Here is a 106,222-nt window from a genome sequence, read left to right as displayed (position 1 = left end):
CTCCGTAAGATTTATTGAAATTTTTCCGCGCGGTATACGTAGACACAAAATACTTTACACAGAGGTAAACATTAACCTACTAACACTATACGAAACCCGATATTATTGTGTTTTGAATTTGTCCATAACCTTTCTGTAAAGGCCAAGATTTTCCGTAACAATGTCAGGTTATAAATAAATTCGCGTCGATACTGTATATTTAGAGCGGTCTGCGGCGTAATCAAATTATATCATTGGGAAGGAAGCAAGCCATTAAACTTTCAACTTCTCACCTGTGACCACTGACCACCCATTTGCCCTCTAAGGTAGGTAGTAAGGTAGTTAGTAGTAGACTTCCAAAAAACGAGGAGGTTATATGTTCGGCTGTGGATTTTTTTTTTATAAACCGCGATTGACAATGAAGTGTCAGATGTTCCTTATCAATCGCGGCTTATATGGAAAATGATAAGTTTTTTTACAGTTAGCCAATGACCGCTACCACCATGTTTCGCGGAGTAAAGTATAATCGCCTGTATTGTTTGACGCCTTTTGTGGAATACCCGATGACTAACGGTACCCGTAAATGGTTAATAATGCACTCGTTTGCCGCTGTTGAATATTTCAATTGCACTTTGGCGGAAAACCCGTACTCTATAACTCTACATACCAATACGTAACATGTTGTGACAGCCTAATAGCTTTCTGTAAATTTATTTTCTACTAGCTTTTGCCCCCGGCTTCACCCGCGTGGAATTCTAAGAACGACATAATTAAAAAAACTTTTTATAAGTACATGAAATTTAGCCTATGCCACTCAGGAACACACCAGCTTTCTATCGATGATAAAACGTTTGCAATCGGAGTAGTTTCAGAGATTATCTCCTACAAACAAAAAAAAAGACGGGTTACAATATGGGAGTGCCGGCAGAAGTGAAAACTTGATTATTAACGTTGTGCCTTTTTTTAACCTATTTTTTATGAAAATCGATTTTTAAAAAATAGTTTTTTTTAATTTATCGAAACCCTTACAATCGATTAAATTTTTAACCCATTTTTTATGAAAATCGATTTAAAAAAAAACGTTTTTTTTTTTTTTAATTTATGATATAAGGGGGCAAACGAGCAAACGGGTCACCTGATGGAAAGCAACTTCCGTCGCCCATAGACACTCGCAGCATCAGAAGAGCTGCAGGTGCGTTGCCGGCCTTTTAATAGGGAATAGGGAAATATGAGAGGGTAGGGAAGGGAAGGGAATAGGGGAGGGTATGGAAGGGAATAGGGTAGGGGATTGGGCCTCCGGTAAACTCACTCACTCGGCGAAACACAGCGCAAGCGCTGTTTCACGCCGGTTTTCTGTGAGGACGTGGTATTTCTCCGGTCGAGCCAGCCCATTCGTGCCGAAGCATGGCTCTCCCAAATCGAAACACAACCGATTACAAAATATTGACATTCGATAAAAACAATCGATTGTTCGATTAATCGATTTCGATGTTACAACACTACTCTCCAACCATCTTACGGTTTTTCGATCAGCACGAGAATCTGACGCGAGTTTCACAGTTTTCACCCATCCCGCAAAAGTGCTCAACGCCGCTAAAGAAGTTTTCACATCAAAAACAAACTTTACTTCTTTGTTTTATTAGTGTAGACTGTAGAGTACACGGTGGTAGGCAAGGTAGTTTCTTCGTTCGACTTTCAAAAAGTGTATCATGATACCCATTTTGAATAAAAATATATTTTATTTTATTTATTTATTTATAATGTACTATGTAGATAGTGTAGATGTAGAGAGAACAGTGGAATTTTCTTTGATTTTATAAACCTACGTAATTGTTACATTCGTAACTTATATTAAAGTATAAAATAATATATCAACATTTTTCTTAAAATTATGAATATCGATATTATCGACAAATAAAGATCGATTTATTGCGAACTTAGACATTCGACATGAATTTTTGTGATAGGCCTTGTGGTTTTGAGTCATAAACTGCTCGAATTGGCTGACTCTCAACTCTCTTGCATTTTAACCGACTACCAAAAAGGAGGTTATATGTTCAGCTGTTGATATTTTTTATCGGTATAGCCTTATCGATGCACTTGTATGCATGTCTAGTGATGTGACTCTTTCGTCCTCAATGTTAATGCCTGATATTGGATGCAATGACAGATACCAGGACAGACAGATTGCAAACAGTACCTATGTCATAATATTATACAATTGTTTTATTTCTACTACGTTTGATCAAAGAGTTATTTTCAGATTTAAGATATACAAGGTATAAGAAATTTTTTTCTGCTAGTTGTCTACTTATTCAAGGTAAAAAATATAAGACAGTTCCACAGAACATATTAAAATAGAAACAATACATCCATAATGGGGATTATCCATTTTTTTTTTAATTTTGCTCATTACAAAAACATTTCGAGGAATAAGGTCAGTGATCGTTTTTCTGTATACAAACGAAAAAAATCCCTATTAGTTACTTATATTTTTGAACAAATACGTTTAACCTCTGTTTGACCTTCAATGGCGTTAAATTAGCAATAAATTTATACGTGGGAGAGCCATGCTTCGGCACGAATGGGCCGGCTCGACCGGAGAAATACCACGTTCTCGCAGAAAACCCGCATGAAACAGCGCTTGCGCTGTGTTTCGCCGAGTGAGTGAGTTTACCGGAGGCCCAATTCCCTTCCCTACCCTCCCCTTATTCCTTCCCTTCCCTACCCTTCCCTATTACCCTATTCCCTCTTAAAAGGCCGGCAACGCACCTGCAGCTCTTTTGATGCTGCGTGTGTCCATGGGCGACGGAAGTTGCTTTCCATCAGGTGACCCGTTTGCTCGTTTGCCCCCTTATTTCATAAAATTAAAAAAAAAAATCGACCAACATTACGTTTCGAACTTTTGGTTAGCTTCTCGTATCAGCTTTCACATAATGAGAACTTGCATTTGACGAACCAGCCATTATAAATAAGATTGAAAGGAAATTTAAAACATATGCAAAGGTCAATTGGCGGCCGATGATGACGTCAGAGCGAAATTTTAAAAATTTACTGAGAAAAAACTAGCCAATGAATTTCAAAATTATTTAATTTATATTCTTAAAATAACCTATTTTAACGAAAAAAAATATAAAAAGTACATGTGATTTTTTTTGGACAATGCCCATTCCATACTAATATAATTATTATTAATATTATTGTCTGACTGTCTTTATCTCTTAAAGCCCAAGCCAATGAACCGATTTTGCTGAAATTTGGTATGGAGATAGGAAAAATGTGTACGGTACGCGCATGATCATCAATTTTAATTAATAGTTTTATTAACTTAGTAAATAGTGACTGTTACGCTCTTGCCCACTACTGTAAATAATGAAAACCCTACTAGTTAGTCGTAGTGTACTGTTTCACCGAACCATGACGACCGATAGTCAAGGTTTAAGGTGAACAAACTATTACCACAGGCACCACAGGTATTACACTGTTGACAGATATCAGTTTACACATGATAAGGGATTACTAAGCTCTGTTTGCTATTTTTACACAATTTTTACAGTTTCATCACGAGGAAAATCGGTGCAAAACATGAAAAAACATTTTAAAAAATTGCACAAAACTAGTCCGGTTTGGACGGCCAGCGATCAGTCTTCTAAAATCTGTGAGTCTGACCGGACGATTGCTTCTTGCGACAGGAATGCAACAGGCGTTTGACAGCAGACATCTGTTGCTTACCTGTCGCAAGACTCAAATCCGCAGATTTGATAGACCTCCCGTTTATGGAGGTCTTTATACACATATATACAAAATTGCATTCTTTATTCCTTTCTTATAAAAATGTCTTTTCTAAATGGTAAATAATAGTAATATAGGATAATAATATACTACTATACGATGTTCAGCATCAGTACAGACAGTAAACAAAAAGTTTTGGCAACGTTTCTGTCAATATTTTGATATGACGTGTGCAACATATCGAATTTTGGTCGGATTATTGACTATATGTGCTAGTATCGCCCTCTGCTCCGACTTTGCATAATATTCTCTAGCATGTTGTATCAAAATAATATAGTAATAGGCTACACAAATAACAACGTTTATGACTTATGACGTCACCGAACTGACCTTCAAAATTGTTTAGTACCACGTGCTTGGAAATATTTCGGGCGCTACATGGTGTATTGTGATGTAATAGAGAAGGCATGCATTGTTTACACTACATATAAACACAGCTATACCTTTCTAATTCTGTAAAAGACCATAGAGAAACTGAAAAGACGAAAGTTACCGAAAACTTCGGACGTACAAAGAAATAAATTGATTGTTTGTCATTTCGCTTCCGTGGTCCAGTGGTTAAGAGCGTGGCTCTTGACTCGGAGGTCGTGGGTTTGATTCCCGCGTTGGAAACATGTTATTTCCAAATTTGGTTAGGACAATGCAGGCTGATCACCTGATTGTCTGACAAGTAAGATGATGCATGCGTCGGAATGGGCATGTAAAAAGTCGGCCCAGCGCCTGATCTCTCGCCAGTCGTGTCGGTCTTCCGTCCCACTGGGTTATGAGAGTAAAGGAATAGAGAATGCTCTTGTGTACTGCGCACACACTTGGGCACTATAAAATTACTCCTGCGTACCTGGCCTGGTTTCAATGAAACTGGCCAGCGTCACCGAAATCGGTGTCGGAAGTATTATCATTATTATTATTACGTCATTTCGTCGGGTTATGTGAATTCAAAATGAATCAAAATGAATCAAATTCTCTGATAGATGATCCAACTGAAATTAATATTGCAGAAGGCGGACCTACGTTATTCGGTTGGGGTATGTAAATATGTAAAAAATGCGTAAGAATAATAGCACAAATAAAAAATAGAGACAGCTGCAGGCCATATTTCATTAAATACAAATTACTTACACTTACATCCATTTACATACTAGATATTAGCTTATTTGTTTTCAAAAACTTCGATTACTTTACAAAAGTTAAAGATACACATGACATTAACACACGACACAAAAACAGACTACATTTACCATACTCCAGAATTAAAATGCTAAACGAAAGCCCATAACTACATGTCAGTTAAAATATTTAATCACCTCCCAGATGCAATTAAAAATGAAACAAAACTATTATCATTTACGAGAAAATTAAAAAGCTACCTAAGTGAAAAATGTTTCTACTCGCTTGAAGAATTCTTTTCTAAAGAAGATTAAGGTCTAAAGAATAATGTTCATAAAATATATTAAGTACTTTCATTTATGTACTATTGTAATTGTTTATATTATATGAAATTAAGAAACGAACAATACATAATATTATGTTACTTATGTAAGTAGTTAACAAATTACAATCCAAAATATATCTTGTTAAGTACTATTTTATAAGCAACCGCCTGTACAAGGTGCTGAGTTTGTATATTGTATACTATACTTGGATGCTAATAAAGTCTTTGAATCTTTGAATCTTTGAATGTCATAGACTTAATATATACTGTAGCATTATAGGTTTATGGGGTATGTCGAGTCAATATAAGATGTAATCTGTCCTAACCTAAGTTTGACATTACCCAACCAAACTACGTAGGTCCATCATCTATTTCGACTGTTCTCTGATAGTAAGTACTACTGTATAATACGTGTACTTCTATTGTGCTATATAATATCTCTGGTTACACATGCTTGCCGGACATTCAATAGATGTAAGTACAACATACAATGTCTGTCTATACTATGTATAATGTAACACACTCGGGCGCAGAGGCTGAGGCCAACTGATTTAGGTTATCACTAGCAACTAACACTTTGACTTTGAATTTCTTACTGTTGTCATAATAACGTCTCTATACAGGAGTTAGGCTGTGACAAAACTAAGTGATAAATGATAATACTTTAGGGTTTGTAAGTGCCCCATAACCCATCAATCCCCAAGCGGCACCCGGCTGCCGTGTGCCGCAAAAATATAATTATAAATTGAAAATATATTGTGTCTGCGATTCCCACGATCGAGTTATTAATATATTGAGTTCACTATGAAATTAGCAGAGCTGAAAGAATTTTTTTTTAATGATTTGTATGGGCAATGGGCAAGCGCCCGAGCGTCAGGAATTTTGCTATACAAAAGTATAAAAAAGTTACTCTTTCAGCGCTGCTACTTTCACAATTCAATACAGGGGACTCATACACAACCTAAAGTATTTACTATTAGTATATACACTTAGTATTTACACTTAGTTTTGTTTCACCCTGTAAAGCTCATAAACTTATAAGTCATATAATGTATTATAATGTTTAACTATCAGAATTCAGAGGGCTAATCTAAGAGTTATTTAACTCAATATTTTGCAGCGAACTGTTCAAATTCCGGGTTATAGAATTCTAAAGATGTCAAGATTTCGAAAAAGTCTACATTCTGAATTATGATTTATGCCCATACTTATATTATGTACTTTCTAAATTTCTAACTCTTAACAGTAAATAACAACAAGTTCACCTATTTAGTTGTAATAGAATCTTACTAAAACCTTACATAATCGATACACATTTATCTTATCTACTGTCTAGCCCTCTTCTCATGCCCCTCGGAGCTAGGTCATATTAATTGACTGACCACCACTAGGTCAATTAGCCGGACAAAAGGGTACCGCTTACAGCTATCGATCTTAGTCAGTTCCTGGATATTATCATCAGTACCATCCTTAATAGAGGTTTTGAACCTTAAAAAAAATGAGGTAATCAATTCGACCCGATGTATGTCATATTTCCAGAACTGCCCAGTTTTCGTATATGTCAGCCTATATCAGCGCCTGGACAAATGTGCCAATTTTCAAAAGTGTATGTATGTACTATGTATGTATATTATGTAATATGTGATCCTTTTTTGTTGTACTAGGTTTTGTTCAACTTAGGGAATACTGCAAGTTCATTGAAATCGGTTCAGTAGTTTTCGAGATAGGGAATTTTAATTCTTAATAAATTATTATTAATTACGTACAATTTTGAAGTCGGTTTTATCTTTTTAAAATACTATTTTGTGAAGTATGGTATTAATCATAAAAAAATTAACATTTGCTAGAGGAAGCATTTAGATGTACCTAGATACGCATTTTACGTCCAAATAGGATTGATGCATTGTTCGGCCAAAATCTTACTTAGTTCCTGGGCATCAATATTATCATCATCAGGTCCAGACTTTTTAGATTTTGTAGTGTGTACTTAAATCGGCTAATTGGGCTGACTGATTTTCCGCTACTTAGCTATACGGAAAATAGAATGAATCAATACTAATATTATAAATGCAAATGTGTATCTGTCTGTCAGTCTGTTACCTCTTCACACCTAAACCGCTAAATCGTTTTGCTGAAAGAGATACTTGGAGTCCTAGGACCTTCCCTATGTCCTTACATAGGATACTGATCCTAGAAAAATGTAGTATGGTTACTGCGCGTTCATTAAATATAAATAATATTTAAATGTAAAAGTGTGTCTATCCGTAGCTATTACCTCTGTTCAGTTCTTCTTTTTCCCTGTCTTTTTAACTTAATGGTTAGGATTTAGTTTCAATTCACTTTGCTCCGTTGGACAAAGCCAGTATTTAATATTTAAGAAGAATAATATTTGATCATTATAAAGCCTTATAAGCCGACAGACAATGTTAAAATCCGTGATGCTAATTTAACAGAACTGGTAATCGCTTAATTTAGAATAAGATGACTGTCATGACTCAACTAAATTCCATTTCTGTTGAAATCTTCGCGATCCCTGAGCAACGATTTTCCCCCATTATTCGTAAAAATATTAAGATATAAAATGTTAAAAAAACACTAAGAGATCATGTAACGTGTAACATTTTAGTGCACTTTACTTTTCAAAAATTAACAGCGTATAATGTATTTAAAATCCGCAGTCTTCGTCTATCATGTGACGTTTCCAATGTGCCATACAAATACCGTATATACAGTCTGATTGTTTGTGACTTTTATTCGCTGTGAATTTCACATTAGATAGGTGGGGAAAATTGTACCAACTAACCACGGTGGTTGGTTGGTACAGAATGTACAAACAAAGCTAAATTATATCATGTAAATTAAGTACAATAATACTAATTGCAGTTTCCGTTCAAAAATCTTAAGTGTGAGAAAAACTGCTGATCAAGATTTCCAGAACATTTGAAGGTGAGACTAATTATACAAAAATACATACCAATACAAATACACTTCTTACACTAAATATACACGTTTACTCCAAGCCACTATACACTATACAAACGCTGATTCGCGACAAACTATTGTGAAGTCGACGATAAACCCGGTGTATCGCTTTTCAATCTTATCACAAGGCTTTAAGGATCAATATCGGTAAAGCTAATAAGCCGACGACTGTACATAGATTAGATAATGACTATTAGATCGGAGATGCATGAAAATGCGACTGACTAGGGTGAACACACGTAAGGATGTACACCATCCTATGTCCTAAAAATGTTGAAGCTAAGGAAATATTATTTTTGAAACGCAGTAAATTTAGATATTTCTATAATAATATCAAAAAAATATATACTTACTCATATACATTGAAATTAAAATAAATATAATTATTTATTACATATATCATTTATGTTAATTGTGTTAATTGTGCAACACAAACTGCGCTGATAAAAAGTAATTAATTATATTAGTATAGACTATAGACCATTTACAATTCTGAAAATTATAAGCTTATTAGTTATTACTATTTGTGGAGTATTTCCTGGTATTAATGAACAAACAGTTCAGCGACAGAAATAGTTCGCGGAAATAATGGAGACCCGAGTTTTATAAACATTTGCTGGAATTCAGTTATTTCAATATTATGTACTTCCTAAATTCTGTTAAACTCTTGAAATGAACGCTAACTACCACTTAGTTATAGATACTCCCCTTACTAAGAAATATGACCACACTGTGTATAATATTATGTGCTTTTAAGTTTATAAACTATACAATGTTTTATCCTTGTCTCTTAAGCGACTTTTCTAACAAACTGTACAACTATAACGTCTGAATACACAGTGTGGATCTGTAAATAATGGAATAATTATTAAAAAATGTACGACGACATAAAGATGTCTTTGAAAAAAGGACATGTCCCATTAATATCCCATAGAATGGTCACCCTACACCACATAAATTACAATTTGTAGTCATTTTACAGTATATCATACAACGGGAGAGCATGAATTATGTATAGGCGCATTGTTGTCAAAGAGATTTGCTTACAATAGTCTTCGGTAAACAGTGTAGGAGGAGCCGGCCTATAGAAGCTGTAGGACGGTTCTGGCTTGGACCTGGGGGCCTACTACAACCTCTTATAGCAGTATTATTTTAATCTTACTTTATGATTTCGTACCATCACCTCTTAAAAGTAAGATTACTTTATGATTGTTCCGTCAAGACGTTTTGTGACGTCATGTCCCGATACATTCGCTCTCAGCGTACCATGGGGCCTACTACAACCTCTTATAGCAGTATTATTTTAATCTTACTTTATGATTTCGTACCATCACCTCTTAAAAGTAAGATTACTTTATGATTGTTCCGTCGAGACGTTTTGTGACGTCATGTCCCAATATCATTCGCTCTCAGCGTACCACGAGCTCCATTTTGACACCGTTTGACAGATGAGCAAGATTACTTTAACGTCAAACTAGCGATCTTAAATCCGCTATGAAATATCAACTTTTTTAAGATTGTTTTGCATTTTTTACTGTTTTTTAGTGAAATTATATTTGAAAATTGAGTACGGTACGACTTTAAATTACGCATATTATGCATTAACAAGAAAAGTCTTAACTTTATTTGTATTTAAAGTTAACCATGTACATAAAAAAACGGCTTTTGCTTTGAGATAACCAAAGAATTAAATATTTACGTACCTTCTATTTACCTTATAATAGAAAATATCGAAACAGTCTTCAAAGTCGCGCAACTCACACACCACTTAAAACTTTTTTGTTTTAGCGTACCACAACAACACTTCACGTCTTAATTGGGTTTCAGCATTGGTTTTTCAACAATTTCACTATTTGATTTAATTCTTATTGTTAACAATTTAGCGCTGAATCGGTTTAATTTATTGAAATATTTGAGTTTAGTACCATTCAAATTCTCTACAGTCACTAATAAGTTTTTTCTACATTTGCTTAGACTAATTAGACACTTCATTTGTTTATACTATCGTGTGAGAGTGACAAAACGCTTTATAGCTGCTATCTCGCTTCCACCCATGACAATTAATTTGTTTACACAATCGTGTGAGAGGAACAAAGCGCTTCATAGCTGCTTATCTCGCTTCCACCCATTGATAAATGTAAACAAATAATTTGATATCGTTCGTTCTTTCCCATCACTTAGCAGGAATAAAACAAGATTGTTTTCATACACTTTAAAAAGTTCATGGTACGAATCAAAGTAAGGTTATTGTAATCTTACAACAAAGTGTTCTGGAAACATGATAGTTTTAGGAAAGGTCGTGGTAGGCCGCCATGAGCTCCATTTTAACACCGTTTGACAGATGAGCAAGATTACTTTAACGTCAAACTAGCGATCTTAAATCCGCTGTGAAATATCAACTTTTTTAAGATTGTTTTGCATTTTTTACTGTTTTTTAGTAAAATTATATTTGAAAATTGAGAACGGTACGACTTTAAATTACGCATATTATGTATTAACAACAAAATTCTTAACTTTATTTGTATTTAAAGTTAACCATGTACATAAAAAACGGCGTTTGTTTTGAGATAACCAATGTATTAAATATTTACTAAACGTACCTTATAATAGAAAATATCGAAACAGTCTTCAAAGTCGCGCAACTCACACACCACTTAAAACTTTTTTGTTTTAGCGTACCACAACAACACTTCACGTCTTATTTGGGTTTCAGCATTGGTTTTTCAACAATTTCACTATTTGATTTAATTCTTAACAATTTAGCGCTGAATCGGTTTAATTTATTGAAATATTTTGGTTTAGTACCATTCAAATTCTCTACAGTCACTAATAAGTTTTTTCTACATATGTTTAGACTAATTAGACACTTCATTTGTTTACACAATCGTGTGAGAGTGACAAAAAGCTTTATAGCTGCTATCTCGCTTCCACCCATGACAATTCATTTGTTTATACAATCGTGTGAGAGAGACAAAGCGCTTTGTAGCTGCTATCTCGCTTCCTCCCATTGATAAATGTAAACAAATAATTTGATATCGTTCGTTCTTTCCCATCACTTAGCAGGAATAAAACAAGATTGTTTTCATACACCTTAAAAAGTTCATGGTACGAATCAAAGTAAGGTTATTGTAATCTTACAACAAAGTGTTCTGGAAACATGATAGTTTTAGGAAAGGTTGTGGTAGGCCGCCTGGTTATACTATTCTGGGTTATAGTTAACCGTTTGTTAAAATATCATGCCCTCTCTTTTATGCATACGAAGAATAAGAGAGAGAGGCAAGTATGTTTTATAAGGATACACAATAGCGATCAGGTGATCGGTTCAAAACAAAATATGAACGTCGATTCATAGTTCAAAAGACTAGTTAATGCATAAATGGTCAAATGACAATAATATTATAATGCTACCTTTTGAAATTTCATTTTATTTTAGAGTAGAAGTTGTGGTCAAAATTAACATATTTTGGAGTCATTAATACTCCGTATAATATGACACTGGTTATAAAGTTACTCTGTCAAAAATTATCATACGTGGGAGAGCCATGCTTCGGCACGAATGGGCCGGCTCGACCGGATAAATACCACGTTCTCACAGAAAACCGGCGTGAAACAGCGCTTGCGCTGTGTTTCGCCGAGTGAGTGAGTTTACCGGATGCCCAATCCCCTAACCCCCCCCCCCCCCTTATTTCATAAAAAAAAAATCTGCCACTTAACTTCTCATTCCTCATTTTTTAATAATTTATGTAAGAGTTGGGCCAATATCACAACTTTCTTTGCCCACTTACTAATCTTGATTTACTTAAGTCTTAACAATAATATTATTATGTAAATATTCATTATCATATTGGCTGTCCGTAACAAGCAAGAAGAGCATTCATAACAAGCCACGACGTCAAATATAATAATAACTGAGAAATCATAATTAGCGCGTCTAGGCAAGGTTATTTTCACTAAATAATTTTCACCGGTACATTTATCGGTATACAATATTCATCCTTACGCTATTGATATAAGGGTGTTATTTTTGGTGCGGAATATTTGTGATTGGCATATAGCCAGGTTTCGATTTATGCGCGACTGGCGGATACTGTTATATTTAGTTGCAATGGACACATATAGAACACTGTGCGCAAACGCACCGGCATTATATTTATTTCATAATATTGAACACCAGCTGGTGACGTTTGTAAGACATAATATTGATACACATGTGTATCGTTTGTTGACTATATAAAGTAAATAATATTTTACTTAAACAATATTAATAATATTGACGACCTCTGTGGCTCAGTGGTGACCGCGTTGGTAGCTCAAGCCGGGGGTCGCGGGTTCGAATCCCGACGACGGAACAAAAAGTTTTCAATGTTCCCGGGTCTGGATGTGTATTAAATATGTGTATGTTATAATAAAAATCTTAAATATATGTATAGTATAAAAGTATTAAATATATTTCCGTTGTCTGGTACCTGTAACACAAGTCCTTTAGGTACTTAGCACGGGGCCAGACTGACGTGGTGTGAAGCGTCCATAGATATTTATTTATTTATCTATAATAAAAACATATTGACAATAGAGACAAAATTGAAAAACTGCTTTTTAATAAGAAGAATTATTAAATGATCTTGTTAACATTGGTTATATCGATAGCAGTTAAACCATTACCACGGAAAACTCTTCGATAATAATTATCGATCATATTAATATTATCATAGCGATGCCCGCAATGTATGCTAAATCTGTAACCCGAATCAGCTGTTTCAGTGTAGTGACGATGATGCAAGAAAAATTCAAAATTGTATTAACCATACGTTTAGATACGCAAAACTCAAAGTAATTCAGTTGGTCCACTGTCTTGGGTCCTGCAAGGAACTTGCAATCCCCACATCTCAACAGCAGCTTCAGTAAGCACTCTTTAAACCTTTATTTGCATAACAGTATTACGGATATGTCAAAGCACTCAGTGTCCTTGGACAGGGATGGCACACCTTTCCTTATCAACGTGGCACTTTTTGAAGAATTCTATAGTTAATGTCATAGACGTGCCATCAAATAATATTTTTTCTTTGTAATCCTGACACGTATTTAAAAATACAATGCCCGAAGCCTAACTTGGAGCTTTTGCGGAAAATCACTATAGTAAAATTGTGATCAGCAGCGTGCTCATAATTTTATGTCGTGTGCCACGTCTGACACGTGTGCCATTGGTTCGCCGTCCCTTCCCTAGGACATCCAATTAACCGACTGCTCCGCAACAACGAGTATGCTATCACTCACCGGTGTCGCCGACGGCCTGGCTGAGCGTGTTCTCGGTGACGGGCCGCAGCGCCTCCACCGCGCTGATGTAGCCCAGCCGATCCGCAATAGCGCACGCCGTCTGACCGGTCTGGTGGTCAAATATTGACGATTGAAGTTAATAATATTTTTAACTCGATACTAAGGGCTGCATGCATGAAAAAGATGACGTCATTGTCCCGTTACGCTCCTTGTCGCGTTCCGCAAGCGACAGCGCGGCACGAACGAGAGAGAGGCATGGCCGCATGAAAGTACTGTCCGTAAACCGACTTTACAGATAACCAAATTTTTTTATTTTTGTGCTTATAATAAGGACAGTTAAAGGTAGATCAATCAAATTCAGTAGTTAGCGTTTGGAGTTGTACTAGTCAAAACTGTCACAGCTCCCATCCTGTTGTTCTGCAGCTCTGCAGGTAACGATGAAAGTGCACAGTTCAGTCACAGTAGAAATGATTATACAGAAATTACTATAGTTTGTGCGTTTTAAGATGATATGGGTGACACATTATAATTGACAATAGTAGGGAAGTTACCTAAGAAAATAAATCGATAATTTAAAAATATCGAATCACTTCGTAAAGGAATTGCAATCGAAATTATCGATTTCGTACTGACGTTTCAGAGTGGCGTCGGCGATTTAAAATGGCCGCCCTTTTTATCGATTTGATTTCGATTCAACAGTGTCAATCTCTATTGGCATAAGTTCCATTTCATGCATCTGACATTTTTCAAATATTTTCGTAACAATAATTTTCACAGTTAAAATTTATAATTTTATATTAATAAGTAAGCATTTAGCAACTTTTCATTTTTATTCATTTACAATTATAGGCAACATTTGTTTTTGTTGATGGAATATATATTATTACATTTTGTTTTTTTTTTGTTTTCTTGTAAATAAACCCGTAGCAAGGAATATGAGAAGTGTCACCCATATCATCTTAAAACGCACAAAATCCGAAACGTTGTTTTGCCATATACGGTATGTCCTCGCTATTCTTTAAAACATTGTCACAGACAAGTTGTTTGCCGATCTCATCTTTCCAAACTTCTATTACGCGATTCAGGACTGTGCATTTAATTTCAATGTAATTTTCAAATAAGTAGTTATAAGATTTGTGTATTCACTTACAGCAGACAACGCGTTGGGATCAGCGTTACTCTTGAGTAGTAGTTGGATGATGAGCGTGTGTCCTTGTTGTGCGGCTTGATGTAGAGGAGTAAATCTAAATAATAAAAAAAAAAAACAAATGAATACATCGTTGGGTTAGGTTAGTAGGTAGTAAATGTTTTATGTGCATGTTTATCTATTTTTTATCGTAACATGTCCTGGGATGGTCTTTATTTCTATTTTTCTAACATTAATATTTATTAAACGCGAAATTTTTCAAGTGTATATTTTTATCTACGCTTCAACTCCCAAGCGGTCTGATCAGGCCACGAAAACAATTGAATAGCTATTGTGTCTGGATTTCCCACGATCTATTAACTATTCTTCAGTTATAACTTATAAGCGCATAAAGCTGGGTATTTCATTTTCTCTAATATCAGAGTGCGACCCCTGTATTTTACGTACGCATGTGCGTGCACACTCGCACTATTAGTACGTAAGTGCGTGAAAATTAGCGTGTGCGTACCCGTGTGCAGCTCGTGCGGTGACGTCAGCACCGGAGTCGAGTAACGCGCGTGCGGCCGCCAGGTGGCCGTGGTGCGCCGCAGCGTGCAGTGGCGTGTACCCGTCGCGCGTGCGTGCGGCGCAGCGTCCGCCCGCCGCTACTAGCGTCTTGAGCACCGCCGTGCGACCCTCCGCTGCGGCTAAGTGTACAGGCGTGAGACCTGTAGAAACAAAATTGTAATCTCGTTAGCGTGCTGAGAAAGAATTATAGCTATTAATAATAGCTTTCAAATAAAGTTAGCCTTTGAAGTCATGATGCCACAGTCCAGGCATTAAAAACGATGCCAAGACCTCGTTGATTTTTTTGGAAAGCATCTATGGTTTCCGCCACCGTTTATAGCAACTGTAACCCAAACTCCATAGTCGCTGATCTTTATTAACTCTATGTACAGAAAAATTCCGGCTTTTCTGAAGGTCTAGCCGCACCTCGCTTTTATTCTATAAAATGTATCTTTATTTTCATGTTCTGTGTGACGCCACACTCCATACGCAACAACGTACCATTGTTAGCGGGCACGTTGACATCAGCGCCGCGTTCAATCAGCATCTCGACGCAATCCTCGTGTCCCTCCTGCGCCGCCATGTGTAAAGGGGTGAAGCCCGCCTTTGATTTTACACCAGGGTCCGCATCTGTGTTAAGATTTAATATTTTTAACTAAAACTTACCATTATACAGTGTGTTAGTGTAAACACCGTTATCCTTGAAACCATTAAATGAGCTCGTCAAAATAAACAACTTTTTCTATGAGAACAATGCTGGGAACTCAGAAAAAAAGCCGTTTTCATAGCCATACGGATGCCCGGCTCGGAAATTTGTATGGGTATGAAGACGGATTTTTTGAGTTCCCAGCATTTTTTACATAGAAGAAGTTGATCATTTTGACGGGCTCATTTGATGGTTTCAAGGATAACGGTGTTTACACTAACATCTTGTATACTTAACGTTATAGTATCTAACTTTGCAAATAAAATATACTAACCATGTTCGAGTAGTGCAAACGCGATGTCCGGATGGTTGTTTCGACAGGCAATGTGTAGTGCTGAGTGTCCATTCTTTGCGAGAGAATGTGGTGATGCACCTAAAATTTTGTTGAATAAACATTTAATTATTTTATTTAAAACTAGCTGACCCGGCAAACGTTGTTTTGCCATATAAAGTATTTCGCCCATATTATTTTAAAAGTGACTAAATATAGCCTGTCAAGAATGTGATGAAATTAAAAAGTGGCAACATCGTAGTGTCATCTCTTTTTTATTTAATTGATTTGAAAGGGATGACACTACGATGTTGCCACTTTTTAATGTATTCACTTTTTTGACAGGCTATAAGTATGGTTCCAGGCACCTTGGCAACGTCCATCGCTATCCCGTCGCACAAACAATGTTCGCCGTCAGTCTCGAGTTGTAATAATTTACTATTATTTATTAAACAAATGCACTTATCAATATAAAAAGTAGCCAGTAGCCGATTCTTAGACCCACTGAATATGCTTATAACATTTGGTAAAAATCAGTAAAGCCGTTTCGAAGGAGTACGGTAACTAACATTGTGTGACGAGAATTTTATACATAAACAAAAGTTTATTAATGTAGTCAATGTTTCTAGTTTACTGCTTCGTTTGGACAAAGTTAATTTTTGCTGATACATATTTTGTAACATCTTGTAGCAACCGCACGTGCGCTAAATTGAGAGTCGTCTCACGCCTAAGTCATCGTTATTAACCGCTAGGTGGCATTACTGTCACGCATCTTAGACGAGTAGCACTATGTCCATATTGTATTGTATCGCCAGGTGGTGCTACTGTAAGAACACACATAAACACACCTTTGTCAAGCAGTAACAACGCTATATCTGGGTGTCCATGTAAGTAAATAAGTAGCCATGAGTAGAGGGATGATGTGGCTGTGACCAGGCGCGTCCGTGCTCGCCCCGCGCGCTCACAATAGCCGCGCCACGCCCATATCGCAGAATTATGATACTAGATGGCGCTACAGTCTACACACATACTGACCTTTATCGAGCAGTAGCAGGGCTATATCTGGATGACCGTAGTAAGTAGCCATGTGTAGAGGGGTAATGTGGCTACGGCCAGGAGCGTCCGCGCTCGCCCCGCGCGCTAACAGCAGCCGGGCGACGCCCATATCACCATATTTCGCCGCTAGATGGAGCGGGGTGAAGCCTTTACGAGTTTCTGCTTCGATCGGCGCGTTGTGTTCTAGGAGGATGCTGGCTACTTCTTCTTTGCCTGTCATATATTAAAAAAGTTGAGGTAATTACTCTCATTGCTAAGCAGTATAACTGATGATGACTATAATACTCTCAATTATGTTGCATTTCAAACGAGAACTCTAGATCTAAAACGTTCAAAGACGCACATTTGAGTAAACAATCAAGACAAACGTGTTTGAACCAGTAGTTTTAGCTTCAATATTAAGAGATTGTTATATAATTTACTCATTGATGTTATTTACCTTCTTTAGCAGCGATATGCAGCGGCGTGTATTTGTCTTTAGTGGTAGCTGCAACCTGCGCGCCGTGTTGTAGTAACAACGCAGCAATGTCTGCGTGTCCGAGTCGCGCCGCTACGTGTAGCGGGGTTTGTTCTTCCCGAGCGCGGGCTTCCACCTAAAAGTTGGTATAAATAACTTAAACTTAAATAACAAATATTGCATTTTTCAGTATTTTGGTTGTCGCCTGGCGACCGCGCGTCTTTTCTGTACATTCGCATCTCTATGAAAATACGTGTCTAGTTTACTTAATAAAATGATTCGCAAATGAAATTTCTTGCAACTAGCACTTAATTTAGGGTCAATTTAACCGAAACGCGACGTGTAGATGCATTTCAAAATTTGTGACAGACTCGCATGACGTCTCACGCAATTGAATTAACCAGCAAACTGCTATCAAAATCTTGTAGTATTATTTAAATTACCTTAGCATTATTCCTCAGCAGCACCCGCACCAAATCAGTCTGGTGCGCGCGCGCCGCCAAGTGTAATGGCGTTTCGCCGCGCGCCGTCGCCGCGTCCGCGTCCGCGCCCGCACCGAGCAACACGAGCGCTATGTTCATGCACCCCATAAACGACGCGACGTGCAACGGTGTGAGACCGGACTCTGTTGTGGCTGATTTACCTGAAATCGAGGGTAGATTGATAAGATTTTAAGGAGTATACAAAGTAACAAAATATAATATGCTAATTTTGCTAAATCGCAAAAGTGTGGCTGAACCGCTTTAGGTGAAAGTTGCTATGGAGTAAATTTGAGAGACGGTTGCGGAAAAATTTCGAGTTTCTGCGCGATAAAAGAATGTCGGTACAACGGCGTTGCGGGCGCCGTCTAGTTGATTTTAAATAACACACAAAACAGCGGAGTGAAAGAGAGAAAAGTTGTTACACACTTGAGTGACAAAGACAGAAACATTGGATTAGTTATGAGCGGGGTTTATACTTCATACGTACTTGCACCATATTTGAGCAGCAACTCGACAACTTTGAGTCTGTTCTTCTTGCAGGCGATGTGTAGTGGTGTGAAGCCGTTTAGCGCACGGGCGTTGGCGTCCGCATTTCTGTCCAGCAGAAGTTTGGCAACCTGCAAGTAAAAAAAGGATATTATGCGATTACTAAGGACAAGAAAGACAAATATGCAATGTTTTAAGCACAGCAAAATGTTATTACCAAAATACTTTTACTAGTTCTTTTCAGTTTGCCATGTTTACAACCTCATGTAACAACGCATGACCAACAGTCTCACACAATTGACATTTTCATAACAAATTATTCAGGTTATCTGTTAAAACTGCTATAAACAACAATACTGACTTTGGTGAAAATAGCCACAACTTTGCATTATGGCGTCATATTAATTTTAACGTTGCAACGTCGTAACACTGCGTTGTGGCTTGGCACTAACTTGTAAGCTAAGAACGCTTCCATTATGAGACAGACATATATTTTTTTAATGAAATAAGGGGGCAAACGAGCAAACGGGTCACCTGATAGAAAGCAACTTCCGTCGCCCATGGACACTAGCAGCCTCAGAAGAGCTGCAGGTGCGTTGCCGGCCTTTTAAGAGCCAATAGGGTAATAGTAGAGGGTAGGGATGGGAAGGGAAGGGAATAGGGTAGGGGATTGGGCCTCCGGTAAACTCTACATTAAAAAATTATGGAAATGATCATAAATAGTCAACAGGAGTTGATGCATGTACCTTAGTAGGTGACACAGCATTTACAATAGCAAGTTCAAACACAAAATTATAACGCTACAATAATTAGACGTTAACAGACGTCAAGGACTGGTCATGATGGTATGTGTGCCGGCGAGCCAATTCTATGTAGATTGGCTCGCCTCGCTTAAAATATTCTAGTCAAGGGGATTCTACACGTATCATCCCTCTCACCTTAACATGCCCGCAGTGCGCCGCAACGTGTAACGCGGTAAGATAATCAACAGTGACGTCATCAATCGGTGCGCCCTCCGCGAGTAGGGCGCGCGCAGTGTCCACGTGCTCGCCTTGTACCGACATGTGTAGAGGAGTGAGACCGTTCTGAAATTGTATATTTAAATTATTTAATGTTTATTAATATAGCACAGACTTGGTCAAAAATAAATGACGGAATGATTTTTTACTTTCAGGTTTTGAAGACTAATGTTTGAAGAGGAATGAATGAGAAGAGCGATGAAGAAGCATTGTTATGTTAATAAACAAATCTTTAAAGATAGTTCATTTAACATAGCAAGAAGTGCAATAATTACTAACAGTCAGACTTTCAAAAAGCGGGTATAATGGACGTAATACATCCTCATACGTATCAAGTCCATTCTATAAAATCCACACTTAGGCTTCGGCCAAACCTACGCGTCAGTAACGCGAGACGCGAGCGGGACGCATGACGGGAGCGTCTGCAACGCGAAACTGGTGTGCACACCTGCACGACTACGGTGCGAAATCATGGATTATTCCCGTTCTGCCGACGCGAACGTCCTGCGTTGCCGACGCTCCCACTTCGCAGTCACTTTTGTAGTAGGTTTGGCCAAAGCTTTATATTTGAACGTAGTACATGAGAATACTCCATCAATTCTAACACATAGACATACGAATACCCCATCAAATTAACCTTTGTTTTGCTAGTGATGGGCGCGCCGTGCTGTATGAGTCGCGTCACGACGTTGCTGTGTCCGGAGCGCGCGGCGCAGTGCAGCGGCGTGAGCCCGTCGCGCGTTATCGCCGCTATGTTTGCACCTGGAAATATACGGAATATATTGTTATGTTTGCTGACGTACAGATACGAAATTTACAGCTGGTATAAAAATTTATGATCGCAAGGAGTAATGACATACGTTTAACTCGCCAGTCGTCACAAATCCTACAAATACATATTTACCAGTAAGCTTTAAGACAATACCGAAGTCTATTTTTTCCAATTACCACTGTTCTCAAGCTTACAAAAAGCGTGTACGATTTTTATAGGATATAGAAATTCTAGGTCACTCCCACCTTACCACGATATTGCACCTATGTCGTTACTAACCATTCTCAACCAGTAGATCCACCATGGCCAGCTGTCCCCACTTGCTGGCAACATGTAGGGGGGTGATGTTGTGCTTGGCCGATCTTCCGGGGTCTGCCCCCGCTGACAGTAACGCCTTGGCTACTCCCACATTGCCATAATGCGCCGCAATATGGAGGGGAGTGAAGCCTGACTTCGAGCACGCGTCAGGATTGTGTTCGTTCTGAAAATAGAATTTAGATTGGGATTAGTAGCAGAAGATAACATATAAAGATTCAACAAAGCGATAAATGTTGGATACTTCAACCACAGATTGGCCAGTTACCTACAGCCAAAGTTATCTATGTAGATAAACTGTTTAACCACTACGAAACATTACCATTTTCTCTCACACCAATATCGTGGCGCTTTAAACGACACAGCTTGCCATGAATCCATATACTACCTTTCTCTCTCACACATTATCATCCATCTCGCTCACTTCTTATACTCACTTCGAGCAGTAACGTAGCTGCTTTAACGTCGTTCTTCTTGGCGGCAATGTGTAGCGCGGGCAATCGCACTTTGCCTCGTGTGTCTGACTCCAGTAGTTCGGCGACTACTCGGTCGTGTCCCTGCTGCATCGCCACTGCTAATGGTGTGAAACCATCCTGGAAATTAAAACAATAACTTACAAGACATGCAATCTCTTACTACCTTTCAGTAGTAAGAGATTGCAATTTGCATGTCTTGATTTTTTTAAGGTGAAGGACTTATATTTTACGGTTCCTTAACCGATTCGTTGCCACCTTCATTTTCACGAATTCTTACCACAGGCCAAGCAGTTTGTTCGATGACGCGCCATAAGCGTCATCGGCCCTGCTAAACGATGACGCCTCACGTGCGGCATTGGCCACTGGTTGTGTTTTATGCACATTTAGACTAAGGAATTGTAATTACAGTATAATAAATTAGTTTTAAAGTGTTTTTTAACAATCCTTGTATGTCGCGAATGGCGCGTCATCGGCCTCACTGAATTTTTTTAAATGACGCGCTAAGCGCGGCAGTGGCCACGAATCGGTTAATCCTTTATCATATGAAATGCGGGATTAGCAAAGTCGGAAAGCTAGGGTGAGCATGATAGGGTACAGATGCGGGATATAACAGTACCCTCACGACAGAAGGGACATAATATTATGCCCATTTTCACCAACCATCCCTTAACGCTTAGTGCCTGTATTTAAGGGTCATGTGTCCCTTAAAGCAAAAACGTTTTCACCAATGCTGTGTTTCAACTCAGTCCTTACTCCTAAAACCCCAAAATAGATGACAAACCATAAAATATACAAATAGATACCGCTTGTTTCCGCTAGAGGATTATTAATGTAAGTTGAAGCTCAATTTGTGGCGCAGAAATCACGTTTCCGCTTTACTAATTTACTATTTCCCTACCTCTGTAGCGAGGGTCTGACTGGCCCCCGCTGCGAGGAGCATCTTGACGCATCCCGCATGGTTCTCCTGCGCCGCCATATACAGGGGGGTGAAGCCGGCTGCGGACTGCGCGTCGGCCTTCGCCCCCGCGCCGAGCAGCGCCCGCGCCACATCCTCCTGACCCGCGAGACATGCTATGTGGAGCGCTGTGTTGCCTGGAAGGAGAAAAGTTTGAGGAAGACGGTTTGAAATGGCATATTTTTCTCCATCGTTCTCTAAATTGATTTGAATATTTTGCTCGAAATAAGTGGGGATTGTAAACGGTAAGAAAATGGAAATCCAAAATATTATTAAGATTCTAGATGCATGACTGACGTACTATAGAACTAGACAAACATTAAAACAAAACAGCGAAAAAATCATAAAACATTTTTTTTTGTTAGCCTATGCTATCCCACTGCTGGACAAAGGCCTCCCCCAGGATCTTCCACTTGCCTCGCTTCAGCGCCACCGTTGGCCAGCCCGGCTGGTACGCCTCCAGCTCATCGCGGCATTTTTCCTAGGCCGGCCACGGTTGCGTCTTCCATCTTCAGGTACCCACCCACTCTGTCGATATCTTTGCCCAGCGGTCGGGATGCATACGGCTAACGTGGCCAGCCCAATCCCACTTTAGCTTAGCCGCCTTAACTCCTACGTCCGTGATTATTGTTTGTGAGCGCAGTATTGTGTTCCTTATTTTGTCCAGAAGACTTACTCCCAACATACTGCGCTCCATTGCTCTTCGACAAACCCCGAGTTGGGACTTTTGGTCAATGACCAAGTTTGCGCACCGTAGGAGGCCTTTACCGTAGGTTAGGACGGGCAGAATACACATGTCGACGAGCCTGCGCTTCAGGGAGATTGGTAGCTCTCCCTTCATCAGCTTCTTCATGGACCAGTAGCTCTTCCAGGCGTTTTCGATTCGGCGATCGACTTCCTTTCCTGGGCTATTGTCAAAAGAAACTAAGTGGCTCAAGTAGATGTACTCGTCGACATAGTGTATTTCTTGCTCGTCTACCACGACCCCATAAAACATTAATTATCTTGTATATACAATTTAAATGTTCCCTTTAAACTTTTACTTTCTTAAAAGTTAAAAATATCGCCTACACGAATCTCGGTATAATAGATTATTATGATGAGGCACTTTTCGTGAGCGTAATTTGATATGGCCACAAAGAGAAGGTAATCTTGTGGTAATTGAATGACGGGGCAGCTGTCATCCCAAAATAGACTAATCTAAACTTTCCAAAACTTCTGGGACCCAATCGGCAGTGAATAAGCAAGATTGTCCGCGAACAAAGTTCCCTATCTGTGTGGAAATGGAGGAAAGATTTATTAGCTGATGCCCGAGTTTTGACCCTGGAAATAATTTCATTTTCATCCTCCCTTTAGTTCTTTGGCTTTCGGTCTTTGTGTTGTCTTCCGTTTTACTTGTAAAAGAAAATTGATCACTTCTTCTGATGATTTTTTTTGCTGGTCCTAAGAAAGCTTCAGCATGTTCCATCGGGATCCCTGAGATCATATCAAAGAGTTTTTGTGGTTAACTACCGCTGTCGATCCTTGCGACACAGGAGGTAAAATGGTGAAAATGCGTGGTGGGCTAGTGCCATATTATATAAGTACCTACCTATATCAATTATCAGGTCCTGCTACTAGTTTCTGTCAGAAACTATTATATCCTTAGAAACTTTCTGAGCATAAATCTGGGGCCACGGGAGTGCCCCCGCCAAGATGAGCCAAGCGATTTAGGGCTGAGTATGTAAGGTTAGAAACTTGGCTCTACATGAGATCTCACTACTTTTTGACACGACGAACTATAAAATTATTATGTTCTCATCTTGGCAACATTCTTACATGAAAATGTTTTTGGTGGGATAATATATTCCATACTTCCTAGAACACACACTACAATATACATACTACATGTACAGCTCAACAAAAAGTAATTTCTGATTACCTTTTTTTGTGGCGGCATCGACGATGGCGCCTCGTTTGAGCAGCTCCTCGACTACTGTGATGTGGCCGTCCTTGGCGGCCAAGTGGAGCGCGTTCAGTCCATTCTGTAAGAGATGTAAGCCAAGTTTAACCATTGACCACTGAATAATAACTAGGTAAGATTAACCAAAGAGCTGGATTCGCTGTGGGTGGGTAAACGCCCGGGACTCTTTATCTGTTCGTCCGTGTGTGTATATTATGTCCGTGGAATCGTAACATTTAAAAGGGTAGGCAGATTTTGAAAGCTGACTTGATCGCGCGTGTTCTTATTTATTATATATATATAATTAATTATTAGGGGGTGTTTAAAGGGGTATGAAGATTTTGGCCGACCTACTTTCGCTAAATGTGTTTTTTCGCGTTCACGAATATTTTTTTCAAAAATGGATAGCTAACATCAATACAAACAAAAAATAATCTTAAACAAAACCACGTAAAGAGTAACATTTTGAAGATATGAGCTGCTAAAGTTTTACTAATTTAAGATATTGCAACTTTGGCAGCTCAAATCTTCGAAATGTGACACTTTACGTGGTTTTGTCCAAGATTATTTTTTGTTTGTATTGATGTTAGCTATCCATTTTTGGAAATAATATTCGTGAACGCGAAAAAACACATTTAGCGGACAGTAGGTCGGCACTCGGCCAGGCTCCATACAAAAATCTTCATACCCCTTTCTTAATTTATTAAATTATTCTAAAGTAATTCAGAAACAAAAAATGAAGGCAGTATATCCAAAAGGCATTTTTATTCGTTGTGTATCGAAAGGTAGACCGCCTGGGACTTATGGGCATTCAAGGACTTTTATCCATTTATATTACAGGGGAAAAGTCCATGAGTTTTGGCGATTCATGGGCATTTTCCCGAGTTTAGTTGTGGGAGATATAATACGGTAACAAGATACAGCATTTTGCTTACGTCATAAAAGTCATTTACCACACGCGATTCGAGAACTGTTCGCTTCACCGGGATAAAAACTATACTTCGTACTTTTTAGAAAGCAAAAGTATCGAATCGAACTTTCTCAGAATCAGTTCAGCGGTTTGGGCGTGATGTAACAGACAGATAGACAGCCAGAGACAGTTTTCCGTTTCTAATAATAGTCTAAGTATCTAAAGTACAATCAAATAAATCGATTTCAGTCTTGGCTCTGGTTCTAAGCCAGTTTTATGGCATCATAAACCCTAAGATGTATTCCGATTAACTTGATGAGAATAAAGCTTTGTTCTAGATATTTATTGAGTTCCATTGCTATAGTCCGGTCGCCGGATATAAGAGGGAAATTTGACAATTGTACTGTATCTCCTCTTTCTCTCGCACAAGAAATGTGTCACATCATGACGCCCGCTTTAAATGTATGTTATAAATTCAAGAGCAATGTTTTTTTACTACAATAATTTAAGTCGTCTATGTGTTTTTCGCCTACTTTTTGTGTCGCTTTTGTCAAGAGCAATCTTACGAAATAATACAATTTCTAGCGATTTTCACATACCAATAGTCAGTAAAAGAAATGAGACCTACAAAACTAATGAAGTGTGCCTTTATTTAGGAAGTGAGTTAAGTAGAGCATCAATTCGTATTTCGTGTAGAGTTACAGCTGTGGCAGTGGGAAACTCACTGACATACTGACTAGCGATCTAAGGTTAATCTGTCCAAGATAATAAAAATGTTTTATAAGTCACTAGCGACTTGCCCCGGCGTCGCACGGGTATAAAATATATAGCCACTGAAAAAATGATTAAAATCGATAGCCTATGATCCTTCACGTGGTTTACTTCTTATCTGAGCCAAATAACATAAAAATTTCTCCAGTATTTCGCGAGATAAGCCTTTCAAATAATTTCCCACGTTTTTTCCACATTCTCCTATTAGTCTTAGCGTGATAAAATATAGCCTATAGCCTTCCTCAATAAATGGGCTATCTAACACTGAAATCGGACCAGTAGTTTCTGAGATTAGCGCGTTCAAGTTAGCCCTTTCAAATAATTTTCCCCGTTTTTTCCACATTTTCCTCTATTTCTACGCTCCTATTAGTCTTAGCGTGATAAAATATAGCCTATAGCCTTCCTCAATAAATGGGCTATCTAACACTGAAATCGGACCAGTAGTTCCTGAGATTAGCGCGTTCAAGTTAGCCCTTTCAAATAATTTTCCCCGTTTTTTCCACATTTTCCTCTATTTCTACGCTCCTATTAGTGTTAGCGTGATAAAATATAGCCTATAGCCTTCTTTGAAAAATGGGCTATCTAACACTGAAAGAAGCATCAAAATCCGTTGCGTAATTTTAAAGATTAAAGGGAACAAAGGGACATGAGGGGAAAAAAGCGACTTTGTTTTATAATATTATGTAAAGATATCATAACAAAATCGAAATTGAAAAACGCAATGAAATTATAATAATGTGGAACTACATAGATGGTGCCCGGAATTTCGTTGCGAAGTTTATTTTTTTAAGGACTTAGAGTAATTCCATACCAATTATTAACAAAATCGGTTCAGCGATTAAAAGGCAAAGAGGTAACGTTAGTAGACGTGAGAGCGGGAGTCGAAGCGGAGGCGGAAAAAGATTAAGTTTAGTATTTGGGAGCCCATTTAATTTTTGTAAGATTAGACAGTGTGAGGTTTTGTTAATAGCTATCGTATGATGATAAGCATTGGTACCCACTAAGCACGGATTATTAATAATTCCACCCCTAAAGGGAATCAAAGTTTATATGCCAGGAGGCAGGAATAGAACTGTATCATGCGAACAGAACCGCGAGACAAAGCTAACATAAAATTTTAGTCGACATAGAAGATTTCGTGACTAAAGCACAAACTTTCAAGTCATCCTATTTTCACCTAGCTAACAATCGGCAATAGCGCACGTGGATCAATTGCACTCTAATCAGATCGATTGAAGATCAAGACCGATTGATACCGGCCTTGGTAACGCTTCACAAGCTGAGGCATAACAATGCTATATTAAATGTCTATAGAACTTTAGAAATTAACTATTTTTATTTTTTAGGAATGTGCAGTGAGCACGCACTGAAAGCTGGTAGCATCACATCACAACGTTTCAAATTGTTACGCGAGTCAGCAGCACTTTCCTTTTTTTAGTGGTAACTACTGGATACAGCGGGGCTAAAATGGTCACGTTTAGCAATTCCTCTCAACCAATTCAGCAAATGAATTGTCAAAACTGTCAAACTGACGAATGTCAAATCAGTACAAAAATACAGAAATGAATTGCAAGCAGAGTTGCATTTTGCGATTTTAGGAAAATGAATCATATTATGATTCATATCATGATTCTTCAAAGCGACCATTTTAGCCCCGCAGGGCTGCCTAGGGCAAGCGAATAATAATGTACACTTATATACAGATCGTCCGTACCCTAGTGGGTAGACTTTTGATCCACTCGAGTGGATGCAGTTTCGATCCCAGGTGTGTATATTTAATATTATGTACATATACACACCTCCACCCGGAATGAAAATGTCTTATTGGTACCAATAAGACATTTTCAGATATCAAGTACCTACAAAATACGAACGCTCATACGGTGAAGGAAAACATTGTGAGAAGACTCATTAAAATACTGTGACAAAAACTATCCACAACGGATGCAAAAGCCTGAGTTATACTTATTACGTAGCAGTTACACGACAATAAAGTCAAACCATATCTAACAACGCGAGATGTATAGCCTACGTATAGCTAAACGATTCGCAATCTAAGCATGACAGACACGACTCAAATTACAGTCTCGATTACTTCTCAGATTGTAAGTGCGCAGCAAAAAATAATCAATTATACCCGCCTTGGTGATAGCTCAATTTAGTATCAGACCTTGGGAAGGTAGACAACCTGAAGGCATTAGTTCGTCTAAAAATTTCAATCAAATGAAAATGAACTATGTGCAGAACTTCCAGACCGATACGATCTGCAAACTTTTAAGAAGAGAGCTTATTACCTTATAAGGCAACGCCTCTGCAACTCTTCTGACACTCGCAGTGTCCATGGGCGACGGTAGTTGTTTTCCATCAGACCCGTTTGCTCGTTTGCACGGTAGTTTTTTTTTTTTATAAAAACAAAAATGTAGGTTGTAAATTCAACTTGATGATTGGCACTGATGGCCCGATATGCATGAAATACTAGGAACGTCTTTGAATAACGGGTAACTTTTAGTTATACATTTTTTTTTGTGCTGAAGGCAGGTGACCTGCCTTCACCTGCGACCCTTGAGGATCTATTGGATCCACAGGGGAAATGCGAAGGATTCACCTTCGCATTTCCCCTGTGGATGAGTATTCGTAGCGACCAAGGTGCCTGTTTCTGCTCTGTAGTAGAGCAGGACAGTTTCAGTTATAAAATACCTGAAAACCAGTTCCGCCAATCAGTCTCAACTCTCAAACTTAGACATGGTTTCAAAATCATTTCATCTGTTTCACATACACCAAGAACGAAAAAATAACTAGGTATTAAGGTCTGGGTTGACCCAGTATTAAACTAAATACTTTTGAGCAAGTTCTTTCTTTTACAGTCCTTAGTTTTACGATACCTATGTGCTATGATAATATGCATGTTCTCGTAAACTCATTTTCTTTGCTGATTATGCCTTATCGCAAAAGTAACAGTCTCAAGGTAGGTACACTTCTATGTACAATACTGGCAAAACATCGTTCGTGTAACAAAAGGAATATAAAAGTAAAGAAAGAAGAATAAAAATTCATACTAATAAAATAAATGCAACAGTGTGTCTGTCTGGTACCTCTTCAAGCCCAAACGCGATTTTGCTGAAATTTAGTTTGGGGATACTTTGAGTGCCGGGAAAGGACATAGGATACTTTTTATCCTGGAGAAATGTAAGGTTCCCGCGCGAAAAACGTATTTAGGCGCAACGGAGTTGCGGTCGTCATCTAGTATATCATAATCAGATCAGACTTTCTTACACCTTTTTTTTTTTTATGAAAGAAGGGGGCAAACGAGCAAACGGGGCACCTGATGGAAAGCAACTTCCGTCACCCATGGACAATCGCAGCATCAGAAGAGCCGCAGGTGCGTTGCCGGCCTTTTAAGAGGGAATAGGGTAATAGGGGAGGGTAGGGATGGGAAGGGAAGGGAATAGGGGAGGATAGGGAAGGGAATTGGGCCTCCGGTAAACTCACTCACTCGGCGAAACACAGCGCAAGCGCTGTTTCACGCCGGTTTTCTGTGAGAACGTGGTATTTCTCCGGTCGAGCCGGCCCATTCGTGCCAAAGCATGGCTCTCCCACGTATATAGACTTGGTTACAAAAAAATCTTAATGTACAGGTAGACAGAGATTCCTAGTAGTCGCTTTTCGAATTAAAGGTCAATTGGCCCCTTAGACAAAGTCCCTTTCGTTAAAAACGATGACGAAAATCGTTATCAAAATGTATGCGGTTTGACATAAGTCATCGCTAAATGGCATTTCGCTTGCGAAGACTAATGTCAAATCCCATACATTTTGAAAACGAATTTCGTCATCGTTTTTAACGACAAGGGACTTTGTCTAAGGGGGCCTCTTTTCTCATATTTTTTACCCTTCCGGGCGAATTCAGAGATATTTAAAAAATATTAATTTTTTTTTACTTAATAAATATTTCGATAGAAACTATCTGTCAAACTCTTCAGTAAATTTTAGTTACGTAAACATAAAAGATCACTGAATGTGGCAGTATATTTCATGAAATAACTAGCTAGACAACAGACAACTATGGTCTATAGTCCAGACTATGGAGTATTAACAAGAGGAAGTACACTATCATCATAACCCCAGTTCCGCGGTTCAAGTTCAGACGCCTGCGCAGTTCCATTTATAAACTGAATGATACCTGGGCTATTATTGCGAGCTAGTGTTTGTTCATGACCTAGGTTATGATAATAATCGTCACTTTCAAAGAAGGAAGTAAAGTAATAACATTATTTACTTAAACCTTACCAAAATTAGTAACTTTTGTAGTGTCAACAAAATAGTAAATAGTAAATACACAAAGCACGAAAAGGTCTTGTTTTACCAAGTACAGTTAAAAAGCAGTATTTACAGTCTTTAAGGAGAAACAAACCTAATTTTCAGAGAAAAATTACTATAAAATGATTTAATATTGTTCCTCTACACACTGTGCCTTGAATCTTGATGCATATTGCATTTACCATTATTGTCACCATGATTGTGAAGCTTAACTTTAGCAATTAACGTCGGTGATAAGCAATCTTAGCGGGCCCCTAGTCGATCAATTTTATTGTGAAATATTATTGACCGTCTATTGAACCTTTTAATATTATTGTCAAATAAGTTGTTCAATACTATTGTTCAATTAAATTGATCGTCTAGGGGCCCACTTAGACGAAGACCGTATGTATAACATTATAGACGAAAAATTCACATTTCTCTAACAATTTACGTGCACGTGACTCCATAATATTATTTCCATAAAAGGTACTTAAAAAGTAGTAACATGTAGATATAATTGGTTTGACCTTAACAGTTATAGTTCCGCACATATCATACAATGACCTAAATATACAGTTACAGCATAATTACTACAGCGGGGCTAAAATGGTCGCTTTGAAGAATCATATTATGAATCATAATATGATTCTTTTTTTTTAAATCGCAAAATGCAAGTCTGCTTGCAATTCATGTCTACTAATTCGTGCTAATTTGACATTTGTCAGTTTGACAGTTTTGACAACTCATTTGCTGAATTGATTGAGAGGAATTGCTAAATGTGACCACTTTGGCCCCGCTGTACTAGATGACGGCCGCAACTCTTTTGCGCAGAAATTTGATTATCGCGCAGGAACCGAAGGAAGGAAATTTTCGACATAAAAAGTAACTTATGTCATTTTCCGGGACTCAAACTATCTCCATACCAAATTTCATCAAAATCCGTTCGGCGGTTTAAGCGTGAAGAGGTAAGAGGCAGACAGACAGACACACTTTCGCATTCAAAGCATTAGTATGGATGTATCATGTAGGAATTAACTCATACACTATATACATATATAACTACGAGAATATTTTTAAGAGACAAAACAATAAGAAAACGTACAGCATCTAATGTTATGTCATACACAAAATAATATTATGTTTTGTGAATTGCATAGTTTTTCCTGAAATCGCCTGGGCCTCTATCATGAGCTCTTAAATCCATTCACTTTACGTCCTTATACTTACTGTATAAGGACGATAATTTGTGATTTTTTACACCTATTTCACAAAGTATCTCCAACACAGAAAATATTTTTAAATAAGATTTCACTGTGTACATTCAGCAACATTATTTAGATACATTATATATTTGATGAAATTTCGTATAATAGTCCAGGAAAAAACTAAAAAGATAGAACAGTTTTCATCCGAGAAAAATGTACGGTTACCGCGTGATAAGCAATGTCGCGTGAAACATTTAAGAGTTATCATATAATACTAAACATTGACAACGAAATTCAAAAATATATCAGAGAATAGGACTGTTGTAACCATAAAGTTATTATACCTAGCGGGATAGAGCAACAATCTCGAGCTGTCAAACGAAACCGAAATTGGTTTCATCTGTGTGTAAAAATATGTGTACGTATACACTTACACAAGCATAATTGAACATGAACGTGCGGCACGTGCCGACTGGACGTCAAAAAAACCGGCCAAGTGCGAGTCGGACTCGCGCACCGAGGGTTCCGACAGCTTAAAGGTATTATAGACCTGAGTATTTAGTATGAATTTCAATTTAATACCTCTACGCGTTTATGAGGAAATGGGTAGTAAGTTTAAAATTATTAAAAAAAAATATATTATGTGATGTAACTAAAAATTTATGGTTTTCGTAATTTTTCCTTTATCTATGCTATAAGACGTTGCTTCGTACCAAATTTCAAGATTCTGAGTTCACGGGAAGCACCCTGTAGGTTTTGATTCCCTTGCAAGTGTCGAAAATTTGCGGCATAAACGGCTGTATCTTTTGATTGCGTTGGCTTAGAAGTTTGATTTTTTCACAGCTTCAAGGGACAGTAGACCTGAGTAATTGATATAAATTTCAGCTTCATGCCTCCACGCGTTCCTGAGAAAAAGGGTCTTGACAGACGGACAGACGGACAACAAAGTGATCCTATAAGGGTTCCGTTTTTTCCTTTTGAGGTACGGAACCCTAAAAAGAGTGCTGCTGTCATGTATCACACGTCTCTTTTTACCACGCAGTGTTACTGATAGTGACATCTCTCTTGCTCAGGCCTTTGTTTCTCTATTCCGCTAGGTATATTAACTTTATGGTTGTAACCGCATTGCAGTCGATTTAAAGTAACTTTTCATATGCAAATGTATTGGATTGTTCGAAACTATTTCACAGCCAAAACTTCCAACGTGAAAATGAATAAAACTCAACTACGATTTACAAGCTATTAACGTAACGTAGCTGGGTATCGTGTAAAGAAAATTCCTATAGGAATACTGTACTTTTGCAGGAAAAACCATTTATGGGCAGGTTTCGTTTCTGCCTAGCCGCAGAGCAAAAACCTACATAGTTTCTGACCTAAGAATTAACATACATAGGTACATAATACACTGGGTCACTATGCACCACTCAGAAGGTTGTGTAGATCTTACAATGCTATATCCGACTATCCCGACATCTGTATATTCTCTGATAAGCTTAGTTATTTTATGAGAAATCTTAAGCACTATTTTAATAAATATCCCACGGTTAAGTAAAGTTGAAACTACTATAATTATAATATAATTAACTACTTGGTGTACTGTCACAGTTATGATTTTAATTTTTGTGATATTAGTATTAGTTTTATTTCAAAGTATTATTTGTTTGAAAAAATAAGAAATCTTTTTTGTTACACACATATTTTATCATTATCATTTATCACCATATTCACTACATTTCATCTCGTCTAATTTTTGTCGCATACGCACGCCGTACTTCACCTGTTATTAGAACTCATTTTATCTGTAAACAAATTTTATGTACAATTTTAAAATGTCACAAATACTGTTCTGTTGGTGAGTCTATTAAATAAATAAATACACATTTACTGTTGCCAAAATGCAGATGGCTTGTCATGACTCATGACCTGACCAAATCACGTAGTTCCGTTAATAATCTGCATATAAATCATATCGCAGTTCTCATTATCTTTAGCGTCGCTTTTTGCTCACCGATATCCATATCTCTAACATCAATAGCTTCATAACAAGGCGTGTCCAAACAATTTGCGTCCATAGCAGATGCATTGATATGAGAGTTTCTCTACATACTATCTCGCTTTGCGTTTTGAAAACTATTTTGCATGATTTTGCATGATTCTGCCATATATGCAGCTCCAATCCAGATTCCATTCTGTACAAGGATTCCACAGACTTTACTATTTGAATGCGATATTATTGAAACTTCGTTCCTTGTTCGATCCAGATAATATGAAGATGTAGCTGTACCCACGTAATAACATAATCATGAAATGTTAAACCAAATACATTTAATTTGATAATTTTGTAGTTTTATTATCACCGAAAGTGCATCGGAACTATACAGGGTGTAACAAAAATAAGTGATAATACTTTAGGGTGTGTACATGTTCCTTGTAGAGAGTTCACTGTGAAAGTAGTAGCGCTGATAAATCAAATTTTTTTTTCACTTTTCTATGGGGAAACTCGTGACGCCGCGCTCAGGCCCTTGCCCATACAAAAGTGACAAAAAAAATTCGTCTTTCAGCGCTGTACTTTCACAGTGAACTCTCTACAAGGGACACGGACACACCCTAAAGTATTATCACTTATTTTTGTTACACACTCTATACAAGTCCTGACATTACTAACTGGCCCCAGTAAAAATTTCGTTGCTGGAAGCACTATACTATATCCAGCATCTAGACATTAAATAAAATTTAGATACTTATATAAACACTAAAATACTATCTAAAATATACAGATATATTATATATACAAACTTTAAATATAAAACTATAAAAAGAAACTAAACATATTTAGCATCTAGACTAAACATATTTCAATATGTCTAGCGCCAGCTAAAGCAATATAAGCACTGACACAGCATAATATATCAGATGCATAAGCACTAAGCGGTGCATTTATATGAGCGTCACACAAAACCTATCCGTGACCCACTTGTCACGCGGAGTAACCATCTCCACGATCGACATACCTGCACGCTCCTTATAACTTACTACATTAAAAGGCTTTAAAATTTTCTATTATTTTTTGTTTGATTTTTCTGAATAACAACGAATGCTCCCTTTTAGCCAATTAGGGTTAGAGTCTTCTCGTCGGAAAAGTTGGGCTTAATATACATACTTGGGTAGTAGTTACCTACCCGCTTCGAGACTAGAATATAGACTAGAATTTTCTCTTAAATCTTTGCCTAGAAATGAATTTCACATGTTATGCTGCTTGCAGAAAATCTTTCAATAGTTCGTTACTTTAAACTTTTCGTAATCAACTGCAAAATGCAATTTATTTGTCGATTTCTTCCATTGTTCGCAGCTTTGCTTTATTACATTCTCAATAAACGGCAATTGGGTACCGATTCTTATAAACTCGAATGTCGCTTCTATCTCAGACTGGGTCGCTTCGATCTCTGACTCACGCGAAAAGTCCTCGAATACGGGGAATCTGACGGTTCCTGAAGCACACGGGAATGTGTAAAACGAGACTCGATCAGTCGACCTGCTCTTTCTGTCCGGACGTTAAGACAAAGATGCTGCCTGACCTGCGATCGAACCGACTTTCGAGGTGTGAGAATCGGGCCCTTCATTTAAGCTTTATTCTACTTTACGTCTACAGCAAATTCTCATAGGCGTCACCATGATTGATGTCTCAATCTGCGTCATAACTTGTGGACATTGTACCGTTAGAGGGAGGCCACAAGCTCACCGGCGTTGCGGTGCGGTGCGGTGCGGTGTTGCTGCGGACACTGCCGCAGCTACGCACGTTAGGTAAAAACGAAGCGAACGCTTCGTTTTTACCTAACTGTGCCAGGATGACGGTAATGTTTTTTGCAAAATAGTAGTAGTACCAAATGTCGATTGTGTGTGAGCTGACACAAATTGACACTCACTCTTCAGGTTATGAAGAGGGTTAGGTAAAAACGAAGCGAACGCTTCGTTTTTACCTAACTGTGCCAGGATGACGGTAATGTTTTTTGCAAAATAGTAGTAGTACCAAATGTCGATTGTGTGTGAGCTGACACAAATTGACACTCACTCTTCAGGTTATGAAGAGGGAAGAAATATCACGTTTTGTTTTCAGTGTCTCGTCTCGTGTCATCGCCACGCAGATCAGGCATCAAACGCGTTATTTTGTCGTCTAGCACCGCAACGGAACAACGTGTCTTCGGTCTTAAAAGGGTGGTCGAGACGGCGACATGAACTAATAGGTCACCCGGTTGGACTCGGTTTACTTGGCAGTTGGCATACATACTGGCGTATACAAGAACTTTGTTCCTCTGTCTTTACCAAAAGTTTAGAATTGGAATTGAGTCCCAACATTTCACTTGTTAGTTATTTTAATTAGGGTAGATAAAACCCAACTAATGATAAACATATCTAAATATATCATAGACTTGGTTGGGGCAATGCGGCGTGCCAGCAGATAGTATTTAGTAGCTTCTGATAGAATATACTTTTTCTTGTCAATTACGGTCCAACCACACGACGAAATACAAACTTCATTTCCTTGTATGGCGATAAATCTCAAGGGGAACTCATATCAAAGAGTCGAAAGCAACTTATGATAAAATGCCTCTATAAATTGTTAATCAGCCCCCGACGAAAACAGAGGGGTGTTATAATAGACCGGTCAGTAAAGCCAAAACCCGAAAGAAATTAGTAACTTGATAAAATTTTAGGGGTTGTTAAAGAAGGTAAAATAACTTACCGTGTGATTTTGCACTTCTGCGTTCTGCGTTCTTGCGTTCTGGGGTGTACGGAAAGGGTTGAAAAGGGGTGAAAAAGGTTTTTTGTTAATAACATTGCGTAAAAAATTAGTAACACGCTGCAAATTTGGAATTAGGTTGTTCTTATCGTTTTGTAACGAGTATTAAATTTTCAGCGTTTTGCAATACACGGAACATTGTTTATTATTAAAAAACAATAAAATTTGTTAATAACAGGGGTAAAAAAATTAATAACACGCTGCTTTGGAATTAGGTTGTTCTTACCGTTTTCTAACGTTTATTAAATTTGCAGCGTTTTGCAACAAAATGAACATTGTTCATTATTAAAAAACAATGAAATTCGTTAATAACAAGGGTAAAAAAAATAGTAACACGCTGCAAATTTATAATTAAATTGTTCTTACCGTTTTGTAACGTGTATTAATTTTGCAGCTTTTTGCAACGAACGGAACATTGTTTATAATTAACAAATTTTATTGTTTTTTAATAATAAACAATGTTCCGTATGTTGCAAAACGCTGCAAATTTAATACACGTTACAAAACGGTAAGAACATCCTAATTCCAAATTTGCAGCGTGTTACTAATTTTTTACGCAATGTTATTAACAAAAAACCTTTTTCACCCATTTTCAACCCTTTCCGTACACCCCAGAACGCTGCAAAATCACACGGTAAGTTATTTTACCTTCTTTAACAACCCCTAACATTTTATCAAGTTACTAATTTCTTTCGGGTTTTGGCTTTAATGACTGGCCTATAAGTTTGTCGTGACTTGATTGGCATAGTGGCATCCAAATGAATGGACCGATTTTAATCTAGATTTCTTGTTTGCAAGGTTCTTAGCAATAATTCATCATCATCAGCTCGCTCACGATATATTTTGGGTTTTTCTTTTTGTTCTTAAATTTAATATATGTTTTATTTGGTCAGGGGATTCAGAGATATATTACAAACTATGTACAATAAATGAGTATAATGTTAAATGTGCGCTATATTTACGATTTTCAGCCCAATGGGAAATTATCCTTACTAGGTATTTGTACTGTAATGTTGATTTAGTAATAACGTTTGATAAATATTGTAGGTATCCTGGGATTCAGACAGCATAACTCAATATTATGAAGTTTATTGTGTAATATATTTAGAAATAAGACTTTAAAATTTGTCTATCGTCACTAACATCCTATGACCTTTCCAGTTTAGAAGAAAACTGTATAAGGAGGCCATGTTATTATTTAATACAGCTCTTCATTAATATTACTTACTTATTTTTCATACGATCTTTTGGATTTTTAATAAACTTTTGCATTTTTAATTGCGGGATTTTGCAAACAAGAGCGGACAACATCAAAGAATTTCTGCTGAATTTTTTAATATTGTTCGGGTGGACTAAATGGACTCGAAATGGTCTTGTGCAAATAAACATCAGCAAAACGAAAAGATAGATACACATATAACATTTCTAAAAAAGAAATTGTAGGACCGCCACTTTTATTTTTGTGGGGATGTCTCTTATTTGTTTGCTTGGTCAGACTCAGGCCGAAGCCCACTGACGTCATTTCAGATTCAGACGTTGTAGAGGTATATTGCCTTGCCGATCTCAGAAACTTTGATAGCGCGAGTTGTACTGCCACAATGCCAATTATTACATTTATAATCAACATGTTTGTTGGTTTATATAACCAAAATTATTACTGTTTATCAATGTAATTTGTGTCTCGTCTCACGCCTACTAATAATATACAAAAATATGTGCTACTCACCGAGTTACATGTGTTGATGTCTTTGACTGCGCCGGAGTCGAGCAGATCCACCACCGTGTCGAGCTGGCCGCCGCGGGCCGCGCGGAGGAACGCTGTGTTTGGGTCAATCTGGAACGAAAGAGCTCATGTTATTTCATGTAATCCTGGTATTAAATTTCTGAAATTTTAAAGGGTTCTTAAAGTACCTAAGTAGCTCTTTTTAGATTTATTAGATTACATTTTAAATTAAGGAGCTTAAATACCCGCCTTATGCCTGTTTTCACCAACCGCCTCCTAACGCTAAGTGGTCCCCTAGCGGCCATTAAGGGTACATATCCTTCAAGATTTCACGAATTTTTGTGTGTCACGTTCGTCCTTGGGGCGTAAGAACTTTTGCAAAACATTACTTTTTTTTAATGTGTTTGTTTTAAGAGATATTTGACCCGCAAAGATCGCTAGGGAACACTTAGCGTTAGGAGACCGTTGGTGAAAACAGGCATTAGTCTTTTTGTGAAGTAATAACTTGTGACTTAAGTAGCTCTTAACTTTACCATCCATGATATATTTTAATTCGTTCAATCCAATAAAAAATATTGCACTTTCTTTACAACTAATGTGCATCTCCCCTTCAATAATATTGTGATAACTGCAGCTGCAGAACTACTCTCGCGCGATTTTAGAACTCCAACCCTAGGTAACTTAATACCTAGGTATCCTATTGTACTTTGTTTGTTTAGAGGGTTTCTACTCCCCTGACTGATGTCTGATTTCGCACTTATGTAAAGGACATTTGACATTACAATGTAAATGACAACTTTACATTTTTATTTTAAAACTTCAAATTATAAACTTTCATACTCGATTTACACTCGCGCGCGAGCCACGAGGCACAATAGCACGAGGCGAGCCGCGAGCCCTGAGTGTAAACTCGAGCTCGCGGCTCGTCTCGCGGCGCGGCTCGTGGCTCGCAGGGCTAGCGTCAGGAGCGGTTCCCAAAGGAGCTCGAGGGGGTCGCGCCGACGCGAGCTTTGTGTTTACAATCGCGCTTCGACGCGAGCTGCGAGACGCGTCGCGAGGCGAGTCACGAGACGCGAGTATAAATCTCGTATTAGGACATTGATAACAAAATGCAGTCTAAACTAATAGATCCTAGAATGTGTATAGCTTTTAAAATAGCGAAGAAACATTTGTATTTAGATAAATAAATAAATAAAAATTGTTTTATTTCTAAATAGATTTTAATTCTTCAAGCCCCAGAGCACCGGTGATCGCGACAACAATAGAATACAATAGCATTTCCTGGAATCTGCGATCGAAGTGTTAAGAAAAATGTTGATACTACGGTGCCTACCACAGGTTCGGGAAATAACCCGGCGATAAGAACCGGCGTAAGAAACTCGCAACTTAGAGTTGAGTGTTTTTTTTTTATTACTCATCCCCCTAACGGTGTCAGGGCTTGAAAAAGAAGAGTTGAGTGTTTAGGAAGTACAAGATAATGAAAAGACTGGTGAAAAGAAAAACAGTGTAGAATGTAGTCAATTTAATACTATAGTGATATTGTTCAAAGTGATGATGACGATGATGATGATGATGATCCTGAATGCTGATAAAAAAACTACATTCAACTTGGTAAAATCACAATTAGACGATATTATATTTATTTAGATGGTTACGATATCCAAAGATAGAAATCCGTTTACAATATTGAGAGACAGCACATTATTTTGAAATAATGATGATGAAGTTTTGAACAGTTATACAGAACCAATCGTTAACGCGGTGACGGTTGCAGTATCGAAACGTAACCTCGCTAACAGTACACGAATTCGTTTCGTTTGATCTCTGCCGCTTGCGCAGGCGCATTGCATTTTGTTGCTAGTAGACTGTAGAAGAAAAGACTATCCGTCCAAGACTTGTTTTCGAATTTATAATAACAGTTACGTATTATGTTATAGGAATTTAAAATACCTTAAACACCTTTTTTTTTTTGCGCCGAGAAAATGCTTTTAAGCATCTTGCGGGGGATGGGGTACAATTCGATATCTGACTCTACATAGAGTCGTTTAAGTCTCTATCGGTATTAGGTAATATTTGATACCCAAAATAAAAACTATGTTTATAGCATATTTTAGATCTATTCAACTTTAATTATAGCTTTGTACCCAGCTTTATTTCAAATATTACAACTACTTTTAAGGAATGAAGGAAATATTTCTTTACTATTAAATTCAAAAGAAATTAAAATTATATTCCCACACCTTTAAATTCGCAGAACTGCATTCCAATTATAAATCTTAATTAGGTAAGTATTTTAAAATTATGATCCGTAATTTGAAGTCGACAAATCTCTCTTGATAGAGTTTCATATTCAGAAAATTTGGTCTGCTGACTAAACTAAAATTGCATAAGACCTGTAATTGCACTAAAGTATTACTTATCTTATTTACGAAAATATAAGGCAACAAATAAAATTCCATTTATTCGGAATGTGTCACTTTGAATAACTATGACTTTCCCACAATTTGTAAGACTCTGGCACTCAAAAATCGAATTTTACTTAAAATTTTCCCGACCGGAAGTTTCACTTTAAAACAATTATGATAAACCGGCTAACTTATCTCTCCAAACTTATTATTTAATCTACTTCCGTAACATCCGTTTCAACACAGCCTATTTGCATAACATCCACAATGCACAATATTATCGCATTTGCAAATCAAACAGCACAAACTCTTATCACCACACATCACCACTCCTGAAGTAACCACTTGGCTCTCCAGGACCAACCACAGCACTCAAGGACCATACACTTCGCCCTCAAAGACCAACGACTACTTTAACACTTCCAACAACTAGGCTCTCCAGGATCAACCTCTAGCCACTCAAAGGCAACTGGATCCTCAAGGACTAACCACTAGGCAATTAAGCATTGGATATGAACCAACCACTAATTTCAGCGAGTAGACGCGTCGTTCGAGAGGCAGTATGCGCGCGCCGCACCAGACCGCCATGGCGGCACTGCGCACGCGCACGCGATACGCTTCGCCGTGCATCGTGAGGTAACGCGGCGGACCCCAGGGGTTAGATACTGCGTCTTAGCCTTACTAATATTATAAATGCGAAAGTGTGTCTGTCTGTCTGTTACCTCTTCACCCCCAAACCGCTGAACCGATTTTGTTGTTTGGTATGGAGATACTTTGAGTCCCGGCAAAGGACATCGGATACTATTTTTCCGAGATAAAAGTATCCTATGTCCTTTCTCGGGACTTGAAGTACCTCCATACCAGATTTCAGCAAAATCGGTTCAGCCAGACAGACAGACAATCAGACAGACTTGAAGACACACTTTCGCATTTATAATATTAGTATGGATAATGGATATGAATATTATGGACACTTTTCATTGTTTCAAACAGTAATAGCTCCCGCACCGGTTTCGTAGACGATGGCAGGTTTCATTGAAACCATGCCAGTTACTCAGAAGTGACAATGAAAACGTAAACAGGGCTCTAAATTTTAATTTCTCGTGTTCTGTAAAACCATTATACCCAGCACGTGTTTATATCCGGATCCTGTTACGGGCAATGCAGTACGAGCCGAAATATTAGATATTGACACAAAAGCATTAGCGATGGACCCTAGGGGTTAGCTACTGCGTCTTATCCTTCAACATGAGTAAACGTGGGATGTCGATCGAAAAGAAAAATAAACGACAAGTAAAAGTACGAATTACTACCAAGCCAAATTATGTTTATATAAAGGCCGGCAATGTGCCTGCCGGCCTTAATATTATCAGAAGATGATGCGAGTTTCCATGGGCGATGGTAGTTTTTCATCAGGTGATCTGTTTGCTCGTTTGCCCCCTATTTTTATTTTAAAAAAAATCCGCAGTTGATTCTATCGTAAACCATATGATTTGCAACAACAACAATACAATACTTTTGATATGTAAAGTAGCATTATATTGTTGGTTTTCTTTCATGTACCTATCATACGTTTATTCATGGCATATCAGGTTCTACTGAAGTAGGCCTAAAATAGAGTCGCTAATAGCCCTTTAAAATGCCATAAAAGATAAAGCTTTGACTTCAGAGCATTTGAAGTGGTGGACAAATGCGGTTCATTTGATCTCAAGGCTATCCGCTGCTAGTGGCGTAGTTATACGTTATTGAGGACGCCAGGGCAAAAATAAAGAAGGGCCCAGTGGCCCAAACCAGTGGCGACGCAACTTGCAAGACGAAAAAAAAAATTACAGCTACAAATCATCTACATTTACACAAATCATACATTGTGAGGGGTTCCTGAGTTCGTGGGTCACCTCCTCACCTTGCACCTTATGCTACGCCACTGTCCGCTACGCTATTTTAAACGTAATTTCAAAATGAAACGATTGATACAACACAAATTAAAAAACTACTTCAAGATATTTCTCCGTCACAAGTGGCAGACGTATTGAAAGGCTTCGGGGTATTCTGTTGGAGACTTGCCAGCGACTTGGAAAGCTTTTTGTAGATTATTCCAGTATAAACTAAAAGAATTTTATTGCTTTCCGATACTTAAGTATGCTATGAAAAGGAATCATAACACTAACTTATAAGTTACAGCCTAGAAAGAAATGTCCTAAGTCCTATTTATATTCGTTGGAATAATAATATTAAATAATGGTGGAGACGGATGGATAGATCATAGAGGTGACCACAACCCGTTCCGCTCTGGATTTATGTATAGGCAGTATAGGCTAGATTTTTAATTCAGAATTGAAGACTTGGGATTGCTATGTGCCATCAGCACCAATAAATTTAAAATCCACTTATATCTTCTAACGTCAACAAATTCAGACAACCAAAAGCTACACTACCACATAACTTTTGCTCGTTTGCCCCCTTATTTATAAAAAAAAAAAAAAAAAAAACTACCAACTTAGTAACACCTAAATTCTTGTAATCAAATTACCAAAAAGCATATCAAATAACGAAATTCTCATAATTAATCACAAAATATTTGATTCCGTCACGGTACCACGATAGCGATAAAAACCTTGAGCGAAGGGCAGCTACCACACCGTTAGTTAACCTCTGATTAAACTGTAATGCCCTGGTCGGTAAACCAGATACCAAGTGCTGTTTATAGCTAGTATTCTCAGTAATAACATCTTACTTTCCTAGTTTTGAACTTGGCGAAACCTAGTTTGTGTATACTTCTTTGTCTAGTTCTTGATGTAGAGTCTACAAGAAGAGTGTTTTTTTCTGGATTATGGCCGACCTGTTCCCTATGCAGTATGCAGTCTTGAACTTGGTGTACACATGACCTGCTTTTGGTTGGCCGCTAGGTCTAGATATAGAGTCTACAAAATATAGAGCGTTATTCTCTGAATTACACCCCTACTTTACAGCTCTACAACATATTTTTTTCTGAGTTTCAACACAATTTCACCGCTCCAGGGTCTGGACCCTGGAGCGGTGAAATTGGGTTGCACAAACGCCCTTACTCTGGAGTAAGGGCGTTTGTGCACTACACGGAATTTTACCGTCCGGCGTTCCGATTTCACATTTTGATATGGCAAACGTGAAAGTTATGAACGCCGGACGGTAAAATTCCGTGTAGTGCACAAACGTACTAAGTATATGAAAAATGTCATTCACATTTCTGATTCCACCTGGGACATTTTATACCGAACGATTTATATGAAAATGTTCGTTCAGGCAAACTTAAACTTCCGTTATTATGACAGGCTTTTACACGTCATTACAACCCAGTTTAAAGCTAGGCCACACTGCATTCGCGTTGCGTCGTCGCAACGAAATGACGCATTAAATATTGTATGCTACAAAGCTGCGTTGCGGCGACGCACGTTTACAAAATGCAGGACGCTGTCGGCGCAACGCATTCCATCCTCTTCATCATCCATACTCTTCATCTTCTGTCAATCGTTTAATCGAAGTATCAATGGGGCATATCATTATATGATAATATATTACCAGCAAAACGGTGGAGCTTTCCAGTGTCGCTGCGGCGGCGACGTAACGTAACCCACCGAAGCGGTATGGCCCTACTCTTAGGCCGGTATAAATGACTATTTATACCGGCCTAAGAGTAGGGCTGTCTAGAGTACTGACTAGTACTCAAGGTGCATCTCGGTCTCAAGACGCGGTTCGGCTCTATGATTGGTCCAAATTTTGACAGCCAACCAATCACAGAGCCTGAACCGTGTCTTGAGACCGAGATGCATCTTGAGTATTGACTATGTATACCAGCCTTAAACAGGGACGTTTGTGTCTGTCGTTAAAACGGGACCACCATTGTTTCGTTATCTGATAGATCTGCGGTCTTATTTATACTGTCGTTGACATTATCTCTATAGTCCTGGTCACATCTAGCAAAGATCTTTAAAGGTCTCTTAAACTGTCTAAAGTCTAAACCTTAAGAGTAGCTACAATGCGCAAATAAAATGATCAGAATTAACTTTTTCAGTTGATACAAATATTTTACTGGTCATAACCTTTTGCGACCGAGTACAAAAAACAATTTCATGCTGTTGATACAGCCTGAGATCAAGGCCAGCATTAGACACGACCACGCACGAGGTTTTTTGCCGTTCAACCTAAAGAGAACTGTAAAAGACAAAATTTGTAAAGCCGAATAACAACAGAAGACGAGAAATGTCATACACGACATGGATCTTCTTAGTAGCAAGGAGGTCTGTATCTATTTGGAATACTTAATTATAATAATCTGAAGCTATTATAATATTCATCATCATAATATTATCCACTCAAGAGAGAATAAGCTTTCTTTCTCAAAAGGCAATATGAACACTGAACAAAGGATTCTCATTAAGGCAGTAATTAAAAATCTGTGCCATCGTAAATATTAATCAAGATGATAAGAGTGCTATAGATTTTTTGATTATAAACATTGGCCTAGTAATTAGCCTATTAAGATTGTTTAAGAGATTCATTAGTTGATATGTAGTAGAATGTAGAGCCATCTTTACTAACCATGACAATTAAGGATAGAGAAGGTATCGAGCCTAACCTTCTGTTTAAAAAAAACACCAGGCCTAGCATAACAACAGTAGAAATGGGAAAGAATCAACATACTGACAGATTTTATCGACAAAATGGCGGATTTCCTTTGTCTAACTGTCACTTTGTCTATTCTTCCGTAGAAAGAAACCGTTTCTATGGTGACCATGCTACGCCTGCAGGACCTAGCTTTGTTTCCCTGGAGCCAAATGTTTAGTTTTCGACAGGAGCTTATCTTTCCAACAACGTTTTTCATTGGTTATATTTTATGATTTTTATGTAACATGTTTGACGTTAGCCAATCAAAACGCTAGTCACAAAAACTGCTGTCAAGAAACCACAGAAACTGGACATTATTTGTCGTTTTGTCAAAGCTTTAATAACGAAAAAAAAATACAACCTAACTGCATTTTTTGTCGTTATTTGTTAACGTGACCTACAATCTGTATTTCCTTTCGGTCTCATTGTTGCAGCTTCCCTGTGTTTTTATTTACTCTTTTAACAGACAAGTATGTAGTGGCTTTGAGATTTATACATAGACGCTGCAAAAAGAGATACACATAGGCTGAATAAAAAGTTGTACGAGCAAAATAAGGCTAGGCTAGGTCAATTCAATAATGTGTATTAAAGTATGCAATTCAAAATAGCTCCCACACCGGTTTCGGTGACGGTGGCCGGTTTCATTGAAACCAGGCCAGCTACGCAGGAGTAATTTTATAGTGTCCAAGTGTGCGCGCAGTACACAAGAGCACTCTCTATTCCTTTACTCTCATAACCCAGTGGGACGGAAGACCGACACGACCGGCGAGAGACCGACTTTTTACATGCCCATCCGACGCATGGAGCATCTTACTTGTCAGACAATCAGGTGATCAGCCCGCATTGTCCTAACAAAACTTGGAAATAACTTGTTTCCAACGCGGGTATCGAACCCACGACCTCCGAGTCGAGAACCGCGCCCTACACCACTAGACCACGGAAGTGTTTAATGTGTGAATGGCGATAATGTGTGTGTATTCATCAATGTGTGAGGAAACTTGGCTTTTGCGCTGTAGACCAGCAATTCTCAAACTGTGCTCTCGGAGCTCGGGCTCCGCAAAAGCTTTGTAGGGGCTTTGTAATAAATGACATCAGACATCATGGAAAAGAAGTGTCCCGAGGGAAGCTTCCACATTGGCCTACAATGAACAAATACAGTCATGGAATGGAAACATTTCATCAACGCGAAAAATGGCCGCAAGTGTTTCATCAAACGTATTATGTTGCATAACATGTAGAGCGACGCATCTGACATTGATCGGTGCAGCGATGATCAATCAGTGTCATCGGATAGTCGGAACGAATACCCATGGGGACATCAGCGTGTCCACTTGAACGGAACTGTGCCGGAACAAATATCATGATCAGGAAACTACAACTAAATTCATACTTCCATACTAATAGTATCCATAATAAAAGTGTGTCTGTCTGTCTGTTACCTCTTCACACCCAAACCGCTGAACCGATTTTGCTGAAATTTGGTACGGGGATAGTTTAGAATCCCGGGTTCCATAAGATACTTTTTATCCCTGAAAAATGTACGGTTCCCGCGCGAAAAACGAATTTTGGCGCAACGGAGCTGCGGGGGTCAGCTAGTGCTGTTATATAATATACTTAGGTGAGAGCTTGTGATAAGGGAACGTATCCAAAACGTGGCTAAGTAGACCAGGATTATACCCATAGAGTTGCGTACCCTAAGGTTAAAGAGTGTCCCTTAGTGATAGCTAATAAATACTTCGCTGAATTTGCTTCGCTTGGCGTCTATCTCTTGTATCTCGAGAACCACGAAAAAGCCTTCCTCTGTCAGCACCAGCTGCAGTTTTAAGAGGATACACCAGCGGGTAGAGAAATGAAAAAAAAGTACGTGTAATATCTATAGCTGTCTCCCTTACCTCAAGCCTATACCGCAGAACGCGATAGAGACAACTGCAGAAAATGTTCCTTGTTTCCTTGTTTCATGCGGAAAATCTGGCCATTTTTTTGGGTTTTTAAACGTTCGAGGTTTTTCATAATCTTATTTAATAAAAATTATGAAAATAAGAAAACATGGAGACATTGTATTAGTGGCCGTAGATATTCAGGAAAAAAATTATAGTTCTACTAGCATTATCCAGGGAGGAAACAGGGGACAACGTTTGTATGGAAAAAAGGGCAGTGTGGACTCCTCTTAAGCTACGTGACAGAAAACTAGGAAAAATCGGCCAAGTGCGAGTCGGACTCGCGCACGAAGGGCAACGTTATAGGAAAGGTACCGTTATAGAGCAAAAATAAGCCACAAATTTTGTTTATTGGATAGGGGAGCCCCCGTATATTTTTTTTATTTTACTTTAATATTATTATTAATTATTAAAGTACACATATAATAAAGGATTTTATAAAAATTTCAAGTGTCTAATTGTTACGATTATTGAAATCGAGCAAAAAAAGGCCAAAAAAATCACGTTTCTTGTACGGAAGCCCCCTTCATTATTAATTTTATTTTGTTTTTAGTATTTGTTGTTATAGCGACAACAGAAATACACAATCAGTAAAAATTTCAGAAGTCTAGCTATAGCGGTTTTTGAGATACAGCCTGCTGACAGACAGACCGACAACGAAGTCTTAGTAATAGGGTCCCGTTTTTACCCTTTGGGTACGGAACCCTAAAAACTAGTGAGGATTCATGTCATTGGATTTTATATCCCATGACATGACTTCGACTTCCACAGTCCATGTCACGTTGCCTGCCGCAGGTGTAGTCTTTACTCTTTTCATAGCTCAATAATTGCATCCTTGCCATGCTGCAGACTGCAGTTTCGTGTCATCCAGCTAATTGCCTGATTGTTTCCTCGTTCAGCTCGTAGGTGTGAGGTTAACAGCTAATAATTGAATTTCCCACTTTGATTGGTGTATTATTTTCCACTTCGTCCGACTTGTTCGCTTCAATTCTTTTCAATACATTTTCTTGATGACCCGTCCAACTTATATTATATTTACAATAGGCTTACGGCATTCTACATTATATTTCAAGCAATATAAAAACAGCAAGAAAAGTGTTCATGTACATAGTAAAAAGAAGAAGGTTCGTGTGTACCAAGATTGTACAACAAGATTAATTTGAAAGTTTGACTGCGAGTTAACCGAAGTCTTGTGTGTATGTATTTGGGTGAACGAAACTCATCTCATTAAATGCACAGCAAGGTTTTTGAAATTTAAATCATACTATGTGTCGGTCCGTCTACCAGAATCTGATGGCAAAAAGTGAGATAGTAAATTGACTCTAGCAATGCCGGGGTAATATTACATTTTCATCCCTTTTTTATTCCTTTAGCGGCTTATTCTGTGTGTGAAACATGCAAATATAAAAATTCATCCAATGTACAAGGATATTTTTTGAAAATCTGCTGTCAAAAATTGCCATCAGATTCTGGTAGTGTAGACCTATATATTGTGACCTACGTGACAAAATCACTACCAACAAAATATAACAAGTGCTAAGAAATAGCAAGCGCGCTATGCACATTGCTTTAACATTTTTCCAGGAGCTTTACTAAAACAAGCAGAACATAGGTAACTTTAGGAAACAACTAATGTTGTGATTGAAAACCGTTTTCGTTTTGTTGTTTCACGTCCCCAATGTTTAGTGACAGAATACTTTTTGTTTTTGTACGAGATGAAATGAATTTGTTTAGTTTTCGATTCTTTCAGGCTAGACTTTATTTTCCCTCGGAGTTGAGAGTTGGGACTTTTGGACCCAACAGAGAGTAGAGACGCTTAATGATTAATTCACTATAATTAAAACGTAGTGATTATATTCTCTTTGCTATAATAAAAAATAATTTGACATAATATAACAAAAGCTTCATATACTTTCTGTGAAACTCTACATTAAATAAAGTTAAGGTTCTACATAATATTATCTCTGACAGCAGCCTTTACTACGGTTGTTAATAATAATTGTTATTCGTCGTTTTATAATTAAAAAGATTCGTCATGAATTTTACTTGATTCGAATACACTTTCTCGGTATAAAAATTGTCTACATCCGTAATTATTTCAGCAAAAAATGACCTTCATACACGTAATCACTTTGAATGACACAAATCTTATATTATACAAAAATTGTTTCTATGATCAAAACCACAATATAAAGAACGACCCAGTAGGCCGGCTTAGAAGTGTAATCGAAATTTATACGTTTGACGAAGTACCACATATCGGTCGACATGCGTAATGCGTTGCTGAGTTCATAGCATACAATGAGTTACACCGCGGCGGTATCCGAGCTGATTTGTCAGCTTTTTGAAGTCGACCTACTGGTTCGTTCTGTCTATTGTGTCATAACCATCAGTCCATTTCCTGACCGCAATCAATCTTCCGACTAATTTAGCAAATGAAAATAATAACTCCACAAAATTGGCTTTCTAGGAAATAACATCAGCAAATACAGAATGACGATATATCCAAACGTTTCTTCGAAACTAGTTCTCTACTGTAGTCTAGAATCTGGGTCGACATAACAATCATCAGTGTAGAAGAGCCAAGTTTCAGCACTATTGGAGACACAGCACGGCTTTAGAGAAGACCAACGTAAAGAGCTCCATTTTGCCAAGTTCGGGATAACTACATATTAGGTGGCACGTCTGCTTGTTTACCGGCACATAGAGCAAAAATTTGGGTCGAAATAACATCCAAGAGGTCTTGGATGTCAAATGGGTGGTGGGATGAAGGATCTTTATGTTTCAACAAATACATAGGAATTTGTTATTGGTAAAAGCTCACCATCAGGTGATCTACTCGTCTACCGTATAACATGTATTAAGAAAATCTGGGTCGACATAACAATGATGCAAGTTTTGCTGCAGTGTAATCTTCGCCAGGGGGTTGATGAGTTTTTCGTTTACAAAAATCCATAGGAATCGGTAACTACTAAAAGCTTACCATCAGGTGATACCTCGTTTACCGTGTATATAGAAAATCTGGGTCGGCATAACAATGATCAATAGTTGATCAGTGATTATGAGGCGCCTCCACCTTCGATCAATGCTAGTTTTGCTGCAGTGTGGCGCATTCGGCACGGACGCATCTTAACCCATTTACGCCAATGAGTTTCAGCACGCACAGGACAATGAAGGGACACTTTGTCCACTTATAAATGCTTAAAAATAACGAGTAACTAGCTACCGTGCTCAGAGAGTTATGTAACCTTTCAACAAAACTGTCAAAATGTAACTTTGTAAAAAACTGACAAAATGTAATAGAACTCTGGAGTCTGGACCCCTTATTACTCAGATACATTGATTGCTAACTTAACTTTAATTTAATGAAGAGTTTATAAGAAAACGGAGCTAATATCAAAATCCAATTAGTAAAATTGAATTTAATTGTTGCATAGTACAAAACCCTACGGAACTACCTAGACTTCAAACTACAGAAAACAGCAATGCGAATTGCAAAAGTTTGTAAACGTTTCCTGTACAAATATATGTTAATAAAGTTAGTTAGCCCGCAATACGATCGATAAATTTTAATTACATACTGAAATTAACGTGTAAAGCTATAGATGCATCATGCACAATGTAGCCGTCATTCAGTTTATTACTTTTCCAATAAATAATTGGGTCACATTTTATCGGGCGCATAATGTTTAATGGACCTTAGTACAAACATCCAAGTTAAAAATACAAAATTCCAAGGTCATTCTCTAAGCTTTTTCGCCGGAAAACTTAGGGTTATGATAAGGGATAAAGACTATATCCCTTATCGTTAGCCTAGGTAACGATAAGGCTTATCGTAGTTAGGAGATGGAGAGCATTTATCAGCAGAATAGTTTCTCCAATCTCCATTAAGAGAACTCTATGAGGAATAAGGCTAAGTGTATTATGTCAAGTTATAGTCATATCAGCATAATATTGTGATATTATTTTGTCTGAATTTTAAATGATGCGTCAATACTCAGTTCTACTAAATTATGCAACATATTAATGCTTCGTTTCTTATTCCTTGTTCTTGTTTCCACCTTGATTTCGTCAAATAGATAATTATAGATTTACCAAACTACGGTTGTTAAATTTCTTATTAATGTTAAACCAACGTTGAAAGCTTTTGTTTGATGATAACCGAACAAGATCCGAAGACGCATTATTACCAAAAGTATCGCGAATCTACTGTAAAACAAAAAATATGTACCTTGAGTCCACTATGTTTGCCTTATTTAGGCTTAAATAGTACCTACTCGAGGTATTTAAATATACTTTTGTTATAGTACTGTCAGCTTACATAGCTGCTGTAGCATGTACCATCAAATAAATTTTTCAAGGGTTCATAGGCAGATGACGAACCTACGTCATTTGGTTGGGTTATGTCAATTCAATAATATTAGTTGATGATGATGATCTGGGTAAACAGACCAAATTACATTGGTCCGCCATCTACCTATGATTTAAATTATCTGATAGTACAAAGCTTCGTCCGAAACGTAACAAACAAGTTACTCTTGAAATTCTACCGTGTAATTGCCCTGGCGTTTGGCTGAAAGGAATTCTACATGCTGGCTTGAGCCAAGTCGAGCGCACTAGTTGACAACGACGTTGTCACATACCCTGGAGTCTTGTCACAGGAAGTGTGCTATACTTGGGTAAACATTGGCTGACTTTAAAGTTTAAAGGAAGTGGATTTTTTGCAGTAATAGCATATCAGCAGGGAAATCTATTCATTTTTCAAACAGGCATTAGCCACCATCGCGAAAATCCTTTGATATGATCTCAGGGGTGTCCGAATAACATTCTAAAGCTTTCTTGGGAACAGGAAAAATAGGAAAGAAAGGAATAGAATGCCGTAAGTAAAACTCCAGAAATTAAACTGTTTGGAAAGCAAATATCCTAGTGCAGCGAAGATTTGCTTTCTTAGCTTAAATAAACTTGAAAATTTTACAGTGAAGATCCGAAATCCGGATACCAAAAGGGTTTCTTTCCACTTGCATTCATAGCGTAATACTCGTAATCAAGCAGAATAAGTATTATACGTCTGAAAGTTTAACTGTTTTATTACGAGGCGGCTGCCCCAGTGACTGGACACTGGACAGTCGTGTGGGTAAGTGGATAACATGTAATTGGGTTACGTCGCTGACACGCCTGATTTATTGGACGTTCAACTATCGAGCCTATATAAGAGCTTTGCGATTGCAGCGTGAATATTATATTGTTGCATTTCTACCTGCTCTGAAAAAGCTGGTTAAAATGTTCATAAAAGCCCAAAAATCGGGACATCTTCCCTTCTATATAATATGTAAAGATGGTATTATATAATTATGGATACCACCGTAATCGACGCAAGGGAAAGGACCACACCCTTGACCTAAGGAAGGTTTTGTTTGTAAACAGTATCTAGTTATGTTGTTTATTGTTATCAACCGAAACAAGCGCCCATGATAGTTAAAAAATAAAGTGTTTAATATTTATTAATATTAGCTACAATGTTAGTTCATATTGAGTTATAATTACACGCGTACCCTTGATCTAAATTTGGCCATCCATGATCCATGCCAGTTACTCTACAGTCTATCGAGACTCATCTCTAATCAGTTTTATAATAGGATATATTATTACTAAAATATTTGAACGCCAGAGGCAGCACCAGAACAGACATAAAAAAATGTTCGACGTTTCACCTTTAATTTCCGTCCATATTTTGATATGACGTGTGCAGCATGTCGGATTTTAGTACTATTTACTGTGTGTGTTAGTCCGTGGCCTAATGGCTAGACCTTTGGTTCGCACTCTTAGAGGGTGCAGGTTCGAACCCTGGTGGAGGCGTTTCCCTCTGAGACATTTTCTGATCTCAAGTACATAATACGTACGGTGAAGGAAAACATCGTGAGGAAACCCGCACAAAGTTGGTCCCAGACGTATTGACTAGTTCTTTCCTCTGGACTAGGCCGACTATGATGCGAGAATGCCGTATGCGCTTGGGCAACCATACGGACATTTAAAAATCTTGTCCCAGGCACTACAGTATTTAAGGAGTGGTTACTTCGCTCTGAAAAAACTGTATAAATCATCCATAGCGGATGTAAAGGCCTAGTTTTACTGTGTGTGTTAGTAGCACCCTCTGCTCCGAGTTCCGACCTTTGCTTATTATTCCCTATTCAACAAACACGTGAACACTGGACAGATTATTATAACATATTGAGGTTCGTATAAAAATATAACAAACGTTTAACCCCTTACACGGGTTTGCCTATTTATAGGCAAAGTACGGTAATCTCTTAGGCACACTGGATCAATATTCCCGTGCCTCCTAATTGCTTCGTTGGCACTTCACCCGGGAGTGCTCAATGGAAAATCTACCGTAATACAACGAAGGAAGGTACTATTCGGAGCTTACAAATTCAGTTTCCTGTTGAGTGCACTACAGCACATATCCTGGATTTTAAAAGGAAGGAAAAATAAATATTTATGTTTTTAAAATGCATCTTTGCCAGCGATGTCCATTTGCTGTAGCGAAGCTTTTAAGGACAGCATACAAACTTTAAACTTGTATATATCATAACTAGATGACCCGCGCGGCTTTGCCTGCGTAAATTAGGAATTTTACGGAAACCGTACATTTTCCCATAAAAATAGCTTATATCCCTACTCCCTTCACTTGGTCTACTTTATATCTGTACCAAATATTGCCATAAAAATTGCTCTAGTAGTTCGTAATTTCTAATATTTCCCCCGTTTTTCCCCCATTTTCCTGAGTTTCTTCGGTCATATTAGTCTAAGCGTGATAATATATAGGCTTACTCGATAAATGAGCTCATTTATCGCTCATCTCACACTGAAATAAGTTTTTAAATCGGACCTGCAGTTCCTGAGATTAACGCGTTTAAGCAAACATACTCTTCAGGTTTATAATATTAGGTAGGTATAGATTTTTTTAATTATCGCTTGTTACCATATAATATAGTAGTGATGATGATGATGATGAATGTAATTTGCATAGTAGCATATGCTTTCCGTTCTTAAAACTAAGCCGAAACTCTTAAACTTGTATCTATAAAGAATTAGGAGTTCTCTCAGCGCCTTCCGAACCACGGTATACCAGGTATACCTCGGTGCAAAATCTTACTTGGTGTTAGCATATGCCTAAGCATATGCTTCTCACAAAACCGAAGTCACCACAATATGTTTCCCTATAAGTTTTGAGGAGTTCCCTCGATTACTTATGGATCTTTCATCAGATCACCACTTTTGTGAATAAAATACCAAATTGGGATGATACCCTATATACCAAAAGAAAAATTTTGAAATTCATAAATCGTTAAACATAAGAAAACTAACATAACACCTCCCCATTTTGAAAGTCGGTTAAAATTGTAGCCTATGTGTTATTCTGATGTATGACCTATGTTATTGTAAAGTCTCATTCAAATCCGTTCAGTAGTTTTTGCGTGAAAGAGTAACAAACATCCATACACCCATACATCCATACATCCATCCATGCATCCATACATCCAAACAAACTTTCGCCTTTATAATATTAGTAGGATATTTTCTCTATTTTTTGTCATTTCAAGAACTTGTGAATATCATACTAGACGTTTTATGTTTTGCAAATCCGTTCCGCAGAAAATTGATTATCAAAAACAATCCTTTCTACTTTCCTCGGGTCCGAAGTACCCCCATACCAAATTTCACCGGAATCGGCTCAGCAGTTTGAGCGCCAACAGTTAGCCGACAAACAGATACACTCTTGCATATTTTATAATTAATATGAGTATGCATTCTTTAAACTTTTTTCTTCTAGATTTCTTAACCTATCCAACTTTGTAACTAATTTTACATTACGAAGTCGCAAACATAAAACGACTGACAAATGACATGTACATTGTACACTGTACAGGAACCATTAACTATGATTATATTAAGTGACATAATGACTCAAGCAATCAGCATCCTTATGTAAGAACCAAGGTTATCAAGTAGTAAATAAACCTTGACAGTGAATGTAGGTGTTTAAACTCAACGAACTTTTGGGAATACGTGAAAAAAACAGTTTTGAACATCACCAAACACGTATTTTGACAATAATTATGGTGAAGCATATGTAATTTATAGGTTAATTGTTGGTTCAACACCAAGAAAGGCAAGATCTCAACAGTGCTTACGATTATAAGGCCTTAAACTCTACATAATGGAACTTTTAATAGACACTATTGGTGAAAACAGGACAATTGTTTTCTTGGGGAAATCAAAAGTTCATAAACGGTACATCTTGGGAGTAGAATGGCTGCTGAAAGGCTACTTCCATACATATTTTAATTCTAATTTTTACTAATAATTTTGTAACTATTACCTTTTTTTTTTGTTTAAATTACTCCCGTGGTATTGTGAGTGTGTATAATAGCTCTGCAAGTTTTTCCCATCCTTCCGCAACGAGTTATTTTCATAGAGTAGGCTCCTAAATTAAGAAGCCTTTAAGTAAGCGTAGGGCTAGGTTTTCCAATTACATCCAAGAGCAGCCAGCTATGTCTGTAATTGCTTCCGTGCTATCTGCGAATCGCAATATTGCGGGTGCCATAATGACGCACTAATGACGTCATTTCTGTCGAATGGAAATGATAATGATGATTGAAATCGTCTGAATAATGATTTCGAAAGGCCTACCGTTGCCCTTTACCTTACAGGTATGAGAGGGATTAGGCTGTACCCAAACTAAGTCTACATTCGTGTACTATGATGAAGAAGTACCTGAGTATCTTATTTACTACGACTTAAGATTTTGTTCTTGTTAGAAATACTTCTGGATGGCACTTTTTGTGACATCAATAAGTTTTAATGATCGATGAAAAGAATTATCAACTTTGCCACAGAATAGATAAAAGTACAAGTAACTTTGCCAACGATTTCATTGCAGTCGACTTTGTGTTGTTTTTTGACCAATTGATTTGTGGTAAGGTTAGTTTTTGTTTCTGTTTCAAATGATTGACAATTTAATCTTCCTTCATTCCACTATTTTAATGCGATATTAATGCATCTTCGCCTCTTCTTCGACTCGGATCTCATTACTTCTTAGATATCCTAGACACGACTACCAAACTGGATCAAACAAGGAAAGAAACTGGATGTTTCATTAGGTATAATAAATCGAAGTACTTTTCTCTTCAAGAGGGTATTTCCCCAACATTAAGCATACTCATTATGAACATAAGGAAGTTGTTCCATTTATTGGGAGGGCTCTATGCACGGAAAGTAAACTAGGTCAGCGCTAGATAGCGATTTTCAACTGTGAAGCTTTAGGGCCGCAGTCAGTACAGACCTGGTGCAGACAGAACCTTCATTAAATGCATACAAATTGGAGAAAAACCTATTTTAATAATGCTATTCCGTATTAGATATTATAATATAATACCAAGAAGTTACTGCAAAAGTATGTTTGCCTGTTACCTGTTACTTCTTAAATTCCATGGACCAATTTGGATGAAATTTGGCAAACACATAACCTAAATCTTTGCAAGGGTCATGTTTAATCAAATTTATGCGCGAAGTTGAGGGGAATACCTAGTTACTAAATATTTTTATTTACATAGTATTTCGCTTATAAATATTACTCGTAGAAGTGCTTAACTTAAAAAACTTAATGTTTCTATAGCTCTATTATTACAACTCAAGCTATACGTAAATATATGAAAAAAGAAGAAATTCCCAAATCTTTAAACGCGTTGTTCCGAAAGTTGAGTTTATAGTTATGCCCTTCTAAGGGTGCATCATGTAGTTTTAAGTAGGGGGGAGCAAGTACACTCCCGTGCACCTTGATGTGATGTTGAGTCGATGCAATTATGCTTCTAGAGCCTCCTCACATTGCACTCTGCGTGGGTTTGAATAGCTTTTGAGCTTAACAAAGGAATGAATGCACCCTGGGGCCAAATTATACACTGGGTAAATGGTCCCGCCATCTTAAAACCGAAACGTTTTGATTTAAATTTGAGTGGTTGTAAAAAACTAGCAGCCGAAGCTTTTAGCCCTGAGTTTAATCATGTTATTTCACTTGTTCCTCATATTTAAGAAAGAAAAGTCACGATACTCTATCACAGGGTTAGGTACAACTAACGCCTCCGTAGTCTAAGGCTGTGTTCACACGTGCGCGTTTTCTGCGCGCGCGGATTCAGCGCGCGTCGCGTGTTTTCCCAAACGTTAAAGCAGTTTGAGGTTCTATGCTAATTACATAAAGCTTATTTTCAAATATTTCCACCAAAACCGCGTACGCGCAGCGAACGTGCAGCGACCGCGCAGCGTACGCTCAGCCACCGCGCAGCCTACGCGCAGCGACAGAGCAGTCTACGATCACCGCCCGCGCGGCTAGTGTGTCTGTCATTACTCATTCCCTTTGAGACCGCGCGACGGATGCCCGTTGTCTTTGTGCGATGTCGTCAGAGTTATTAATTTCGTTAATAGAAGAAAGGGATGTCTTGTGGGACAAGAGTCAAGACTCTCGAAATATACAAAGACAAACGTAAAACTTTGCAAGCGTGGCATGAAATATGTACTATATTAATAGAAGGTTTTGAGACAATGCCAGATGCAGAAAAAAATAAACAAGGGAAAATTTATTTTGATTTGATGTTCAATCATGCTTGTGTAAGTGTATACGTACACATATTTATCTGAATTCCGTTAGTAAACTGCGGGTAAATTTATGGATACCCTAGCAACCGAGTGGACGCTGCGTGGTGGCTGCGCGGTGGCTGCGCGGTCGCTGCGCGGTAGCTGCGTGTACGCGGTGAAAAGACGGTTGCTGCGTGTACGCGGATTGTGCGCGTAGTCATATGAACTCGCCCTAATGGTACAGAGCGCGGCTCTTGACTCGGAGGCCGACCGGGGTCGATTCCCGCGTTGGAAACATGTTATTTCCAAGTTTGGTTAGGACAATGCATGCTGATTGTCTGACAAGTAAGATGATCCATGCGTCGGATGGGCATGTAAAAAGTCGGTCCTGCGCCTGATCTCTCGCCGGTCATGTCGGTCTTCCGTCCCACTGGGTTATGAGAGTAAAGGAATAGAGAGTGCTCTTGTGTACTGCGCACACACTTGGGCACTATAAAATTACTCCTGCGTAGCTGGCCTGGTTTCAATGAAACCGGCCACTGTCAGCGAAACCGGTGTGGGAGTTATTATTTATAGGTACAACTCCTATTGGCGCAAGTTACTTGATACTAGACAAACTAAAATTATTTTAATTTATTATATTAGCCAAACATAATTTGATAAAGTTTAGTACGAAAATATAAAGGGTGTCTCAGCGCCGATTTTCAACTTTAAAAATTTGTATAAAAAAACAAATTGTATTTATAATATTTTTATTGTAGTAAATTAAAGTGTATTAGTGCGGATTTTATGTACAGAATATTACACCGTCAAGGTGTCTTCTTATCACGGCGAATGCACTCTTCAAATCGGACACGTGAATTTGCCGAGACGCGCCGAAGGATGTCCGCTGGTATGGCTCTCACTTCTGTCGTTATTTTAGTCTTCAGCTGTTCCAAATTTGTAAGAGGGGCATCAAAATCTCTAGCTTTGAGATAACCCCATAAAAAAAGTCAGCGGGGGTTAAATCGGGAGATCTGGGTGGCCACAATATGTCTCCAACTCGGCTTATGATTTTTCCCGGAAATAACGCATTAAGTGTGTCCATGGAGGTTTCATTTTGCACAATTTGGGTTTTATACAGATGAAATTTTAAATCTAAAGCCAAAATTCTTTGAATGCTTGACCGATGGAGGCTTAAAGAGGCAGCATGTTTTCTAAGTGAGCGTCTTGGAAGCTCCGCGACCGCAGCGGCGACGCGGTTGATGTTTTCAATCGATCGCACAGGTCTATTTCGTGGTCCAATTGAATGATTTAGTAAACATCCTGTCGCTCTAAACTTCTCTACCCACGACTTAATTAATTGAGTACCTACTCGGGGCATCACTCAAACGGTGGATTTCATAGCGACTACAAAATTTACGCCGTGCTTCACTCAACGAAAACCCATTGCATAAGTACGCTTCTACTGCGTACGCGCGGTTCGCACCAGACCACTCCGCCATGGCGATCAAAAAATCCGCACTCGTCACCTATCGAACGCTACCACTCCACTCCAGCTAACCCCGAAGGTTGCCGAGAAATTCGTGTTTAAAGTTGAAAATCGGCGCTGAGACACCCTTTACTTGGGGTCCCCAAGTTTCCAAATTTTTTATGCCAGAAAAATGTTCGTATGCGATAAACGAATTTCATCGCAACAAATCAAACGTCTAAGTACATAATAAATGAAAGTGTTTAAACAAAGAGCTAATAAACTTTGAACCCAGTTAGAGCGTAGGTCGTAACATCAATTAGTCAGTCTATTGTTAGCTTTAAAGATATTAATATTTTTCTAAGTGCAAACCTTTGTGAAAGTTTTTAATTAGATAAATGAAAGGTAAGATTCTTAGAACAGTAAACAGCCTTTACTTTTAATAATAATGCATTTGATGATAATTCAAAAACCTTTTCGTGAGATACTTTTCATTGCTTGAATAACAACACCAGAATATATTTTCAATAAAAATTCATAGTATACTTACGAAGAAATTTCACCTAGTTCGTAGTGATTCTAACAAAAAAGTCTTAATTAAATTAAAAAATAAAAACAATGTCTATGGAAGTATCACCGTTTCTGGTTTTAGCAACGTAAAATCTGCACGAGAACTCATTCTACGCCAAATGTCTTGTGATGGGTCTCTTAAGCCCATTTTTATGAAATATTATTTTACTCAGTATTTCATTTATCCATATCAACTTGTAAAACATGTCATAAAATTCAAGATAAACTCTACCCCTACATAGTATAGCCATGTAGACCATAACATAACACGTTAAATCACTCCCAAACTCGATATTGGATCTATCCCTGGAGTGGATGTTTGACTGTCAATACGTTGGCGTATCGTAGGCGAACGGGTCAAACCGGTCGGGAGTCGGGACCGTCCAGACTCCTGAGTCCTGTGTGGTCCGAGGTGTGGGATGAAGCGGATGTATATACCCCGGTTCCTTATTGATTCAGTAAAAGAGTAGGCCTTTGCATTCATTGTGGATGATTTTTACAGTATATTCAAATACTGTAATGCCTATGACATGCGGCATTCTCGCAACATAGTCATCTGACATAACAAAAAAATAAAACAATCAATATATTTTGTTTTCATACTTATGATTTACTGTACAGGGAATTTTTATATTGTTTTTATGTTTAAGTTGCCAAATCTTGTAGTTGTAGATTATAAACAAATGAAATGTATGATTGCATCAGTTAATAATATTATTATGTTTAATGTAATGTAGTCAGCCGAGTCCAGAGGAAAGAACAGGTCAGTACATCTGGGACCAATTATGAGCGGGTTTCCTCACGATGTTTTCCTTCACCGTACGAGCGTCCGTAATCCGTATTGTGTACTTGAGATCTGAAAATGTCTCATAGAACCCGCGCCGTCTACGATTGTGGGTGAGGTCTACCCATTAGGGTCCCCGCAGATAAACAATTTTAAGTTGGCCGACTATCGTATACAAACCACAGAAATATATCAAGATAGAAGCGCCATGTCGCTCCAATTTGTATGAACACGAGCGTGTCACTTTTTTCATACCTATAACTGTGACGTCACAAGAGCGCTTTAGTGATGGGAATACTCGTACGCGCGGAATCGATTCGAAATTCGCTCTTGTGACGTCACAGTAGGTATGAAAAAAGTGACACGCTCGTGTTCATACAAATTGGAGCGACATGGCGCTTCTATCTTGATCTATTTCACTGGTTTGTACGATAGTCGGCCAACTTAAAATTGTATATCTGCGGGGACCCTTAGGCTAATGACGTTCGATAATCAATATTTTTACAGCTTCGCTGTAGTTCTATCAAACAGCTAAGGGATTCTATCAAACAGAAACAAAACCTCATTGCGGCACCACACTGCCAAAATTAGCAGTAAGTTTTTTTTTTCACACACGCCATACTTCATTTTAAAGTTTTGACCAATCAGAAGTTCAACTTTGACATTGACTTAAGAGGGCGACTAACCCAAAAAATCAAATATCGTCCTCCTCTCTTCACACTCACGCCCGTCTTTCATATGCCAGGTGAAAAAGGACGACGCCGAATCATCGCCAAATTAGTTTTTTCTCAATAACTCGATAAATATACAACATTTAAAAAATCCGCTAGGTCGATCTCTCAATGATAGAATATTATACAATGTGTTAAAATATTAACTTAGTTCAATGCACGGTTATGGCAATAAATGAAAAATTCGTGAAAATTAGATGCATCTTAGTGATTTTTTTCTATCGAGAAAATTTTAAGATATCGTGTTTTTGCTCAGATCGAATTCTCGGAAATATAATGTAGTATCTAATTTTAGAAAATGAAACAATTCGGGGCTTATTTTCAAGTATAAAAATGAATTATAAAATCGACACTTTAGGGTTAGTCGCCCCCTTAAGGCTTAACACCATGTTGTGGAGTTTTCAAGCTGCTCAGGAGCATCTCATGATATTATTGTATTTCGTATTTAAAACATACCTTAATACCAGAATACCCACGAGTTTTTATAATAGAGCCTAATAAAAAAGCTTCATAAGCTTCTAAAAGCTCATCACTTGTAACGTAAATCGTGCGCTCAACATTTGGCACTTCTTTATTTTGGAACGAAAGTTCGGGCACGCGCTTTTTTCTTAACCCGTGGTATGCAACAAAGGTATCTCTTTAATCCTGATTCATCATCATCAGGCCTTCCTATTCTATTAAGTTTTGTCAAAGTTCGTATAATAACAGCCAGTGCCGTAAACAGTATTTTTTGCGCCCTGTGCGAGCTTCTACAACTGCGCCCTTGCTTTTTTAGATATTATATTACCCAAAGCAATGTATAGGTCTATTTTACTGTTGTCTACGCTCTGTGCCTGGGCACCGGTGGCACCGCCCTATTTACGGCACTGATAACAGCTAACCCTAAAACCTAGTTATTACAGAAGAACACTAATTTTAATCCCGAAAAAACGAAGAGTTCCCGTAGGACACTACGGGAACTCTTCGTTTTTTCGGGATTAAAATTAGTGTTCTTCTAGATTCTAGATTCTAGAGCCTAAGCCCACATGGCAAATTTGACAAAATATTAGTTTAATAGTTTTTACGAGAACGAGTAACAAACATAATATAAACTTAACATATATCACTTATATTACTGTGATATTTCAACAATCATCATAAGTTATAAATCGTAAACAACATAATTTGATCATCAATATCTTAGGTCGCTGACTAGATTCTATCAAGAAAAATCTTAATTAGTGCAATTAAAATCGCGCGAACCAGTTCTTATAATCTGACATCATGTCACAATGTAGTTATGAAGTATGACAATTCATCTAAGGACGACAAACGAATACTAATGACAAAATAATACTCGATTAATTCCACAGCTTCTGACTAAATTCATGCCAATGCCAATCGCGTGGCTATTGACAGGCCACCTTGGAAGAGACCAACATAACACTAAAATGCATTTAAGCTTACATCGCTAACCTTCTTTTCAAGACAGAAGCGGTTTACTTGCTTGGCTTGTTTATTCATTACACTTACCGAGTAGAGTTACGACTTAGGCAAACGACCCGGTGCGGCACCGCTCCGGTGTCTGTCTTACCGGACTACCGGCCACACGGTGAGTGCGGCGCCGCAACGTTTTTGCAGTACTGTAGCAGCGACGGACTCGAGCTCCCCGCGTCCCAGCCTCATCTCGACTCCGGTGCGCGTGCGGTGCAGCGCCGAAGCGGCACCGGACGCGCCGTGTGCCATACTAACCGTTTTTATGTGTACGACACCGGATCGGCACCGGTCAGGCGCCGCCGCCGCACCGCATCGTGTGGCATGGTCCTAACGAGACAGTGCCATACTCTACCACATCACATAGTAAACATAACGAGTGCTTGGCCGAGAGCACTCTCTCGCCACTCTACTCGGTAGGTGTAGAGTGGTGTCATCATGCCCTTAGCACAACGTAAATCTATTAAAAGCTGTTTACCGTGGATTGTTGTATAATATAAATTACATTATACAGTATACAGGGGACCTAATAGCATCCGCCCAGACGCTGTACCTAAATAGTAGACAAATCATATTACCAGCTATAAATTGACCCATTACGGCTAGACGTAAGTGAGTCACTATCCTATACTTGTAGGTTAGTTGGAGTTTCCACACAAAAGTACGTAATCGCTGATATCTGCGTTTTTGCGAAGATCCGAGACATTTGGCATTAGTCCCAAAACAGGTTACTTCTTCATATTTATTAAAATAGAGTTAATAAACAAAAAATAGAGAAAAGTTACATGTACAATGAAAATAATCTATAATCGTTTTAGAACTCTTGAAGAATGCCATTTTCACCGTTGACTTGACCAAAGTTACAACTTACATTTTATCAGGGACTAAGAATTATAGATTGTATCAAATTAAATACCAAAATTCAAATAATATATCTTACAGCAAATCAAAAACATGAACGGAGTAAAATTTATTAACCTCTATTTACGTTTTGATAACAGCGTGTGAAACGGTGTAAAATGCGCGACAAACAACACCAGTGAGTCAACCACACTCTCAAACATCATCTAAGACAGTACCCGCTCTCGACCTGCCCGCCTACGGGCTCTGATTGTTTTTATTCGTAGCACCAATTGATGGCGTCATGTCTCATAAGCCACCAAAATTTTATCAATCTTCAATGGTCTTAAATAGACACGGTCAGGACAATCAACAGACCTAGCCAGGATAATGAATTTAAAACTCCAACACACGAAAGAAGACAGACTAATAATGCCCGGTTTCTGGGGTTTTTTGACAGGAGTTTATCCTTTAACTAACGTTATTGATTGGTTCATTCTTTGACGCTAGCCAATCAAAAGTAATACTGAATAGATAAACGAATATAAAAAAAACTCAGAAACTGGACAAGAAATACTGAACAAGTAAGCTTACGTGGTAGGCTCAACGTTCTCATGTGTGTAACCTGGATTAGAGCTTAGACTCTATAAGATAGAAAGTGCTATCAGATCCCAAGTCCTAACCCAACTATGTGTTTACTGTCCTTGCATGACCCAAATAAATGTAGCAATACCTCACACCCAGTTCGCAAAAACATGTCAGCCATGAACATAATAATTATAAGCACGAAAAACCAATGGGTTTACCTGAATCCAGTGCGAACTGCGAAGGCACGCTAAGGGTAATGGAATCCACTAATTAAATTAATTAATAGGAATGGCTCAGGGAGTGCTCCCAACGATTGGTATTACATAATAATTTTATGATATTAACAACACGGGATTTTTCGGACACGCTATAACAATTTGTTTTTATTTTAGGCTTTAGATGATTAAGCAAGATAAGGTTAATGGAAATAAAGTAAGTTATAAAGAAAGATTGCTAGGATGTGTTGAATATGGTTAAGGATAATTTTCTCTAAAGGCTTCACGAGCCATAAATCTTAATGGATAACTATGTTTGCCATCATGATTGGGCTATCAGATGTCTACATTAAGCACAATCGACGTCAATGATGGGAAATCGCAGGCGAATATCCATACTTATCCATATTAATACTATAAATTCGAAAGTGTGTCTGTCTGTTACCTCTTCACGCCCAAACCGCTGAACCGATTCCGCTGGGTATGGAGATACTTCGAGTCCCGGGAAAGGACATAGGATACTTTTTATCCCGGAAAAATGTAAGGTTCCCGTGCGATAAACGAGTTTTGGCGCAACGGAGTTGCGGGCGTCATCTGATGTCTCTATATTATGTTCATGATTGTGTATTTTGACCATCATGGGCTAGCGTGGAGAGGTTGAAAAAGCATCATCTCATTCAATATTTCCACGACCCATCTACTGATCCTTCTCCAACTAGTAGTATTATATCACCAAAATGATATCATGCCCCCTACTACCACGAAAACGGTCCGGATTAAATCACGGCCTGGGGGCACTCGCTGAACCGTACTCTGAAGTGGCTAATTTTCGCAAGTAATTCAGTTACTCCGGTCGTCTGGGTGAATTCTGTTGGAATATTTAGATTCGACTGTCGGACTTTTGGGGCAAAATATGGATTTGGTCGTTAATTCAATGAAGTAGATGTCAGAAATCACTCTCGTCTTCATATAGAGACCGCTGTCTATTAGACCTCTTTCTCTCGAGCATGCACAGATGATGAACGGCAAATTTCGGAAAGATTTTCGAATTTGAAAGAAAGATCCCGGCCTAGCAATGCCATGAGAAATATTATTATTTAGAAAACTTCCATTGCAGCTAGCGAATAAGAAATAAATATAGCAACTAACTGGTGCCTACGCTATATTATTCTTCAGAGAGAAAAGGACACTATATTTCTGACCCTATTCTCAGTTAAAACTTTAAGCATGTCTATTGTCTACGAATTTTGTCGTGGTGTGTCGAAAGCAGCCGATATCTGTAAACGCCTAAATTTTAACAACATACGCTATGATCACGGGACTTGTTATTCGCAGACATAGGAGATCATGTCATCTTCTAAAATATATGCAGAATAGATCACTTATGTCATACGTACAATTGCAATTAGCCAACCTTGGCCCATATCACTTAATTTATTACCGGCCAGCGTGACTCAAGCTAAGGTGACATTACATTCCTGACACGTCCTATTGTTTTGATTAATGGACGCTAGCTTAATCTAATTAATTGTAGCGTGTTTTCCATGAACGCGTTAGCGAATTACATAACATCATTATTAAAAGCTGTAGGGAACAGTTGCAACTTTGCAAAAGTTTGCATATCCCCAATTGACTCCTACAAACATCAGCCGGTACAGTAGACGATAGACTATAGAGTATAGAGAATTGAATGATGACCTACAAAAGAAGGATATGAAGCCAATAGGAATAGCCCGATAGGGTAAAAGGATGCCTAAGCCAACTGCTACAATACTTCCTACTCCTATCTTCTTCTGATAAATTTCTTTTCGGGTATACAGCTTTAGCATGTCCCTCGGGCTTCGGGCTCTCTGAAATCATATCAAAGGGTTTTCGTGGTTGGATACCGCTGTCAATCCTGGGGACACAGGAAACACAACAGAAGGAATGTGTCCAAAGCCCGCAAAAACAGCCAACTGCTACAAACTAGCCGCAAGACAGGCACTGACCGGGCACGGTGGGCTCTCTGGGTATCTGTACCGCTTCAGGTGCAAAGAGAGCCCATCGTGCAGGTGTGAGCCTAGTAAAATAGAAGATGTACCACATCTTCTAACAGAATGCCCAATATACTCGAGGCCAAAATATGATCTGGAGATGAAAATAGGACTAGAAATTAATGTTGATAGCATAAAGGAAATAGTAAAAGATAAGAAAAATAGGGAAGAATTTTTGCTATATTGTGTTAAAATAATAAAAGGATTAAATAGTATTAACAGAACACAAAATAGAAATAGGAGATAAGTGTATAGACATAGGACAGTATAAATTGTGTTGAGAACATAAATCCCTCGAATAAAAATCAGGGACAAGAGTATTTAATAATAAAAAAAAAAAAAACTAGCCGCAAGATTTCCGTCATTACAAGTACCTACATAATATCTGCAACGTAGAAAACAATGTATTCAATATTCATACCACGTACCCAACGTATGTTCCAAGAAATGTCCATTATGTTCGCTATAAGGTTAATCGTAATAAAAAAGCTTATATGTTAAACACGTTCCATTTTTACCTTGACCCATAAATATATAATTAACAGCCTATCTGCGGAACGAAAAAGGTTGTAAGGGTGATGCCTTTCATTAGGGGTAAGTATGTTTGTTTCAGCTGAATTTCTGATTAAACATTTAATATAGTTATACCACCTTCTTTGTATAACTATTAACTAGGTTAACGTTTAACGCTATTTTACCGTTTATATTTGAATCGAAACAGGTAAACACTACGGGTGCTAAATTTTACGTGAGCAGCAAATGTCTCAATGTCTCTTATTGCTGAGCTTGTTACAAATGGCAAAAACAGAAAATGTCTATTGGTTGCATAAGGCAAATAGCACGTAATTAATATTCTAGGGCCTAGGCCAATAAAGTATTTTTACTTTTAAAGTACTTTTTATACTCGCATATTCTATCAATACTATTTATGTAGCATGCTGTTTGCCAGAAGAAGTGATGAACTTGATTTGGGACGTATAAATCTAATCATCAAGTCCTAATTAAGTTGAATTAGAATAAAATGAATGATCTGCTGTTCTCCAAGGTATTTTCATAATAAACAACCAGGTAATCTAGTTTAACAAGACATACGTTGTAGTGTCAATCAGTCAGATATCTGTCTACTGGATGGAGTGCTCCTGGATAATGAGGGGCTTGCCTCAAAGGTTGAAGTGTGTCTACGATAGACAAACAACACTGGCAAAGAGAGCCTGGCTCGACAATGAAAGCGTGTAATCCACGTACCGCATACTCAACAGATTGAAACAAATCCCTACAGTACGGATCAGATGAGTTCCTAGGTCCTTTCCCATTTGAGATTAAAAACGTTCTGTGCTTAAACTATGTGGTATTCAATATAGCAGCGATCTCTAAGGATTAGAGAACTCTGCTCGCTAGAGTTTAACAAATGACTTAAGCCCTGAGTACATCAAATATTTAAACTAAAGAGTATTTCCATGGATTTAAAGCCACCAGCCTCTCGTAATTATTTCAGTTACAAGAACGTTCTTCGAACGCTTGTTCTATTAAATTTTTTAACAATAACTGTTAATATATCTTCGTATTCACTTTCTATGACCTTAATTGATATGTCACTAACTGAAACTGTCAGAACATATCGGAGCTGTCAAAGCAGTAACACGTTGTGAATGGGAAGTGTCCTGTCAGCGGTACAAATAGGGCGCCCTACGGTTCTGTCACTTGTCGCCTCACTACTTAACTGTACACAATTCTTCGACTTTTTATTTTATATCATTTATGGGAGAAGCTCTATAAGGAATGATTGCTGGGTTGCCATGACTCTACGTAGAGTTTTGAACCAGAATAAGGTTGCGTTTCCACCGGAGATGCGTTGCGGGGAATGTGTTTTTGAGACGCGCTGAGCGATGTCGTGGCAAGCTCACGTCAATGAAGCGATTCTATTGGTTCTCAAAAGCACATTACTTGCAACACATCTCTGGTGGAAACGCAGCCTTAGGAAGAATTTTCAAATGGCTTTAAAGTTTAGGCATCTCTTGTAGTCTAGCTTTTTATTAGATCTTGTTACCCGAATGAGCATCTCAGACGAAGCGTTTGAAATGTCTGATGCGACTGCGTTGCTTACGAAATCTATTGAGCTGTATTGTCTTAGCTCTTAAGCTACTTTCAGCTGCAATTTGGCGAATGCAGCTTTAACATGAATGATGGCGCAATACACACTAGAAACATCGCGAACGGTTAACCTAATCCCGCTGCGAAAGACGTGAATTTATTAGCTACATTAATCCTTTAATCCTACTAGCATCGAATCAAAGTTATTAGGCAATTTAGAATAGTTCGCAAAAGTTAATATCATCGGGCTTAGATCGAGGACTGCGCACCATGCAATATTCCTTTATGGTCATTGGTCAGTATTTCTTCCTCAAAATTGTTGTACATTTATTGGCACGGACTGATCTGCAGTGGCAACACTGCGTGATCGAGCTGCGTGCTGGAGCTGCCGATTGAATTATTTATGAAGTGACATTACAATTCCTATAAATCTTTCTTCGGTCCATGATGTTGGCTTTCCTTTGGAATATATGTGGAGAATGGAGACAGTTCGGATACTTTCAAAGGAACGAGGTGACATACAAAAGAGGATACCTTTGAGGATAAATAACGCAATTTGTCTGGTCTTTGTGGAATAAAGAAACAGGTTTTGTGAGTGACATCACTGTACATGACAAGGATTTTATCATAGAGGATTTCGCGAAATACGTTTTCCGTAAATAAATATGTTGTAAACATCAGACGAACGTAGGCCGCATGTGTTGAAAAGTTTGCTATATTGTCACAAATTATTTAAAGACCTACACTCTATAGTTTTCAACATTTTAAAACTACTCTGGGCGGGAACACTTAATAACTCTATAAAGAGTTGATTAATACTAGGACTTCCATTAATTTTGCAGGAATCACCTAATTCTAATGGGAATTATGCATATAATCCTCTAATAATCCAAAAGGACATAACTGATAATTATATGTTTAACTGTTGATGAAACCGAAAGACCGAAAGCCCATAGTGCAAAGGTTTTTTTCGTTCCGCGTAACGAGAAACATACCTATTGTTTATATAGGCATACCAAATTCAATCATACCAGCTGTTGCCACATAACAAGTGTTGATTTTTTATGGTGTTCAAAAGCAACACGCGTGGCCGATCATGTGTGTCTATTATTAACCATTACGAGGAAAGTACGATAACGAGAGCGAAAGTTAATGTATATGGAGCGTTCGGAGCTGTTTTACCTCTTGCAGGACCTTACGTTACATATAATTATGGACCAATGTTATAGAAACAAATCAACTTTAAGCCCTGTACCTCAACAAAGTAAAATGGCGCTATGCCCTAGGGCCTAGACTCTAGGCCAGAGGTTCCTAAACTTATTTTGTCTACCGCCCCGCCATCATTTTTTTTCTGGGTCCCACACCGCCCCCATTTATACCTGCAGCACAAGGGGCCGTTATCGCCCACTTGGAAAGGCTGCTGTAGGGCATAGCGCCATTTTACTTTGCATCAGCCTAGAGTCTAGGCCCTAAACTGCTTGTCGGATTGAATTTGCGTTGAATCTAACAACATCTTCGTTAGGTACAAGTCACGTTTTTTATTTTTCCTCTTCGGTTTTAGAATTTAAATTAATTAACCGTTACTGACGAAAGCCTTCTGACCTAACTCTTTTCAAAAACAACGTAACAGTAACTGAAGCTTCAGCAATCAGAAGCTTCTGAATATGCAACAACTTGGTGCTCATTAACACACATTATGACATGTTTACGTTCATGAATATTAGTGACCGACCAAAGCTAGGAAGCCGAAGTCAAAGGTAGAAGAGATCTAAGAACTTCTTTTCCAATTTATATGTACATGATTTAAGAGCTTTAATAGTTAATGTGTGTGACTGTAAAACGGTAATCTATTCATTAGCAATTTTATTTAGCAACAGTTGTTTATTTTCGACGTTAGTTTTTAGGGTTGCGTACCCAAAGGGTAAAAACGGGACCCTATTATACTAAGACTGTCTGTCCGTCTGTCCGTCCGTTTGTCTGTCGCCAGGCTGTATCTCAAGAACCGCTCTGAATTTTTTTACAGATTGTGTATAATATCTGTTTCCGCTATAACAACAAATACTTACTAAAAATAAAATAATATTAATATTTAAGGGCCATACAACAAGCGTGATTTTTTGGCCTTTTTTACGAAACACACCTTTAAAGGTGTTCAAAGTCTACGCCAATACTCCGACACTAGCGACCCATTTTTACCCCGTACCCAAAGGGAAATGGGATACTATTACTAACACTTCGATGTCTGTCCGTCTGTTAGTCTGTCATCACTCATCAGGCTGTATCTCAAGAACCGCTATAGCTAGACTTCTGAAATTTTCACAGATTGTGTATATCTGTTGCCGCTATAACAACAAATATTAAAAGTAAAATAAAGTTAATATTTATTTTAAATCTCCCATACAAGAAACGTGAAGTAGACGAAGCCCATAATTACAGAAGATTCCTCCGAACATTATGAAGCCGAAGCCGTAACTGTCGGGCACTAATGAATTCTAGTATCTATTTAGCATCCCAGCTATGATCATTACCATCACAATAACCACCGGAGTCTTCAGTCAAAACACGCTTCACCATTTGCAAGTCAATATATAGGTTTGTGTCGTAGTTAGCGCAAACTCTACATTACTTGTCTGCTGGAGGTAAGGGCCAAAAGTATAGTAACATACTGAGAAATTTAATATTTAGGTAGGTACTTATGTTTAGTTTAATAAAGTTTTTGACAATAAAAGCTTTTAAAAACTGCAAACATTATCTGTCAAACTCTCAGTCAAACTCTTCATAACATCTTGTAAATGTAAGTTAGCCCAGCCGCACATTGTCCGAAATTTCTGATTAGAAACAGTTGAACGTCCGCGCTGTCTCTTACATTTTGTACTGAGCCGAGTGAGCTCGGACTCGCCGGAAGGATATTTCGGATAGTGTGCGGGGTGGCGGTCCGGCGAAATTCAACTGTTTCTGATCAGAATTCGGACAATGTGCGGCCGGGCTTAATCATGTTTATGTCATCATTTCAGGGCTTGAGTGAAGAGAATTTTTCATGTTAATTTTGTAGGGCGTTTCCTTATTATTTTAATAACCAGCAATAATTTTACCACGACTGCTGCAGTATACTCTAACTATATGTATGCCTAGCAATAGTTGTAATAAAGACACTTTTCTAAAGATATTTATTATAATAATTATCATTAGAAAAGCTGAGCTTTCCAGGAAATAAGGCATACAATCATAGTGCCCATTTGCTAGTACTTAGACATTTCTTCAGCTTTCCTTTTAGTCTATAAGCAATTCAAAGTATAAATATAATATTTGAATCACGCAAACGTATAATATAAGCAGCATTTCGAGGCAAAAATTGTGGTCAAAAATTCGGTCACTTCGCTGTTTTGAGACAATTTTGACATTTGATCATGACATTGACATTAGTGGCGTAACGTTTTCTTGTATGGTAACTTTTTCTGTCTAAATATACTCGATGCAATATTCTAATTCTGAGTATTCTTGTATACTTTGAAATATTGAGGAAACCTAGCAATTAGCACAGTTCGATCATCAAATTATGGAGCACTGCCGTGGCCAAGGCCTACCTACGCCTCTGTCAATATAATGATCGACCAAAAATAGAGTAACATTAATGACTACTTAACGAACGTGAACTTTACTGCGGGAATACCGGAACACCGAATTACCTGAAAACAAAAAAAAACATTTTAATGAACAACCAATAATTTGAGTATGTTTTGGTGCGCGGATAAAATTATGCATGCGACCAAGTTTTCTTATCAAATTAATACCAGACATAATAATTCAGACAAAAAAGTTCTCGAAGAACGAAACCCGTGATAAAACTTCCTACGTGCTTTCTGGGACTCAAACGGACACATCACACAGCTGTTTGAGCGGGAAGAGGTAACAGACAGATACACTTTCTCATTTTTAATATTAGTATGGATATATTTTGTCGAGCGTTATAGATCCTGTCGCATCTCATACCGTCAAGACCTTCATGCCGAGGGCATAAGGATCATTATCATAGAAACTCGAAGGTAAAACCACTCCGAATGGTGTATACTAACGAGGCAATTTATCAAACACTGACGGGTACAGTCGGCTAAGAAAATAAAATCCAAGAGACCACAGAAAAGAAATTGACCTTAGAACTAGCTTGGTCTTAACACTTATCCCAGACGGCGCATTTTTTAATACATAATTTGACGAAGTGAAAGGATCACTCCGGGCGTACCGGCAGAAGTGAAACAGCAGCAGCAGGCATAACTTTTGTTACTAATTTTCGATCAAGGCACGTGTATTGACCTAAAATTAAAACTTTTTTACACGTATCCCAAAAAAATTGCACAACAAACAATAATTGTTTTCCGAACTAACAGCGGAATAAGGGTGTTATCAATATTTATGTTTGTTTAATATATTGCATAGCCTTGCAAAACAATTAATACCAAGGTTAAATCTATGTATTTAATTAATGATATTCTTTTAAATACAATATGCCGCATATAGCAAAGGTGTGGCCAGTATGATAGCATCGACTAACTTTGCCACAAATTGTGTTTTTACAAAATTGAAACAGAATATTTTTGCTTCAGTATGCTGTATTAAAAACGATTACTTTTTTCGAAGTTCGTTAAATTGAGCAGTTTTTATTCTAAGAATTAAATCAATCCAGAAACTTCCAAATGAACCAATGACAACATTTTTCTTGCTAAAGAAAACAAGGATAAAATTAGTAATTTAAAAAATGTAATCATATAGACATAATATACACAGTCACAAATGTTTTAAAAATAATTAAAAATCACTCATGCTTTCAGTACCATGATTGTTACGTTGTTACGTATGAAAAGGGAACGTCAAACATAACCACAATAAATGAAGAAGACGACAAATTGATTCACGAGCAACTAGCAAGCCCACCGCCCACAGCTCCATACAAAAAGGCTTTGTACAGTTTGTAGGCACTCAGTATTTTGTACCGTCATTCTTTAAAAGTAAATTTAGAAGACACCAACGCAAGAGTCATTTTTCATAGGGATGCGTATATTGGTACAATAAAATATTAAATAATGGTACTCCACTTTATTGCTTCTGATGGTATGCCAGCGGTCACTGATGTATAACAGTACTCCCAAATAAATATTGCGCATGCAAATCTTCGCTAATTGTCGTAATCACGAAAACATCCGAATCTATGAAACGTAGGAGTCCCAAACAATGCACCTTGTTCAAAGGAAATATGTAGAAGTAAATATCATATAGCCGGTCTGTCCGCTGTCGCCGGTGCGTGCTAAAACTCACCGGGAAGCCATCGCGGCGTTACCACTTACCATGGTAACGTCCAAGCAACGTCAGGCGCCTCTACGTCGCTGCTAAGCGCTGTTACAGCGCTTGCAGCGACGTCTTCCGACGCTCGGGAAATACGATCGTTGCCGAAAAATTACGAAAATTTCTATGCGCATTATCACTTTGGGAACACTGTACCGTATCTTCCATTACCCATATAGCAATATTGGATTGATTTTTTTTGGATTTGATTGGATTGCCACAATACCACCGAAAACTTGAACGTTATTAGGTATAACAACGTTACTACAAGTACAATAAATACGCAAAGGTCGGTGCAGAGGGCGCTGCTAGCACATACAGTAAATAATCCGACCAAAATCTGACATACTGCGTACATCATACATTGACAGAAACATCGTCAACCGTCGAATAAATCTTTTTATTGGCTGGTGCTGCCCCTAGCTTGAAAACATTGCAGAAATAATATATCCTACTCGTCACATATATTTTCAACCGACTGTACCGTTTAGAAAAAGTGGAGTTTTGTATTTATAATAATCTGTCGATGACGCAATCGCCACATGCTCTCCCGGCATTTCCCGTGCGACGTGTGGGAACAGAAATAGGCTCAACCGCGCCATTAGATAACCACTAACCGCATTGAGAGCAGACAATTAGACAATAATGCAGCCTCTCCATGTTGGTCAATGATGGACAATCACAGGCGATTATGTCGCGCCACACTCATCCATGATCAACGTCGACGTGGCATTCCTGGTTGTCGATTATGGCTCAATTTGACGAAAACAAAATGTTTTATCTATAGACGAAATTTGAGCGCCTAGCGCCATACTGTATTTCTTTATTGCTCGGTTAATACCTACGTATATTACGTTAAAATTAGCTAAAAGCTATTCAGCTGTGTAGCTGTATAGCCAATGCTGAGTAATACTTAATCACGTTTAGATCAAAATCTATTAAACGGAACTGACAATATTAGCTTCTCTTGCAAACTAGAAGCTTAAGATTCATCATAATATTACAATGATGATGAAACGTATGTTATGATTTACGTAATTCAGTACTTAGTTTATTGTTTTTAGAATACTAAATTATTGTAACTTAACTATTTTTGACTAAATTAGATGGTAGTTTTAATATTTAAATCTGGCCACACTGACAACGTGCAATCCCAAGGCTACGTTCGCTTCAGTGGAGTGGGGGTTGACGGGTAAAAATTGTGTATAAATACCCCAAGAGCGCAGTATGATGCGAATTTTGACGGAAGAACAATTGTAAGAGGAATATTTGCCCGAAAGTGTACCACTGTATAATATTGTAGAATAAATGTATTTGATGCAGTTTCTTATCACGTATAACTCAGAAACTACATTGATTCATGAAAACGGCCATCTCAATTTCCTACAGTGATTAAGATTTGGCAGCTACACCTCGTGAATTCACGATCAGAAATAAGTTCAGTCGTAACTCGTAGTTCATTCAGACTGCAAACGTTCAATCATAAAACAGTTGCATAGTATGAGTAAAAAGTATTTCTGTCTCTAATAAGTCAGAGAGAAGGAAAGAGAGGTTGTGTGTAACAGAGACGCACAAACAGGAGACAACAATCTAGATTTCATAATGTATATTTACCGTTACGAAGTCTTGCAGTAAAAACTTTGTTTATAATACATAGGGAACACACTTAGAAATACCTTCACATAAATCCTATACCTACATTCATAGATATACTTACCATCAACAACACCATACAAGGAAAGTCTCAGTTTTTGCTGCGTTTTGCCTAGGTTTTGCGCTAATCAGGTTTCAGATGCACTGAGATGCATCTAGATAACACGTCTAGAATCAAGATAAGCCTGGGTGATATATGGAGAAAGTATTTTCTAAGCCTTTTACTAAAACGTTTGCTCTTGAAGTTTCTCGAAGGAAGTCGTTATGCCAGTTTTTTACTGACTAGAGCTTCGGAAGAAATGATTTGGTTTATTTTGCTTACACGTACATATTTACCTGTTAAGGTATAATAACAAGACACAGAATTTTTATAAACACAAAAAAAATCATTTTATGTCAAGTTTTGTAAACTTTGCGTGCAAAAATTATTTTTGATCCTGCAGACTGCGCCATTTTTTTTTCGATTTTGCGTCATTTCTCCCCCTCAAGTCAGATAAATATCCGTAAAACCGTCTCGTTATAAGCGGATTAATAATATCACACATTACAATGGATGGCCTATATCGCAATTCGCATCGCCACAATCTATGGGAATTCGCAAGCGGCAGCTGTACGGACTACGGCCCTATTGTTGGCATTGTTATGCAACGCAACCATTGCACAGATTAAAAATATTAATTTGCTGTATAAATATTTCGGGAGTTCTTAACTATAAATTACTGTCTCTACTCTCTAGAGCGAATTTTATGTGAAATTTAAACAAACTAGAATATGACGGCCGCAACTCTTTTGCGCCAAAATCTCTATATCGCGCGAGAACCCTACATTTCTACAGGATTGTATGTCCTTTCGTGGGACTTCAAAGTATCTGCATACTATCGGTTCAGCGGTTTAAGCGTTAAGAGACAGACAGACACACTTTCGCATTTTATTATAATATAACTATGGATGTAGAGAAGCGACTGAAGTTTTGTAGCTCGTGTCTGGGTCTGGACCATACCCTCTTCCTAAAAGAGATAATGCAGCGTGTAAGTGTCTAAACACACTAGGCCGAAGTTACGCGGCGTAAATTCCGCATGATTACGTCCACGCATACAAAATATGGACGGAACGCGATGGAATAGTGTCGCCGGTAATTTAAAATACATTGCGGTAATCATGCGGAATTTACGCCGCCTAACTTCGGCCTAGTGTGTTTAGACACAAACTATTCAATATCTGATGACTTTTTCGGTCATATGACTTTTCTAATGTAACAGACGAAAACAAGCAAACCTTGTATAATTGTATAGTTAGCTGTATAAATATTTTACGAGTAAAAGGGATAGTGCGGTTGGCCAGGGAAAACTAGGCTTTGCGGCCGCGAGCTATATTTATAATATGCGGTATCCTGATGAAAAGCGTTCAGAGTTTATTAACGAAGCCTGCCCTGCATGGGCATGGATTTCTAATGAAAACGAGATGGATCCTACCTTTCTATATGAATTTAAGATTAAATCGCTAAAGGTTGTTAATAATGCAATAAAATATTATTTTATTGTATCTAGATCTGACTCCGAGTGATTTTTCCATGACATTCATGATCATTCATGGCTGTCTTTAAAAGTAGCCGAAAAGTCGGGAACGATAAAATCTTTACCTACATTGATTACAGTGATTAAAAACATTCTAAAAACATAGCCAAAACATTAACTGTAAACAAATCACAAGTAGAGTTCTCAGCGACACAATTCACTCAACTAAAAGTAGACTGAAATTTTTAAAATGTTCAGATATATAATAAAATAAGTACTAGTTATAAGTTTTTTTTTTTATGAAATAAGGGGGCAAACGAGCAAACGGGTCACCTGATAGAAAGCAACTTCCGTCGCCCATGGACACTCGCAGCATCAGAAGAGCTGCAGGTGCGTTGCCGAATAGGCTAATAGGGGAGAGTAGGGATGGTAAGGGAAGAGAATAGGGGAGGGTAGAGAAGGGAATAGGGTAGGGGATTGGGCCACCGGTAAACTCACTCACTCGGCGAAACACAGCGCAAGCGCTGTTTCACGCCGGTTTTCTATGAGAACGTGGTATTTCTTCGGTCGAGCCGGCCCATTCGCGCCGAAGCATGGCTCTCCCACGTATACGTACCAATATTGAGTATAAGTACCAATTTTGAGAGATTTTTATCAAATTTCAAAGACAATGGCCTAAGGTAAGTACCAAAGATGAATTTGAACCTAATAGAGCTTTCGTTATAAATGTATCTCAAGCACGTACTCGAAGAGAAAGCTTGCCACGAGCTAAGCCAATCAAATCTGACGTCCTAGTACTTTGAGGCTTAAAGGCATAAGTAGTGCCTTGTTTCTGAGGGTTGTTTGACTGGGGTTTATCATTCACTAGTATTTTTGATTATCTAATGTCAAATGAACCATTTTCAACGAGCGTATGCTGTCCCATTGCTGGCCAAACCGCAAAGACCTCCGCCAAGATTTTACACTTCTCTCGATCTAACTCCACCGTAGACCAACCTGGCTCGTATGTATCTAGCTCATCGCGGCATCTTTTTCGAGGAGAAAAAACCATACGATCTGTTAAACAGATCCTGTCAAGACAACCTCAGAAATATGACTGCCAAGTTAAAAATAGTCATTACATATTATGTTGTTAATACTGTTTGACCTTTAAACGGAGAACATAAGGTTAGTGTGACGGGAATTATGGCAGTGACCGCAAAAACCGGTATACAAAGTTTATATAACGAAATATATGTTGATACACGGCAATATGTGTGGGTAGACCAAACAGCTTCTGATTGTTTGACGAAAACCGGAGCTTTGGATTTGAATTTTCATAGCCGTCTAGTTCGGGAATCTGACGCGGACGGGGTAAGACCTCGGCAAATCAAATTGTCTGTTTGCACTGTCTCGCCTCTTTACTCGGCATGCGTCTACTTGGTATGTGTATTGTGTAATCAAGCCCTCAGATCTTAAAATAGTAGATAATTAAGCAGAAGTTGAGGTATGCAAGGAAAAGTTTCAGCACTTTGTGATTTCAGATTTGTATTCTTCTATCTTCTAAAGTCCAGCCCAGGCCATGCATTTTTTTTTTTTGGAAAACGTGCACACACATTTAGGCAGTTAATATTTAAAATGCACTTTTATAAATAGTGTGGCTCTAACTAAACCATCGACAGTAAATTTATCAATGATTTAATCATTATCTAGAGTGCAAAATTAATTGCAATTAACAGTCACTTACTAAATTACTTGCGACATGCAAACAGACGCAATCTTAATTTCATTCCATGCAGATTTATTTATAAACTCTCCAAGAGATTTCTCAAAGGCTCATAAGTAACATAATATTACTTTCATTTCAGTTTGCAAAACCTTGATAGCAGCAAACGTAAATCAACAAGTACATAATATAATCGTAGGCTTTAAAAGAATTACCAACGTAGTCAAATATGAGATAAGTATTCGTTATGTTAAAAATTCCAAAATGTGAAATCAACGTTGGGAATAGAAACTCTAGGAGTTGATAGCAGAAGATCGATGATGAACTAGACAAAACATCATAATACCTTGAATTTGACACATTACGAGTACTAGCTAGTTTGCAGATTTTGAAAACATCTCTAAATCTATCTAATGCCAAGTTTCTGAGATTTTCTCACAGAAGTTTATGTATTTGCTACCTTTGATTGGTTGACGTCAAAAAGTCAACGAATCAACGATAGCATATGAAAAGATTAACCCAAAAATCCCAGAAACCGTCGGGAAATTTCCAGATTACTCATTTCTGGAATGGCGATCTTCCTCCGACCAATCCCAAATCAATTTGCAATACATTAATGCATTTTATGATTGACAAAACACACGCGTGACGTCACTCCGAGTATAAACAAACACAAATCGAGACTAAACTGGAATGAACGCGCAAGGTGAAACCAAAAGCGATACGAATTGTATCCTTGAGCCATTGTAGCATGTAGGTTAGGATGTTTTTCAAATAACCTGTTCCCACATAAACATTTATGAGCTCGAACGTAAAAATTCGACCTGCCCTCAGGCAAGTTTCGTATTTTGTTGAAGAACAGTCATCACTATCTAGGATTCTAGGACCAACGTGCCAGCAACAGTCTCAAAAGTCCTCTTCAATTTAATACTGTCTGTATATTTAATCAAGCCTATGCATAGTTACAGCAGCCTTTTTAATTTCAGAGAAATTTTCATCAATCTCCCAGAGCCTCAAGGGTACTTTGATTCGGTAGCATGAAGCATAATATCGAAAAGCTCAATATCTCACAGAGAACAAACTAAAGGGACAACGAAATATATTCCAAACTCAATAACAAACTCCAGCCTCGAGTCAGGTCTATTACGACTGCTAGACCAAACAATAGAATTATCGCCAGAGTTGGCGATAATTCTATTGGTTTGGACGGGAAATTGACTAAACAAGTGGAAGGAAACTCGGGTCGATATAAAACAGATTTGGGAAAACTGATCTATTCTTGGAGGCGAGGCATCACCTCACATTTAATTGCCGATTACTTGGCATTTATAATCATTTAGATCGTTTGCAACTGTGTAACAGACAAACCAGAATAACCTCAAATGTACTAAATAGATATTATTCTTAAAATATGTCTATTGGTGTGCAGGGTGTTATGATTAAACGGATCGCCTGATGGAGAGCGAATTCCCCATTTTCAACCCAACACTGGGAGAATCGCAAGGGACGCAGCTTTAAGAGGAAATAGGCTTTAAAGTTTGGAAAGCTGGATTCTGACTTCGCGAAATGCGTGCGCGGTAGAAAACTTCGAGTAAAGCGCACGGTGGAAATTATAAAGGTTATGGCTGATGAGGAATATTCAAAATAGTCTTATCGCGTGGAACTGTGGCAAAAATTTGCTGCAGGATAATGTTCGCTCATGCGGAGGACCGAGTAACATTAGTCATGTCAACAAAACAATCGCTTAAGCAATAAAGTTTGGTTAGCGTAAATCACTTGAACGCAGGACGTTATTAACCACCTCGTCCACCCACCATTTCGGACAATATCCGGCCGGACCGGCCAATTTGACCACGCGTTCAGGTTCGCTGCGGACAGTTTTTTAAATTGTAAATTAATCCCGTCACGCGTTGCAACCGCAAACCCCTTTTAATTAGGTGCCCTTACGACAGTAATTAATGTGCACGCGTAATTTAATATTAAAAAGATTTAAATAGAAAGCAAATTGGAAACGAATAATGGCCACTTTCTGGGATATTTACCAGGTGCTTGGTTAACCTTTCGATATTTGCCAATTAAAAGCGCTAACGAATAGATGAAGTCTTGGCAAAAAATTAATCAACTAATATAAAGTCTGTAAACCGATTCGAAGCTTGTAGGTTTTATGAGCAATTATGGGAATTACAAATTACCTTTCTCTTCTGATTCTGCTAGTTATGAATTTATATCTTTGCGTTTATAGGGCTTATTACGGACTGCAATAGAAATACTAGCAACTCTCTCTAGCTCAGATCAATAAAATTCTGTAATAAGTTTTTACACAACGTACATTATAATATATCTAATACTATATAACATAAAACAAAGTGCAAGCATACCTAAACAAATGTGGGAAAATGGGCATGTTCGTACATACATTAATGTTTTTAGAAGCCAGACATGTTTAAGCCGTGCTTCCCATGTAAAAGCACGAGTAACACTCCCATGTTATTTGAGTTATAACCTCCATTTACATGCAAAGTCGATGCATTTAAGCTTCGCACGTTGCATATGTCAGTTTTATGCATGTAAAGCATTTATTCTACATGCTTTTCGGAAAACTAAAGCAAATTGTATTTGACCGCTTCAAGGAAATATTTGAGCAGTAAGTATATGCTTACTTAGGTACTTAAAAAAAATCCTTAAACAAGGCAAAACTCGCACGCTTTCGTTTTAAAAGTATCAAAATTGTCTTTTCGAAGAAAACGTTCAGTACTAACAATGACACTTATTTGAGACAAGTGTTTAAGACACGACGCGATAAGAGATGAGAGGTTCCCCTTTGTATGTGTGGAAATGTGAATGACATTCCTATGACGACCGAAGTTCTTGTTCCAGATGTTATTTGAAATTCCATACTTTCTTTAACTGTTGCAGCATTGACGTGGTCTTGAATTTATCGGGGTTAAAAGAGCCCTTTACGTCAATAAAATCAGCTTTGTCAATAGAACTGGAGAAAGAGGATTTTGTACCAGTCGGAAATTGTCGAAGATATCAATCGCCTAAATTAACCATTCGATCGCTATCATTATTGCTTTCCGCTGCAGCTAATAATAAATCGTGTACTACATAAAACCTTATTTACCGTGCAATAATATTTTATCTGATTATTTATAGGCGCAGTATAACATGGGTTTCCACTTTCTACCGATACCTCCATGGTCTGCAATATCAATCAGATTGCTCACGGTTTGCGATTTATGTAGACGATTTCAACGACACAGGGTTGCTGGTGGATTTTTTTTATGAAATAAGGGGGCAAATGAGCAAACGGGTCACGTGATGGAAAGCAACTTCCGTCGCCCATGGACACCCGCAGCATCAGAAGAGCTGCAGGTGCATTGCAGGTGCATTGCCATTTAAGAGGGAATAGGGTTTTAGGGGAGGGTAGGGAAGGGAATAGGGGAGGATAGGGAAGGAAATAGGAGAGGGAAGGGAAAAGGGTAGGGGATTGGGATTTGTCGCAGTCATCTGGTTGAATCTGCTATTAGATGATGCTATGCTATTAGATTTGATTGCCTAAAGAATTGATTGAATGAAACCATCAAATAGCAGATTCAACCAGATGACTGCGACCGAGTCATAAGGAGCAAAACTGTTGAATTCATCATTAAAACTGCTTCGATTACTCTCGGTTTAATAATGGAATGTAAAAGAATCGTTAAATGCGTTCGGATTTGGTTGGACATTTGTTTGACTCACATGACAATACTAAATTGGAGTTTGATGGAATCCGCACTGGAACAAAGCTGAACAACTGAAGATTTTCAAGCTTTATGTTTGTGTAAACCAATTCGGGTTAGTTCCCGAACCGGTGGTAGGCCTCATATAGACGTTCTAAGGGTTAACTTTGTTTACCTATTAAGAAATTAATAATTTGATTTTTAATGTAGAGTCTTTCTAAAACACGCCTCCTATCACATAAAACGTCATATTCAGGAGAAACAAAGGCAGCTCCGAGTGGCCAACGAGTTGAATCGTATTATGAAATTTTTCATAACTTTAATAGTCCACAATATGCGTTACTGCTGGCCCAGTTCGAACATCTGGGTCAATTACAACCTGTTTATTAAAATTAAATGTTAAAGGAATTCTTGTGCCGGAAACTCGAACGTCTCTTCATTTTGTCGATGTCATTGCATAATCAACATCATCATCAACCTAACCCGCAAACTGCAATACATGTTCCATACTATACGACTTTTGTATCTGGCAGAAGTCATGCACATTTCACATATTTTTTATAGGTGTACTCACGTTTTCATCGTCATCGCATCCACACCATCTCAGGAATTCAAATACAACTTTTTTCTATTTGTAAACATAAATGTCATCAGATAGATGTATGTATTGTTCAAGACCTTTCTTTCAACGTCTTGATTAATCATTAGCAATACATGCAGCTGATCACAATACCAACTGCGCACGCTTTCCAGTGGAAAGCACAACAATTCTATTATTGTCGCCCGGATGTATAATACATTCCCATGACCAAATGCTCAACTGAAATCTTGCACATGTGAAATCCTCATTCCTTTTTAATTGCAGTCTCGGGTGAAAGGCTCTCTCGAAAAGTCGCCAGACGTCGTCGTTAACGAAAAAATACACTTTAGTACATTAGAGACTCGATTATCCGGCACTCGGTTATACGGATTCGCAATTAACCGGACTGAAACCTGAAATAATATGTATCCCCTTTTCTTCAGACATATCCGGTTATTCCAATATTGGACGGCCACAATTAGTCCGGTTAGTCGTTTTTAAAATTACCTGCAGTGTCAAAACAAATATTAGTATTTTAATTAGCCTAATATGGAAATTTTAAAAAAATAGACAATAAAAAAGCCTTTGCAATTCAAGCCTCAGTGAAACCCTAGCAGCTAATCTTTTGCTGTCTATTTGGATACAAATAATATTATGAAAGCAGCATGATACCAAGCTATCAACCTGAGAATCGACAAAGGGCGAATTTTAATTTATGTTAATCTTGCTGAAACTCGAGAAAGATTGTAAATGAAAGAAATAAATAAAAAAGTCTTGAAGTATTCGTAAAAGTCCAGGGATGGTATATATTAAGAGGGAAGTTATATGAAGTGTACCGGGTCACTAAGGCTGGTATAAATAGCTAGTCAGTACTCAAGAATCAAGATGCATCTCGGTCTCAAGACACGGTTCAGGCTCTGTGATTGGTTGGCTGTCAAAATTTGGACCAATCACAGAGCCGAACCGCGTCTTGAGACCGGGTCGCATCTTAAGTACTGACTATTTATACCAGCCCTAGTATTGGGATAGATACATTTATCTATCCCAATACTAGGGTTTTTACTTAGGATTCGATCAAACAAAACAAGACTATTAACGTGACATACCTTCTATTACCGAATCTACCGGAGCGTCAATAGAAGCACCGACCGAATTATGATCAATTGGAGCCACAAATTGGGCAATTTCGTTGATAATCATCATAATCAACATAGCCTACATCAGGCATTTAAGCTCTTTAAGTCACTGTTAAATTGAATCGTCATCATACTTTACAATTGACTTGGAAAACCAATGTGGTTTTTCAAATACCAAAACTACGAATCGCTTAATTATATTAATCAGTACCTTACTTTATTTAAAAAATACCTTTCACATATCTAGAGCCTTAAAGCATGCACGACATATTTTGCAAAATAAGATTGCTCCAGGAATTTGGATTTTATAAAATACTAGCTGTCCCGGCAAACGTTTCTTTGCCATATAAAGTATTTCGCCCGTATTATTTTATTGAAGTGACTAAAAAAGTATGTCACCATGGCAACGTCCATCGCTATCCCGTCGCACAAACAATGGTCGCCGTCAGTCTCGAGTTGTAATAATTTACTAGTATTTATTCGACAAATGCACTTATCAATATAAAAAGTACCCAGTAGCCGATTCTCAGACCCACTAAATATGCCTATAAAATTTGGTTAAAATCAGTAAAGCCGTTTCGGAAAAGTACGCGGCCTAACATTATTAACGAATCCAGCGGTGATAACCAGGGTATGAATGAAAAATTAGTTTCTCCAGGACGGCTTGGTGTAATAAACCCTTAAAGACAAAAAATCTCAGGTCTAGGAGCTACCATTGTTCCTGTTCCAGTTGGCCGCCTCTACACGCTTCGTCCGCCACACGCCATGGCATTCGTTCGAAAAAAACGTATACAAAATAGGAATATCTTTGTGAGTTCATGTTTGGAAGTCTTGAGAACCTACAGGATTTTTAGAAAATAGCAAAGATACAGGCATGGTTCCCATCGCACGGCAGATGCACTTCCACTAGGTGCCAACCTAGTGGAAGTATTTCAACAATAATTACTATACCACCATGAGAGCATTTGTAAAAAGATCAATTTCAAGATAAAGATCAAAATTTAATATTCGATCCCGATGTTATAATGGTATCGATGATCTATATCTTAAGAAGTGCTGATAAGTAGATCTTCAACTTTAAAATATATCTTCATATTACGACATCCTCAAAGATAAAATTATTCTTTCTTCATCTTGTGAAATATATTTTCTAGACAGTGATTATCTTAAAAAGCCTTTAAAAAATTTTGAAAGGGGATTTTGTGAATGCACCATTAATATTACCAATCCCTATATTAACAACCTCCTTCTTTATGTAAATTGGTTAAAAATCCCAATAGGTTCAAACAAAGTTATGGATTTTGCGAAAAAGGCCCGGTGAGAAAGTCACTCGAGAGTGAAGGCCCATGACTCTCCCACGTCAAAATAGTGATGACAAGTTTGTTTCAGCGCGTATTCAGAAGATTGGTCGTTCACCAACAATATTCCTTTCCCTATACTTCCTCATCTTCCTTACTAACTCCTCAATTTCGGAAATTCAAACACGGATTTGAAGGCAACGTCGGGCAAATTCCTTAGTTTACCCGCCGTTGAAGGATTTTGAGTTGAAGTTTTGGAGTTGAAGGAGCCATTACATACAAGGCATTTTATTTTCGCTACACTTCCACTTTCTCAGAAGACGTCTCGTAGGAAGTGGTAACCTGAGCCGTGGATCTCCAGCGCGTGTGAGGTTTCCCAGGTCTAGATTACACGTAAGCGATACGCACTTGATCGCTTTAATCGACTTAACCCTTTCCAATACCTGGTATTTGTTACTTGATGACATTTTTCCAGGATCGTCTTTTGACTTTCGGCAGGACCAACTTCCTGATAGAAGATGGGTGTGGTATTAATAGTTTTAGGGTTCAGTACCCAAAGGGTAAAAACGGGACCCTATTACTGAGATTTCGATGTCTGCGCCATTCGGGATTCTTGATCACAAATTAATTTATAGAATGTTATCTCTATCGTCCCTCGTATATTTGAAAGAGAAGGCATCATATGTGTTTAGTTTTAGACAGACGATTGGCCCAGACGCAAATGGAAGAGTATAACGTAACTCTCAGTTTTAACTGTTAATAACAAAGAAACTAGACTAGAAAACTTATAGACGATTAAAGTAACACGTGTTCTATCATGTGTATAATTGGTACAGCGGAAATTGTAATTGTAATGAAACAGTAAGTGATCTCAAGAATGCATCAAAATGTATGGCAACAAAATTAGCGCTTTGATCACCTTACTCGTGTTCTCGACCTGGGTGGAGCATCCGCCACGTTAAAGTAAAAAGCCGTGTTGGATATGTTTTAGATTGCTTGTTTTCTATGAGAGACCGGCCCGGCCTCTCATAGAAAACAAGAAATGGAACATCAAGAAATGGAAAGGGCGTAAGCGACAAAATAGTTTTTGTCGCGTAATTTAAAAACCATAAATATATTTCATATAAGCTATGGGAAAATTAAAGTGTATGCTTATTTCATATAAGCTATGGGAAAATTAAAGTGTACTAGAGATCGCCCAATGGTCGAAATTCGACCTTACTTGCAACGACATTAAGTTATTTTAATCTTAATGTCGTTACCTACCTATATTTGTAAAAAAAAAGTGATTTCATTATAGTTTTTTTCAATTCTTGTCTCTGGGACTCAGCTGATCTCAGACTGGCCGTTTAAGCATTGTCTAATAGTATCTTAAATTAAATAAAAAAACAATAATCCATTTTCAATTTGTCAACTTGTTGTCAACAGACTTCAACCATAAATAAAAGAGTATAATTCATAAACCTATAATGCTAAAGACCAACAAAGAGTGCGAGAGAGAAGAAAATCCTTTATGGAATTATAACAAGATGAAAAAAGAGAGACAGTCTAATGAAAATTGTAACCACTTTGATTTGACAGGTCGTCAAAAGTCGTCAGTCGTTTTTATGCCCTTTAGGTATTTCCAATATATTGTTCAATTTGTTTGTTATTTTGAATAAATATTATTATATTTAAAAATTGTGACTTGTGCTGTAAGTATTTGCAGTGTAAATCATAAGAATAATCCTGAAAAATATACATTTCACAGGTAATTAATCTTCATGTCCTAATTGCTACGATGTGTTTATTTTTGCTATATTCTGTCTTTAGTTCTCTATTTCTAATAAAATATTGTGAATCGTCCCTTTTACTTTCATATTTTGCGTAACTAAAGGTACTATTGTTCTTATATTACACAAATTTTGAAGAAATATTTTTCATCAAATTTTTTTACATATACGCTAGTGCTTGAATCAATTTATCGATATGCTTATCGATATTTTACAATAACATAAAACTAAAATAAAAATCATTTACCTTTATATTTATCACCTTCAACCCGGCCGCATATTATCCGTAATTTCTGATTAGAAAAATTCGGACGCCCGGCGGAACGCACTCTGTTCATACATTTTGTTGTAGACCTATCATACTAAAAGAATTTCTGACGTGTCAAAATGTATGAGCGGGGCGGGGCGTCCGAATTTTTGTTATCAGAAATTCGGATATTGTGCGGCCGGACTAAAAAGGACATATTATCTTATTTTAAGTAATATAATATAGTATAGTATAATATAGCTAATATAATACAACTACTATAATATAGAGTGACTCTAAAACTAGAGGAAGGTTTATATTTATATATCATAATCATTTGTTTTACAGATTCCCTCAAGATCCTCTAATAAGAGGAAAATGGCTGAAATTAATTGGGCGTGTTGGTTGGAATCCCAAGAAGGTTATTAATCGAAAGATTTTGAACGTTTTCTGGGACCATATGTTCCCATTTGAATATCAAGAGTCACCTCGATTTCTCATGGTTTCCATCACCAGACCACCACTTTTGTGAACATGATACCTACTCGAAACAATACAATGTACAACAAAAGAAAAATTTTGAAAATCGGTTCATAAACGGCGGAGTAATCGTTGAACATACATAAAAAATATATCCAGAGCTGAACGTCTAGACTCCTCCTGTTTGGAAGTCGGTTAAAAATAATTGTAATAAAAAATATTATGATAATAAGAATAAAATATAATATACTAGTATAGTGTGTTGTTTACTTTCAACGTTTACTTTCAATGTAAGGGCTGATTTACCAGATAGATTTTACCTGAGTAATAAATAAGGAACTTTATAATGTGTTATGTGTATATTATTTACCCCTATAAGAACCTCATGTCATAACATATCCGACGATTGAAAAATCATTCCAAAAGAAAATGTGTATCTACTTTTCAATCGTCACCTTTTTTTGCCAATTAAAATTTATGATACCTAATTTGAAATACAAATCTGTCAAAGTTGTATATTATTTATTTCTTATAGAAACTCAGGTAAAATAACTCGAACGGACTATACTATCGATAACAAAATACTATACTATCGATAGTAAAATATACATCACTAGCACACGCACACATTGACAGATCGAAAATGGTCACGCATTTTCGGGTTGTCAGGTGGTCTATACGACAGTATAATATATTAAGTCTATGGTATAATTCGTATGTATAGGCTTGTCACTCAAAAATCTGTCATCTTTTTTAGTAGTAGTGTCGTAGTGAGTGTTACGTTTTATTTGTCAAAAATATATATGATAAGAGCATAATTTTAAAATAATATAGGCTTGATGCACTCCTTCTCCATATAAACTATAACTGTGCGAAATTTCATGCACCTACGTTTCCCCATTTTTCGTAAAAAGGGTTACAAAGTTTTTCTCTCACGTATTAATATATATAATAATACGAGTATAGATGCTTGAACCAATCTATGCACAAATTTTGGAAGCTTAAATCACTCTCCCTTGTTGGCAAAATTAGATTCTCTGTTTTTATAGAGGTCTTTTTGATTAATTATTCTGTGTTATAAAAGTTGACCAATCGCGTTATGCTATGGTACAGAATATATATTAGTAGTACCAAGCTATGGGTAATTCAAAGATAAAGACATGATGAATACTGACAATGAACTTTAATTTCTTAGCTTTAGTCATTGTTGAGAAAAATCGATATCGCTGCAGCCAAATTATCAAGGCTTCACCTTAATGGCTATAGCCACCTATAATGGCTACCGAACAGAAAGAAATCTGTCAGTAACTACGTGACTGTTTCACTCGCAAAAATATCGCGTATATGTGGGAACGAGATAAGCCATTCGTAGAACAATAGGTCAATGGCCGAATGAAATAGTTTATTTAAATTTTATTTGTAAACTAGCTGTCCCGGTGAACTTCCTGTCACTTTAAAACCTTCCCTGGACTTCTACGAATATTTTAAGACTAAAATTAGCCCAATCCGTTCAGCCGTTTTCGAGTTTTAGGGTTACTAACATAATTGAAAATCCATTTTCATATATATAAATATTTATCGGTTACAATAACATACAACACTAAAATACGTTTAACTGATAACCGAGCTCAATTTTATCCAAAAGCTTTAAAACCAGGGTTCAACCAAAATTACTGTCGTTTTAATATAATATACTCAGTAGCTATTACGACCACACAATATTGTCGATGCTAAAACAGTAGCTTCAATATGTATTTCGAACAACGAGCCCACAGAACCATTATCATTTAATTACCATACGGCATACGCTACTGAAATAGAGATAAAACCCACTTAGACCCATGAGAAGCGGTCGATGTTTAGACAATTAAACATGGCCTGTTTCATTTGCTTGGAATTTTCAGAGACAGAATGTTTCACCACTTCCTAATAGGTGCCAGATAGGCCAGATAGCCTATCTGGCACCTATTAGGATTATTTTTTTTAATGAAATAAGGGGGCAAACGAGGAAACGGGTCACTTGATGGAAAGCAACTTCCGTCGCCCATGGACACTCGCAGCATCAGAAGAGCTGCAGGTGCGTTGCCAGCCAAGAGGGAATAGGGTAATAGGGGAAGGTAGGGATGGAAAGGGAACGGAATAAGGGAGGATAGGGAAGGGAATAGGGTAGGGGATTGGGCCTCCGGTAAACTCACTCACTCGGCGAAACACAGCGCAACCGCTGTTTCACGCCGGTTTTCTGTGAGGACGTGGTATTTCTCCGGTCGAGCCGGCCCATTCGTGCCGAAGCATGGCTCTCCCACGTCAAAAAAGTCTCTACAACTTGACACATAGAGTGTGGAGAATCTGTCAGATAAGTTGTATCAAGTTGTAGACAGTCTATCCGGCACTAATCAGGAAGTGGTGAAACAGGCCCTTAGTAATAATAGTACATCGCGTATCTGCGGATAGCCGGATTTCTAGAAATCCAAAAATCCACGAATCTTATCAATCAGCAACCTGCATATAAAACTGAATTATGAAATTTTCTGACTGGTCTTTAAAGTATACAATTACCTATATAACAATACTCATTAACCAGTAATAACTGAGTTACCACAGACCGCAGCTAAAGTGAGAGTAAGTGGAAAAAGCCGCGGTTACCATCGAAGGGTCTCGTTAAACCCGGCACGTCCACTGCAGTGACTTTCAACTTGTTCTATTGTAAGTCGTGGTACAGTTAGAAGAATGCAGTTTTTGTACTTTTAATTGGAACTCCAGCTTGTAGGTAGGAAATCTGAATGTTTCTTAGGTTTTTTCCAACCCAACTTTTAGATCCTTGGATTTTTTTTTCCTTGGATTCCCTAAGTTATTAACCATCCAGCAAATCCATTTCATATGGATTTGGTGGATGGTTACCACTGTTGAACCTGGCTTACAGGAGTTTCTTTGGCGAGAGTGATGTTGTGAGAGTGAGGGGTAAGCCAATGCCGTTAAAAAAGCTTTTACATGCTAGCTTGAAACACTAAAGAGGTAACTTTAAAAGCTTTTGCATTATATTAAAACGAAACTTTACGCATTTTTCAAATTAAAGATATCTTCAAATAAAACATCTCACATATCTAGCATTTTTCTGTTTTACATCATGTTAGTACCCACTTGTACTATCACTGTTTTATACTCTAGTGATCATAAAGTGTTTGCTGGTACTGAACAACCGTCTTTACACTCAGCTCTCAAATTTTACTGGGCCATAAAACTAGCAAATGCCATAAAAAATCAAAGAAATCAACAAGAAGCACGGCGCCTACCTAATTGTCTTACAATTGAAGAAATGAGTCAATGAAGTAGGTAAGGAACGATTTGAAAACTGTTTTTTTTTCGCATAAATGGAAGCTTTAATACCGGGAAAATGATTCAAAATCACAAAAAATGAGAATTCTATGTATAGAGCTAGATATAAGTATTAGCCAGATGATAAAGTTGGTAAGTTACAAGGTTTGTTCAAATTATAAGGGAAAAAATGAGTATTTGTCCTATTACGTTCCCACCTTTTTGGACCCCGTGCGAGTGTCGGTTTCGTCGAACGCCAGTTCTTCTTGCTGGGTTAGTTCCTGAACCGGTGGTAGGGCTCATGTAGACGTTCTAAAAGTGTTAATTATTTTAGAATTAAATTTAGAAATAAATATTTTTCATTTTAACATGACGTTATACGAAAAAAACCTTAAATTTAGAAATAAATATTTTTCATTTGAACATGACGTTATAAAACGTTAGTTATCCATTTCATCCAGTTACTACTTCAATTATGTCTTACAATTTGTCTGTGGCAATTTCACTTTCATTGTTTTTGCCTTCAATCGGCGCCGCATGATTTAAGGTCAAACTTTCTCTGGGCTTTTACCAATTTAGTTCAGACCTTGTTTGTTTAAGATTTGCGTGGTCTGATTAATAGCTTTGGTCTGAAACAATAAATGCGGAGGCAGGTAATAAGCAACTTAACGCTATCCATAATTCATACTAATATTATAAATGTGTGTGTCAGTATGTCTGTTACCTCTTCACGCCTAAACCGCTAAAACTACTTTTGGATGGGTATGGAGATAGTTTGAGTCCCGGGAAAGGATATAGGATACTTTTTATCCCGGAATAATGTACGTTACCCTGATAAACTTATTAAGTGTAAGTCGCAACTTAAAGTGTGCTATTTAAATGTTACAGTGGACCTAGAGTCCTTCTTAGTTTAGTGAAGTTAGCCTGAAGAGGACAACGCTGCTTCAAAGGATGAGAGCAAAACTAAGCTTAAGTAAAAACACAGAAATGAAACAAATAATAACCATATCAAATTATGTTATATCAATGGTAAAGTTTTGTGTTTGATTGTTATCCCTTCACGCAAAAACTACTGAACAGATATGCTAAAGGTGCCAAAATCAGCTCCACACAAAGCAGCTCTAGCCTCTATCCCTAAAAATTCACCTTGGGCGTAATAGAACCGCATACAAAGTTATTGACAATGGCCCTGCCCCGATTGCTCTGTGGTTGTATCAATTGATCTGATTGGGCACATTGATTCCGTTGTCATGCACTTGTATGGAAGATAAATTTATTATCATTTAGATATCCGTTGTACTGCTGTGATTTTTAGTTTTTTTCCTGTTATTTTCTTTAGGGCATTTACAGCATTTGCTTACTCTGACCTATGACAAAAAGTGTAATAACTTTAACTAGACTTTAGATAGTAGAACTCTAGACTTTAGAGTCTAGAGCAAGCAACAAATTATTTTATGAGTAATTTTCACTGACGATAAACACCACAGATGAGAAAAGAAAGGATGATTTTCCGATTTTGAAATTCCCATTCAAAAACCAAAACCCATGAAAAACACAAATGTAGAATTTGGGACACTGCCTCGTCCTCGAATTTCGTTATAGTGCCCTTTTCAAAGGAAATCATTTCTCAGTAACACTTCTCAAATGTGAGTGAAGTTTGAACATTGAAAGAAGAGAAGTAAGTGTAGTACAAAATTAAGTATCTTAATATATATATTTCTTGTGTGCGTGTGTATGTGACTGAACTCCTCCTAAACGACTGGACCAATTTTGATGAAATTTTTTGTGTGTGTTCGTGGAGATTCGAGAATGGTTTAGATTTACAGTTTGGTCTACTGGAAAATGTTTTTTCAATTAATTTCTTATTTATAAGGAGTTGTTGATTTTGGAATGTTTTACATTAGATCCGGCGGACGGCGCTATCATCGCATTCAATATTATTCTATTTCAATTTTAGTTTGTCCTGACAGATGGTGCTACGATTAATTTGAAAAAAAATTTGTTATTCAATTCATGTGCTGATTAAAATATGAAATAAATAACACATAGGCTACAATTTTAACCGACTTTCAAAATGGGGGAGGTGTTATGTTCGTTTTCTTATATTCAACGATTACTCCGCCGTTTGTTAACCGATTTTCAAAATTTTTCTTTTGGTATATAGGGTATCATCCCAATTTGGTATTATATTCAGAAAAGTGGTGATCTGATGAAGGATCCATAAGTAGTCGAGGGAACTCCTCAAAACTTATAGGGAAACATATGGTGACTTCGGTTTCGTGAGAAGTATTCTAAGCATATGCTACCATCAAGTAAGATTTTGCACCGAGATATACCTGGTATACCGTGGTTCGGAAGGTGCTGAGAGAATTCCTGATTCTTTATAGATACAAGTTTGGGAGTTTCGGCGTTGTTTTAAGAACAGAAAGCATATGCTACTATGCAAATTACATTCTTCATCATCATCATCATCATCATCATCATCACTACCATATTATACCATTTCATAGTCTTTTAGATCGAGACTCGAGTTTGTCAAGCGATAATTTAAAAAAATCTATATCTACCTAATATTATAAACCTGAAGAGTATGTTTGCTTGAACGCGTCAATCTCAGAAACTACAGGTCCGATTTAAAAACTTATCTCAGTGTTAGATAGATCATTTATCGAGTAAGACTCATCATTTATCGAGAAGGTTATATTATAATATTACTCTAAGACTAATACGACAGAAGAAACTCAGGAAAATGTGGGAAAAACGGGGGAAATATTTTTTATGGGAAAATGTACCTACGGATTCTGTAAAATTTCTAATTTACGCGGGCGAAGCCGCGCGGGACATCTAGTAGTACTATAATAAATTATATCGGTATAAAAAGCTTTTACGGTAATATCTAGCCCATATCTTGTTACTATTTAAATTGTGCGGCGAATTAGACAATTTCGTAGAATAATAAAATTACCCAATTTACATAACTGTGCGGTTTTATTTCTACGTAATAAATAGATATTATTTTTATTAAGTAAAAATAATTACCATATATCATTCTAAAAATAGTTCAACAATAGATTTTGCCCACTATTTCATTGCGCTAAAATAGGTTTATCGCATGGGAACTCTACATTTTTTTTGGAAAAACTATCCTCCGTCTTTATCTGGGACCCAAAGTATCCGCACCTGTTTCAACGATTTAGCCCGAAAGGTTATAAGTACAGACATATTTTCGCATTTATAATAGGTACCAGTAGCAGTATTGAATACAATTCAATATAATATGATCAAGAGTTTTGCGGCATGCAAAATAATTAAACCAGATATGTAAATATGAAACTTAAGATGTTAATGACCCCATCTCATCATCCTTGGAATTTTTAAAAAATCTATTAGCAGCTGCTTCCTTTCTGATGATTTGAACTGATTTTTCATCCCATATTCCAAATTCGTATGACCATCCATCAGGATGACCTCAAATAGCCACTTCCAGGCCCGGATCTAAGTTTTAAAAATGGGGGAGCAGAATCCCAATTTGCCGCCCTCCAAGCAAAAATAGGTAATAATTTTCATGGTCACATAGGTTTTAACCGCAAAACGAGTTCTACAGAACTTTTGTTGAATTGAAGTGGCGGTGGTGAGAAGTCACGCCGAGGTCCTTGGCGACAAGGGGCGCCTCCCCTTCCCAAAAGTCTTGTAACAACAGATAGAATTCTGCAAAACAAAGTTGACGGGGTAGCGCGGTGGGCCACCGGTGGCGCACGCGGCGGTTAAGAAAGCGGCAAAAGATTGGGAGGGGGCCTCCGGCCGCCCCCCACTCTTTACCGCCCGGGGCAAGTGCACCCTCTCGCACCCTAGATCCGGGCCTGGCCACTTCAAGTTACTGCAATACAAAATTACAATTGGTAAGTCACAGACACGTAGATTTTCGATAATACCAGCAGGGCAATTTGGAATTTATGTCTTACGTCCTAAGATATATTTCTGCATGACATAATAAACGAGGGCAACACGACTTGGCAGCTTCCATAAAAGCCAGCGTCCCATGTGACAGGCGAGGTCTCTGGACTTCAATTTGCATGCCGGTGACTGCTCTTGGAACTTACGGTTCTAATTACTTCTATATCTATACATTATTATAAAACAAAGTCGCTTTTTTCCCTCATGTCCCTTTGTTCCCTTTAATCTTTACAACTACGCAACGGATTTTGATGATTCTTTCAGTGTTAGATAGCCCATTTATCGAAGAAGGCTATTGTGGAAAAACGGGGAAAATTACTTAAAAGAGCTAACTTGAACGCGCTAATCTCAGAAACTACTGATCGGATTTGAAAAATTATTTCAGTGTTAGATAGCCCATTTATTGAGGAAGGCTATATTTTATGACGCTAAGATTAATAGGAGAATGTGGGAAAACGGGGAAAATTACTTAAAAGAGCTAACTTGAACGCGCTAATCTCAGGAACTACTGGTCCGATTTGAAAAATTATTTCAGTGTTAGATAGCCCATTTATTGAGGAATGCTATATTTTATGACGCTAAGATTAATAGGAGAATGTGGGAAAACGGGGAAAATTACTTAAAAGAGCTAACTTGAACGCGCTAATCTCAGGAACTACTGGTCCGATTTGAAAAATTATTTCAGTGTTAGATAGCCCATTTATTGAGGAAGGCTATATTTTATGACGCTAAGATTAATAGGAGAATGTGGGAAAACTCCAATCTCCATGCTTAAGCCGCTGAAACAATTTTGACGAAATTTGATATGAAAAAATTAAATTAAGAAATTTAAAAAAACCCCCCGCCAAACAACTTTAAAAAGTAATGAAATAACATATTTTACTGACCTTAAGTTTAAATAATTCCTAAGTGTAAAATGATATTTTAGTCCATAATTGTTGTCACGGTGTGTCGGGGGACCGCCAACAGTATCTTTTGCATTTTGTATCGCCATGTCACTGATTGTCTCGATTCGGTTCGCTGTGAACTGACCCTTAAACTATAATGTTATGTGAAATCAAACATCTACATTAGCGGTCCCCCGACACACCTTGACAACAATAATAATTATGGACTAAAATATCACTTTACACTTAGGAATTATTTAAACTTAAAATCAGTAAAATATGTTTTAAAGTTGTTTGGCGGGGGTTTTTTTAAATTTCTTAATTTAATTTTATTTCATGCTTTTTAAACTTGTGTTGGTTATAGTGCAGAATAATTCCTATCAACAGGAACATATTATATCCCAATGAATACCATCTAGGATTGTCCTTTTGGAGGAGGCCGTCAATATGAGTCCAAACATAAAACCTCCACTTTGGGTTCTTAATATGGAGCTCGGCTCCTATAGAATCCAGGTGATGCTGCAGCAGCAGCATGCAAAAATTTATTGGTTATCTACGTCTTACTAGTTGTCGCAATTAAAATGAGCCCAAATACGAAACCCTTGCTCTAAGTTGGTGAGGAGTTGGGTATCCTATTGATTACCAGGTGATGCTGCAGCACCAGGTCAACTTTACATTAATGTGTAAATATTCATAAATGTCACGAACTAGAATGCAATAAAGCCCACCAAACGACTGCAAGTTGCTAATCGGCCCTTCACGAACAAGATGAACCGCCATTTTTCAGCACGAAGCAGACTGATGATGATGAACTATAGCTAAGAACACTCTCAATTAAGTCAGCTTTCAAACAAAAAAAAACTAGATCAAAATCGGTCCACCCGTTTGGATGCTACGATGCCACAGACAGACAGACAGACACGTCAAACTAATAACACCCCTCTTTTTTGTCGGGGGTTAAAAACAGGACAGGACATAGGATAGTTTTCATGCCGGAAAATATTACTATTCTCGAGTGATAAATTAAAATTAAAATTTCGACGCAACGGAGTTGCGGGCAACCTCTAGTGACTAGTCGTTTATACGGCAACTTCATTGATGAGATGATGTCACGCTACGTTTAACCGACTTTACACACTGTACACACGCAAACATTTGTATGTAGTACGAGCTTTTGCAGCGGCTTCGCTCGCGTTCAGAAGTATTATTATATACAAACTTTCATCCCCGATTTGAACCCCTTGGGGTTGGAATTTATCAAAATCCTTTCTTAGCGGATGCCTACGTCATAACATCTACCTGCATGCCAAATTTTAGCCCGATCCGTCCAGTGGTTTGGGATGTGCGTTGATAGATCACTATGTCAATCAGTCAGTCAGTCACCTTTGAGTTTTATATATATAGATGTACATATTTCGTTTCCTATACAGTATACTGTAGAACCACAAAAATGGGTAAACATGTGGCGGTCAAGGTCACTCAGATTACTTACATTAGGCGCGGTCGTCACACCTTTGACGAACCGTTGCCTTGCCCCGGACGCTGTGGACTTGTGGTAGGGAATAGGAAATGGTGGGAGTACAAACTTTAAGTACTAACGATAAAATTGTGGCAAACTAATTATCAGACAAAATTGATTATGTATTTTTAAACGGACTTAATATGACTAATTCACTGAATCCCATGCAAATTAGTTCTTGAAACCTTGAATCATGAATATTAATACTCTAGATACGAGTTGATAAGACGAATGAACCTACTCGGAGGGAGGCCACATACTCGCGTCAAGCATGCCGTTTTCGAGCTGAGCAGGAGATGAAGTGTGGCTTGGCTTATAGTTCCTCAAATATTATAAAAGTGATCCTGATTGGTATAGCATAGATCTCGACTACCGGTAAAAAAACTTTTATACAATATACTCGTATACTAGCTGTCCCGGCAAACGTTTCTCTGCCATATAAAGTACTTCACCCGTATTATTTTATTGAAGTGACTAAATTGGTATGTCACCATGGCAACGTCCATCGCTATCCCGTCGCACAAACAATGGTCGCCGTCAGTCTCGAGTTGTAATAATTTACTATTATTTATTCAACAAATGTACTTATCAATATAATAAGTAGTCGATTCTCAGACCCACAGAATATGCATATAAAATTTGGTTAAAATCAGTAAAGCCGTTTCGGAGGAGTACGCGGCATAACATTGTGACACGAGAATTTTATATATAAGATATATTGATACAAGGACTCTACGTTTTTGACAGAAGTTAAGGGTATGACAACGCAACGAAACACAGAGTGGCTTCGCTCATAGTCCGTTCAAGGTAATTATCTAGAAGTTTCTAAGGAGTAATCCTTATTAGTTATTACCAAGACAAAAAGCTCCGGTCAGAGGTAGAGTAACCTAAAATACTTGTACGTAGACTGCGTAGCTTCTTATCTTTCAAGCACTAATAAAATACAAACTACATTTTATGTCGGAATCGTGACATTTTTACTTGATTGAAAATATCACTTGCCTAGTATTATCAGCTTGTACTTTGTTACTATTTACATCGTTGAGCCCTTTTTTCTTCAAGGTAAGAGTTAATTTGCCTATTTGCCTATCGAAATCTATACTAATATTATAAATGCGAAAGTATCTCTGTCTGTCTGTCTGTCTCGCTTTCACGCCAAAACTACCGAACCGATTGTAATAAAATTTTGTATACAGATAGTCTTAAGCCTGAGAAAGGACATAGGCTACTTTTTTACTGGAAAAAAGGGTTGTAAGGGGGTAAAAATACGAAAATTTGTTCAAATTAAGTTAGTTCCAAAAATTCATACCAGATGGCGCCGTGCGTCTCTTACATCGCGCTAACGCTTGCCCAACATTTTTCTATAAGAGGTGGTATCATATTACATTTGAGTTTCGATTTTTTCGATTGTTATTGCTTTTACGTTAGTAATAAGTCAGTACTTTATATTATATACAGTGACGTTACCTTAAACCTATCAATGATAAATAGTTTATGGGTAAAATTGGGGGGCTAAATAAGCTTTAAAATTTGGCATAAAATATAAAGTTTAATTTAAAAAAATGAAATATTATGTGCACACTGCACAGCTGTTATGATTTAAGGGGTACCAGGGTTTTTTTCTATAAAAGCTTTTGACACCAATTTTGTTGACATCGCGCGCTATAAACTGAAGTCCACGCGGACGAAGTCGCGGGCAACAGCTAGTACTTGTATATTTAAGCCAGTATTAGACTTCTTGTTACATGAGGAAGACCCAAAAGATAGAGCGACGAACTTGAATGCCTTTACAGGTTGGCCAATAGCAAAAAAATACTGAGAACTGAGAAGTAAAGGGCATTCGCTTTGGCTTATAATTCAAATGTTTCAATTTTTCTATCCTAAAATATTCATATCGATAACAAATCACAGCTAAACACCACGAACAAACAACAATAAAACGATTCAAAGGCGCCATGGATTCCTGGGGAGTGACCTTGAGTGACGTCAGAGGGTCGGACTACCCTCCAGCGAGGGACGCACAACCTTGAGAAAGCCCTTTCAATTTGTTTCATTCCACGTGGACATAAATAGTGGTTAAACATATTCTCTAGTTTTGGTACCACAAAACCTTGTAAAGACTTAAATGGCGCGGTAGCTGTACACTTTTTTTGAGTACCTATCTCTGATTAGCTTCAGTTCAGGTGTTTCAAGAAATAAAGGAGAAAACTCTACTAATCAAATTATCTGTAGACTCGGGTATCATGCTATTACGTCATTAAAAGGTCTACAGATATTTTGTCCGAGTTGCACATTAAATAACAACAATGAAGGTTAAACCAAGACCATAATATTAGGCGACACGTCACGAACGAAAAAGGGATTTTATCAAACTCTACATCCTAAAGACAAGACATAGGATTATCCTACTTTAAGAAAAAGGGGATTATCGTGTCAGAATTTCGCGTGTCACCTATTGAGCTTATTTTTCCTCGACGTGTACTTAAAGCTAAAAGCTCTTACCAAGGTGAGCGTGACATAATCGCGTTTAACAACGTGACATCATGTGCAGCTTTTAAGTCATGAACACACTACACTCTATTACAAGATTTTTAGCTACAAAAGGACTTCTTACGAAGGACTTAAGGATCATTTTCACTTGACAAGTTGGAACATACAACTCTGCAAAAATATCTGTAGACTCTTTTAACGTCAACGACTCTTTTTTTTATAAAATAAGGGGGCAAACGAACAAACGGGTCACCTGATGGCAAGCAATTACCGTCGCCCATGGACACTCGCAACATTAGAAGAACTGCAGGTGCGTTGCCGGCCTTATATGCAGGTCGTATTGGTCCGGAAATACTACTAGTGACAGTTCATTCCAGTGCAGAATTTTACAGCTTTTCAGGACATGCAAAAATTACATTGCACCTGCTTCCATAGAAATTCTTTATAATGAGGTACCTATTTAACTTCTGCATTATGGCCCTTAGGCTTTGTTTGTGGCGAAATACTCTATGAAATACAGAATTCTACAAAACAATACTTCACCATCTACACTTGCACTCTACATCGCCTTAAGAGAATATTCCAACAAAGTGAACTCAATGAATACAATTTGGCAAAGACATTGGACGCATTTGCGAGTCCCCGGGCGTGATTTAATTTATGAGGGAATTGGCGTGGGACTGGGGGATCATAATCATTCTGTCATCATCACTATGAGAGGACCAGACTAAAATGACCACAATGATGGCAGGATTTATATTTTTTGAGCATATTCCACTTTAATTTTGCCACCCCTATGTACGAACTCTGCTGCCCCCCTAGGAGGCCATAGGACGCTGCCGCCCAAAGGCCTATACTGCCTATAGAGTCAGCAATGCTGGGTAGATGACATAACGCGATTACATTGCGATAAGGCCAATAGCGCACTAGCGGCTAGGCCGCAGCGGCCAGGTCGCGGCGGCCATCGAGACAGATGTACTTTGGTATAAAACCGTCATAGACCACGCGCAGCTGCTGGCCGCACAAGTGCGCTATTGGGCTAAGGGTCATAGACATTTTGTGTCAAAAAAGTTAATGTATACCTTAAGGTGACGCCGCATTACAGTAAAAAACCGTGTTGGATATGTTTTGGATTGCTTGTTTTCTATGAGAGGCCGACTCGGCCATAGAAAACAAGCAATGGAACATCAAAAAATGGAAAGGGCGTAGCGACAAAATGGTTTTTGTCGCGTAATTTAAAAACCATAAATACATTTCATATAAGCTATGGGCAAATTAAAGTGTATACTTGAACCAATCTATGTACAAATTTTGGAAGCTTAAATCACTCTCCTTTGTTGGCAAAATAGGAATCCCTTTTTTTACAGAGGTCTTTTTGATTAATTATTCTGTGTTATAAAAGTTGACCAATCGTGTTATGCTATGGGTAATTCAAAGACAAGGACATGATGAATACTGACAATGAACTTTAATTTCTTAGCTTCGGTCATTGCTGAGAAAAATTGACATCGCTACAGCCAAATTATCAAGGAGTCGCCTTAACTGAATAACCTGTGACCGTACAAAACATGATAACGTTTTTTTAACAAATTATGTATTTGTTAAAAAAAAACGTACCAAAAACCCAGGAAATAACAAATAAATTTAGCAGAGCAGTGCAGTGTGGGGAAAATCGATTTTCAAATATATATAATATGGTGAGTACTTTAACCCGCATGTGCTTATGATAATTACACAATTTTCAGTCCATGTGGGTGTTTGCAAACATTAATTAACTTTGCTTCACCAAACTGGTGTCTGGTTGAAAGGTTAAAAGGGATAAGTATATTAAAGATCGAAGGATAAAAGTATAAAAAGTAAGGTCCCTTCATACTTTTATTCTAAAAGAATAAAAGTATGAAGGGACCTTACTTTTTATACTTTTATCCTTCGATCTTTAATATACTTTAAATCTATATTTAGTGACTATTATACAACTAAAACAATTTCTTTCACTAAAGGATTCTCTACAATACAAAAACCTGATAAGTGATAAACAAAACAAGCGACATAATGATTTCTACAATTCATGCAGCAACAGAATCTTTAATAAAACTTTATCATAAGTTTCATTTAAAGTGAAATTCCTCTTTTATTCATCAAGCCCCATACGGTCACCGGTGACCGGGACACAATAGAAATTTGTCTCGTTTTTCCACAATCGCCGCGTTAAAGCTTCAAGAAAAGAGTTTATTCCCTCTTAAAAGGCCGGCAACGCACCTGCAGCCCTTCTGATGTTGCGAGTGTCCATGGGCGACGGTAGTTGCTTACCATCAGGTGACCCGTTTGCTCGTTTGCCCCCTTATTTAATAAAAAAAAGCATTTAAAAAGGAATTTCAAATAACTGGTTTTATTTTACAATACAATACTAGTTTTAATATACTGGTTTTATAATAGTAATAAGGAATACCTAATATTTTGTTAAGGTGAACGGAATTTAATTCATATACAATAACCTGTTCATTGCACATCCTGTAATGTTTATCTTATATCATTGGCTGTGTTACATAGTATTATTGCTGAATTTGCTGACTAACATAGTGAATGAAATATGCAAAAATATTGAAAAATAGACAAAATTTTTATACATTGGATGATTAATACAAACTCCCAAATGTTTTCAAACATAGAATATCTCAAGAATATGAGCGGACAAATACATTATTTTAGTAACATCATACCTGGGCATATTTAAAATGCTCATTAAAAGAGAATAAATTGGTGAGCTTAAAACTAATAAGCATATTCTTGAAATTACTTCTAGCATTGTTCAGATGAGTCTGGATGGTAATAAACTCTTTACCTAATGAACATAGTTCTTTTGTAACGGAACTTTTATAGCAATTATCATAAACTGCTATACATTATTGATCTATTATTATCCCTCATTACATGAAGAAACAATAAAACCATTATTACCCATACTTACATAAATAAAAGATGCAGAGAATGTAGGTTACTGGGACAGCAAAAATTTTTGATAATTATCTTGTGTATGCCCCATTAAAAAGAGGAGAACAAATAAAACTACCTAACAGTTAACACACTTAAAACTAATGATTTAAAGATTAGCCTGTGTGAGGAATCTTTAAAAATTGTTGTAGAGAATATTATAATGGTAGAGTTGGCCCATGAAATAAATAAATCTATATATTTCCTTTCATCATAGTATGATGTATCTATCATAGCAAAGATACCAGGACTATGACCACATCTATATGACATCAACATTTATTTTTGTATCCACCTCACAGATGTTGAATTAGAATCGAAACCAAAACAAATCGACAACAGATTATGTCGTATTTAACGCCTTAATAGAGTCGTCTAATAAGACAAAATCTACATGGAGCGTAAACGAGTACGCCCAAATTACACTAGAAATAGGTCAAACACACTATACTAGGAACAGAGGCACCTATATCCGAAGAATCCCGGTCGCAACCCGCAGTACTGCATAGAGCCAAGAGCTGCGCAAAAATACCACTTTTGTACGCAAACATCTGTTCTATGTTTGGTTTTTTCCCTTGAAACAGACGCTCTGTACCTCCATTTATCCGTGTGAAATAACACACAATTATTTTGCCCCCAAAATTAGTTATAATCTCGCAAATCAAACATCGCTCTTACCTGTTTACTTTTGTTGTCGGTCCCGTTCGCCTTGCCGTCCGGTATATTGCCATTTTCCTCGTTTTTTTCACCTTTCACAGCTTCCAAAGCCATCTTCAAACTTTGATCTTATTCACTTTCATACGCAACATAAAACAAAATCAACCAAATTCACTGATTCACACAAAATAACAAAATAATAGTACAAATTCGATACGTGAGAACTCCCATAGACAAATCACAGCGACATAGCGCTTCACCACACGCGACGCATCGAGCGCGAATGAAAAGAAAAATAAGAAATAGTCAGTATTGCCATATCAATGGAACAAAATACCCATAAATATTTTGTTTTTTAAAATTAAAACTGAAATTATTGTTGAATTTTGACTTTTGACATAGTACTATAAGAGGTACTGATATAAATATTTAATTACAATATTTGTTTATGTAAGTGGAAGATAACTTAAGAAAAAGATGTAAAACTGAATTGTGATATTATTTTATACGCTTATCTTATACTTTGTAGTTTGTACACATTAACTTTTATCTTACAAATAGTTTGTAACCAAAACATTTTTTATAGTCAGGATCTAATAAAATAAAATCTAATAAAATGTCACGTAATATAAATTTTTCACTATATTGTTTTTGTGCTTATCAATATTAATAATAATATAATAAAATTTGAATTAGTTTCTAAAACTACTCATTAAGTAAGTAATTGAGTAAAATAATTAAATATCATTTATACTTTTATAAAATATATCTGCAATCTGGGAGAACATTAATGCTGGTAACCCAGAAACCAACTGTCAGATACCATTGATTTAAATTTTTCAGTATTTTATTCCTTCTACATTGGAAAAAATCGTAATAATAAAGGTAAGCTGTTTTATTATTATTTAATTTCCTTTTTTAATAATTAATGAATAATAAAATTCGTTGTTTTTAAAACAATTTGTTTAACCGAACCTAGAGCTTTGCAAATTCCATGTGACAAGAAGTTCGTTGATCGAAACATAGATGGCGCTAACTAAGGTGGCTCAGTCGACGATAAAAGCGCTACCTATTGTTACTTTACTAGAATTAGAATATGTAGAGTCAAGAAATACGAGTTATAAAAATATATTATAATCTAAGTACTTGAATTAGAATATGGAGAGTCGAGAATTGCGATATATTAGATTTCACCACATTAATAGCACATTAATATACAAATCGATGTCTATAATTGTGATTTCTGCTAATATTATGCGCAAGTCGCCATAAAAAATACGCTAGAGTTTTTAAATATCGTGTTAATAATTATTATTGTACAGTATTATTAAATGTTTTCTTTATGCCATCCTTACTCACCCCTTGACAATACCCTGCAGGCAGGTAGCTGACAAGCTAATTTAATAATAAAATCTGATAATCTTATAAAAGAGAATGTTTTTAATGTATGGAGTCTGGTCCAAATTTCCACCACTAACGAGATCAGCTATATAGTGAAAATGTCTACTGAATACTGAATCATTATAACCACACCGCAATCGAAAATACCCTGTCAGTGAAAAGTTATGGCTGAATGAAAAGTCGTGTTTTTACCATTTTGTATGAAAAATATTGTAGATGTAATAAAAATGTATTGAGTTTGCAGCAAATGTCCACAACCAATAACACTTGCGTAATGGTCTGCTAAATACGGAATCATTATTACTGAACCGTAACCAAAACTATCCTGTTAAAAAAAAGTTATGACGGAATGAAAAAGTTTTCTACCATTTTATTACATAAAATAGTATTTATATGATCCATTGCACTTTTTAACTACTCAATATATGTTATGTGATGTCGCTTGGCATTTCCTATTAGGTTTTTACTGAAATCGATGAATATCGATATCAATATTTTCACTCAAAAAATTATTTTTCATATGGTCATAACTTTTTACTGACAGCTTATTTTTAATTTGTCGCATAATGAAAGTTACTCTATATTTAATGGACAATAAGTCAAAATGGGTCTCATCGGTGGTGGAAATTTGGACCACTTTAATCATTCTCTTTTAAGAAATACGATGGTCCTTATTTAATTATCTGCAATCTGTATGTCTGTCACTTTAATACTCCTTAAACCGCTAAACTGGCTCGGATGAATTTTGTACGAAGATTTTAGGTTCCCAAAAAAGATAAATATAGAACGCAATAAGTATGTCATCTTAATATTATATACATATATTATAAAATTCTCGTGTCACAATGTTAGCTGCCGTACTCCTCCGAAACGGCTTTACTGATTTTACCAAATTTTATATGCATATTCAGTAGGTCTGAAAATCGGCTACTGGCTACTTTTTACATTGATAAGTGTATTAGTTGAATATTTATTTATTTATTTAGTAGAATAAGAAGAAGATAAGATAAGAAGAAGTTTAGAATAAATAATGGTAAATTATTACAACTCGAGACTGACGGCGACCATTGTTTGTGTGACGGGATAGCGATGGACGTTGCCATGGTGCCATACTTATTTAGTCACTTCATTAAAATAATATGGGCGAAATACTTTATATGACAAAACAATGTTTGCCGGGACAGCTAGTGATTTATAAAAAAATGTCGTCCGTACGATTCCGGCACGATATACCTCGCGAACGAAGTAACGAGAAAAATCTAGTCTAGTAACCATAATTTATTTTATTGCTGAGTATTTAGTACACTGTACTGACGTGTATTCTAGGATTCACAATACACAATATACAATTAGTACCTATGGTTAGCCATTATGATTTATGAATA

General features: G+C 37.5%; 1 protein-coding gene across 1 annotated transcript; it reads right to left on the bottom strand.

Annotated features, from left to right (window-relative positions):
- Nucleotides 1-17,616: 17,616 nt before the first annotated feature.
- Nucleotides 17,617-103,732, bottom strand: LOC121736646 (ankyrin-3-like). Its single transcript, XM_042127973.1, has 11 exons — nucleotides 103,458-103,732; nucleotides 37,796-37,903; nucleotides 24,069-24,171; nucleotides 22,091-22,284; nucleotides 21,154-21,309; nucleotides 20,681-20,882; nucleotides 20,267-20,391; nucleotides 19,549-19,695; nucleotides 18,612-18,741; nucleotides 18,086-18,285; nucleotides 17,617-17,778 (listed from the first exon to the last, which is right to left on the bottom strand). Exons 1-11 carry the CDS (start codon nucleotides 103,548-103,550, stop codon nucleotides 17,617-17,619), a joined length of 1,620 nt encoding a protein of 539 aa, XP_041983907.1. The 5' UTR covers nucleotides 103,551-103,732.
- Nucleotides 103,733-106,222: the final 2,490 nt, after the last annotated feature.

The sequence above is a fragment of the Aricia agestis genome, chromosome 19, assembly GCF_905147365.1.
Source record: "Aricia agestis chromosome 19, ilAriAges1.1, whole genome shotgun sequence".
NCBI lineage: Eukaryota > Metazoa > Arthropoda > Insecta > Lepidoptera > Lycaenidae > Aricia > Aricia agestis.
This window is presented reverse-complemented; position numbering and strand designations above follow the sequence as displayed.

What these genes read in the sequence shown, in the direction of transcription:
- LOC121736646 (XM_042127973.1), bottom strand. Translation starts at nt 103,550, where the DNA reads ATGGCTTTGGAAGCTGTGAAAGGTGAAAAAAACGAGGAAAATGGCAAT. An exon ending in GTCAGACCCTCGCTACAGAG is followed by an intron (nt 21,310 to 22,090) that starts GTAGGGAAATAG and finishes TTTAATTTCCAG; the next exon opens with GATGGTTTCACACCATTAGC. An exon ending in CAGCTACGTTACTGCTCGAA is followed by an intron (nt 20,883 to 21,153) that starts GTGAGTATAAGA and finishes TTCTATTTTCAG; the next exon opens with AACGAACACAATCCTGACGC.